A 144179-nucleotide genomic window follows, 5' to 3' on the forward strand; every position below is an offset into this window, starting at 1 on the left:
AAATCTCTTCACTCTGACTAAACACGGTTCCCCAGAGTCCTTTATAAAGTCTCTTTCTCATACACAGATGACATCTGACTTTTTGCTCTCCTACTGTGCCAGTAACCCTTTCCTGTTTTCCCCTCTGAGTCGCCCTGTCTGCTGCTGCCACCCCACAAGGTCCCGCAGCCCCCTGAAACCAACTCTAGTCATTGCCCTATGAGGCTTGTCTGCAGGAATTGCAATTCCTTCAGTGCTGTGGCCCATGGCTGCGCTTCCTCCCGAAGAATGTGTAGGCTATTTACTCACTAATGTCTTGGACAATTGCCCATCTGAACAGGCCTGAATCATTCAGGGAAGACTCCGGTCCTGGTTGCCCACAATCACTTCTACAGATGAATCGGGACGGAGCGGGAGGCTGATTACAGTGGAGAAGGGGACTCTTTAAATGCACGCTCTGTAATAAGTATGTAGGAGAAAAGAAAGGGAAAACTGACCGTGGGATTTTACTGGCCTCTGAGTAGAACATAACATGGTTCTCGTTTGCACAGGGAGGAGAAACTGATTTCAGGGCCAGCTGAAGCAAGTGTGTGCAAAGGCAGCCCCAGCGGATTCTTCGTGAAAAGAATCCTATTCATTAGGTTCCATGTCCACAGAGAAACAGGACCTTCAGTGGCCGAGCAAGACAGCTACAGTGTCTATAGCAGAAGGAATGTAGCTTTCTTCAGTCCCACATAGCTTTCAGGGCTACAAGTGGAATTTCACTCAGCTCGGACAGCACTGTATTCCATACTGCAAAATACAAAAGCCTCACACCACCCTTTAGAAAAAAATGGTTTCTTGCTCTAAATCACATCCTGTCATTTTTCCCTCACTGTTACACCACAGACTGAGAAACAAATGCTTAGCTCCTGACTTACCTGTGAAACTATCCCCTGTGGGAAGGTGTATTTTGTGCATGCAGAGAGATATAAGCATATGCAACAGCGAAGTTCTGATATGGAAGTGATAAAATAAAAATGATGATGGTAGGAAATTGAGAGAAGGGAAAAGTATGGCCACTGAGGGAGTTTTTCTTTAAAGCATAGCTATCCTAGTATTTGTTGATATCAAATGCTGTGCTAAGCATGCAAAAAAATTCTTGCAGTTAGTTCTCACAGCAACCCAGTGAGTTCAGTTATTATTCTTATTAAAATGAGGCAGCATTGCATAGAAGCCAACACACAGGCCTTTGAACCAGCTTGTTTTGCTTTCAAAATTGGACTCTGCCACTCCCTGGCTTTGTAACTCTGGGTAAGTTACTAAATTCTTAGGTCTCAATTGTTTTTATATTAAAGGGAGATGGAATCCATCTCATAAATTTCAGGAGAATTTCCCCTGTGAGGATTAAATGAAATACACAAGGTGCCAAAGGCAGAGTGTTAACATTTTAGGATATTAGGTGTCCTTCTAATTCTATAAATAAATGTTCAAAATATTATTTCAGTTCAGTTTACAACAAATGCTGTAGATATTTCTTTTTAAAAAACCCAACCCTTGATTATCTGTTTGACTTGAATAAATTGGAAGGTTTATAAAAATATAGGTATGGACTGACTCTAGAAAATGCTGGGGGATAATCAATAATTTCCAAGCATTAGAATGTAGTTTGATTTGGATATTCTTTCATTTAAAAGATGGCAAATTATCTCTTGATTTTCCAGTCCTGACAGGGACGCATGCTCATTGGCTTGATTCTGCTGCTACTTCCTTCCACCCTGACTTTGTGTGTAGGCAGAGGATAGAGAAGGAAGAACTGCTGAACCTGACTCTCACCGGCTTGGACAGCCAACCCTCAGCCACAGTGAACTTGATGTGTGTGTCCCAGCAGGAAAGAAGGTGACAGGTCCACTCTCCAGTCCCAGTGAGGGTCCCGGAGAACACGAGAGCTTGAAAAACTCCTGATTTCTTCCCTCTTGTAGCCAAGACAGGTTAGTGTAGGAAGGAGACAGACAGACGGCAGAACAGGTCAAGATCAGTGTGAAGGAGGTGGACAGAGATGCTGCAAGGGAGTCAGGAACCACTTACCAAAGAAGGTGTGTGCGCCCGGACATGCATGGGTGTGGACATAGGTACCCCAGGACTTATCAGGAAACCCTCAGCACAGGTCATTAAGGGTTGAGAGAACAGCAAAGTATCCTCTGACAAATGTATTGAACAGAATGGATTCTCAAAGTTAATTTACACTGCTCCCAAAATCCCTTTCCACTCCAGTGTTTCCTGCTCAAACGTTGAGGCCAATGGCCTAATGCTTCCTTTTTGAAACTAGGTCTCTCAGCTCATATGAAACAATCTTAGCAAAAGTCAACTCTGAGAGTCTGATCCTTGGGCCAAGGAAACAGACTTCCCCTTAGTCTCCACCCTCACCCCACCAAGGAGAATGGGTCTGCCCAGAGCAGCTAGGCTGGAGGGGTTAGGAGAAAAGAATTAGTCCCCGAGCTTGGGGCATCTCAAAAATACCATTGGTCACCGCCTGTCAGGGGCATACTGTCCCCTATGGACAGACCCCATGGGTCGACCCCAAAGAACCTATGAACGGTCCCAAGGAACCTATGGTTCTTCCATTCTCTGCCCAGAATGTCTTCCTTTTGTCGCCTTCACTGTCCCAAATTCTAGCATCAAGGGCCAGCTCAAGGCCATACATGCCGAAAGGGCCACCCTGGTAGCTGCACCCATACACGCCTCTCTCAGGGCCCACTTGTCAGCATGCTACCTCACACCTGGCCTCAGCGCCTGTAGCGGGGTGGGCTGGGGGTAGTGGTAGCTAATCAGGTGCCCCATAAACAGAGGCCCATCGTCATTAGCCCCAGGCCAACATGTACGAAGACACACTGATCTTAACAACGCGCCTGCCTGTGAACGTGGGGTGACTGCTCCAGCGGCAAGCATCCGGAGAATGAAGTGTTCTTCCCTGGGATGGGGCACAGGTGAGCAACCTGGATTCACAACTTCTTCGCTGGCTTCTAGGAAGCACTTTCCTTAGGCCGAGTCTTAGCAGGCGACCTGCAAAGCTCACAGGTCAGGTCTCCTTCAGGGCCTCATCCCCGGTCCCTGGCAGCTGCAGTGGGCACAGGTGACCCCCACCTGCGGCTCTGCTCCGCCGCCTAGAGCCTAGAAGCTGCCACTGCGCCTGGGGACACTCGGGCTCCGCAGCAGGCACGGACCCTGGCGCAGGGGCCGGATTGCACTGAGCTACTACTACTCCTCTGAGGGTGTTGTCTGTAGTCGGGCGCTTCCTGCCTTTTGCTGGTCCTGGGTGCCAAGCTCCCGCGGTGGGGCTCCGAGAGTCCCAGATCGCCCCGCCCCACCGCCCGCGCCCTGCACGGTGCGTGCAACGTCCCCGCCCCCAGCCCCAAACCTCCACCTCCTATGCCCTTAGGGGGGCACCCCCATCGGGGCGGGAGAGTGGGCCGCTGTGCCCGGTCCCGAGTGGCAGAGAGGTGACGGTAACCGCCTTCCCATTTCCGCCCAGGCGTGCAGGCGAGTGCGGGCCAGCCGAGGCGCTCGGGTAGCCGAGGCGCTGGGTCCTCCCTCCGCCCGCCCGCGCGGGGGCCGGCCTTGCCTCGCCGGCGCCTTTTTCCCCCGGCCCCGCAGCGCCGCTCCGCCACTCGGGCACCGCAGGTAGGGCAGGAGGCTGGAGCGCCTGCTGCCCGCCGCCCGCCGCCCGTAAAATGGTCACCTCGGCTGGACAGCTCGCCCTGCTCGCGCTGGGTACGTATGCCGCCAGCTGCGCGCCCCCTCCCTGCGTCCCTTCGGCGACACCCCGCTCTCCCCTGTCCCCTGCATTTCTTTTTCCCCGAGGGCTTTTCTCTGCCCGCCTAGAAGAGTGGAGCCAGGTTAGTGCTTTTCAAAGGTTGGAAGGGGAGTCCATCGGGCTTCCTGGGGATGGGGGGAGCCCATTCCAAAGAGGGGGGCCGTCGAACACCCAGGCTTTCCCCGCGAAGTGGCCACCTGGACTGTGCGCGAGAACACCGGCCCGGGGAGGGAAGCGGGGTGTGCTCGGGCTGGGACTTCCATCCGCCGCTGTGTGTTCGTACACTTGCCCTCACCTCCCTGCTTGCCTGGCTGCCTCCAAGCCCTTCTTCACCCTGCGCGTCGGAGTGTGTAGACACCCAGAGGGTGGCGAGCCCCGACCCTCCCGCCTACCTTGCCTGCTCCCTTTGGGACCCCTTCCCATCCCTGAGCCCGAGCAGATGTTCACGGTCCGGCGAGGTGCCTTCGCTCTTCTGACTTACAGAGCTCTTGAGCTTTGGAGTAGATTTTGGATTTTTGTGCGGATTAATTGTTTTTTTAATTAACTTCCCTGGGAGACGTGGTTTAAGAGTCAGCCAAGGCAGGAGTGAAACCCTGAGAGTTGTCTATTTCCTTTGAGTTTGTTCTCGGAAGGGAACAAGGGATGGGGGAAGGGAAGGAAAGTTAAACCCACAAACCCGGGTCAGGTCTGCGGAGCGGTGCGTTCACAGGTCTGTCTGTAAGTGATGAGGGTGCTGCGCTGCGCACCGCCTGGCGGGCTCCGGGCTCTCGGGAGCCGGGTCTGTCCCGTGTGGAGATAGCAGATCAGCAGCCCAGGTGTCCTGCTTATTGCCGCAGCTTCTGTGAGATGAATTGTTCCGTGAATATCCCGAGTTTAACCCTGTAAAGCAAGTTGCTCGCTATATCTGAGTCTGAGAGAAGCTATAGAACCCCTCCCCTCAAATGCCCTGAGCCGCAGCCTTACCCAGTTCCGGGTATGGTTTCAGGGGGTTCGCGGACCCCTCTGTAATCCTGCCCATGCTAGTTAGGAACCGCATTATCCCAGGGAATTAAGTGCAGTGTGGAGCGGATGCACCCAGCGAGGTCCTCACCTGAAACTCACCAATAGGTGGCATGCTTATGGATCGCTCCCCCTACACACCCCTTTTCCTAAGACCTTTTTGTTTATTTTTTTGTATTGATTATTGTTCTGATTTTAGATGTTTTCAAAGCAATAAAACATTACCAATACACTAGAAGCCTCCTATATGCCGCTTCCCTGTTGTAATTTTCTCCGCAAACTCTAGTAGTAGCAATAAGAGCTTGAACGTTCACTCTGTGTCAGCCACTGTGCTAAGTGCTTGCCATGTATCAACTCATTTAATTTAACATCAACCTAATGAAGAAGGAATTACCATCCCCATGTATAGAGGAGGAAAGTGAAGCTCACAGGGCCCTCCGTGAGGAAGTCGTTGGTCCCCAATTATTAGAGTGTGGAAGGAGTGTGGTTATGAAGAGTCACCTAACTGTGGTCTCTGTGGGCCCATCTCCCAGGTTTGGGACTTGGCCTTGAGGAGAGATTATGGGAAATACTCTGGAACTTGCTGTGAAATGTTGTTGAATTCCTAGGATCTCGAGGTGGGCTTAAGTTCTTCAGTGACAATTAGGGGCAGGACATGATAAAGGGAAACAAATGTGACGACCCTTTTTGAAAGTTGTCTCCCCCACCGCATCACAGTATAATTGCCCATGAAGACTGCATTCATTCATCATCTAATTCTTCTCTTTTGCACTGATGAGTATTTGGTAATCTAGCGGAAAGTGAGTTCAACTTGATCTTTGTTTCCTTCTTTCAGAAACAGATGTATGACTAGAAGGGGTCAATGGGGGGGAGGAATTGGAGGACATTTGTAATACTTTCAACAATAAAGATTTTTTTAAAAGAAAACGATGTGCCCTAACTGGTTTGGCTCAGTGGATAGAGCATCAGCCTGCGGACTGAAAGGTCCCAGGTTCGATTCCGGTCAAGGGCATGTACCTTGGTTGCGGGCACATTCCCAGTGGCGAGTGTGCAGGAGGCAGCTGATCGGTGTTTCTTTCTCATCGATGTTTCTAACTCTCTATCCCTCTCCCTTCCTCTCTGTAAAAAATCAATAAAATATATTTTAAAAAAGAAAAAGGAAATGATGTATAAACCTTAAAGATTAATATGTAAAAGCTGGCTTATACAATTCCAAAATGTGACAAGTTGGGGGAAAGTCAAGGAAAAAGAAGGCAAGAGTAATTTACACCAGTGAGGATTCCCTTTTATTTCTATTTCTTTAAAAAAAAAAAAAAATCCCACAGACCAAAGGGTCTCAGGTTCGATTCCTGTCAAGGGCACATATCTGGGTTGCATGAAGGAGGCAACCAATCGATTAAATAAATAAATAAATAAATAAATAAATAAATAAATAAAAGTATTTACTAGGACTTCTGCCTTCCATCTCACTTTCTAGATTACTAAATACAGTGGGGCCTTGACTTACGAGTGTCCCGACTAACGAGTTTTTTGAGATACCAGCTGTCTCTCAGCTGATTTTTTGCATTCAGTTGATAGAGTAATTTGAGTTAACGAGCTTGTTAGGAGCTTGGTCTCAGAACGAATTAAATTTGTAAGTCAAGGCCCCACTGTACTCATCAGGGCCACATGCATCTTTCATTTGCCCATTTCCTCCAGAGTTGCTTTTCTCTCTGATTTTCTTCCCCTCGTTGAAGGCAGTCCCAGGCAAATCAGGCAGTGTGCCATTGCTCACCCAGATCTAGAAAACCAGTCTCTCTCCTCTCCTCCCCATTTTCATGGGGACACTCTGAGAAAGAATCAGTTAATACTCCTGGTTACTTAGAACCTGAGCACTGATTGATGTTCTGGCAGAGAGTGTGGAGACTGATGATTAATGGCAACCCTGGAAAAGTAATCCAGATTCCTGTGGTGGCTGCCCTCCCATGTCAGGTTTCCATCGCTGGCAGAGCAAACCTCACGGGGGCTTGGCATCTCCAGTCCCACATCCTCCTTTGCGTCCAGGGAGCAAGATGTGTAATCTTGGGCAAGTGACTTAGCTTCTCTGTGCCTTGCTTTTCCCATCTCTGAAATGGTGATATTAACAGGGTTGTTGGATGTATGTAATGAACATAGAATCGTGCCTGGCATGTATAAGATCTTAATTCATCTTAGTGCCATCAAGTTATCCCTGCTATTCAGTGAACCCCATAGAATGTCATTGCAGGTTATGTGGATTCCATAACAGGGAGAGTGTCTGTCTTACTCATCTCATCTCCCTGCTCCCCATCCTTCTTAAGCCAGAAAAATACCACCCAACTTAAAAACCTGCCTAATGATTTTTGTGAATATCATTTGGCAGATGACAAATTCAAGCAAGTTTGGGAGTTCTTTTGCACATTGTGAATTCTTTAATTTTTGATGCAAAATATTTGTATTTCCTCCATCACATTTCATGGTCGGTTGTTTACTGAATTCAGCACTAAGTTCCAGTTTTCTCAGCTGTAAAGTGGAAATAAAACTGTGCCCACCTCACAGGTTATTATGAGAATCAAATGAGATGGAAACGTGGAAGCTATTTATAAACTATTAAAAGAAAGGGTTATACACAAATCAAAGTGATATTGTGATACAGAAGTAGGTTTTATAATCTAGAAATAAACATTATTATTTTTCTGGCAGCTCCCAGAAGGAGGACTGGATGTAGACCTAAAGAAGGACATCCTAGGACGCCAAGTGTCACTAAGGATGTGTAGAGATGAAACAGGTCAGCTTCCCTGTGGGTTTGGGACTGAGGCCAGTAGGAGGCATGAAGTAAGATGTTTCTCCATTGCATGGAAATTTTGTCTTTCAGTGTAGACAGTGGGGGTTGGCCCAGAACACAGATTTTCCTTCCTGGGCAGCCATAATTAGGGAAAGTTCACTGAGAACATGGCTGTAAAGGTGTACCTGGAGCCTTAGAAGCTGAGTTTCCCATATTTGCTTTTCCAATATTTGGTTTCCTCAGAATTTTTCTGTAATACGCCACATCCCCTGCGAAGGGGACCTTTCTTGTACGAATAAATGATGCTTCGTGCCATTGTGTTGCTATGGTAACATACAAAAACTAGGTGACTTTTTCCATTAGCCCTATCTCTGAGAGCCTTTTGAAAGCGTGTTTGAACAGGGTCCTACTCTTTGGGCTGCCCACAAAAAGGGATGGGCAAAGGGAAGCGGAGGTTGGGTCAACCAAAAAGGGAATAGCCTGACACGCTGAATTGGGCATTGTGCGCTTGGTTTCACAAGCACAACCTCTGCAGATCTTCCACAGCAGTGCCCTCAAATCACAACCACCTGGAGGGTTTGGGCAACCAGATTGCCAGGTGGGAAACAGGAGCGTTTGCATGGCTAACAAGTTCCCTGGTGTGGCTTAGGCTGCTGCTGGGGAGACAGGGGAGGAACACGGGGGGAACCACTGCTCTTCAGTCAGTCGCTGTTAGAGAAGCTTCTGGCTTAACCAATTGCATTTTATCTACAAGTACATTCTGACATTTATAAATGCCACTGTGGATTTATGAGCAACTATTAAAGGTGCTTGCCTCGTTGGCCAGGGCAGAGTGAGAACTCTTGCTGAAGTCTCTTCGTTGTTCTAAGTGTTCTTGTACTTTACCCAGGGGAAATGTGAGGATCCACCGTTATTAGACTTAAGCTAACCAGTGCTGATCATGTCACTCCTTCTTTCTCTTTTTGGATTGCCAAAATTGACTGCTGTTCTGCTACCATTTCAAATATGTATATTTTTTACCATCACCCGATGACATATTTTACTGATTTGAGAAAGAGAGGAAGGGAGAGAGAGAGAAACACTGATAGGTTGCCTCCCATACATACCCCAACCAGAGATCAAACCCCGTAGCCTTTTGGTGTACGGGACAATATTCCAATCGACTGAGTTACCCGACCAAGGCCATTTCAAATATTTTTAATCACCTCATTTTTAAGTATAAACTTCAAGTATAAACTAAACGCTAATATGTTTAAAATTTCATCTAGAGATTTGGGTACTTTTGCTTTTGTTTTGCCTCCCTCCCCTCCCCCGACCATGAAATGTCAAGTATAAAATGCCTGAAATAGGAAAGCCTGAAATCTGGGCTACCAGAACCATCTCTTAGGAACTCTTCATTTCCAATGCAAGGCACATTCCCTTTAGACCAGTGGTTCCCAACCTTTTTTTGGCGATGCCTCACCTAAGCATCTCTAAAATCCTGATGCCCCCCTGTGACATATAATTCTTATTATTCAAAAAGTGAACTCCTGTTCACGTGGAGGAAGCCTAAAGGGCCATTAACTTGGTCTAAACAAGCTTCCAAAGAACATGGCATCCATGAAAAAGAAAAAGAAAAGAACGAAAGGACAGTTGAAGTACTGAGGAAGAAATCACTAAGAAATTGTTTAAAAAAATAATAATATGAAGTGATATGAAAAAGTAGCAAATAAAGTTTCAAAACATATAATAGAGAACTTAATGCATAAATATGTCCCAATATATATTTATGTACTACATATGAGGCCCCTAGAACCATAGAAATGCAAAAAATTCACTGTTAGCAGCCCACTCTCTAATTGTCCCCTTTAAAAATCAAATTCCCCCTGTGGGGCGTGTGCCCCATGTTGGGAACCACTGCTTTATACCAAATCTAAAAATCTGGGTAAATTCTTTTGAAATATTATGGATTGGCTGTATTGAATATGACTTAAATGAATCATTACCTCGGCTTAAAGAACAAGTTGGAAGTTTATTGAAATGGAATATCATGTATTTGCTATTGTTTTCTATTAGTCGTAGGAAACCATTTTCTTTCATGTAGAGTCTTTCCCCTTGTCAAGTGAAATCTCAGTACCTTTGCTTTTAATTTTTCATTGTCCCCTTACCTTGCAAAGCTTTCCGTTTTCCCCACCTTCTCCTTCTTGCTTGTACTTCTCAGGTACTCGTAGATGCTTAGGGCTTCCTCAAGAAGGCACGTACACATAACTGCGTTGTGTAACAAGCTTGTACCTACAACTTAGTGGAATTCCAGCCTGCTATTGCCTTGCTTTTTTTTGTTTTAATCTTTGAATATGTTAACGTTTCTGGCTAGGAACCTCATCAGCAGAGTTCGGCCCCTCCATGTCCTGCCTTGGATTAACCTTGGTTGGTACTTGCCCTCTCTTTTCTACTTGTTTGAGGGCAAAGACTCAGTCTTCATCTCTGCCCTTGGCCACTGTGAGCACAGCTGGAGCCTCAGAAGTGACGACCAGATGCTACTATAGCATTTGAAGTCAGAGGACCCAGGCTTGTGTGGGAGGTTTGTGTTGTTGTTTGCTCATTTGCTCTTTGTTTGTCTTTTGTTTTGTTTTGAAGATCACTACTTTTAGGTCAAAATATTGGATTCTTACAAAGAGGCCATATCTCCAGCTTGAGTTTGAATGAGGTCAGTCAGTAAACAAGTCTCCTGGGCACTTAGAGGGTAGATGGGCCTTAACTGCTCCTCCAGCATCTCTTGCCAGGTCTGCGGCATTCTCTGTGTAATTAATGTACTTCCAAGAGGTACCGGAGATTAACTGGCTAAATGGTACACGTAATTTGGTGACACAAAAGCAGCCAGCGCTGATAAATGAGAGGTTTGCAATTACACACTCTGCTCCCTCCCTGCGCAGGCCTTGGCAACCAACTGGGAAAACACAAACTTAGGATCCTTTTCTTAGTTGAAAGAAACAGCGGGGGTGGGGGAGAGGCAGAAGAGAGTAAAGGGGGAATAAGTGGTGATGGAAGAAGACTTGACTTGAAGTGGTGAACACGCAATACAATATTCATGTATTATAGAATTGTACACCTGAAGCCTGAATAATTTTATTAACCAATATTACCCGAATATTTTTTTTGATTTAATTAAAAAAAAATAAGACATGGACACGGATAATAGTGTAGTGAAGGCCTAGAGTGGGGTGGAAGGGGGCAAAGGGTGAGGGGTCATGGGGGACATACTGTTAACAATTAAAAAAAGAAGAAATAGCTCAAGGCCTCTAACTTTTGCCATGGCAGTGGCTCTGAGGAATTGGCATATGAACTATGAAGGGACATAAACTGTTCACCTTGCTTAGCACCCAGCTCAGATGGAAACTCTGGGCTTGAGCACGTCTCACCTTGGATGGCTCCTGGGTTATTATTCTGCATTGGAGGAGCATGTCATTGGGCCAGTTTGCATGCTATCCACACCCCCTGCCAACAAATTGAAACAATGACAGATGTTTTTTTGCACATAGCAGACCTTGGGTGTTATAATTAGGGTTTCAGGGATGAATCATAGGTCCCTGAACTAGAATGAAGAAAGCAAGCCTGGGGCCTGAGCATTTTTTTAGGGAGGTGAGGTCAACTGGGACATTACCCAGGTGGGGAATCCTCCTGGATCTGGACTCTTTCTGAACCTCATCAACCACAACCCTGCCCCCTCCAAAAAACACACAAAACAAACACACTTATGCTGGCCACTGTGCTGGCCTCTTCGTGTTCACAGATGCACACCCTCTGGTTGCCACCTCTCCATGCAGGCCATTCAGAACACACTCCTTCTCTGCCAGCCTCAGGTATATCCTACTTATTCTTTTTCCAAAATGAAACGAAAATCAGAATCTACAAACAAAAGAATCTAAAAAATATGCCCAGCCCTAGCCAGGTTGGCTCAGCAGATAGAGCCTCGGCCTGCGGACCAAAGGGAACTGGGTTCAATTCCGGTCAAGGGCACATGCCTTGGTTGCAAACTCCTCCCCAGCCTGGTCAGGGCTCGTGCAGGAGGCAACCAATAGATTTGTTTCTCTCACATTGATGTTTCTCTCTCTCTTTCCCTCTCTATTCCACTCAAAAAAAAAAAAAAAAAAAAAAAAAAGCCCAAATTTGACTCACCGGAGGCATCCTCTTACTAGATTTAACCAGCAGGTAGGTATCCTACCAGATCTCATTATGGGTAATGGATACAGATATTTGTATATTCACTTTTTTTCCTTCAAAATGCCATTTAGTAGATTATGTTTCTAAATCTGCCTTTTATTTACAGTACATAGGGAAACTATTTCTGTGGCAAACAATATAAATATATCTTATCAACCTATAATTTTTTAATGACTATGACACATTCCAGTATAGAATTATCATTGTTTATTTATGTATCCCTTATTGATTGAGATGTAGGTTGTTTCAAACTTTTAAATACCCAAACCTGAAATGAAAATTCTTGCCGCTAAATTATTACTAGCGTCTTTCAATTATCTTCTATGGACTAATCCCCAGAGCTGGATTACTAAGGTCAAAGGTACACACTTTTTCACCTTTTAACATGTTTTGACAATCTGCCCTCCAGAACAGCTGTACAAATTGATACTTCTACCACCTATGTGTCAATACCTATTTATCAGCAACCTTGCCTATGGTGAATATTATCATTTTCTAGACTTTTCTAATTATGTTGGTAAATGGTATCTAATTATTTTAATTTGTATTTCTTTGGGTAAGACCAAAGTTTGGTAGAATTTAAAGATTCTCCATGTTTGAGTATTTGAATTTACTTGCTTGTGAATTCCCTATTTCTGTCCTTAGACCATGTTTTGAGTAGGTTGTTTTTGTGTTGATTTGTAAGCAGTTTTTAAAAAATTAAATTGAAAACATTTTCTTCATTTTGCCTTTTAAACTTAGATGTATTTATTGTGTTTGGGTTTACAGAAGTATGATTGTGTTTTTACTTTTAAGGACTTAAAATCTGTTCATTATTCCATTGTGATTTCTACTTTTGCATAATACTTAGTCTTGGGGTAGGAAGGCATTTCAATGACTGATCTCTCATTTTCCCTTGTACTTTTAAGTTGTGACTTTTTGGGTTTAAATTTGAATTTCTTGGGCATGTATTTTGGTGTAAGATGTGAGATAAAAGTCTAACTTGCCTTTTGTTAAATAATGATCCAGTTACTCTAAAACACCGTTTGTTGAATAATTTATTATCTACTCACTGAATTCAAATCCCACATTTGTCACCTGATACAGTCTTAGGAGTACTGGGTCTGTTTGTGGAATTTCTGTTCTTTCCACTAATATGAGGCTCACCCTGTAATGAATCATTTTTTTGGGCTGGGAACATGTCATTGCCCCAGAAAGTTGGGACAGAAAATATTGAGAACTGGGAAAGCAGACAACGCATTATAGTGAGCATCACTTCACTTCTCCTTCTCGTGGCAAGACTTCTCCTTCCCTCCCACCCAGGGCATGTTGGAAGAAGAAACACTTGTGGTGGTGGAGGAAATGAACATTAATGTGGTGACAGAGAGAACGATTACTTACCATGTTCAATCCCTGGGGAGAAAGGATGCCTTACCTCACTCATCCTCAGCTTGGCCGAGGACTGCTGAGCATTGGGCCTCTACTGAAAGGCATGAGGAACTGCCTATGCTCTCCTATTCTTTCTGGAATTTGTGCTTTGCAGGATTTGGGGGTCACGAGGCAGGCCTACAATCCACTATGTGATATTCTGGTTAACAGAGACTGTATATTTTCATCCCCTTTCTCAAATGGGAGTACTATGGAGTATGCCTTGGCATACCTGGATCCACAGACCAAAACCAGCACATCTCCCTGGAATAAGGAATAATTAAAGAATCTAAAAGGAACTTAGCTGGCAAGTTAGAACACTTTCTATATTAAAACATACTCAGATATATTAGTGGATAGAATGGAAATTGAAATATCAAAATTAACTTTTAGAATGTAAAACCTCAGATAAATTAGGGTGTGTTTTTTTCCTTTGTTGTAGACTGTGCCCCCAGACTCTAACGAAATGGGTATGAGTTCTTTCTTTTTGCCATTTCAGGGATTTTAATTAAAATGTTTGAGAAATACTGCCCCATGTGGGTGACTAATTTTCAGAAATTTAGAGTAGAACAAGATGATAACTAAAATAAATAACTTTATCATATTCTCCTTACTTTGAATTTAACTTGCTTTCCTTTTTCATACTTTTCCTAAGGTAAAAACTTAAATTATTGATCTTAGTTCTTTCTTCTTTACTAATATATTTATTCAATGTTATAAATGTTCCTCTAAGTGCTGCTTTAGCCGCATCCCACACATTTGGATGAGTTGTATTTCCATTTTTATTTACTTCAAAATACATTTTATTTATGAGATTTCTTCTTTGATCCATGTATTATTTAGAAGTGTGTTGCCTAATCTTCAGTATTTAACTCCTTTGTAGTCTAAAAGCAAACATTGAATGATCTCTGGGCTTTTAAATTTATTAGTGTGTGTTTTATAGCCCAAAATGTGATCTGTTTTGATAAATGCTCATGTGAGCTTGAGAAAGAATGTGTATTTGGACAAAATAGTCAATTATATCCAGTTGGTTGATGGTGTTGTGGAGTTCAATTATGTCCTTACTGATTTTCTGCCTGTGGATCTGCCTATTTCTGATAGAGGAGTGTTGAAGTCTCCAACTCTGATAATGGATTTATCTGTTTTTCCTTGCAATTCAATTAATTTTTGCCCCATGTATTTTGACATTCTGTTGTTAGGTGCACACACGTTAAAGATTGCTATGTAACTTCATCATTCTTTAATGATTCAGAAGCTATTTCAGGGTCTCTCAGTGCCTGAAGGTCGTCACTAGTAAACTCTGATCCCCATATGGTACCTGTAATTATTGCAGAACTTCCATTACTACCTGTGAATTAGAAGTTCCAGTGAGTAGTTTTCTCCCTGACTTAGTTAAGCAAAATTCTTCTCTATTTTAAACTTCCTTTGGGGAGAAAAAAAGTACAAAAGGCATAACTCCAAGTTCCTATATTGGGATCAAATGCTATATCAAGAGAATGGGACCTCTGATGAAGGCCATCATTTCAAGTAAATTCTTATTTTGAACCTTCTGTAGGTTGTAAAAGGTTTTGGTGAATGAACTGGTTATGCCCCAGTGAATAACTTAAAAGTTAGAGATTTACGCTTAGGAAAACAACATCAACTCACTGTGTAATGTGAGCTTATTTATTGTGAAGCACCTCTTTCCCGTACTGTGGAAGGGAGGGGAAATAAACAAAAGTCCTTTCAACTAAATTGGATTTATCTTTTATTTCTGATAAAAGGCAGGACTCTTTTTTTTTCTTTAACAGTAATAACAGAGGCATTCGGAGTACCTCCACTGTCATCCCATGTAGACTACCTCCAAGTGAGCAAACAGTTGTGATTTTTGTAGGCTTGGAGCTAATGTAATGTGGTTCTTAATTCACCAATGGTAGCCACTTTATTCACTTGATGCTGTATTATAGAGCTAATGGGCTGAATAACAAAAATAGGATTCATCAGCTCAAAGTGAGGGATGCTGTTTATTTGTTTGTTGAAATTACTTATTTTATGCATGGATTGTGCAGATTCTCTGCAGGGTTTGGTGATATTAATGCAGAGGGCCGTGACCTAGCTCTTGTGCCCTGCCCCTGAATTTTTCATAGCTTGTAGCAGAAGCAGACACATAGTTTTTCACAATATGATGAGCTATACAGCGGGCACCTAGGGCTCAAGAAGAGGGCTCGTGGTATGACAGGGCAAGGTACTCTTTGAGGAGATAATGGCCATCACTTAGCACAGTGCCTGTATATGGTAATTTCTTTAAATGCTTTATGTATTTCACAAACTCCTTTAACCCATCTAGAAATCCTATGAGATATGATTATCCCTATTTTTGCAGATGAGCAAACTGAGGCACAAAATGTAAAGTAATTCACCCAAGCTCCCATAGTCGGCAAGTGGCAGAATTAGGATTTGAACCCAGAATCCTTGCCCGCTGATCTAGCCATCTCACTAGTGTGCTTCTCCGTGTCGGTCATGGAAGACTGGATGCTGAGGTGTCTGGAGTCACTCACATGGGAGGGAGAGTGCCATTTTGCAGCAGACATTAGGCTCAACGTCATCAGATTTTCAGACAGCCACTCCCCTAAATATTTACCATATTGAGAGTACTTTCCATGCGTGTAAGTGTCATGCTGGCTAAAAAGAAATCTTATTACTTTCCAACACTGTGAAATATCATAAAGAAATGAGTGTGGTAGAGTTTTGTTTTGTTTTTTTCTCTCCTTTGGTCAAGACTTCAGATGTTCAGAAGACAGAAGATCACAAGAGTTGTGCTACCTGACATTTTTTATTGTGACCAGGGAACCTCTAATAAGAAATTCATTAATGGATGCCTGTTGGCATTTCTACCATAATTTTTTTAAAATATATTTTTATTGACTTCAGAGAGGAAGAGAGAGGGAGAGAGAGAGAGAAACATCAATAATGAAAGAGAATCTTTGGCTGCCTCCTGCATGCCCCACACGGGATTGAGCCCGAAACCCAGGCATGTGCCCCTGACTGGGAATCGAACCATGACCTCCTGGTTCATAGGTTGATACTCAACCCCTGAGCCATGTTGGTTGGGCTCTGCCATAAATTTTTTAAAGGGTGTTGTTTTAAAGGATGATCTCTTCCATTTATGCCTGAAAGTCACAGCACGTGAACTGTAGTCTCTAAAGCCCTCTACTAGGGTGCTGGCTCCACCTCCTCCTCACCCTGCTTCCACACCTCCCCAGGTGACATTCCCCTGAATACTAGCGGAACATGGCAGGGTCTTTAACACTTTTACTTTAACACATTTAATTCCTCACAGTCCCACTAAAGATAGAATCTGGGTTAGCACATTTGCTAATAGCTGGCTTACTTTGACTCTTCACCCCCAACTTTAGCAATGACATGTACCCACAAAAAAGCACAGGCATTTCCATTGACTTGATGGAGTAGCTGATCAGAACAAAATAGCATTTCTGGTTTCACCTGTCCATGGGGACTTTCTTCATGCAGTGGCAGCATTTTTTGATGACCCATGCACCTCTGAACAGATAGTTTAATATCTGGATCCTCAGGTGTTAGATTCTACCCATGTTTATTAAAGGTGCTCCTCCCCCTTAGGTAAAGATGAAGGTGTTGTACGCATTGGCAAACTGTATCACTAACGAACACGTGAAACAGCCAGTGGGACGGACCTCCTTTGCAATGAGTGAGCGGCTGAAAAAAAATGTAGGTTTTAAAAATCAGTGTCTTAATTAAAGGACCTTATTTGATAATCCTTTTCTATAGTAATCTCCCCGTAATTGGTTTGCTTAAAGTGGATCGCCTCCACTGAAGTGCCCCTCAAACCCCTCCCCCCAGTATTGACTGCTTGGTAGTTATGTAACAGCCCATCCTGCTGGCCCATGGGGAGGAAATGCTGATGTTTTAGGGAGCCAGGAAACTAAATTATCTTCTGAGGTTTAAATACACAGATAGTAGCTCCTTATAGAAATTCCGTTGTTCTCAGAGCTGAGTGCTTGCCTGTGTTTTCCACGGGGCTTCTGCACACTGCCCCACAGGCTTTCTTGATCCTCACTTGCGTCACCTAATATCTAGTGGCCCACTATCAAACATTTCTTTCTTGATTGATGCTCTTAGTTGTAACATTCAGCTGGAGAAAGAAAGGTTTAACCTTTCGGAACAGAACAGTCCCTATGGGTCAAAATTCCTTCATCTTTTCAGCTTGCAACTCAGAACCCAAGGAACCAGAATTGCAAGGAGCTGTTCAGTAATGACAAGGAAAAGTCTTTGGTGAAATGAGCCTGCTCTTTCCCAGCAGAAAAGAAAATAAATGTGCTTCATCCTCCCAAGATGGGCTTCACCTACTAATCAGGGAACAACGCTTTCCGGCTGTTTGCTCTTCTCTGAGAGGAGCTGCCTGAAGCAGGGACAGGGTTCTGCGCCAGGGGTGACTGTTCCCAGGCCAAGGGTAGAGACGATCTGTCTGAGAGGCAGCTCCCTCTGCAGAGAGCCCCACAGGCTTGCCCTGCAGATGGACAGTTTATCTGAGTTCCCAGCCTTGAGAAGTGAACCAGAGAGGAGTGTGGGGATGTTTATTATGCCAGAAAATGGGATATGATACGTGCCTTCCGTGGAATATACCATTACGCAAGGCGGGTACCAGCTGGCCTGTGATTGGGAGAGAGAGTCAACCCCTCTCTCCTATGTGCGTGGTCGTCACCCCTGAAGACGGCACAGCCCAGAGCCGGGTTCTGGCTCAGCCAGGAAGGCCCTCTGGGGGCTGTGATGTCATCTGACTCCACTGCGTGCTGAGCCGAGCAAATGTGGGTGAGCGGCCTCACTGTTTGGCCTTGAAGATAACAGTCATTAACTTTTGTGAAAAGGCATGTTTAGGCTCCCAATAGAAAGCATTAAAGAAAACTAGGTTGTCCTGAACTACCCACCTACATATGGTCCTTGGTTTTCTCCACTTTAGCCTCTTTCATACATGGTTCAGTCATTGTTTTCACCTGGGCTGTTTAACACCTGATGAGCTAGCTTTTCCAGAGGCTTCACAGCAGACATTTCCTGAAAATCTGGGGCTTTGTTTATATAAAAACCTTTGGCTTTGAGGAGGCGGAGAAATTGGGTAGAAATAGTATTGATATTCTTAGGTTCTACCTCCTTTATGCTGGGGGAAGGGAACCCACTTTGATTTTGTCGTCATACCAACGGTGCTCCTGGATGGCCTCTTGCTCCATTGACAGTAATTGTGTGTGAGAGTGTGTGCGTTTCATGTAGAGGTTTCATTTCCTACTTCGTGGGCCTTTTCTTTTTTTTGCTCCTATTCTCAACTTCGGCGGTGCCTTGCTAAAAACCTAACATTGAGTGGTTGACAAATACGTCTTTATTAATGGCAAATAATTTACCCCCAGTTTCTCTCTTCACTTCTTTCTTCCTCCTCCCACCCTCATTTCCAAAACTTCATTGACGTAGCAACAGATGTTACAGGAGCAGAAATGGGAAATGGTACCACTTTCTAGGTCAACTGCGATTACTTGGAAGTGGCTGTTCAGAAGGATTTAAGGCTGCACCTGTGGGAATAGTACTGTGATCAATTAGTAATGTCTGCTTCGGGCTGAGTGTGGATGGGGTGATACATGTGCATTGTATTTGATTCTTGCTGGAGATGGTAGGACACTTTAAGAATGAGAAAAAGATGTGTGTTTTCAAGGAACTGGTTGAAAATGATACATACCACTTATGTCACTTACATTTCATGCCCTTTTTTAACACACTACTCTGATTTTTAAAAGGTGTTCCATAAACCTAATACCATAACCATAGAAGTGTTACGGAGTCCTGTTAGGCAGGATTAGCATCCCAGCAAGGCAAGAAGCCTCTGAGGGTGTGGACTGGTATGGCCTGTCATCATTCAGGACACGGGTGTTTGCCTCCCTTCAAAATAAGAAGCAGAAAACCACAGCTAATGCTGGGTGACGAAGCTCTGTGGTGACTCAGGTCAGCCGGTCTGGGGCCCTTGTTGAGTTATCAGCAAGAGTGTTCTGGCTGCCTCCTGATTCACACGGAACACTGACTTCTACCTGTCCTCGAGGGAAGGACTCCTTTTCCAAGAGGATACGTGGCGTGTTGAATGCTCAGCTGAGTGGCCAACTTAGGATCATTACGCTTGCTTCAGTGAGGGCCGCTGTCTGTTCAGTTCTCTCCCACAGGCATCATGGGGTGGGGGGTGTGAAGGTGGGTAGGAGGGGGTGGGGGGTGCTCTGAGGAGAGGAGAGAGCTAGGCTGTGCCCGCAGGCCCATAAGAGGTTGCTGCAGAAGCAGGGCATTTGGTGCAGAGAAACCTGGAGCAGAGAATAGCCTCTGAGTCTGTACATTTGCAACATGCACATGTTCTGGTCCCAGGTCAGCCCAGAGCCTGTTTGCTTGGCTCCTTGTGTGTCTCCCGGGTGTGTCCGGGGTTACCTTATACTGAGATTCTTAGGACCTGCCTGGAGCTGACCCGGGGAAGGACCTTCATTTTAGCTTGTGGCATCCCAGAGGATCTCAAGGGCAGTGGGTAAACCCTGGGCGGGATTTTAGTAAGAGCTCTTTAGAGAAGTTTGAGATCATCAGGACCAAGATAAGACTGTGTGGATTTGACCCTTGTGGGCATTCAGCCTGCTAATGGATTTCTCCAGGCCTGTGTTCTGGTATGTTTATTCATTTGTTTGCTTTTTAATTTTTTGGGAGAGATGAGTGGTCAGGAAAGGTTTTTGAAGACATTGATGTTTGAACTGGCCTTGAAAGTTGAAGAAGGCCTGGGAAGGAGAAGAGGAGGGGAATGGTAGAGATGAAGATGGAGTAAAGAGAGCAGATCCCTGAAGGAACAGGACCAAAGCCCGCCTCCCATGTTCAGTCCCCCCAAGTTCAGTGAGTCCTGTCAGCTCTGATTATGTTATATTCTACATCCGACCACTTCTCACATCCTTCCCCACTGCCCCTCATCTTTCACCCGGACTTCTGCAGTAGTCTCATCTTCACTCCTTCCACTTCCAGTTTTGCCTCTGGTAAGGCCTCATCTGTTCTCAGTACCCTGAGTGAGCCCTTCGAACATATTGCTCCTCTGTTCAAAACCTTCCAGTAGCTGCTCAGCCTAAAATAAAATTCAGATTCCTAGTGCTCCCCATGAGAGAAGTCTGCTTTGGCATCTCTCCAGCCTCATTTCCCACCACTATCCTGCTCCAGCCACACCAGCCTCCTTGTTCTTCTTTGAACAGGCTGAGTTCACTCCTACCACAGGACCTTTGCACTTGCTGTTTCTTTACCTTTGGATGCTGTCCCCCAGATATTTGCATGACTGGTTCCCCACATTTATCCAGGTCTCTGTTAGATGTCACCAGTTCACAAAAAAAAACATCCACAATGACTCTATTGATCTACACACATACATACACACACACACACACACACACAGAGAGACACACACACACACACACGTTTCCAGTGTCTGCATTATTTCTTGGAGATCTGTCATCACACACAAGTGTTCATGGTGTCTTATTCCAGAATAAAGAACCTAGATTCCACAAAGTCCTTGTAAAGTTTTGCTACCCAGATATTGCCTTCTTTGGTTCACATTCCCAAACACCTCTAGGTAGGTTTGACTCAAAACGGAACTGAATTCACTTAACAAGTCCTGTTGAGAGCTGTCTTTGTGTCAGGCACTGTTTGGGCACCGAGAATGCAGCAAACCAGAAAACACCACCTCTCGCTCACCCCCACTTGATCCCCAAAGGACAGAAAATAAACAAACATACAATAAAATGTCAGGTTGTGACAGAGCTGGGGATGAGGAGTGAGCTGCTTGCTTCATTCCCTTGCTCATAGGTTTTCATAGAAGGAGGATGTGGAACACTTAAACAGCCCCCAGTTCTGTTCCGTTCCTTTCCTGCCTGAAGTGTAAGAAGACGGGAGAGGAGGATGGGAAAGTTCTCTAACTGCAGCTTCGTTTTGTTATGATGAAGGCTGTGCTTGACACCTACTGGGGAGCATACAGCTGGAAGGTCAAGCAACTGGATGAACCCATCTTTCTAGCAACTCTTATATTCTGCTCCCTCAGTCTCAGAGCTAACAATGGCTGACAACAGATTGAAAAGTGTATTCATAACTTGTCCTTCTCTGAGAGACAGCACATCTAGGAAACGTCATCTATATTATTTTATTTTATTTTGAAACATATTTTTATTGATTTCAGAGAGGAAGGGAGAAGGGAGAAGAGAGAGATAGAAACATCAATGATGAGAGAGAATCATTGATTGGCTGCCTCCTGCATGATCGGGAATCAAGCCCACAACCCGGGCATGTGCCCTGACCTGGAATCAAACCGTGACCTCCTGGTTTATAAGTTAATGCTCAACCACTGGGAAACATCATCTATTTTACATGAGGGGCCACAGAAGCAAGGCCAGTTGCCCTGAAACCGGGTCCTGGGTTTCCTTGGTTGTTTCGGAGGCTGCTTAGACTCCTGGCTGTGCCTGTCAACCTCTCGGTTGAAAGACTTGTTTTGAAGACCCCTCACCCACTATTCCTCCCTTCCCTCCCCTCCAGTCCCGTACCCTGCCTTCTCCCCAGCCTGTTTCCACAGGGAACGTGATTCTCCCCTGCTTTCTCTCGTCGGACATGCTCCCTGTTTGAGAGGGAGGCGCAGGGTACACGGCAGCCCAGCCCAGTCAGATCAGCCACTGACAAAGCTGGCCCTTGCCCCTCCTGGGAGCCACTGTCAACGTTTAGTGAGCACATCCCTGCAGCACATTTCACAGCAGAGGAGAAATCAGTGTGCTCCTTGTACTTCCTAGCAAGTTTTCAGCTGGCCAGGATTCACAGTGATGGCAGAGGCTGGTCAGGAATTTAGCCCTGTTGTCTGTCTTTATACTCTGCCAAGCTGATGGGGCAGCGATGATGCCCAGAGCCATGGCTCCATGGGAGGCTTCACAGTGTCTCCTGTCTTTCCAGAAAAGTCCAGCCCAAGCTGCTTGTGCCAGCTTGGCCTTCCTAGGAGAAAGACGTTGTACTTGGACTTAGGGAAACAGTAAGACTCGACAATTCAGAACGTGGAGAAAATAATATGGCCTCATAGGGTTGTAATTGTTATCAGCTGGGGGTTTTAATAGACATTTTTAGAGCAATTTCAGGTTTATAGAAAAATTTAGGGGAAAGTACAGAGTTCCTATATACTTCCTCATCCACCCCCACACAATTCCCCTTATTATTAACATCTTGTATTAGTGTGGCACGTTTGCAACAATTGATGGGTCAATATTGGTGCATTATTATTAACTAAAAGTAATGTTTTTTAACTAGAGTTAAGTGTGAACTAAAGCCCCTAGTCTACATTAGGGTCTATTCTTTGCATTGTGTATTCTATAAGTTTTGACGAATGCAAAATGGCCTGTATCCACCATTGTAGTGTCACACAGAATAGTTTCACTGCCCTTACAATCCCCGGTGTTTCCCCTAAAGCAGTGGTTCTCAACCTTCTGGCCCTTTAAATACAGTTCCTCATGTTGTGACCCAACCATGAAATTATTTTCATTGCTACTTCATAACTGTAATGTTGCTACTGTTATGAATCGTAATGTAAATATCTGATACGCAGGATGGTCTTAGGCGACCCTTGTGAAAGGGTCGTTCGACCGCCAAAGAGGTTGCGACCCACAGGTTGAGAACTGCTGCCCTAAAGGATAACCTTTCCTTCTCCCTCCCCCCCCACCCCCGCCCGTTCCAAGCCCCTGGAAACCACGGATCTTTTTACTGTCTTTTCCAGAATGTCATATAATTGGAATCACAGAGTCTTGGTCCATAGATTTTTATGAGTAGCTTCTTTCACTTAGTAATATGCATTTACGGTTTCTCCATGTCTTTTTATGGCTTCATAGCTCACTTCTTTTCATTGCTGCGTAGTACTCCATTGTCTGGATGTACCACAGTTTATCCACTCACCTACAGAAAGATGTCTTGGTTACTTCCAAGTTTGGGCAATTATGAATAAAGCTGCTACAAATATTTGAGTGCAGGTTTTCTGTGGACATAAGTTTTCAATCATTTGAATAAATACCAAGGAGCTCAGTTGCTGGGCCACATGGTAAGACTGTGGTTAGTATTGTAAGAAACCACCACACTGCCCTCCAAGGAGGCTGCACCATTGTATCCATTGTATTTGGTTCCTACCCCACTCTTTGAGATGAGCCTGGTTCTCCTAAACAATGCTTCAATAATACCCTGAATGGTAATAATCTAAGACCCTTTTCTCACTGCACCCCTTAAACGTGCAGAACTGCCACCCACATTCTTCTTCCTGTCGTCCCCCTATTCTTGCTAGAGCTAAACCATGCTGGCAGAAGCTTCCCCTTTTCCTGCTCCTTCTGCTCTTTTGTTTCTCATCTCTACCTGTCTTCAAAGAAGCGAGTAGGTACAGGAGCAGGAGGGGGGGGGGGGCGCGGGGTCCACTCCCATTTTCCCTGCAAGAGCTACTGTGTCTTCCCCGGACTTTTGTCTTCCTTTCAAATGCTTTAAGGTGACACCACTGAAAGGAATCTGATGCTCCCTGCACCAAAACGGTGGGGCCTGCCCCTCACTGGTTTGTGTCAGTCCACGAGACTCTCCCCGTTCAACTAAGTGCTTTGGGGGCATGCATGAACAGTTTTGCTACCAGAAGAACTTGCGTTGCTCTGAGGGAAATACATCAGGGGCCTAAAATCGGGCAGGTGGCCCAAGAGAGTTGAATGCATCACCTCTCTGGTCAGTTCCCTCCCTCTCGGGCCTCCTGGGAGTCTCTCTGGCACCTCATGACCGTAAAAGACTAGGAGTGGGTTTGTTTGTGGCTTGTCGGTCTCGTTACTTTATAGGCGGGCTTTGTATTGTGCAACCCAAATACTTTGGGTTAATACAGAGACAGACAGATGAACATAAGAAAAGAGGGAATTACTGAATGGGGAAGGGAGCATCCCAGTTAACTGAGGGCAGGCTGATCACCGTGGTTACCCTACAACAGGGGTAGGGAACGTCTGGCCCGCGGGGCCTTATGGCCCCTGAAATCATTTGGTCTGACTGCCAAGGCATTAGAGGTGAGTTAATCAAATGTTTGACCAAGTACAGCAGGCTAGTTTTTAAGTTGATAATTTTGTATGGCCTGCGAATGATGGTATAAATATCCAAATGGAAGAGATTGGCAGGGAAAAGATTTCCCACCCCTGCTCTACAAGCTTCCCCGAGACCGTTTGCAAGGCTCTGATGAGTGGCCCTGTCTGTTGATGTGACTGCCAGCTTGTTCCCTTTCCCGTGAGTTTGGGGTGCTTCTGCCCATTCATTTGAGGCTGAATGGCTTGCGGTTGAAGAGACTTTCCCTGTTGGGGTCCAGAATTTCTTAACAGAGTGCACTATTAGCATCTTAGTCAGGACAAAGTCCTGTGCATTACAGCAATTTAGCATTCCAGCTCTCACCCACTAAATACCAGGAGTGCCCCTGAGTCATTGTGACAACCAAAAACTACCCTCAAAAAAAACTACCCTCACCGGTTTCCAGATGTTCCCTAGGAGGCAGTGCCAGCAGTGCCTCTCCTGTCAGGGCTCAGGGTAGCAGGGTCTCCCCGTGAAAGGAGGCCAGTCTGAGCACCTCCTGCCCACTCCTCATCCAGGCCCTTTTAGCAGCTGCTACCTGCACTTGTCACTCAGGCCCTTTCTCACCCACGCTCTCCTCCTCTTCCTCCTTCTCGCCCTCTTCTTCTTCTTCCTCCTCCTCCTCCACCTCCTCTTCCTCTTTCTCTTCCTTCTCCTCTTCCTCCTGCCCCTCACTTCCAGGGCCCAAGAAAAAGAACATAGACACTGTCCCAGTTGGCAGCATGATGTGGGTTGAGAAATGTGGGGTTATCGGAACTTCACAGTGTTTTCCCCTTAACTCTTAAAAATCTGGAGTTCTGGAAACTTGTCTCCTCTGCTTGAACCTTGCTTCTCAATCAGTGGCCCTTATCTAGTCAAATGAGTTCTCCACAGGGGTGTTCTGTGGCCACCCCTGAAGACACAGATCACAGGGGAAACCTGACAGCATTCGGGCATCACTGTCCCCTCTGGCCCCACCTCCCCACCCCCGCAGGCTGGTGCCGCATTGATCTGAAATTCTGCCAAGTCACACAGGTATTTATCTTAGCCCAAACCCCAAGTTTCACAGTACCTTCTGCAGGGTGGCTCCGGGGCTGCCCAGAGTGGAGCGGGGGAAGGGGTGAGTTTGTCATTACTAAGCTATTCACATGGAGGAAGTGGGGCAGAAGTCAAAGATTGCTTATTTTTTTACCTCCTCCCTGCTCGTAGCCTACTTCCAAGCCACTTGTAGTAAGTGATGTTTACATATGGCCTTGACGGGGCTGATGGATTTGCCTGGCTTGGTTGGTTCTGCTGAGAAGCTAACTCTGCTGGTCTGATGTCTGCACAGACAAAGCCCTGCTGACCAGAGGATGGGGATTCTGGGGCCACCACACGGCCAGGGGAAGCTGAGATGCGCCCAATGGGCCTCCCTGGACGGGGAGGGGCTTGCACCATGCAGTGGGCTCTTCCAGAGCTGGCCTTGGATTCCTGAATTTCCTGGCAGCCGGGTCTCGGCTCACTGGTTCACAGTGCTGAGGGGCCTGGGCCCTGCACATAGAGCCATTGTGTCTACCGCTTTATCCTGGCCTTATCTTCAGTATACATCCCACCCCTTCTTTCCTCTGGGGCTCTGGGAGTGTCCAGCATAGTCCCTTCCACAAGGGACTTAATGCCTCCACTCTGTCAGTCAGCTGGAACAGGGTTTCGGAGCGCCTCGGCTTGGCCCAGCTTCTTGCGACCTTGGAGCTCAGCCCTGGTACAGCCTGTTGGTGATTCAGTGGCCAGGGAACTCCAGCTAGCCCGAGATACTTGCCCTGCTGCTCTGCAACCTCTGGACGGGGGCCCCCAGCCCGCCAGCGCAGGAGCAGGCCTTGCGGAAGAGGAAGTTTGACTCAGGACCCAGCCCTTGGTCCAGGTCTTTGATAAGGCGTTAACTCTGCTGCAGATATGACTGCTGCCTCCGAACAAAAAAGGGTGTAGCGTAGATGTGGGGGAGTGAGATCAGTCACCAGGCCTTCCTCACCCAGAGGAGATGCCCAGTGCATCCTGGTTAACTGTTTGATTGGAAGAGATCATTTGCCCCTGTATGCTATTGGCATTATTGGCAAGGGTCCTTTCAGACCACCAGATCAGTAGACCGCATTGTTCTGTAAGGCTTTCAGGTGGGTGGGGAGTTGGGGAGAATGGCGAGGAGAGGTGTATTGTATCACTTTCTGGTCCTTAGAAACAAAGATATCTCAGTAAGGCAGCACCCAACCTCCTCCTGCGAGGGTCTCGAGGCTTTTTTATTTAGTCATTTATTTTTTTGCACACTTTCCTGGAAGTCAAAAGAGCACATGTCATCTTCCTTTACGGCTGAAACACTTCTCTGATGCATGTGGTGTCAGTCCTGGGCATTAATTAGGCCCTCGACTCTACAGAACTCCAAGCATTTTATAAATATTCTCATTTGCCCCTTGAAGTGGGGAGAGAAAGATAGTAATCGGTTCTCCTGAGTTGATGGTGGGAAATGAGGTCTGGGCTGAGAGGGACAGGGAAGACCCATGTGAGTGACTGGGGTGGGCTATGCACCTGCCCTGCTGCTGACAGGGGTCAGTAGGTGAAAGGTGAGAATGCTCCCTGCTGGAGTGGTCAGCAGGGCGTGTGGAGGACATGGGGGTCGAGCTGGGCCTGGAAGACTGGTTAGAAGTGAGGTCAGGGCATCAGGAGCGTTTTCTAGGCGTGAAAACACTAGCGAGTGTACTTAGGAGACCTGAGCCAGGTACTCACATTGGGTGGATATTCACAGAACACAAGTTAGTGTGTTTGCTTCCGTTGTGTCTCCTCATCTGGATCGTAAACTTGTGGCAAGTCCTGCCTTTGCCTGAGGAGCCCCTGAAGATGTAGTGCTCAGCAACCTCCAGCTCCAAGCCATTCAATGAGCCCTACACCCCTTATCACACCCTCTGTCTTCCCCTGCTTGGGGTCCGAGGTGCAGGTCTTCCTGTTTTCTCATAAAGTTTTCAGAAGCGCCTACAAAATGAGCTAAGGATCTGAAAAGAAAAAACGTTTCAGGGGTCATCTTATCAGTGACGAAACAACTGAGGATCATCTTGGCACGCGGTTCAGCAGCTGCACTCCCAGCTCAGAAGGACGACACTTCTCCACACTCCCAGGGCCCTCTCTCCATGCTAGCGAGACTAATTAACATCATTGTTGAAACAGAAGGCGCATTTTAACTCACCACCCGTCTGAATGGTGGTGCAGCCCGACATTTGTAACGGAGGACAACATAAATGGTTTCCAAGAATTGGAAGGATTCGTTTCCATGGGACAAGTGCACTGCAGACATGAGAGAAGGAACTGTTAGTCCTTTGCTATCTCAGCAGCACCGAGAACTGTGTCTGCCATGTGGTGGGTGCTCAGTGAGCACCTGTTGAATGAATGCATGCCAGGGTTCAAGTGTTCTTCATTTCCACTGAAATCAGAATAAGAACCAAGACTTAGAGCTTAGAGCTGTGGGGGTCTAGGATAGATGTGAGGAGTGAATTACCAAGGATCAGCTGGGGGGTTTTTATTCCCCATGTGCACACTCTCAATACTCACCCCCTCCAACTCTGTGACCTCTTAGGGAAATTCAGTTCCAAAAACCTAACTAAGGTGTAGGTGTTATGCCAGGTGTGAGGGTAGATATGAGTAAGGCACCGTTCCTGACCACACTAGAGGTCAGATGTAAAAACTTTTGAACTACAAGGCAAATCAAATAAGGACTTCTCCAAAGAAATGATTATTTCTGATGTTTGAGTAAAGCTTTGAGAGGCAAATTCGATATCCATGGGCAGAGGGAGGGGCCTGCCAACTTGAGAGATCGGCACAATACATGTTCATGGTAACTCTCTATTCTAGCAGCTACCATTGGTGTGCCACCCAACATACTGCACATTTCTCATGTGTCCCCTCATTTCTTCTCTAACCCTGTGCAGGAGCTGGATAGCTTTCTGTCTTCTTACAGTGAAGGAAACCAAGGCTCAGGCAGTGAAGCAAATATCGCACAGCTGCAAGGACTTGTCAGGTCCCCAGTGGTGTGAACCCAAGGCACCAAGCTCTGAGAGAGGGCAAGTCATGTGCAAGGAAGGGGGACAGTGCCTGATGGGAGTGGTGGGAAGAGCAGGTGGAAATGGGGGTTAGGACCCAGACCTGCACCTTAAATCTCTGCTCGGGACTTGGACTGGGTTCTGTGAGCAGGGAGCCCATGGTGGAGGAGCAGGGAGTGGAGGAAAGGAGTGCTATGGTCCAGCAAGTGCTTCAGGAAGGTCTCTCTGGCAGCAGGAGCAAAGTAAAAAGGCTGTTGGCAGGAAAATCAGTTAGACAACTATTGCGATAGCGCGGGAGAGATGATGAGGCCTGAACTGGGGCAGCGGCAGCAGATGCAGGGGATGGATGAGATGGACAGTGCGGAGGCAGGTTGTGTAGGAGGCCTTGACTTGGATACCAGGCAAAGGAGAGGGAGGGAGGGATGATGTCTGTTGGGCCTCCAGCCCCGCCCAGAAGTGAAGAGGAGGAGGTGGAACAGGTCAGGGGATGAGACCAAATGAAGTTATTTTTAAACACATGGTTTGAGGGCCAGGCCTCTGGAGAGTGGTCAGGGTTGGAGATGGTGCTTGGGGCAGGGGAGCAGAGGCAGTGCCTATGGGAACGGGGGATCTCTGTGCTGCCTTTGGTACCCCATATTCATCTGCCTTCCCTGTGGTACGGGAGATTCCACTTCTCCCTGACTTTGTGTACTCCATTTCACTTCATAATCCTTGCAGTAGCTGTATGAGGAGGTGTCATCCTTATGTACATAGAGGACACCGAGTGAGCAAGATTGGATAACATAGCCAAGGTCTCACAAGAAAAGAGTGGCAGAGTCAGGATTTGAACCCAGGTCTGATGTCAAGGCACCTTTCTGCTCTGCCATAACAGATGCTGAGTCAGAATTAGAAAATGGTAGAGGGTTTCAGTGTGGACACCCATCTTTTATTTCTTCCCCTGCCCTGTTCCTAATGGTTCATGCTGAAAACTTTGGTTTTTCCTGGCCACAGAGATACTGAGAGGGACATGGAAAATACCTATGAGCATGCAGGTGGCACTGGCTTGTTTTCCATGATGTCCTAAGGCCTTAGCCTCATCAAGTTGGACTTTGCTGCCTATGGCCACGCCATTAGGAAGGGCAGCCTCGGGCCCCGAGCTCACTGGCCCAAGTGCATTCCCTCATAGATGGTGAGCTTGCAATATATCATCAAGCCAAAATCAAGACTGCACTGTGCTCGCTTCAGCAGCACATATACTAAAATTGGAAGACGGCATGGGAAATGTAGAGATGGAACCTAGTTCACTTTTAGGTTCAGATTTAGGACCTCTTCTGTCTTCCCATATTTGCTGTAAAGGTCATTGTGCTAAATTGAAAGACAAAGTTACCATCAACTGAGCACACCCATTGAGACAAACACACATGACCTTCTTATTGTCTGATCCTTTCTCTAGGCAAGGGGTCCACCTTACAAAGTGTTGGAAGGAGGCCAGGGGTGGTGCTCCTTGCTGGTGCGCTAGATGGTTCTGTCTCTCTCTGCCTTCCTCTCTCTCTGAAAATATAAAGAACCTGTGAGTGAGAGAGGTGAAGTGACTTGCTAAAGGCGACACCATTCATGGATGACCCTCGTCTCTGGGCTCCCCTTTAGCTATGTTCCCCATGTCACAGGAATACATGGATTATGTCCAGGAGAGAAGAGGAGGAGGTGGTCTTTTCTAGCATTTCTGTGTTCTTTGCTGTGTTCTTTCACAGGACAAGCAGAAACAAAGTAAAGCCATCTGGGCCCTGTAATATGAGCCTGCAATGTCTGTCACTTGCAAGCTGGGTGACCTTGGGCCAGTCACTTCATCTCCTGTACCTCCACTTTCTTACCTCTAAAATGGGAGCATAATAGTACCTACATCTTAGGATTTGCATAAAGTATGGAATCAGACGATGCAGGGCACACAGTAAGTAGTCAAGCAAATGTGGCTGCTATTGTTATTATTAATGCCATTAGCCACAATGGCAAGCCTATACTGAACGATGTGAGGAGGGAGCTCAGAAGACCGGTCAGGCTCTGGTGGTCTTCCCTCCACTGCCTGCCACTGGCCTAGAACGGTCTCCCTGGTGAACTTGTCCCTTGCCACAGCTGTGTTTGGGCGCAGGGGTCGGGACCTCGCTTGTGTGGTTTGGAACTGAAAGCTGCCCCTCCCTGCATAGTTGGTTTCTTTGCTCCGTGCGAAAGGACCTGCCACCTGAAACACAACACTCATCTTTTCAAATAACGTCTCGATAAGACTCTCTCCTTGGGTAGCAGGGTCCAACCTGTGTTTTGAAAGCAGTGATCCAGATGCTGGGATGGTGAAAGAAAGAGCCCTCTGTCCAGAGCCCGTCTGCCCAAGGTGACTCATTCCTGTGTCACATGTTTCTAAACTCTCCTCGCCATCCCCAGAGTTTTCCTAATCCCGTCCGGCCAGTTCCGCCACAAATTCCTCTGCAGCTTTGCCTGACATTGTCTGAACTGAGTGTCACTCGAGTCTGTGAGCTGGGGCAAATGTGAAGTGTCACCTCCTCCAAAAGCAACCATGGCCTGTCTGAGGGCTGGCCTCCCTGTGCTGGGGCGATGGCGGATGCCCTGGCTGCTTTCTGCATTTGTGGATATTGTCACGAGGGCGGGCTTGCGGTCTCCTGGCCTCCCCCCTACTCCTACAACCTTTCTTCCTAATCAGTTCTTACCCTGCAACAAGCATCTTCACCAGCCTGTTAAAGCCATAAAACGTTGCAGTTTCTGCTATGCAGTTAAGATCCGGCCATGTTTGCAGATAAAATTTAATGTTGGGATGTAATTCCTGAGGGAAGAGGCCTTAAAACCTGTACCAGCAGGTCCTGGGTTCCATGTGACCCATTTACACATATGTTCATGCCCATGTGGCTGCTCCAGGGGTATCCCCTGTGGACCGCATGCTGAGCTGCAGGATTCTTGCCTTCTAGGGACCACCCTCCACTACCTGAGCTCCTCGCTCTGTCCCTCACAACCCCAAAGCATGGTAGGAGAGGAAGGGGGATCCTAGCTTCCCCCCAAACACCCACACTCCTTTCTGTATCTCTCTTGCCTGACTCCTGCTCCTCCTGCCTGCATTCGTTCTTTACCCATAAGCCTTTCCTCACCACCACCCCCTCTAACTCGAGGGCATCCTTCATCCAAAGGACCTGCTGCAATCTCTCTCCATCCTCCCCACATCTCCCTGACACCAAAACCTCACCTTCACCCCCTATGTAGAAAACCTGGCTTAGGGGACCCCAAAATGGATGAGATGTGGAGCTCTTGATTTTCTCAGAGGACAGCGAGCTGATCAGCACAGTGGAGTGGGTAAGAGCCTGGAAGCAAACACTGGCTATGACAGAGGCCAGAGCTGGGCATGGTCCACTCCGCTGTGTGACCCAGCGCCAGAGCTGAGTGTTCACAGAGGAGACAGCCACAGGCTGATGAGTGGGAAAGGATGGAGGGTGTCCCGTGCTGAAGGCACAGCCCAGGTCCCCATCCCGTGCATGAGTGAGTGGCTGCACAGAGGGGTTGGGGGTGGGCTCCCTGCTTTGTGGTCCAGGGGAGATGGGGGCCCAGCACCTCTCAACAGCATTTCCCATTGACGCCCCTGTGAGTGGGTTTCACGATGGCTCCATTATGTGTACTCAGGAGATTAAAAGCCTCGCCTCTCCCGACATTCTTTCTGCTGGAACTTCTTATTGCCTTTCTAACAGCTGAGTTGTAAGCATTGCAGCCCTTGTCTTTCCTGGAGGGCAGTCTGGTTCCCACTCTGCGTGGGGTGGGGGTGATCAGCCTTTCAAAAGCCTTTCCTTCCGTTGTGAGTGGTTTTCCCCTCACCAATCTCGCACCTTTTTTTTTTAAGTCCATAATCCAGGGATTCCCCTCTTTGGAACTATTTAAACAGACATGGGATGCTGGCAGGAGCCACTTAAAAGGATTCCTGCCCCAGAGGAGGCTGTCTGGGTGGCCTGTGGCAGGAGAGGTCCAGCTTTGAAACTCAAGCGAGAGGTGCCTGCGGCTTCGGGCCACAAGCCTCTGTCTGAACTGTGCCTTTCTCCCTGCAGTCAGTGGGCATGGCAGCTGTCCCAGGGCCGTGCTCTCCCCACACAGGTGCTCCAGGCAAGGATCTCCTGTTCTCTGCTGAGCCTCAGAGGCCACATGTTTCTGGAAGGCCTTCACAGAGCCAGGCTTTCCAAGCACAACCAGGGGTGCCGGCGGTCTGGACACCTGGGCTTACGTAGATTGGCCGTCAGGGGTCTGGACGTTCACATCCTCGCCCCTCAGGAGACCTTGCTCGCAGAGGGGGAATTGGAGGCCATGGAAATTCCCAAGAGGCAACGGATGTGGCCTCTAGAAGAGAGGGCTCCAGCTTCCATGCCAGACCTGCTGAATCTGTCGTTTGGACTCATTTCGGAGGCTGTAACTGGTGAATACATACCTACCAATGTGTCGTGACAGGCTGTGGTCGGAAGGACTATTGTGTGTGTGGTAATTAAACGCTGTCTTGGGCAGAGGAGTCGGACAGACTTGAGTTTGAATTGGGCTGCAGGAGCTTGGGCACATTTCTTAACCTCTCTAAGCCTCCGTTTCCTCATCTGTAAAACCACGTTTCCACAGGCTGGACCAGAAGGCCAGGGGCGGGGAGGTGCCTGTATTGTGGGCTATTCTGAGGACCCCATAAGACAACCCATGTGAAAGTGCTGGACAGGAACTGGCACCTGCCCACTAAGTTATACCCACCCATTTGAGAAGTGAAAGATGTGACCCTACTTTTTTTGGTCTGGGACCTTCTCAGGGAGCTCACCACATAGTAAAGGGAAAGCAGAGGACTCACCTTTCATCACAGCCTTAGCTGGGTTGTGCCTCAATCAGGTTTATAGAGAGAAGCCCAGAGCACTAAGAAGCTGCTCTCCATGGAACTAGTCTTCTCACGTTGCTCAAATTTCAAAGCAAAACCCAGCGTCTTTCATCTGTGGGACAAGGTGGGTTTGCAGACTCTGATTAGTTCCCAAAACACCTATGTCACAGCTCTCAGAGGAGGAACAGAGGGGGCAAGTAACGGGCCCCAAGGCTGAGGGGCGGCCCTTCCCCAGCCCTGGAGAGCTAGCGATGCTTCTGCTCTGTCCTGGCTGCAGTTGGACGATATTTGCTTTCTTGTCTTGGTTTTGCTTACACAGAGGTTGACGTGGAGCCCAGGAACTGGACTCTCGCTAACTTACGGAATATGGGCCCAGGGAGGGAAGTGGCAGGATAATTCATCCGGTCAGGGACAGTCTGTGACTGGCCAGTGGCACTTCTTGCAGAGAGGTATGCAAAGCATCCCCGGTTGTTATGCTACTACTACGGGTCACTGGCTGGCTTTGGCCCTGAGTGGTTGGTGGCGGTGGCGGTGCCAGCAAAGTCAGTGCGACAGGTCCCAGCTGACAGTGTGGAACCACTAAGACTTCTGGCTCTGGCAGGAAAGCCTCCCTTCAGCGCTTGGTGTGCGGATTACAAACTGAGCCTTTTACATATGTCCAGGGAGCCTAAGAGCTGTGCTCCCGAAAGTAGTGTCTATTGAGCAGCACAAAAGAATTGCATAGGGAAGACAGGATGATTTTACTCATCTTCTCTTCTTGTTCCAGCCCAAATAGCTGGCCCAGGCCTCCGTAGGAGCCTTTGGGAAAGGCCTGAAGGAGAGCTGTGAGCATGACTGCTCTTTCTGTTCCAAACGTGTTTCTCCACTGAGTGTCAAGGCTTCTTTGTCTATCCCCCGAGTGGAAGAGGAATACAGACCTCACATGCATGGTGGGGTTTGCCGTGGCCCTGTGCAGTGCGGGGGTGGGGGGGTGGGGGTCACAGTGAAGAACTGAGCTTGTTTGCTGCATGACTCGATTCATCTGCCTTCCAGGCTAACCCCTCGGTGGCCCGGACTCTGCACGGCCACCGTGGCATCTTTTGCATTTCAGTTTTAGGAAGTCATTGTAGTAACTCAGTTCATGCTGATTGCATAATTCGTACGAGGTTCCTTTTTCATTGGAAACTTGCTGCAGTGTTTCCAGAAACCTCTGCTACTGTGACATCTGGGCACCCAAGGTCATCCGTTGACAGGGGTGGCTTCATGGGCATGTGACTTGTGTAGCCGCAGTCTCACGCTCAGAGGGCCCTGAGCAAGGGGTTGGTGCTGCGGCTGCAGCCTTGAAATTCTTGATAGTTTTATCTTTAAATTTGTATCTCATAAGTGAAGTCCAGTGGGACAATGGAGTGTGCACAGGGGCATGTGATCCCACCTCCTGCTTCCCCTGGTGGGATAGGGACACAAAAATGGTTGAGGTTAGGTGCATGCAGCCATGGCATCTCAGGACAGGGCTTGGTGGCAGCTGTCCTGATGATGGTCAGTGGATGGCTAGATAGGCATGAGCCTCTCCCCTATCCCTGATCCGGGTACCTAGTACATCCTGGGGCACAGGTTGTAATACCCTTGGGGGTCACCTGTCCACCTCTGGTTGGGGCGCCTGGCTTTTAGAAAGAAGAAACAACTGACTAGACTTTTGTGCCTCTACCTGGGTCACTGCATATCCACCCAGATCAGCTGTGGGCAAACTACGGCCTGCAGGCCAGATCCGGCCCGTTTGAAATGAATAAAACTATAAAAAAAAAGACCGTACCCTTTTATGTAATGATGTTTACTTTGAATTTATATTAGTTCACACAAACACTCCATCCATTCTTTTGTTCCGGCCCCCCGGTCCAGTTTAAGAACCCATTGTGGCCCTCGAGTCAAAAAGTTTGCCCACCCCTGACCCAGATGCTGCTAGAAGGGATACTGCCAGTCGGTGGTCGCACGTGCCCTTGCACACTCTGTCGCTGGGGCCCCTGTGCCTGTGAGGGGCTCTCCTCACCTTGCAACTATCCCCATACTTCAAAGACAGAAGTGACATATAGCAAATAAAAAATATCATGACATGCACAACAATGTACTTAATGCCCCTGAACTCTACCCTTTAAATGGTTAAAGTAGTAAATTTTATATATATACATTACCACAATAAAAATATTTATATGGTATAAACAAAAACAAGAAACATCATGACAGGTGGAAAGAGAGAGACCATGGAAGAAAGGAAAAGGCTTTCTGTTTAGTACTTTTAATGGCACAGTGTCCCTGCTCTTAGAACAAGGTTCCTGCATTTTCATTTCACACTGAGCCCCCCAAATGATGTAGCCAAGCCTGCCTATGGCCGCCTTGTAAAACTACCCAGTCTTTACCTTTCCAGAAAGAATCCTGCCCTCAAATCCTGCAAGGCACGTGCTGCTGAGCTGACTCTTATCTCTCTCTCTTCTTCCCCCACAGGTCTTGTGTTGGCTGTGTGTCAGGCCCTGGAGAACACTACATCTGCCTTGAGTGGTGAGTCCTGTCCCCTCAGCCCCTTGGTGTGGGATGGCACATGGGGGATGGGCAGGGAGCAGACCTTGGCCAGTTTGTGGAGCCTGAGGTCTAAGCTTCCCTCTGGGGCTCCTGCTGCTGTGCTCACACCCAGCTGTGCCCTGAGCGCTCTCTGCTTGGCCTCCCAAGGGCCAAGATTGTACTGCTGGGAGATCTGAACTGCAGACCTGAGGGAGCTATTTCCCTGCTCGCTCAGGGCTCACCCCCTCCCATCTCTCTGTTCAGACAATCATTGTGGGCAGGGGTGCTGGAAAACAGCCTGCATGCCCTGAGAACTTGAAACTAGCTCATCTAATAGTCCATCTAAAGAAGAGCCCAGATTCCTGAGCCCTTGTGTCTGCCTCCACCTGGTGATCTTTGGTTAGTTATGCTCTGGTTTGTCATTTGTAGTTACATTTCCCTTGTTTCATTTTAAAGACCTAGAGAAACCGATTGAAAAGTTTGGGAAATGGAGGAGGCTAACCGCTCATGGTCAGAGCGCTGCAGAAGCAACCCCGTTATTCGCACATCACTTTTGTCCATGTGCACTAATAGTGAGGCATAGTGAGGAGACTATTTTGATTCCTGCTTTTTGAACTCAAGGTTTGGAGTTGTGCCTGTTCCATGTTTCGAGAAACTTCTAAATTTTATCCTTTTAAAATATCACAATGTTCCATTAAAATGGACATGTGTAATTGAATTAAGTATTCCCCATTAGTTATGTTGCCTTCAGTTCAAGTTATGATGCTACATTTTTATGCCTAGAAGCTTTTTCCTTATTTTGGATACTTTCCTTAGGATATATCTTCAGGAGCAAGAATAAATATATTTATGATCCTTGGTACAAATGGCCAAACCACTTTCCAAGTGAATTTGAGCTGATTTTTATACCAGTAATGCACGAGCCTGCCAGCTTCACAGTTCCCTCATTGGCATGGGGGATGGGGCATGCTCCCGTCTGTTACTGCAGTGACCCTCTGACCTGTCTGTGTCTCCCTAGTTATTTCAGGTCAATGTCGGGGTGTGTGTGTGTGTGTGTGTTTCACCCTTGGCTAATTCAATATGTAAAACCATTTTTAATGTTTGCTAAGGAAACATTCATACTAGAAGAAGCGAAATGGTAGTGAAATCAATCCCCAGATACCCATCACCCAGCTTCAATAATTAGCATCACTCTGCTATTTTTCTTTCATCTATTCTCCCATCTTTCTTATTTTTCCCTTTGCTGGGATATTTTAAAGCAAAGCCCACTTATGAATATTACTTTTATCTAACGGATAAGGACTTTTCAGAGCAAAGCCACAGTCCATTACACCACAAAAGCAACAATGATTCTTTTTTTGTTAGATTCTTAAATATGGAGGGTAGATGACGATGCTTTCAATTTTGTGACCCTTCATTTAATTTGCATTTTCTTTCATGGTTTCATATTTTGCTTTCTACTTATATTACCTTTCAGTTGAACACTGTTTTTTTTGTAAAACGTGCTCATTTATGTACTGCATGACTGACTTTCACATCTGAATCCTTCTTAACCTCTTATACCCTGGATGTTGGCGGGCTCATTTACTGAATCCCAGACTATCCACTCAGGTGTAAAGATGGGTCGTTTTAGGACAGAAGCGACAAGGGCTCAACCCATGGTGTAAATATGCAGGTCTCTGCACTCTGAGCACTGACAGGAATAAGTGGATATAAGAGGGGTTTGGTGCATTTCCGAATGAGTGCTGGAGCAGGACTGCCGGCATACTCGGGATCAAGCTCAAACACTTCGATGGAGCAGCATGGAGAGAAAATTGCAAACCCCATATGCCAATCAAGGGTGGTACCTGAGCTTAAAGGAATAGGGGCGGATCCCGTGTGGCTTTCTCGTAATTCTCGTGGGGAAAAAATTCCATGTTCTTATTACTTGACAGTTAACCTTGGCTTGTCTTACTGAGGTTTCATTGATTTCTTCCAGTCTTCCTCTCTTTTAGATCCCCAAATGTGCAGGGCAGATTAAGCCAGAGGCATAGGAAGCTGACATTATTGTCATCAATAAATGCTTCTCAGACATCTGCTTTGGGTGGGACTTGGAGGGATGCGTGCCTTGGGCTGGAGGTCAGGAATCCTGGGAGTTGGGCCCAGCTGGTCTTAGTTTTACCAAGTCCTGGAGCAAGTTATTATTCTGGCTCCTATTTGGATCTTAGTTTCCTCATTTGTTGGACTTGCATCAGGAACGGCCTGTAAGATTTTTCACATGACCATTCCAATGAATTGGTGGAGACTCCTTGGAAAGCTTTGTTGAGAAGGATTATTAGGCTACCCTGGGGCTGTTAGGAAATACAGGGGTGATCCATAGGCAATGCCTGCCTTGGACCCAAGGTAGGGAAGTGATAGTGTGACTGTCATGTATTTAATTCTCTTAGAACCAGACGCTATTTTACACTCAGGTTTCAAGACTCTCTTGCTGAAACTATACAGTCCTTCTCTGTCCTTGTCCTCAGAGGGCCCACCATACAGGTGAAAAGACAGCATGGGAACCCATGAGAGCCTCATAATGACCTAAGGCTACACAGGAGTGAAATCAATAGTCTGGGGGTTAGGACAAAAAATTTTATCTGGTTGGTTGTCAATTTGTAAAGCATGCAGAGAAACATTAGCTGGAGGCAGGGTGAGGGTGACAGCACCTACGGCTGAGAACATCTGTCACACCCTCCTGGGGAAGAAGTTATGACCTGTCTTCAAAAAGCACCCTTTAATGTCCCTTAAAAGGGACAGAATGCACCCGGTTAAGTTGTTGGGTGGCTCCTTGCTTAACCCTCCTAAATGTTGCACAGTACTCAGGCTGCCCATCTGGTTCTCATGTTTTCATGAGATCGTGCTAATGACTGAGGGGTGTGGTGAGGGCCTCGCTCAGGCACCTGGGAGCCAGGCTCCAGGCTTCCCTCTGCTATCTGTCTTGCATGATCACGGTACTCAGGGCGGTTCTTTAAACCTCTGAACTACTGCTCCTTCCTCTAGCCTGTGTCTAATCCACCCACATGGAATCGGGGAGTGTTTGAAGGCTTGCTTAATTTAGTGTCAGTGGTGGTGATGAAAGAACACGGAAAATTCACAGTGGTGTCACTCATGGGGAAGGTCACCATTAGCAGCTTGCTTGAGGAGGTGGTAGTCAGATTTTGATGGTGACACTAGGCTTAACTATGTGGAGAGGGCGAGTTTGGGCTGGAAGTGCACAGGGGGAGGGCAAAGCAGATGATAGGAAAAAGTCTTGGAAGGTGTTACTTGTTGGGGAAACAGGTAGAACATGGGTCAGACAGCAAGCCAGGGATCTGTTTATTGCTCATCTTGCCAAACAAAAGCTTCTCAGAATGCAAACTGCTTCCCCATTCCATTATCTGGAGTTTTCCCATGTAGAGCTGCAGTTATTCTAAAATTAGAAGGCTCACGTGTTCTACCCAGGTACATGGTGCACAGGTCCAATGTGTCTTTAGCACAAGAGACTTGGTGTGTCTTAGTTTGGGAATAAAAGCATATATATCTGTGTGTGCCAGGACTTGCTCCCATGCTTAGAGGAATGTAGAACCTCAGAAAAGGAGAGACACTCCATTCTGCTCGAGGATTTATCCTTGTCATCCAATTCCTCATTTTAGCTTCCTTTTTTTTTCAAATATGTTTTTATTGATTTCAGAAAGAGGACGGGAGAGGGAGAGAGGGATAAAAACATCAATGATGAGCTAGAGGCTACACAGTGATCACTGATCGGCTGCCTCCTGCACACCCCCTACTGGGGATTGAGCCCACAACTTAGGCATGTGCTCTGGTTGGGAATCGAACCATGACCTCCTGGTTCATGGGTCGATGCTCAACCACTGAGTCACACTGGCTGGGCTACCTTCCACTTTTTGCAAAGGAAACTGTGCTGGGTCAGAAGGAAGGTTGCTCAGGGTAGTAGACAGGCCAGAGGATATGGAATCAGGGACCATAGTTCTGACTCACTAGCTGGGTGACCTTAGTGGAGCCCTCTTAAATTGCCCTGCACCTCGGTTCTCCCATCAACAAGATTAAGGAGTGGCATTAAGGCATTGTCTTTTCAAGCTGTGAGTCACGAAGTCACTTTAGTGGGTCATGACCAACTTTTTTTATGCAATTGAATAGCTTAGAATAGGAAATTTTGGAGTGCATTATATGAAGAAAGGACCAGTATTGTACCATGAGGCTCTTGTTTTCATTATTGATGGATTCTTATATTGACATTCAGCATCATTTTATTTGTAGGAGCTGTACCCATATTACACCTTTATAATTTCCAGATTTTATTTTTTTAGTGAAGGAACTTACACACTTGCAGAGTAAGTGCCATAATCCTTCTAGACCTGTATATTTTTCACAGCACACACACACACACACACACACACACACACACACACACACCTGGTCTCTAGTTCTTATTTATTCCTAATTTCACAGTTATTTTCATCTACTCACCTTTATCAAGAAAGTCTTCCCAAGCATTCAACTTATAATAGAAACCACAGCTCTTTCCTTATGAAAAGACATTTCATTAGTTTACGTAATAAGTAATTAAATTACGTAAATACAATAATGAGTACAACTGACAAACAGACTTGGAAATAAACACAAATGTCCTTTGGTAAATAGACAGCTTACCTGGTAAAGACAGAAATGGGCTAGAAAACTAGAGTAGCCAACTAACTGAGCTAAGGGTCTAGATGTTTTAGCAAAGAAAAGGAGAGGGTGGAGTGGGTAGGTCAGGCTCAGTGAAGAGAGCACCCACCATCTTTGAAAGAAGCACAAAAGTGACACAACTCCATGATTTTTTTAAAAAAACAACAACAACCTAGGCCTATTGAAGCCTTACTGTTCTCCCACCTTTTAGTGATTTTTACATTTATTTAGTGCACAATAATTAAGTACTACCTCATACCAGGCGTTGTGCTAGGCTCTGGAGATACACATGAGGATTACACACGAGGCCCACCATCACAGGGCTTAGGGTCCAATTGCCAATGTTGGTGATTTTTATATTCCAACGTCAATCATAAACATAGACAAAGTCCTGATCTACTAAGATGGATTTCTTTGACGAAAAGACCTGCTTCTACTATATTCAGACTTCCCATGTTTAATCCAAGTGCCAAACTGTCTAATTTTCATTCTCTTTGTTACGTTGCATCTTACTCTGTTTGGCCCGTGGTGCGGGGCTGTTTTTCCAGCTGATCCATCACTCTTCTGGTTGCCGTGGTCCATTCGTGAAGTTGGCAAAGAGGGTATCCCTGCCAGGAACCTTGCGCTGCAAGAGCAGGACCCAACCACACATCAGCCTAAAAGGGGGTTGCTTTTAAGGAGTCAACCCTTAGACAATCCACGGCAAAGCTGAGCTGCCTGCCCACGGGGAGGGCAGGAGCCAGGGTGACCGCTCAGATCTCCACTGCGGCAGTTTACGGCCATTTACTCCACACCTACCATAAAGATAACAGCAGCTCATCTCACTTTTGTGCCTCTTAGCTCAGAGTCTGGAGGGAGAATCGGATCGGTGTGTCTTCCTTGGTTAGTGGTCACCCAGCAACTGTGGCAGGGTTGGGGGGAGAAGGCTACAGGGTAACAAGGTGCCAAAGTGCAGCGTGGGACTTGGGCAGGGCAGAGTCCCTTATCAGACCCGGAGGAGGCAAAGGCCAGCCTCCCCAATCCAGACTGATTCTTTGAATCACTCATTCAATCACATATTTATTGAGCACTTACTATATACCAGGCTCTGATCACAATAGAAAAAGGGCCTTTTCTCAAGGACCTTCTACTCCCCTAAGAAAGATAGACATATTATGTTTTAATATATCAAATCAGCATATTTTTGAGAATGTCAATATTGAATGGTAGTGCGTGTGAGGTAAGGTGGCTGCGTATATCACTAATGGGTACAGGTAGTGTTTGCTGAGAAAACACATAAGAATATAGCCCCGAAATCTGCACTTTCTGTCCTCAACCACATTGTGCTAAGCCTGATGGGAAGAAGCTGAGGGACACATCCTTATAGGCTGAGGTGCCTTCCCCTGAAGGCAGCAGCCCTTCCCCGTCCCCGGAGCTCTCGCTCCTCCTCAGCTGGACAGTGCTGGGTTCTGGGAGTCGGTGAAATGTCTGTGTTCCAGGACTGACTTTCCAGCCTTCACCCGGAGCTTGGTAAAGAGAATCACAAACCTCGGAACGTGGGCCATCACCTTAAAGCATCCTCTTTCCTGTCAGCCTTGCTGTGATGAAAGGGAGGCTTTGGGGTACAGGCATCAGCTTTGTTAGCTGAGAGCCCGAGCCAAGTTTGAGGATCACCCTGGAGTGTCTGGTTATTTACTAATGAAGGGACCTGTGGCTGTTTTAATCCAGCCAGGCTCTGGTGTGTCCTCCTTAGCAGGCTCGGCACCTGTTTGATTTACAGATTCATTCTTAGCTTTCCTGTCTTGGAAGTTATGGCCCAACTTCCTTTCCTGTCTTGAAAGTTATGGTCCAACTCCCTTATCAGAATGTGTAATGGAACATGACTTCACACATCTGGCCATTTTATTACCAGGTTGCATTGACTAAAATATTTCCTAAATACCAAAACACGCTAGTGTTAAACAAGGCGGGGGCGGGGGGATTGAAACAGACTGGAGGCCTGTTCCATTCACATGCCAGTGCCATGAGGCCTGGGTTCAGAACACTTCTTCCCCGTTGTCAGTTAGCGACCAGGCTAGCAATCTTTTTTTTTTTTTTTCTGAGCCTATTTTCATCCTGACTTTTGGGAGCTTGGGATAGAGTGAAATCTCTCTCTGCCTTACACAGTAGGTCTATAAAGGTACTATATCCTGAAAATAGAAGGTGTTAGATCCTCTATGAAATCTGCTACACGGGAATCTTTCTGGTGCTCCGTAGCATGACAAATGGAAAAATGATCATGAATCACATAAAACAGTCCATGGAGTCCCTATAAAATTCTGGGTCTAGCAGGCTTTCCACTTGATGTGCTGTTAAATAAATGCAGCCCAGCACAGGGAAGGGCTCTAGAAAGCTAGATGCACATCTAACCAAACGATAGCCAGATTATAGTTGTCAGTAGAGGCCATTTCCCAAGGATTGAACCCTAGGCCAGTACTTCCCAACCTTTTTCAGAGTAAAGACCAAATTTTTAAAAATATTTTATTGATTTTTTTACAGAGAAGAAGGAAGAGGGATAGAGAGTTACAAACATCAATGAGAGAGAAACATCGATCAGCTGCCTCCTGCACACCCCCTACTGGGGATGTACCCACAACCAAGGTACATGCCCTTGACTGGAATTGAACCTGGGACCCTTCAGTCCACAGGCGCACTCTATCCTCTGAGGCAAACCAGTTAGGGCAAGACCAAATTTGAACATCAACAGTGTTTGAGGTCTCTCAGATAGTCATTGTGCCTTTCGCATTAAATTAAATAAATAACGTGACATAACAAAGCTGCTATGAGAACTCAGTAACACTTCAAAAGAAATTTGTATTTTATTGATCACAATAGAATCCGCATAGTAATATCTGAGCTAGAACTTATAATACTCTCAGTTTATACTGGGTACTGTTCTATATATCCTCATTTAATTCCTACAACTCTAAGAAGAAGGTAATATTATTAACCTCATTTTACAGTTGACAGAACAGCAGCAGAGAAGCTAAGTAACGTGTGGCAGAGCTGGGGTTTGATCCGAGATAACTACAGAGGTCTAAGCACTTCGCCTCTGTGCTTTTAAAAATGCACACACATATTTCATTCCCACCACAGATACTGTTTGAGGGGACATTTACAAACACCTTGCACTATTAAGTAACTGTGATTCTCTTCTTTCCCCTTCCACAAAACAGATTGGGAACTACACTTTCTTGGGTTTTTAATCCTCCTTGCCGCTAAAAATTAGACATATATCTTAAAGCAAAGTATGGGCATGTGTGTATATGTATGCATGTACATATGTGAGCATTCCTGTGTGCATATGTGTGTATATATAATCTCTAATCTTAGGTTCTTAAGACGAAACCGTGGAATCTTCTTTTATACATTTATTCTTCCATCCGTCAAAGACTGACTTGGTTCCTACAACGTGCGGAGTACCAGGGGAGCGACTAAGACATCGTTCCTGCCCTTGAGAAGCTCACCATCTCACAGCAGAACTGTCTGGCTCACAAATAATCACACCCTGTGTGGCTTTCCTGCTGTCAGGTGCGGTGGGAGGGGCAGGGGGAACCCACATTAGTTCCTTGGAGGGCATCAGGGAAGGCTTCTCAGTTGCGGTGACTTTTCAGCTGAGTTTCTGAGGCTGAGGTGAAGTTAAGCAGGCCGGCTGTGGGGGAGGGGCTGTGCCTGCAGGGGAATAGAGGTGAGGCTGGAGGAAAGCAGCAGCTGGCTGAGGATGCCTGTGCATGGGCGTTGTTCTGAAGTGTAATCACCATTATTGTTGTAAATGTTTGCCTACATCTCGTCACAGGTAGGTGCCTCCTAAAAAAATCTTTTCATGGATTTCTGTGGAACGGCTGTGTTACTAGCCTTCTGAACCACAGAGGATTAAGCCGATAGGGCTCCAAGTCACAAAATCCAGGTAGATAATTACACGGCCCTCCCACTCTTTCGCTTTATTATGTGCAGTGTTCCCCGTTTGCCAGCTGCCTTGGGTGTATATCCAGTGGGGGGTGGTTTCTAGGTTAGAAATTCTCACATTATTCTCAGAACTTCTGCTTTACTTGATTTCAGCTTCTCATTAGCAGGTGAGGGAATTGTGCCATTTTTTATCTACTTAAATTTGGTTTGATGGAACGGTGCCTAAAAATAAAACCATTAGAATCTGATAGCACAGTAGTTACAGTAGAGTTTAGAGCCAGGTGGCCTGGGTTCAAGCCTTAACTGTGCCTGTGACCCTGGGTGAGTTACTTAACCACTCCGTGCCTCGGTTTCCCCACCTGTGAAGTGGAGTTAACAATAGAGCCTACCTCATAGGGTCATTGTTCAGATTAAACAATATGACATATGTAATGTGCTTGAATAGTGTCAGGTGCACAGTAGGATCTATTTGTAAGATTTACAAAGAGAGAGAGAAAGCAGGAACACACATATAAGAAATAGTACTGAAATACAAGATGGCCTGAGCCAATTGGTGGCAAGGATATGATTGACGTATAAAGACAGAAAGGGCTGTGACAGAGTAGGCCATATACTAGGTAACTCAGTGCTCAAGGGCCTGCATGTCCTTGAAATTTAAAGAGTGGCTCAGAGGACGTCCCACTCTGCTCGTCAGGAAGTGGAGTCATGAAATGTGCTACTCTAGCTGATACAAAAAAAATGAAGCTTGTCTTTTAGGATTACTGTACCCAAAGCAGAGCAGACACAGTCTGCCCCTCCGGTGACGGTTATGGGAAACGTGGAATGTTGTGCTCTATTCTGAGCAGTGAGATTTAGGAGGAACAGAGAGCAACCACGGTGTGGAAAGGCTGAAAGCCAGTTGAGGCCCGGAGGGCAGAAAAGGAAGAGGAGAAGCATAGAGAACCCCAAAGAAGAAGAACCCCAACAGGCCCACACCCAGACATATCATAATTAAAATGCCAAAAATTAAAGACAAAGAGAGAATCTTATAGGCAACAAGAGAAAAGAAAACTGTTACCTACAAAGGAGTTCCCATAAGGCTGACACCTGATTTCTCATGAGGAACTCTACAGGCCAGAAGGGAATGGCATGAAGTACTCAAGGTAATCGAAAGCAAGGATCTGAGACCAAGGTTATTATATCCAGCAAGGCTATCACTCAAAATAGACAGTCAAATAAAGAGCTTCCCAGACAAAAAAAAAGAGGCTAAAGGAATTCATCACCACCAAGCCAGCATTATAAGAAATGCTAAAGGGATTGCTGTAGTGAGAAGAAACAGAGAGAGAAACCTAGCCATACAGAATTAAAATGGCAATAAATAAGTACCTATCAATAATAACCCTAAATGTAAATGGATTAAATACTCCAATCAAAAGGCATAGGGTAGCTGAATAGATACAAAAACATGACCCAACTATATGCTGTCTACAAGAGACCCACCTCAAAACAAAAGACACACACAGGATGAAAGTGAAGGGCTGGAAAAAATTTTTCCATGCAGATGGAAAAGAAAAAAATGCTAGAGTAGCAATACTCATATATGATAAAATAGACTTTAAAATGAAGATCATCACAAGAGACAACAAAGGTCACTACATTATACTAAAAGGATCGATCCAACAAGGATATAACCCTGGTAAACATATATGCCCCCAATATAGGAGCACCTAAATATATTAAAAAAAAAACTTCTAGAGGACTTTAACGGAGAGATGAAAAGGAAGAGTGAAGTCTCGGCTCTCTGTGCCCAGGGCCCAGCTCATGTCACAGGAGCACAGAGTGAAGACAGCACCCTCAGTGGCTTGAGGAATTCACGTCCCCACTTGCTACTTGAAGCCCTTTGACGCTGTTGTTTACAATAAGGTAGAGCTGGGTTGCTCCTCCCTCATGAGAGGGTTTAGGGCAGTGGTTCTCAACCTTCCTAATGCCGCGACCCTTTAATATAGTTCCTCATGTTATGGTGACCCCCAATTTCATTGTTACAAATTGAACATAATTAAAGCATAGTGATTAATCACAAAAACAATATGTAATTATAGATGTGTTTTCCGATGGTCTTAGGCAACCCCTGTGAAAGGGTCGTTTGACCCCCAAAGGGGTCGCGACCCACAGGTTGAGAACCGCTGGTTTAGGGAGAGGTTGATAATTACATGTGGGGACTATTTATAGCAATTTATATGAGAAGAGTTCACTCCTGTTTCCCCTTTTGATTCTAATGAGTTAGAAATGTATAAAGATGGGGAAATAATTAGATAGTTAAACGAGGAGTATTCCTAATTGAGAAACTGAAGCTGTTGAGATTAAATGGCTCTTAGGATTAACCATCAGATGACAACATGGAAGAAATTCCATTTTTTCTAAAAGAGAATGAAAGTTCTCTGGGACCCTGGAGAAAGAGGATGATATACTAAAGGGACCATTGGCCCAATTTGAGTTGACTTACTTTTCTGATTTTTTTATTCTCATAATTCAGTGTGAAGGCTGATTGCAGAGGGCTGAGCTGGGCATCAGAGATGGACAGGATCACTCCCTGCCCTCATGGTCCTTCAAGTGATGGGAGTGAGGAACAGAACCACAGACCTTTAGAAGAGAATGCAAACCATTCAAACCTTGAATGAAATGACTGCGCCCCAGAATTATAAGTCAGTCAGCGTCAGGAAGGGCCTGGCCGGCTGTCCTCTGCCTGAGGACACTGAAGGAGGCGCCGTGGGGAGGGCATGTTTAACTGTGTTCCACCCTGGACGGCCTTCCTAGCTTGGGAATCAGCTTCAGCAATGACAGGACGCTTGAAAATGTGTGTTGGCATGATCTCACTCATTCATGGATAATAGAAACCATTATAAACTTTTGAACAATAATAGATACAGAGGCAGAGCTGCCTCAAACAGATTGTCAAACTGCAGCAGGAAGGCCGGGGAGGGTTGGGGGGCAGGAGGGAGGGGTGGAAGAGATCAACCAAAGGACTTGTATGCATGCATACTTGTATGTAAGCATAACCAATGGACATAAGACACTGGGGGATAGGGGAGGCTAGGGGACTGTCAAGGGCGGGGGGGGGGGGGGAAAGGACACATATGTAATACCCTTTATAATACTTTAAGCAATAAAAAAAAAAAAGAAAAGAAAAGAAAATGTGTGTTGGGAGGATCCTAGGTGTTCAGGAACCAGGAGCTCTCGTCCGTGAACCAAGGTAAAGCAATAGGAGCCGAAGTAGGAGATATGTGACCTGGATCTTAAAGAGCAGGTTCCCTAAGCAGAACCTTTCACAGGTGCAGGTGACATGTGAAACCACTGGGCTGCTGGGCTGCAGCAAAATAATGGGATGAGAGTGAGGAGAGATGACCCCAAATCTTATTGCCTTCACAGCAGAAGTGTAATTCTTACTCACTTGAAGTCCACCTTGGGCCCTGGGCGGCTCTCCAGGGAAGCTGATGGTGCTGGTTGAACCTCAGTATCAGCAAGTGGGATGCAAGGTCTAGTGACGGCAGCTGACCGCTCTCACCCACATATGTGTCACTTCTTAGTGCTCACATTTCATTGCCTGACGCAACTCGTGTGACCCTAGCCGAACTTCAAGGGGCTGGGGATGACCAAGCCTTCTGTGTGCCCATTAGAGGCGTGCATATACTGGTACACAGGCCACATACAGATCTCTGAGCAGGGCCTCAGAATCTAGTTTTAACGTTGGTGTTCCATATCCACACTCACATTTGAAGACCACAGGGTAAGACAGGAGTTCTGAACTTTGGCTGCACATTGGAATCACCTGGGAGTTTTTAAAACAGATGTACTGGACTTTTCCCCGGAGACCCCAATTCTTGGGTGCTGCGCTGAGGTCTAGGCATCCGCATTTTTTTTTCAGTCTCCCAAGGGGAGTCTAATATGGGGCCAGGGTAGAGACCACAGGTGTGGGGAACGCGCAAGCAAGGCCTGTGGAGTCCCGACCCTAACGCTGCCCGAGATTCAGTTTGCATATCTGTCGGTGGCAGTGGAGATCAAACATGTGAAAGTACAAGACTGAACAAATACGGGCTATTATGCGCTGGCAGGTGTGGACTTCTTTATAAACTGGATCTGCGTACTCTTATACACGTATGACATTTATCCCCCTCCCACAGAGCCCGGAGAGCAAGGAAGGTGCCCTCCACACCTTCGCATCTGTCTCCTTATATTATAGTCAGTACGTGGGCAGTCCCTGCTCCCTCCTGTCTGCTTATCTTGGGGATAAAGGCGAAAAAAGGAGAGGGAAAAAACTCCTTCCCTGACTCTGTTTTCCTTTCCCTTTTCCAAAACCCTTAGCCTTTATTCTGCCATTGCCTTTCCCAGGCCCCTTTCTCTTCACTCTCCATTCAACCTGAGACCTATCATCCCCTACAAACCTTTCTCCAACCTCTTCCTGTAGCTCATTCCCCACTGACACCCTGGTCCCATGCCAGGACAGACAGCAAGCACCTGGCCTGGGCAAGGCCCCTTCCTACTTTCTGATGGTTGAGCAGCATAGAAAATCCATATTTTCAGATAATTCTTACCCAAGGCATGTCCCATAGCGGTATTGTTAGGACTGGCAGGTTCGGCGGCACTCCAGGAGGTGAAGGATGCAACAAGTGAGGTCCGCTTTTGTGAGCTGGTCTGGCACTCTTACCTACTTTTTATTTTGTGTCAGGTCACATCCTGAGATCTAGCCACTGATTTGCAAACAACCTCTTCAAACGCTACCATTCTATAACCTGGAAATTGCCTCAGAAGTCAGTTTTCTTTAGTTATAAAAATGCCGCATGGGCTTTCTTTCATTGACAAGAATTAAGAGTTAATGGTGGAATAAGCTGTTTTTAATTATTTTTCCTCTCGTGTCTAAAAATGTTCAAGGCAGAACAATGCAAGAGTACCTCATAAGAAATAAATGCAGCACTACTTATGAAAACACAGATTTGTGCATTTGATATGAATTGTTGACTGTATGAAAGGATCAAGAGACTCCCCCACCCTAGACAGCTATGATATAGGTCCTTATTGGTAATGCTTATACGGCTGAGGACCTTGGCAGTGGAGGTTTCATGTCACGCATCCTGTTATAAACCCAAAGGCTGTAGCCCACTACCTTCCTACCCATCAGCCTGACCCTCCCCTCCACCGTCAGGCCTTAATCAGAAGTCGGCAGGGCTGGAATGCGGTGTTTCCAAAGGAAAAGAGGCTCAAGAAGCTGCCCCCCTCCTTGTCAGCAGGGGTCACTGGCGCAGCTTTTCCATATCTTCAGTGCCTCACACATAGTAGGTGCATTTGGTGTTTAACATTGATATATGCATGGTGTTAGGTCTAATCTAGACATTAGAGGTTTATTGAATTAAATAGAAATGCTTAGCAATCCTAAAACGAGCCTCCTTAGAGAAGATCTCTGTGGTATACGTTCTTGCAAATGAAATAGTTGAACATGTTTTTGAACTTCTGGTTTAAGTTGCACCCAGTGCAACATCTACCACGTAACCATCAATTATGAAAACCACAGTATCAACATGCTGTCAGAGCCAGACCCAAGCACACTCCTGCCCTGCGAGGTCCTGCTGTATGCAGCCCCACCTCCCTCTCCCGCTGTAGCTCACACTTCTTTCCTTTTTACTTTCTGCTCCAACCCTCTGGCCACCTTTCTTTTTCTCAGATGTGTCGGACTTTTGTCTGTCTCTAGGCTTTTGCACTTGTTGTTCCTGGGATTCTCTTTTCCCCGTTTTCTTCATGACTCACTCATTGTGTCCTTCAGATCTCAGATCTGCGTCCCCTTCTCAGAGCGGCCTTCCTTGAATGGCGGCCTCCTACACCCGCTCTCCATCACACCTCTGTTCACTTCCTTCATAGCACTCACTGCTGTCTGTAATGATTTCATTTGGTTATTTACTCATCATGAGCCTGCCTCCCCCAGTAGACCTAAGAGTGGGATCTTGTCTGTCTAGTCCATTCACATATCCCCAGGGCCCAGCGCAGTGCTTGACAATAGAAGGCACTTGATATTTTGGCGAGTGAGTGAATGAAGGAATACTAAGTGCCATCCAAGTGCTTTACATCACCATTGCATCTTTACAACATTCACTATTGATACATGGGGAAACTGAGGCCCAGAATCAGTAACCAAGAGGCGAGATTTGATCTCAGTCTACCTGTCTGCAAAAGTCTGTGCCAGAATCAGTTATGAGGTTATGGTTCGATCTGAAGTGTTTGCCTTATTCTGACCTTCATTGATTTAGTAGTAGGAAGTATTTTGTTTATTCCTATAACTTTGAACTTTTTGACCATGGCCTTGAAATAGGTCATTACCCACAGTGTTCTGCAAAAAAAGTAACAAGCAAGTGTTCCGGTAGACGCCTATTTTGGGGGGAGTTGTAGATATCTGCTTGAGCATGAGGATTATAGATGATTCTTATTTGAGAAGTCATACACATATTAAAGTCTGGCTTTTGGAAAAGAAAACCAATAAAAATAAGGATGGCATCACATGGAAAGCAGGGCCAAGCTCCAGACAGCATTGATGATGCTCTGGTAACAACACCCTTCCCCCGAGGCAGGAGCTCAGAGGTTGAGCGAGTGGGTGTAGCGGCAGCTCTGCAGCGTTGCTGAGATCTGGGCAGCATCCAGACTTCTTAGGCTAGAACACTGTCACAGGGTGCTCAGTGAGCTAAACTCTGGTTGGAAAGGCGATTAAATCACTGTTTTTACAAAGTATATACTTATATACCTGGAAAACACACACAAACCACCTGTTAGAAATATTAAGAGTATATAATAAGGTGCAAGTAAGGAAATAAATAATCAGTGGTTTTCCTATAAGCCATCAATAGCCGATTATAAATATACGAGGCAGGATCACCTGCAAATAGTTATAAAACCAACTATAACCTAAATAGGAACTACAAAAACAACAAAAAAGATGTGTTTGAGATCTATTTGAAAAATACCATAAAACTTTCCTTTTGAGGTAATTTATTTGACTAAATAAAGAGGCCTGTGCCGCAATAGGAAAATATAATGTTATAGAATTGTTAGTTCCTCCCATTACTACTTCAGAAACTTAAGGCAGTTCTAGTTAGCCTTAGGATCAGAATGGGTAAGGGAGAATTTGAACAAATGATTGTAAAGTTTACCTTAAAGAATAAGACACAAGAAAACGTTGATTTAAAAGGTGGAGGGATCTGTGCTATCCAATATTAATAAATAATATAAGCTGCACTAATTAAAACACTGTGAACTGGCACAAGAATTCGTGGAGCTCCAGTAGAGAGCCAGTTACACATAACAGGTTGACATGATAAAAAGTGGCATCTTGCATCCCTAAGGAAAAGGGGATGATGTCACAAATGACTCTGGGGTCCCAGGTTAGACATTGAATTAGAGATAATGTTAGACATGAAAACCTAATGACATATTAGCTGATTGGGATATTTTTTTAAATGGAAGCATAAATTTTCTCTAAGAAAATATAGGTGAATATTTATATAACTTACCAAAAAAAACAGGCCAGCTAATCAGAACATTAAAGACAGAAACCATAAATAGAAATAGATACATTAAAATCCTAATTTTCTGAACATCACAAAAAAAAAACCACTATAAGAAAACCCATACGCAATATTTGCCAATATTTGAATCTTAAAGTAGATTCATATCTTTAATACATAAATTGCTCATACAAATCAGTAACAAAAAATTTTAACACCCCAGTAAGAGAATAAGAAAATTATTTGAATAGATAAGTCATAAAACAACTACCTGTGACCATCAAGCATAGAAAAGATGTCCTACCTTGTTAGTCATCAAAGAAATGCAAATTAATTTCAGATATTTTCATTGATCAGATTAGCAAAGATAGAAATAAGTGTTGGAGTACAATGTAGATAAGGTTGGAGACTGGTATTTTTGGGTGTGCAAGTTGTTACAACTTTTGTGAGAGCCATTTGTTAACACTTATAAGGCTTTAGAATGTCCTGCTTACTCACTGACCCAGAAATACCACTTCTAAGAATTTATCCTAAGGAAATAAGCATGGGTAGATTTGTGTAAAGACAACTACAATGATGTTCATTGCAGCAAGATATTGATCAGGAAAATGCCAAGCATTGATATGGTAAGAAGTGCTGGGGAAGTTTACAATTGCTTTGAAATTACACGGAATGTTTAATGCTCAGGTCACACATGTAAATGGCAACGATGCATTTGACGATCTATTGTCTGGGGAATTTTTTTCCCCATTTTTATGGAAGTTTATCAGTTTTGTATCCTGCAAGTTACTGTGAATTTGGGGCCACATTTCTCATTTACACTTTTGCTATTGAACACCTGCTTAGGTTTGGATAGTACTAGTGGACATAGTCATTTCCTTGAATTTCTGATTTGTGTTGGCCCTTGGATTATAAGTGTACAATTAATGTGGATTTCCGCTTCCCTTTTCAGTTGGTGAGGTAGACTGAATAATAGTCTCCCAAAAGACGTATACATCCTAAGCTCCAGAACTGGTGACTCGGTTACCTTACACAGCAAAAAGGGACTGTTAAATTAAAGACCTTGAAATGAGGTGATTATCCTGAATTGGAAGTTGAAGGATTAGAGTCAGAGTTGGAGAGGAGATAAGAGAAGCAAAGATTGGAGAGATGCTGCCATGAGTCAAAAAATTCTAGCAGATTCAGAAGCTGGAAAAGTCAAGGAAACAGAGTCTCCTCTAGAGTATGTCAAAGGAATCTTCCTTGATGACACCTTGAATATAACTCTATAGATTCATTTCAGACCTCTGACCTCCAGAACAATAATTTGTGTTGGTTGGAGTCACTAAGTTTGTGGTAATTTGTTATAGCAGCAATAGAAAACTAATACATTTGGAAAAGGTGAAAAAAGCAAACTTATACTTGAGCTGTAGTTATATGTTAGCTGGTCCCAGATGAGACATTCAGAGACTTGGATTCTGGTCACAGCCTGGAGAAGCCACCTCTCTAGATCTCAGTTTCTTCATCCCTAAGGTTCCCTTCTTACCCTACAGTTCTTTTCCTCCTTAAGCATGTGTTTACCATCATTAGCTACGTCATTGTTTTGACACTGATGTGTATGGGTGAGGCTGGTGAGTAGATTTGAGTTTGTTTTGGAAGCTGGCTACACTATTGTTAGCATTTTCCTTTTTGGGGTGTGTGCCTGGGTGTGTGCTGTGTTCTCGTGTGGAGGATCCTGGAGCAGTACAGTGAGCCCTATAGAGGCAAGTGAGGACATACACAGGTTAGAAGCTATTAGAACCATGACAAATGGATGGCAAGGTGCACCTGAGATTGGGCATGCAAACCTCAGAGAGTCTCTGTAGTGATCAGAGATCATTCTAGAAGGATGTTCTAGAAGATCCTTCCTACTCAGACCCCTACTCCAAATCAATGCAAAGTGTTACACATACAGAATGGGAAGTTTGAGGTTATACTGTCACATCAAGGCCCTGTAGTGGAGCAACCCAGGTGTCCACATTCATTTGCCCAGTAGACCCACAGGACCTGCCCAGAAGTGAAATCGGGCCTCACATGGGTCTGCTTTCTGACCCACAGAAGGGACACAGTAAATGTTGCTGAGAAAACTGTTCGAAACATTAATAGTGGCAATTTTCACTTAATACCGCAGTGTATGCATATTTAATAACTTGGTACGTGGGCATTTTGGAGTTTATCACGTACATTCTTCTACAAATAAGCACAAGAACCATAGTAAATAGCCATTACTGTTTGAGTTTGAATAGATAAAAAATAAATGTATACATGTAGTTTTCAAAATGGTGTTTGTGCCTATAAGGGATCAGAGCTAAGTTTTAAGATGAGAATGAATTAATCTTATCACCTTTAGAAACAAACTCCTGTGAAATTCAGCATTCACACCCAAAGGAAAGCTGTTTTTATCAGGGAATGGTATGAAAGACACCTTTGTTTTTCGGAGTACATTTGAAGCACAAGTGATGATTGAGACACATGTGAGGCGTTCATAGTTATAACTTGTTATCCCAACATGTGGAAAGATTGTAAAATGGAACTGAGGTTTTGAAGTTAAATGTGGGAATATGGAAAACCCCTACTTTACCCAGATTCAGTTCAATAATCAAAAAGGATATCAAAGAGCAGCAGGTGAACAAAACAGCCTAGGACAGTGAAAAAGGAAAAAACAATCCCAGACACTCTTGGGTCCCTGCCATGTACTAATCAGCAGAGTGACCTTGGGCAAGTCACTTAACCTCATGAGTCTGTTTCCTTGCCTATTAAATGGGGAAAATAATATATACTTGTCTGATGGTGCTGAAAAATAGGGGTCATGGCTGACACATTTAGCCACTCATCTTGTCCACACCTGGCCTCAAGGGATGCAAAATCCAGCTGAGAAGATGCCAGGGCCATGCTCAACTGACCATGATCAAAGACAGAGCTCATTAATTCGTGCTCTAGAATCTTCTCCCTTCAGCCCCACCTTGGCCAGGTGTGAAGAAGGAAGTACCACACAGGAGTACCTGTCCAGGCCCATGGTAGGCTGTGGAAGGCTCCCCTAAGTATCAGATAGGCTCTACCACTCTTCTTCCCCATCTCAATCCCTTATTGCGTTGAGGCCCAAGATTTCATCTACAGTCTTGCCTTCTTTCCTCTCAGCCTTCTTGGTATCTGTGTTTTTCTCTCCTTTGTATCACCACAAAAGGGGTATTAACTTCACCCAGGTATGCGATCCTGGGAAGGTAGGGCATGACTTGCTCATGGTTTCTCTCTTCTACAGCAAGTTTTCTCTTCTATTGTAAGTTTCCCTACCTAGATAAAGAGCTCAGTTAAGATTTGGTGAAAATTTTTATAGAATTGAAGGGCTCACCTACTAAACACTGGAGATATACCTTTGTGCAATTCATTTCCTGAGCTTCATGAACTCTAAATCCATGCCATGTGGACTGGTGCCCTGGGCATGTCCAAGGGATGAGAGTAGGGAACCGACCAAGCTGTGGTATCTTTGACATGGCACGGAAGCTGTACGGGAGCCTTTTCTTAGGGGGTTGGAGGATAACAAAGAGGACCTCGCACCCACCAGAGTAGAGTCCTCCCAAGAAGGAACACTGTTATGCTACTGTCCCCAGGAAGGGGGCCTGGCTAGCTGGGGACAGGGTGAGAGGGAGACTTCTGTGTACACTTGTGTTCCTTCTGAAAATCAAGAAGGTAAAGTGAATGGATATTTTTTAAAACCAAGTTTCCTTTAGCCAGTTTACAATCCAAGGAAGATCACAGAAGCACAGGTGGGCATTGGTTGCTCCATCTTGAGTAGAGTAGGTCTCTTTGCACACACGTGGTGGGGTGACTTCTGGATCGTGCCAAGCTGGAAAGTTTGGTTTAGGTCTGGAGGATTGTTGGTCCCCCGCACACCACAAAACTGAATGCCACTTGCCCTGGCCAACCTCCTGACACTTCAGTGTTGCCTGCGTCAATGTGGGTATATCCAGAGGGGGTTCCATCCCAACCCCATTCCTGACCCGGTCTAGCTGGGGGCCAAATAGCCTGAGAAAAGCATCACCCAGCAGTTCCGCTCCTTGTTCTCAGCCCCACTGTCAGAGAACTTGCTGGTGGGACCATGGGAGCTGACTGTGCTTTCTGTAGGAGTTAAATTAAAAGCGGGTGGGCGGGTGGATTTACTCACAGGTATTGAAAGTATCCACAACAGGTATGCAAACCTAGAGACCCTGGCAGTCTTTTCATATGAATTAAAGAAGGAGAGTTGCTCTCCCCCCCCCCCCACAGTATTTGGGCCTGCATAAAATGAGCCGCACATTTCAGGGAGATTTGACACTGGATCCTGAAACAGCCCATGTCCATTATCTTAAGAGATAAGAAAAAGTGTGACATATAGGACCTAGCTGTCCTATGTTCTGAGGATTTGATTCTGGCAGGCATTTTTTGGAGGTAGAAATAGGAGGCACAGGTGCGTGTTCCTTAAGTGTGTGTAAGGAATCTTGCCCCAGAAATGCTCTGTGTCACCATCTCCAAGAAATGGCTGCTGGCAGCTTCAGCTCTGGACTCATCCATTTGCCACATGGGATTCGGTAAACCGCGAACCGATTGGCATTTTTCTGCACTACGAGTTGGGGGGAGTTTCATTTTATAATTTGAAAAATAGATTACATTTGTATACTTTCAGTGAAAGTTTTGCAGAAAAACTTATGCCCTATTTCTCCATCAGACCTTCTTCAAAATCACAATTTGTGAAGTCAAAGATGAATGAGGAACCACCTTGCAATCTATTCCATGTGCTCTACTTTCTTCCTGTGTTAATAGAGAGTAATTGTAATAAAACACCCAAGTACATTTAAAAAAAAAAAGTGGGTGGGTGGGTAAGTAAACTCCGTGCTGCCTCTGGGCTTGGAATACTGAATACTGGCCGTTTTTTCCACTCTCAGTTCCCAATGAATATGATCATGTCATATGTAAAACCTGATATGACTAGGGAAACCTGAGCCAGGAGTCCCTTCAATGAATGGCTTGAATTGAAAGGAAAGGCGCTAACTGCTACCCAGACATGTCCACGCATTGTGTTGGCGTGCTCCAGGACCAGATAAACGTTCGAAAAGCCCCGGAAGCTTAGACTTGGCTTTGGGCTGACATGCTGCCTAGGTGGCTGAAACGTTAGGGCAGATGTCTTTTCATAGCTCACCTATGAGTTTAAAGGAAAATAAGGCAGGAAGTCAGAGAGAGACCCATTCATACCCCCTTGATTATTTACTCAACATGATGCAGAAAGACATTTGTGTTTTTTGGAAGTTCTATTCCCTGGCAGTGAAATAAAACCTCCTTTCTAGGCTAGAAAGATTGATGTCCAACTACATTAAAGGACTATGTGAGTAAAAGGAAACTCTGTATTCCCAAATGAACACAAGAACTTCCACTGTTCTCATGTAAGCGTAGTGCGAAGTGCATTATCAAACCCAAAATTTGCAATGCAAAAATAAAATTGTTCGGATAAGACTGAAGCACAAAAATATCCCCACTTGTGATGTTTTGAAAATTATTGTAAGAGGAGAGTGTTTTTATTTTAGTCACAAGACGGGAAGAAGATGGGAGAGGGGAAGTGTTATCTTCTAACTTCACTGAAGACTAGGATTCAACCTTGTTTTTTTTTTTCTTTCTAACTACATCATTTTTTGAGCTAGATGGTAAAAGTACATCAAATCGGTGATTATATATTGAGCTTCTTCTCAGTGAATTTTGCCTACTTGTTTGCAAAACTTTCTATGATTCCATTTATAGAAAGGAAGGAATTTCTTAATTTTTTTCTTTTAATCTATTTCTATGTATACTAGACCAGTGGTTCTCAAACTTTGCTGCATATCAGAATCGCCTGGGGAGTCTTTAAAAATCCCATTGTCCCAGCTGCACACCAGACAATTAAATCAATCTCTGGGGGTGGACCAGGCATGGATGCTTTTCCAAGGTGGTCCCCATGTGTAGCCAAGGTTGAGAAGCAGGAAACCAGAGCGGCACTTGTCAAACTGTGATGTGGACACAACCCTGGGGGGGCGGAGGCTGGTTAAAATGCAGATTCTAACTCAGCAGCTCTGGGGTGGCGTCGGATATTCTGCCTTCCCGATGAGGTTTGGGCAGTGCCACCGCTGCCGGTCTGTGGACCATACTTTAAGCAGCAAGATCTTAGACTAGAGAAGACAACTTAGCGCTAAACACTAGACTGTAGACACTGATTACAAAGTGCTGCACAGGTTCTCACTTGTCCCTTGACTGCTGTCCCCAGCTTTGTAAACAGCAAAGCTGCTGGAGTTCTTTATCTTCCTTTTCCTATAAGGTTTTATTATTGTTGTTGTTATTTGCAAACCCCAATGGAAAAGCCCCTCTTTCTCAGACACTGCCTGATGGTCTTCTTTACCTCGAGAACATCCGTCCCCCCTGAGGTGGAGATTGGGGTCCTCCCCCCCTGAGTGGGTGGCACCCATGTTCTCTGGTCTGGCGGCTCGCCCGGTTGTGGGAACATTCCCCAGGAGTCCATGGAGCCCTGGTCTCCTGCTCCGTCTGATGGGGAAGAGAGATTTTAGTAAACACTGCGTGGGAAGAGGAATGAAATGGGCAGAGAATGAGGTTAAGGAATGGGTGTGTGAACCGCCAGGTTGAGGGAGGCCAGGGTGCCTGGGAGCAGCATTCCAACACCCACGTCTCTAACAGCTGGTGGGAGAAGGCGCTCACCTGCAGGGGAGGCAGGCTGTGCAGGGCACCAGGACACATGTGCCCGCGAGGGTAACAGGGCCCTGGCCACTCAGGCAGAGCTCTGGGTGCACGGCCCGTCAGAGCCTCACTCTGGGCCTGGGTGTGGAAAGATCATCTTGCTCCCCACGCCCTCTCAGCTCCTGGAAAGGTCTGATTCATGGCCAAGACCCCTGAGTTAATTTACCTGGATTCTCTGACCATCTTTGGAGCAAGGAAATCTTGGGATTGGGCCACACGTTCTGCACTAGGCTCTCTGTGTGCAGAGTGGGTGGATTCTATAGAACTGCCACTCAAGACAGAGCTAAAGGAAACATACATAAAAACTGGCTCAAACTCTGTTGTCCTACATCGTTGCTCTCTAGTCAGGAGTCTACCATGGTTCCTGCTCTCCAGGCGAATCACATCTAATCTGCCTTCTCCCACCTCCACCCCCTGTACCTTTACACATATGTTCCACATTAGGGGCACTGATTTTACATATTTACTGTGCCTTGAAACATCCCATGTTGAAGCTCACCTTCTCCAACAAGTGTTCTCAGATTAAACCAGCCACATTTCAACAATCACTCCTTTATTCTGTACTCCTTCCGCATCTAAGCATACCAGTAATAATAGACGTTACATGTGGATCTCTGTGTGATTCCATCCCCCTCTAAGGGCTCTCCCATCTGCCATCTCACTTTTGATAGGATGAGAATTTTAATAGGAAAGGAACCTTGGCTGTATAGGGGGAACCCATTTTAGAGAGGAGCAAACTGAGACCCAAGGAAGGGAGTGACTTGGCCAGAGTCATCAGAGTGGATGTCCCAGCCACTACTAGGGCCCAGGCTGCCAAGTCGGAGTGTCTTGTGTTGCCATCCTTCCAGCCCTGGCACACCCTTGCAGCCTCCAGCGCATGCTAATGCAGCAGGGCAGTGTGGCTAGAGGCCTTTGCAGATCCAATCAGGGATGGTTAACATGAAGCCGAGGGCATTACAAGAAACAGTAAGTCCAGCAATTGTATACACAGGAGTTCCATGGAACTTGACTGCACAATGCACAAAGGAGATTTGGATAAATGGGAAAGCATAGCATGTTTGTGACTAGGAAAACTTTATGTGCAAATGGGCCAGTTACCTGTAGGTTAATTTATAATGTCACACTCTTCAAAAGATTTGGATATTGGGAGAGAACTTATAAATGATTCTCAAGTTCATCTGGAAAAAATAAACAGATGAGAGTATTCTGTTTTTTAAAAACGAAGGGTGGGGCAAGGGTGAATGACAAATTTGTGCAACCAGACATTAAGTCAAATGACAAGGTTACAGTAAATAAAATGGTTTTGTACTGATATAGAAATAGGAAGAATCTAAATGGAACTAAACAGAAAAACTACAAATTAAGTACTTCGTGTATGACAGAGATATCATTATTTCAAATAAATAGGGACATAATGAACTATTCAATAAATGATATTGGGATCATTGGTTGTCTGTTTAGAAAGTAATAAAGTAAAATATACACTAAATTTTAGTGTATACAGTATACACTAAAATAAATTATAGATGGCTTAGGATTAAATGTAAACAACAAAGCAGTAGAAGGGAACCTAGGTAAATATTTATATAATCTTAAGGAAGGGAAGGCCTCTAACCATAGCACTGAGGTGTGACTTCTGCATAAACAAAATGAAGACATAAACCACAGATTGTTTTATATATATAGTTATTATTTGTTATTATTTAGCTCTTATTGTTTTAAATATCTCTTACAAATAAACAAGAAAGAACATATCAATAGAAAAATGGGCAAAAGATATAAGCAGCTAATTAACCAAAGTTGCAATACCAGTGCTAATAATCAGGAGAAAACATTTGGCATCATAAGCATTCAAGAAAATACAAATTAATACCTCCATGAGATTGGCAAAGAGGGAAAGAAAAGATAATATCCAGTGTTGGGAAGGATATGAAGACACACTCATCTCCTCTTCATGGGAGTATAAATTGTTACGAATGTCCCAGCATGCAGCTTCACATTATGTCTCAGAAGTCTTAGCATGAGCATTCCTTTGTCACACTAATTCTGCTCCCAGAAAAGTAATCATAAGTGTGCATGAACAGAGATCTATGTAGAAAGATATTCCGTTCTATATCATTTACAAAAGTGAGATGTTGGGAAGCTATCACAATGTCCAACCAGAGAAAACTGGAGAAAGAAAATGTCTCAATAGCAATGCAGCCAGTGAAGATGACCTTGTCCTGTAACACTTCCTGAGTTGGGGACGGGTTCATGGTCGTGTCATTTATTCCTGTTGGGGACGGAACGGAGGCACAGCATAAAGGCTATATGCCAAAGTGCTAACGGTAGTTGTCAATGAGTGGTGGACTTACAGGCAACTTGGGATTTTTTCTTTGTGCTTTTCTCTTCTCTTAAGTTTTCTGCCTTGAACATATGCTGCTTTTGCAATTTCAAAAATTATTAAAGTGTAAAAAAAAAGGTGTGGGGTGCAGTTGTAAGAATCTGGGTGGGATTTACTCAGGTGATTTTGAGAAACCTCTTAGGCACTTCCAAGGGTCTAGTGCCACTAGGAGAGGGGCGTCCTAGAGGTGCCCAAACAATGATCAAAGGAGGTAAAGTGTCCTGCCCTTACTCCTGAGCCCTCCTTCCTATAAGGGCTTCAGTGGAATAGACCTGAATGTTATTGTTTCACCATCTATTCTAGGTCTACAGAGGGCATTATTTTTGCTATGTTGTCTGAGGGCAAAATATAGACCTTCTCCATTTGCAGGAAATATCTCAAAGATGGGTACACACAAAAAAGATCTACTTCAGGGGGGCAGTAAAAAGTAATGGCTTCCTGACCTTGCAGGCTAGGAAATATAGGCTCAGGACACATTAATTAGGAGACTTTGCGATGTGAGCTTTTGCCTTTCAGATACTATCTCCTTGACACTTGGGAGAGTAGACGATCCAATTCCAGGAGGAGGCAGTGTGGTTGTGAATTGTGACTTCTTGTTGAAGGGTACAATGTTGACCGTCTTTCTGAGACATGATGGAGAATGGCCATGGCAGCCACCCAAATTGGGTTGTTGCCTATGTAAACATTATATCCAGAAAACTATGATCAAGGCCTATAAAGTTTCCAGCAAGAAACAGACTATAGCATGTAAAGACAGGGAAGTAAGTACATGTTTGGCAAGAGAGCCACCCAGCTGATCAGTTGTCCTTAAACAGAAATGTGCTGGAGAGAAAGAGAAAGACAAAAAATTGTAAAGCCAGGTGCTATGGAGAGAGTGGCCAGTGCAGTTTGAAAACTAAGCAGCATTCAGCCCTTTTGGATTGACTCTCAATTCTGTTACAATCCTGAATCTATTTTTAAATTTCACAAACCATTAAAGAAGGCCATGCAGTTATGTTTATCAACTTAGGAAAGGAGAGCTTGGATTAAGAAAAAACAGTAATAATATAAAACACAGCATTACTATAAATAATTTTTAAGAACCTGGATAACTATAGATTTTGAGTTCACATTGGGGGTAGTGGGTAGATTAAACTTGAAATTTTTAATCCAGTGTATGCCTTGTGGACTTGCTAAGGAAATGTTTTTGAAAAACTGAAATACGAGGGTGAGTCCAGTGAGCTGAATGGCCAATTCCAAGACTCTGTGGACATTGGAGACTTGGTGGGAAGGAGTATCATTGAGATAAGTCACTGGGAGAATATGCCTTGTTCTGGAGTACATTGATTATAGCTGTCTTACTTACATAAAAGCAACTTTGTTGGAAGCCCACAAAATCAGCAAGAAGGCTGGAGAATGGAACTTGGAAATGAACAGTAACCAAGGTGGCTCCAGGGAGCGAGGAAATGGGAATTAGAGAACCCACTTCAGAACAGGAACTGTGCTCAGCATGCCACAGTGGTCATGCATGAACTCCACCCGCATCATCTCTTTGTCTTCTCAAGATTCACATTTTAGGGAGAGAGGAGGTAAGGGAGGGTGGGGCATCTTATTGTGGCTGTAAACCCATGGTGGAAAGGTAATTTTTTTTAAAATCTGGGAGCTCTTAGGAGGGGGAAACGTTTGCCAGGCAGCCCTAAATTGTTGAGCACAAGCTAAACAGGGATGCAGATGTTTGGTTCAAGAGGAAAAAGAGGAACTATCAAAAGTAATATTATCCTGGATCCATTCTGTGGATAGATGGCTTATCCAAGTAATTAATACTGTCGGGATCCTGATTGCAAAGTAGTCATAAGGATAGAATGTGGTTTGACAGCAAATGTCAGATTGGTACCTTTTCTGGAAACCTTAGCATGCCACAAATTGAGCACCTAAAAAATTCCTTACATACCTGTTGGCTGAGGTAGAGAGGGCAACAGGGACACCTGCTTTTTTGAATGCAGCCTTGCTAATACGGTGATATCTGTATGTATCACTTTAAAGTTTGTAACAGCGAAAGAAACACTAGGCATAGTTCAACTTCAGAAAAGCACTGTCTACAAAAATTCAGAGAGATAAAAACAGATGTGATCCCATGAGTAGGATTCTAAAAAGTAATATGGCTCGGGGAGGTCGGAAGGCTATGCGTTTGGTTCCCTATTGGTAGTCAGAGGGTGCATGAGAAAGACAAAGAATAAACATTTAAAGAGACTCAATTGCATTTGTAGAGGGGGTCTCTGGTGTACCATTTAAGGAGTAATGCAGAGAAGATCAGAAGAAAGACATGTCCCAAGAGGTAGAACAGCCCTACTGAATAGCACTTTGTTGAGTGAACAAGCAGGTTGGTGCCTCCCTGGGAGCAGGTGTTGCTCTGCAGGCTGGCAGATGTTTAGAGAATGTCAGGGAAACCGAAGGACGGGAGAAACTGAGGGTTGCCCACATGACTATTGACCACACACACACACACACACACACACACACACACGCGCGCAAGCTTTTTAAAGCTATATTTGGGAACAAACACATAAAAAAGGAAGGAATAAGTTCATTCCTTGGAACAGATGGAACAATGTTAGTGTAGAACCAGGAAAAGATTAGGACTATGACTTTGTTTTTATATTTTCTGTCAAGAAGGAGCTTCAAACAAGAGGAAATAAAACATAGTAAATAAGAAATAGAAGGTCTTCTAGTAAAAGACCACCTAATGCCATAAATTAATTTTCAAGGGTACAGATGAATTATAACTTGGTATTCTAAGGAAGCTTGTAGAAAAAAAAATCTATCCTTGCTGGTAATTCTTTTTTTCCTTTTCTTTTTTCTATTCTTTATTGTTTAAAGTATTACGTATAGTATTGCTGGTAATTCTTAAGAAATAATAACAAATATAAAAAATGCTCAGAGAATGGAAAAAGACAAATGTTTCTGACTTTAAATAAGGGGGAAAAACCTGAAGATTCTTTAGAATATAGATAAAACTTAATGACACTCCCAGGAAAACTCTAGACCAAATTATTACAGCAGATAGAGAATGAATACTTGGGCCCCTGAGTGAATTCACCAGAAAGAGTCATAACTTTATTTCTTTTTAAGTGTTACAGGACTGGTGAGGGAAATGCTGCCAGGTAATGCTATCACGACAAGACAATAAGATTTCAGGAAGGAACATGACAAAATCAAAGTAGTCAGTAAAACAAAATGGAGAAATAGGAGTTAAAAAGGGTGACTCGTTAGTGAGATGGAACAACAGTGACCTTGAATGAACGACCCCCAGGTATACCCTATACAGGTTCACCTGTTAGCTTTGGGTAAGGGCAGGATGTTTTTAACCAGGGCATCCTCAGAAAATGTTCACCGATGTATCCATGTGTTCATGTTGACCTGGGAGGGGGTCTGTCGGGTGTACCAGTGGGATTGTTCTCCTTTCCTCTGAGAATTTTATGAGCAAATTGAAGAAAGATATAGAAGACAGATTTATGAAATGTAGAGGTGACAAAGCCCAGAATGATAGCTGAAGTGTTGTTGAATAGTAGAATATGCAAAAGTATTGAACTAGAGTGATAGATTGAAGCCAACCAACCAGATTAAATTGAACAATGACACATTTAACAGTATTTAGGTTAAGAATAATGATTTCATTAGGAAGGATATGAGGCCAAGTTTGACAATAGTTTATGTGAAGAAAAGTTAGAGGCTGCAGTTGACCACAAGCTTACATAATCCAACCACATTCCAGAACTGCTAGAAAAATTTATGGAGAATTAAGTTACAATAGTGTAGAAATCAGCTCATAGGAGATGAGTTTTAGTGTGAGCTCAGAGGTCACACTGCCTGTTTTCGGATTTCCTCTCTGCCTCTTTCTAGGGCTGTGCCTTTGGGCAAGGCCCTAAACCTCTCTGAACCTGTACTTCTCATCTGTAAAATGGGTAGAATAATAGAATTATGTCATAGGGATTTTAAAATTAATTTTATAATTTTTATAATTAATTTTATAAATAATTTGGATGGTCTGTGTAAAACTCTCAGCACAGAGGCCAACACCTAAAGCATTTGGTCAATGTTTTTATTATTGGCGTTGTCATTGTAACATTCTAATTACTGTTTTAAGAAGGTCAGAATCTGCCCGGCTCAGTGGTTGAGTGTCAACCTATGAACCAGGAGATCGTGGTTCGATTCCTGTTCAGGGCACATGCCCAGGTTGTGGGCTCGATCCCCAGTAGGGGGCGTGCAGGAGGCAGTTGATCAACAATTCTTATCATTGATGTTTCTATCTCTCTCTCCCTCTCCCTTCCTCTCTGAAACCAATAAAAATATATTTTTTAAAAGTCAGATCTATCCTGAAGTCTATAAAGTTTATAGACTCTCTTGCTTAAAGAGGTTGTATAGGAACTTGGAGCACATAGTTGTTATGTATTGCTGTATAACAAATTACTCCAAAATTTAACAGCTTGAATTAATAAGCATTTATCTCATATATTCTGAGAGTCGGGAATTCAGAAGCAGCTTATCTGGGAGGTCTGGTCCAGGATCTCTCATAGCAGCTGCTGTCAATATGTCAACTGGGGCTGCAGTGTCACCTCAAGCCTTTACTGGGGGCCAGATAATGGCTCGCTCACACAGCTTTTGGCTGAAGGCCTGTGTGTTGCCACATGGACCTCTCCACTGAGTATCTTCATGACCTGGCAACTAGCTTCCCCCAGAGTGAGTGATCAAGAGAGAGAGCAAGTAAGGCAGAGGTGCAGTGCCTTTTGTGACCTAGCCGGAGTCACATACCATCCATATTCTATCTGTCACAGAGACCAACCCTGAGATGGTATGGGAAGGGACTTCACAAGGCCATGGATACCTGGAAGCAGGGATCACTGGGAGCCATCGTGGAGGCTGACTATTACAGGGAGGATATCACCACAGAGACTCAGATTTGGTGGCTGACAGCAGATACATGTAAGGACCATTGTACAGATGAGGAAGACTTACTCTGTGTGGCTTCCAAAAACAGAATTCAAGCCAATTGACAGATTTCTTTAGAGCTTCATTTATATTATTTTACTTTTGATGGAAAAGAAATGTTTCAGCAAAATATAAGGTCTCTGTTCCTGAACCAGTATGGCTTAGAGAAACTATTGACCTTGATTTTTTTGGGGGGGGGGGGAGCGGGGGGGCGTGGGATCCTGTAATATTTCTCCTTTTAAGAACAAAGTTCTGATGTGGTGGGTTTACACGTAGGTCATGGGGTTTAAACCAGGAACTCCCAACTTTTCATGAGGCAAAGCCCTCAGATCATGGAAGGAGCAGGAACGTGGGCACTGAGTTTTCTCTTTGGGAATCCCAGCAGGCCTTGGAGAGAGGGATGAGGATGCAGCTCTGGGGGATGTTGGCCAGGTCGGGCTCACACCCACCAGGGGAAGCCAGCCTACAATGTGAACATGTGCAAAGGACTGCTGACACTGGGCGGGGCATTCCCGTGTAGAGAACTGAGGGTGCACTCATGTTTAAAACAGCCAAGGAGGAAGTTTTTCAATGGTTGGTGGACGTGGTGAGGTGCTGTCACATTGGTCATCCTGTATACATATAATGTGGGAAATGCCTAGAAGAGAATGGCGTTCTTCCAGGAACGTGAAGGGAGACCGTAGCATACCACTTTTACTCTTCCTTTCTCCCATCCGCCCTTGGACGCCCATTGACATGAGTGACCACTGCAATATGAAACTTTTTCTAATCTTATATCAGTACTTAAAGCTCTGAGGAATTTCTGCCACTGGATGTACAGATGCAATTCATCCTGCTCCAATACAGCGACTACTCACTCCTCTAGGAGGTGAAGGGATTGTCAAGAGCCCAACCTTGGAAGGCCAGGGTATGGGAGTGAGGGCAGGCCATGTGGCAGTGGAACTCGGGGAGGTATATCTGGAGCCTATTAGTGCCCCAGGAAAAGACACCGGTCAGGGCTACACTGAGTAATGAACTCAGCTCTTATTCCTGACGTGGCATGGGTACTGGGCAAACAAAGGAAGGAAAGAAAGAAAGAAAAAAAAAACACCTTCTGACCCAAAGATACAACCCTCTGTGTATTTGCTTAGTCTCCTGCTTCTACCAAACAGATTCTTTACCTGCTGAAAGTCAGTATATTTAAACTTTCTTTTCTATCTCTATTTGGGCCCAAAATATTGAACAGGATCCCACAGTCTCTGATGGAACCTCCCTAACTCCCAATCATACTTGACCCAGTAGATTACCCTAGGACTCCCATCACGGACTCCCGCCTTGTGGTTAAAGAAAAACCTACAGCTAGTTTTATTATACTCCTTTGTAAATAATCTGTTTTTATTTTCACCTCGATGCTTGTGAGACTTTTTCTTTGTAATGAAAACTTGTCTAGTTACATGGAAAGTTAATGTTTTCAGTCTTAAGGAAAGTCTTTTTCAGCTTAAGAAAGTTCTTTTTAATTTCTTTGATAACGATGTGAACCTTAGTTTGCTTTGTTTTCTTCTTTTGGCATTATCATTATCTGTATATTGGATCATTTCGTTCTGTTTTTCAGATTTCTTTATTCTCCTCATGATTTTTGTCTTTGTGTCCTTCTGCGTTTGGGGAGAAATTTCCCAAGTCATTTTTTTTTCATTTCACTGATTTGATTTACTGTAATAACCAATCGGTTGCTCATAGGTCCATTGTGAATTCAAAACTGGTTGCCATATTTTTTCATTTCCTTGCAGCTGCTTCTTACTTATAGCTCCATGCTGTCATTTCATAGATGCAATGTCAACTTCTGTCTTGAAGACACAAATTAGGGATTATCCAACATCTCCCATTTCTTAGGAGTAGAGAAAGTTATTGAAATGCCTCAAGAATGTTCTTATATAATGAATCTTTTCATGTGGTCTGTAACTTCTTGCATCATCATTACAAAGACAAAGCAGTAACATGATTTATCTTACGTAGATTTAAATCTAGATTCCTAAAAGACCACTCTTTTATAAAACTACAGATAGATCTGTGAGTAAAACAATAAGAAGAAAAAGTAGTTTAAACAGTCAAGTTTATAATGTGAGGTTTTAATTTTAATTATTTTTATTTTCAAACTCTAAAATGTTCATTTTATAACGTTTGGAAAATTATAAAAGAAAAAATAATTGCCCATAATCCCACCACACTCTACATCTCAGTGTTTTTCCTCTGGAAGATAATCTTAACTAAAGGGCTTTTACCTTAGGGCAGCCAAAAGTCATCAATATAAAACTCAAATGAAAAAGGAAGAGTCATATTTTTGTCATGGGACAAAGTCCCAGTCACAAACTCACAGCAATGTTTTTAAGGGTACTGAGCTTTGCCAGAAATTTACTTCTGGATACCTCAGTTTCCTTGCTTCAAATGAAGAGTATCCTTCATCCATGCAGACTACAACCGCAGACTATAAATGAAAAAGGCATCTGTCAAAAGTTCTGAGAGCATAGATTGTTCTAGAAAAACAATTGTCCCGGTAGTGCTTACATGTATTGAGTATAGAGTGTTTGAAGGGATTATGGTTCAAAGACTCAACAAGAGGAAGAATTTTTTCCTAAGGGTAAATTAAGGGTTTCCTGCCAAAAACTTCGCCTAACAATTTTTATATTAATAAAAAAGAAGAACAGAGACGCTCAGATTCTGCAAAGCCAGGTAGCCCTGGGCTCCAACGGGGTTCTTCCTCCAACAAAGCCAAACCAGAATTCCCCGTCCAGCAGGGCTTGGCTCCAGTTCCCAGAGCCATTCACGTTCTGGTTCAACACTGGCTGATGAGAGCCAAACATAGATATCCTTGTTTACTTTGTAAATGGAAATTTGAAGTGAATTATTTTCAAAATGCCGGTTGACACCCAAGAGGATGTAATTAGAATAAGGGACTTTCTGGTTTGAAGATACGAAAGAAAGAAATGATCTGTCTCTTTGAAATGAAATTATTAAATAGTAAAAGAGAGAGAGGAGGTTTGGTTTTCAGTCTTCAAAGCAAAATCATGACCTGCAATTTTCTTAATTGTTTTTTGGGGGTTGGGGGAGTCTTAAAATTACTAAGGCCAAGGGAGGGATAGAAGGAGCAACCTGGGAGCTAGAGAGTGGATTCATGGGGAGGAAGAGGAGCTCAGTAGGGAGGAAGCAGTCATCTGTGTCTGGTTCATTTCCCTTCTATTTCCATCCCATTTTAACCTATGATGGATCTAGAATGCAGTTCGGGGGCTACCTGGGGTATTTCACATGTGCCTCTCCCTTCCTCGTGCCCCTTGAGGGAGGAAGTAGTGTTATTGGTTGAGAGCTGGGTACAGGTAAGAAGCCAAGTTGAAAGCCATGTCTGCTTTGCATCTTTAGATGAATTATGCCCGAATTCTGGTTTTATCCCATACAGCATATGATTTCACTGAGATTTTAGATTCCTAAAGTCTCTACTAATTAAAGCCATTTTGCCTTGGGACTTTTCGCTCTTAATTCTAAAATAGCCCTGAGAATTTCCTGGTAATTTCTAATTTTTTTATGGTCTCCATAAGGATTTCTTAACCCTCGACTCATTCATTCATATTCTCTCTCTCTCTCTCTCTCTCTCTCTCTCTCTCTCTCTCTCTCTCACACACACACACACACACACACACACACACACACACACACACCCGCTGAGGTGACAAGGTGATGTATTAGAAAGAGCAAGATCTTTAGAGACAGGCAACCATGAGCTCTGGCTTCGGTTCTGCCAGTTACTAACTTAGCAGCACTGACAGCCTCACCTCCCTGGGCTTCACTTCCACCTGTAAGACAGGGGGAGCACTGGCTACCTCACAGGATTTTTGTGAGGATTAAGTGGAATTCTCTATATACTGGTCAAGTGCTAGGCACAGTGCTTGCAGTTAGTAGACAATTTATTAATAGTAACTATTATTCATAATAATAATAATCAGCAGCAGCAGCAGCAGAGTTCAGAAACTCAGAAAATCCACATTGGGTTAAAAGCTCTTAAGTTCTTTAGATAGAATATGAACCTAGCCAAGTATATCTATGTTCGTGTTACCTGATTATCTCCTCCCTGTAGGACTAGTAAAAAGTACCAAAGGTGATGCAAATGCCGCCTTTGCCTTCAAACTAAGCACATGCAGGATGAACCCCATTGCGGTCAGATACCACTGGTGACTTTCTCTCTAAATGTGTATCTATTTCCCCATCACACGCACAGCTGTGTCCCTAATAACCATACCTTTGTAGGAGAGGAGAAAATATGTTGTCTGCTTCTTTACCAATACCTTTCTTTCAATATGGTTCCCTACCATCCTATACCCCTTGGGTTTTATCCAAGGAGAAATGACCAGAGGGAATTAAATTAACTCAGATGTGGCTTTTTGTTTAATGCTGCAAAAGCAATTCAAGAGTCTGTTTGAGCACTGCTGTGAGCCAGAAGCCCCCAGTCTCTTGGGCATGAGTGCCATGTAGCCCAGAGGTTGGGGGCTCTCCAGGCCAGACTTTGTGGGAACCACCCTACTTGCAGCTACTCCTCAATTAACCATCATCCATAGACGTATAGAAATCTCTTTGTCATCTGTTTATGTTTTGCAGCCGCTGCTCCCTTGTGGGAATAAGTTCCATATGTACAGTTCCCCACTCCTCCCCCACATAAAGCAATACTTCCTGTTTCTCCTAAAAGTGCCCCTTTCTGATGACCAGAAGCTGCCTAACAAGTGTTCCCCTTCCTCTGCCACATAATTTGTAGATTTTGATTACATGCCTTCCCATCATTTGTCTTCCTAGACTTGAATAGCATCCTGATTTTCTACAGCTCTTTATTCTCTTAAAATCAGAGAGAACTGAGATAAGATTCCAATTCTAGTACTTTCTAGCTACGTGTCTGTTGGCAAGGTTATCCAAACTGTAGTTTTGTTTTCTCATCTGAAAAATAGAGACTGGTAATGCTTGCCCCATAGGTTGGTTAGAGGTTTAATGTATTAGTACAGTATTCATGCCTGTAAGTGGAGGTAGAGGGGCCTAAAGCCAGTTTAAGATCAGGGTAAGGTTAGGGTCAAATAGGATCATAATTAGCCAGTGTTTGAAAAGATTGCTGAAGAAATTAGTTACTCTGTGTTCAGGGATCAGGTTATAGAAAAAAATATGTATTTTATAAGTATAGGAGTTACTCAGGAAATTGAGAATCTTGGGCTGAAGAATGGTAGTAACAAAAATGGCACTACCCTCCCCACCCCCATCAGGTGGGTGGCAGGAGGAATTGCAGCACTGCGAGTTACTTTTCTCTTTCATTGCTTAACTAAAATGAATGTCCCTTCTGTCTTAAATGTTGGTGCTGTGAAGCCAAACCATTGTCAAATTGCTTTATATCTATTCTTTTTTAAGTACTCACTGTTCTTGATTTTAAGAGGGTATGAGTTGAGTGATTATAGTTATCTCATTCTACCACTGCACACATCTCCAAAACAGTGAAATCGAGTTCTCCTTGTTGGTCGGTAGTCCTTGAGACTGAGACGAGTTTCCCTCTCCTGCTATAAATGTAACTGGCATGATTTTTCTGCACTCTGCTGACTTCCACTGGTCATTTGAAAACTGCCCCCCTTGCTCTCTGCCCTCTCACACAGCCTCGGGAAATGCCCTTATTGATTAGCTTTCTTGACAGGCATTCCCCTCTGTGCTAAAGGTCAGTATGTTGCCACACTTGGTACTGACAATGCTCTTCCTCTTTGGGATCATTTGTAAAGCTTCTCAGAGTTCTTATTGACAACCCTCCTCCCCCAAATGCCCGGGGACCAGGGTGCCTGCTCCCCAGTTACTATCTGGAGAGGATCCTGTACCATTGGCTTAGCACTTCCACCACCCCGGGTGGTAGCCCCTCTCTGCCAGCCTTTTCTTCACACGCTGGCCAGCTGTGAAGGTTTGTGTGTTGTCTCCTGTGAGCTTGGAGTTCCATCCCTGTAGAATGGGCCACTGGTGGCCTGAAGTGAGCCTTCCCCGTCCCAGAACTGAGCCTAGAACTGTGTGTGATTCTAGCCTGGCCCTGCGCTAGAATGGAGGCCTTGGTACCTGGGAGCTTCAAAGAGTAGATGTCAGCTGTGTACACTCCCCTACTGTCACCAGGGGTTGCTTGCTGACTCCCATCTTTGTTAAGTTAATCTACTGCCTTTTCTCCTAGACATTCCAGAAACCTTCATTGGCTTTGCCTTTGTAGTGTCTAAGAGAGAAATTATTTAGTCCAAGGTCAAAACCCTTGGCTGAGAGTTCCTACTACAAAGCCAGGCGTCGTTATTAAATTGTCAGAAAATTATGAGAAAGTTAGTCATGACATTTGAGGAAGTAATGAAATGGCTATAAATGATGTAAGCTTCCTAACGGACTAACATGTTTGCAACTTCTGACATCTAGAGAAGAGAGTGAGGAGCCGCGGCCTCAGCTGGCCGCCATCCACCAGCCCAGCAGAAAGTCCAATTAGGGCTGCTTTGAAAAGGAGGTGGCTGTACTTGGTGGTGTGGATGCAGTTCCCTGGGGAGCAAGGCTATCAGAAGGAGCTGTCCAGATGGCTGCCTCCCCAGCCCTTCTGAACTGCAGAGACCCCTCCTATGAATTGATTCCATGGTTTCCCTGCCCTTTGATTGCTATTCCAGGCCCTTTTTCCCATGAGTGAAGCTGGGCCCCAGCCCTATTAGTGGGTCCGTGGTCTCTGGCCATAGATTTTCACAGCTTCCCCAGAAAACAGTGGTGTCTACAAAACATGCATTTGGTTAACATGTTCGAGGCCTCTTGTAAATTTCAAAACAACAGGAACTGAGCAGCTTTGAAAAACTCTCGCTGCCGATGGGCTCAGTATGAGGACTTTTCTGAAAACCGGAACATTTGAGTTTCCAATACGCCCCGAGTGCTAATCAGACTTGGTGCCTGGAGCAGCCGAGTGCAGGGGCCAGAGCCCTGGGGAATGGGGCCAGCTCTTCCCTCTGTCTGGACTTCCTGGGGGCCTCCTTGGAGTTTCCCCATTGACTTTCACTGCCTTCCTTTTCTAAGTCAGGGTTTTTCCCCTTTGAGGTGTCTAGGCTTTTCCTTGCTTCACTTGATATTTCCTGGAGTTTTGAGAAAGAAAAATTAAGAAGGAGAGAGGAAAAGAGTGGAGGAAGGTAGGGAAAATATAGGGAGAGGGAGGAAAAAAGAGACAGAGAGGCTGAAAGAGTCATTCTCTGGGAAGATGCTGGGAATCTGGGGATTTCCTTGTAAAGGTCATTGTTACCTAAGTTACTGAGCAAATCCTCAGTGACCACCTACCCTGCCTGGATTCATGAGACACTGTAAGGACAGCACCTGGCACTCAAAGTGATAATTCCTCTCCTCCCCTCCTCAACTTCCCCAGAGTCTCATTCCTCCTAGACTTCCTGAAGCTTCTGGGAACATCAGTAGGATGGCTTTGTCTGCCTGGCCTGACCATGCTGCAGTGTGCATTTCCTCTGCCTATTCTGGTGGTATCTGAGACAAACCCCTTTAAAAGCCCCAAAACAAGAACAGTCACTCCCCCTCATGGTGACGTGGTCTGCACTTTGCACAGAGCTTTTAGGTGCATTAGTCCACGAGGCTATCCATGAGCGCCCCGATGCCACCCCTTGTCTCACCCTGAGGCAGCAGTCAGAGCAGAGGCCAGAATGTGGCTCACTCTTGGAACTGCTGTCGGTCCTCTCCTCCCTGTCCACATCCCCCAAAGCTGCAGAATGTGCTGTTGGAAACAGGACCCGCCCTTCACATCACACACATTAAACTTCTCCGGGTTAGAGGCCAGGACCGCACCCTTTGCGGAGTCTTGAACTAAACGCTCACTTTTAAGATGTTTGTGGTTATAGCAGGGAAGAGAAAGACATGTAGCAGAATAGGACCAGTTAAGTTGCCATGAGTGTGCGTTGTGTACTTACACATTTCTAGGTGGTAGATTAGAGATGAAATGTATCCTCTAAGATGTTGGGTGTTTTTGTTTTTTTATTCCACATTGCCATTTACAAAAGGTTTTCTACAGCGATTCCTTTGTAATCAGGAAAAAGATTTTAAAAATCAAGTGAGCATGCTCATCGGCTAGCATCGAGCTCCCTCGGTCCCTCAGCACCTTTGGTTGCGTCAGACAGATGAGGCTGTAGAGGACTAGGAGCTCCCGTCCTCGCCTGGTCTATGACTGCAGAGAGCAAAATCAGCACGTTAGCTGCTGTCGCTGTGATGGTGGCGTGGAGTGTCCTCGTCCGCTGGCCTCTTTGGCTTCTTAGTGAGCTGTGTGAAGGACAGAGACGGCTTCCATTGGCGGATGCTTCTGCATTGTCTTTGGGAGATGACGAAGGGTGTCATTCACCACAGCACATGAAGTCCCCTTCCGAAGCAGCCACAGAAGAGATAGTTGCTCTCTGACCATAGACTTGGGCAAAGCTGAGCCCGTCCTGCCCATGCAATATGGATACGTTTCTATCTAATGCGCTGTATGCGTCCTTGCTTAGACTGTGAGGGGCCACAGCGCTGGATCCACCACTCAGCTTCGGCACACGCATGTGATTTTCTGATGCTTGTCTTTGTGCATGGCCTGATACCTACCTTTATTTTCCTTTGCCCATTTATCTTCATTCCTTTCTCACTACCTGTGTCTGTCTCTGTTTCTTCCTCTCTTCCCCCTTCCTCCCCCTTCTCTGCCTCTTTCTCTGTCTCTCTCCCTCTGTTATCTCTGTGTCTATCTCCCTCCTTCCCTCCTTCCTTCCTTTTTCCCTTCCTGTGTGCGTCTCTCCTCTCTGTCTTCCTCTCTCCCTCCCCCTCTCATACACGCATGCATGCACACACACATGCACACACTCATACACCTTTCCCATCTGCATCCTCTTTTTATGGTAGCATTTTTATAAAGCCTCCTCAAATCATTAATGAGAAGAGGCAAAATATCCATCTATATATATAAGAAGCTAATATGCAAAGTGTCCCCATGGGAGTTCGACCCGGAGACCGTGAGTTCTACAGCTTGCTATTACATGTGCTGACCACCAGGGGACGGCGCGGAATGAAGAAAGGCGCCTGTCGGCAGCCGGAAGCCAGGGAAGGGAGGCCCCGGCCAGCAGCCAGAAGGCCCCAATTGGCCCTGATCGCCCAGGCCTAGGGACCCTACCTGTGCACGAATTACGTGCACCGGGCCTCTAGTAAATACATAAGACAATGACAATGAGCCTTCTCCTCACCAGTTTGGAGAGCAGTTTGGATCCAGAAGTTTTCTTTCAGTATATTCTATTGAGCTGACACTTGACCACAAAAGAACTTGAGCAGGTTCAGGCTTTCGTGCTACAGGAGTTTGAATTGCTGGAAGATGATCAGCTCCTAAAAGGATGCCTTTAGGAACCCCTGTCATTTTTGTCTCTAAGAGGCCTTTGTCTCCACCTTTTTTTTTTGTTTTTTGTTACTGTTGTTTCCTGTGTAACACAAGCCTGTGTCTCAAACAATAATGAATTTCCCGGAGGGCAAACGGTACTGTATATGAAATCTATCTCAAACCTGACTTTTAAAAAAGCATCTGGAGAGCATGCCTCACAGATTCCTGGGCCCCGCCCGAAGATCCCAATTCAGTAGGTCTGGTGTGGGGCTCAGGAACTTGGCTTCCTAACAAGCTTCGGAAGGTGAAGCTGCTGGTCGACAGAGCCCACTTTGAAGAGTCCAGCTCCAAGTCCTGGCAAGGGACTCCCTCCAGCCACACGGAGGTGGTTGTCTAAATGGCCTTTTGTAGAGCTTATCAAAAGCCTTTTTTAAGGTCTAAATCGAATCAGATTCGCTAGTCTCCAGCCCCTTCATCTTGCCACGTTCACTCCATGACAAGCTTAGTAAGCACAGAGGAGCCAGTTATGTGATTTACGGCAGACCTTTCCAGTGTCTACTCTCAGCGAGTGCCCAGCCTTTTACCAACCACCCAAGGCTGGGACTTGCAGGTAACTGATCGGCCAAGGCAGTTGGCCCTCGTGTCCTGCAGGCTGCTGCTGGACAGGGATGTGCTGCTGCCAGGAGGAGCAAGGCCGGACGGCAGCCCTGGGTGGACATCTCCACCTGGCTCTGGGCTTCCTGTTTTGTCTTCACATGTGAAAGTAGCTATCCTTAAGGGCTAAAGGGGACATTTGGACTTTTAGTGACACTATACTGAATTTATGGAGGGAGAGGGAGATTATGTACTAGAGTGGGGGGGGGGGGTCTTATCACATATAGGACTTCATTAGCATCTTGGGTTGTCAGCGATGGTAACAGCAACACTAACAGGTGAGTGATGTGTAACAGGCATTTGAGTATAGTATGGGTCAAGCTTTGTCTCATTCAGCCTCAGAGCCACCCATAAGGCAGGTGGAGTCCCTATCTTGTAGAGTCCCAAGCAGGCTGAAAAGATCAAGTACTTCCGCCAGGTGGCAGAGCCAGGATTCAAACCTGTGCCTCTCTTTCTCCAAAGCCCATGCTCATAACCACTAAGTCTCTCTCACCTTCTGCATCAAGGATTCTGTTGTAGTTTGAGCCTCTGCTTTTTCCACTGGAATTGTGAGATTTCCAAAATTGATACTTCTAGAAGCCATTCATGAATAGAAAGGCAGCAATGTGAGGTTGATACTCAGTGGTGGTCTAGAATCCCACGATATGAAATGATTTGCCTTTTCTCAAAGAACTAGAGCTCCAAGAACATTTTTTCCAAAAAATGAGCAGGAAAACCCACTCCCCAAGTACCCAGAACACAAGCATAAGAGGACCTTTTGAAAGAAGCAACAGAAACCATCTACCATGTCATCTTGAAATAACTACCTGTCTCACTGGTTATGTGGACAAAACGAGGCTATTGGAGTCTAATTTGATAAATCCAAAGTGATGCCCTTTGGGCTGGTCCATTGATATGTTCATGTATTTTTCTTTTTTTTTTTTTTTTATTAAATCTTTATTGTTCAGATTATTACATTTGTTCCTCTTTTTTTTTTCCCCCCCATAACTCCCCTCCTCCCAGTTCCCGCCCCACCCTCCGCCCTCACTCCCCACCCACTGTCCTCATCCATAGGTGCACAATTTTTGTCCAGTCTCTTCCCGCATCTCCCACACCCCTTTCCCCCCCAAGAATAGTCAGTCCATTCCCTTTCTATGTCCCTGATTCTATTATAATCAACAGTTCATTCTGTTCATCAGATTATTTATTCACTTGATTCTTAGATTCACTTGTTGATAGATGCATATTTGTTGTTCATAATTTGTATCTTTACCTTTTTCTTCCTCTTCCTCTTCTTAAAGGATACCTTTCAGCATTTCATATAATCCTGGTTTGGTGGTGATGAACTCCTTTAGCTTTTCCTTATCTGTGAAGCTCTTTATCTGACCTTCAATTCTGAATGATAGCTTTGCTGGATAAAGTAATCTTGGTTGTAATTTCTTGGTATTCATCACTTTGAATATTTCTTGCCACTCCCTTCTGGCCTGCAAAGTTTCTGTTGAGAAATCAGCTGACAGTCGTATGGGTATTCCCTTGTAGGTAACTGAGTTACTTTCTCTTGCTGTTTTTAAGATTCTCTCTTTATCTTTTGCTCTTGGCATTTTAATTATGATGTGTCTTGGTGTGGTCCTCTTTGGATTCCTTTTGTTTGGGGTTCTCCGCGCTTCTTGGACCTGTAAGTCCATTTCTTTCACCAGGTGGGGGAAGTTTTCTGTCATTATTTCTTCAAATAGGTTTTCAATATCTTGCTCTCTCTCATCTTCTGGCACCCCTATAATTCTGATGTTGGTACGCTTGAAGCTGTCCCAGAGGCTCCTTACACTATCCTCGCATTTTTGGATTCTTTTTTCATTTTGCTTTTCCCGTTGGATGTTTTTTGCTTCCTCGCAATTCAAATCATTGACTTGATTCTTGCGCTCCTCTGGTCTGCTGTCGGGCGTCTGTTTAATATTCGTTATTTCAGACCGTGTGTGCTTAATTTCTAGTTGGTTCCCCAATGTAAGATCGAGGGTCTTATTAGTTTTCGTGTAGATCTCATTAAGTCTATCGGCAGCTTCTAAACAGTTCTTGAGAGACCTTAAAAGTGTGGTTCTGAACTCTATTTCTTCCATTGACAATTTTGTCCTGTTTCTTTGTCTCCGCATTTTGTTATGCTTCTTTGGTGCACCCCCTCTGTTCATGTATTTTTCCTTACAGTGCCCCTGGCTGGCTATTTTTATTCCTTCCTGAAAGCCAAGGAAGGAAAACCCTGAAAGGTTTGGTAATGCCCCTGGCTCTTTAAGTCTTTTCTTTTTTTAATTGATTTCAGAGAGGAAGGGAGAGGGATAGAGAGATAGAAACATCAGTGAAAGAGAATCATTGATTGGCTGCCTCCCACACGCACCCCCACTGAGGGGGATGGAGCTCGAAACCCAGGCATGTGCCCTTGGCCGGAATCAAACCTGGGACCCTTCAGTCCGCAGGCCAACACTCTATCCACTGAGCCAAACCAGCTAGGGCTGCCCCTGGCCCTTGAGAGTTATGCGTGTCAGGGCTGTGAGTAGGACCGGTCTTTCCCCAGACTCTGTTCTCTTTCCCTCCCCGCCCCCCTCAAAGCTTTCCCATTACTGTCTGTGCTGCTCCCAGGTGGACTTCTGTGCCTAAGTCATCTTCATGGCATAATCACCCATGCCCACCACCCGAGAAGCCCTGCTACCATTTGCATGTATATCCTTTCTAGCCTTTATGTTTGTTTCAGCACAATCATACTATACATACCATCTTGAAAATGCACCTAATTTCCAATAATGTATCATGAACATCTTTTCATATCAGTAATGCAAAAGCATCGGTTTAATGGTTATCTAGTACTCTTTTGTACCTCTCTTCTGGTTTCTTGTGTTCAAAACAAATTTTTATGAAGGCTATCTTTAAAATTTGGTCACTGTTGCCCGGCCAGTGTGACTCAGTAATTGAGCATTGACCTATGAACCAGGAGGTCATGGTTGGATTCCTGGTCAGGGCACATGCCTGCGTTGCAGGCTTGATCCCTAGTAGGGGTCATGCAGGAGGCAGCCAATCAATGATTCTCTCTCAGCACTGATATTTCTATCTCTCCCTCTTTCTTCCTCCCTGAAATCAATATTTTTAATTGTAAAAATAAAATTTAAAATGGTCACTGTCACTTTGCAAAGCAAAATTAGGGTAGTAGGCTTTAAATAGTAAAATGGCTCTGGTGTCTCTGACTCACACAGAATCTGGTGGGGAGGTTGTTTTCTTTTCTACAAAAGTAAATAAATAAAGCCCTGCTGGCAAGCACACGATGTAGAAGGCACTAGCCCTGGACTGGCTGGGAGAGAAGTGAGAGCTGTGGAGGGGATGCCGGTACAGACCAGAAATCCCAGCCGGCCCCTCCTACCAGTGGGACCAGCAGGTATGTCTTCCTGTACTCTGGATCTGAGCCAAATGTCTTTTCTCTCCCCAGCAAATCCACCTATGGCCGCAGCTGTCGTGTCCTACTTTAATGATTGCCCGGATTCCCACAGTCAGTTCTGCTTCCATGGAACCTGCAGGTTTTTGGTGCAGGAGGACAAGCCAGCATGTGTGTAAGTGTCCCCTGGTGTCCTGGGATTCTGGGGCGGGGGGCAGCCCGGCAAACAATTCAAAGAACATTTCCCTCCACGAGACTCCTGAAGCCTGACATGTTGGCGGGTCAAAACCCAGCTGGTGTAAAAGCCCAGTCCAGAGTTACTGAGGCAGAACCTCCTGGGAGCCGGGAGCCTGGTAATCTGCATTTTAACAAGCATCTTAAATAACTGCTACTCAGTTCAACAAAGTCTGAAAATTCCTGGGTTCAAGTTTAATTCACAACTTAGAAATGGATGGCAAGGCACTGGGTTGGATCTTTAGAGTAGCCAGAGTCTCTAAGATGAGGTCTCTGCCCTGTAGCATCTTTACATGCAGCTAATAAAATAAGCAGAAGCACATGCAAAGGGTTAGTGCATATAAGTGGCAACAGAACAAGGAAGAGCCTGGAAATAAAGACACACGCCAGGGCACGGCGGTTTCCACACTAGGCTAGCCCCCTGCAGCGGCTTCGGAAAGAATACCTGAGCCCCTCCCCAACCTCCTGAATCAGAATCTGTAGGAATGCGACCCGGGAGTCACATTAGTTAAGAGCCACCAGCCATGGTCAGCCGGACTGGGGAAGAAAGGCTCTGAGGAAAGCTTCCCAGAGCAGGTTTGGGGCTGTGCTGGTGGGGAGAACAGAGGTTACTCCAGGCTTGAGTGTCAGGGACCTGCTTTAACAGGTCAGAGCAGCTACAGCAGGGAGGAGATGAGGCTGAAGACAAAGAGGAGGCCAGGGCCTGTTGGAAATGAGCCTTTATTCTGTAGGCAGTGAGAGCCGTCGGTTTTGGAAAGGGATATTTTTAGAAAATTGATCTGTCCATACTAGAAAACTGTTAGGTGGCCTTACGCCCAACATGGGCACTATTGATATTTGGGGCTGGCTAATCCTTTGTTGCAGGGGCATTGAAGGATGTTAGCAACATCCCTGGCCTCTACCGACCAGATGCCAGCCAGTAGCACCACCACTTCACAGTCATGACAATCAAAAATGTCTCCAGATATTGCCAAATGTCCCGATGCGGACGGCAAAACCACCCTTTCCCCCCTTAAGAACCACCCATATGGGTAACTTCACCCATATGAAGTTACCATTCTAAAGGTTGAAAATGGTTGAAAGTCAGCAAATTCAACGTAATAGTTCCAGTAAATAATACTAAATGTTAATAAAAGCTAGCATTTGTTGAGCTTTTGTTCATGCCAATCACCATTCTAAGCACAATCTATGTGTTAACTCATGCAATCCTCATAATGATCTCGTGACGTAAGCACAGTCAGGCTGAGTCCATAACCATGGTGCTTAAGGGGGTCAGATGTGCCCCAGACTCCTTCGCCCTCATTAGGGAAGCCCCGCTCACCTTACTTGACCCCCTGGAGTGAAGAGAGGCCCCAGTTTTGAGTGTTGTGTGACAGTGACAGTGTTGTGTCGCTGTGGTCATGTTGATTAGTTGAAGAGAATAAAGGGAGTAAGATTTTTAAAAAAAAAAAAGAAAAGAAAAGAAAAGAAACATCAAATGCATTAGCCAGGAGAGCTGTGGCAGTAAGTGGCGGTTGGTAGGGCTTTCTGCTTCCTGAGGTGTGGCTGTGTGAACTGAGCAGGCCTCTTGGGGAGAGGCACACTGGCCACCTTCCTCCTGGAGGAAGGACTGTGTGAGGCTCCCAGGTCATGTCTACAGAGCTAGGAGCCCTTCCCACCCCATAAATACAAAGCACAATGATGGTAATAGTCACAGTCATTATTCATTATTATCATTCTCATTAAGGTACACAGAGGGGCCCCTGGGGGACTGATGGGGTTGTTTTTGTTAGCAGCCTGGTCATTGTGGAAAAACACTGGCCCTGGAGGAAGTGTTGCCTCTTGGCCCAGATATCAGGAAAGCTCCCAGGACAGCAGGTAGAAGGCATTCTCCCCTCCAGGTACCCAGTGCAGGACCTCAGGAGGCTGCCCCTGGCTGTGCATTGAGAAGATCATCTTCAGAAAGAGAGGGCAAGTCTTTGCTGAGCTCTGATCAATTGTGTCCAAAGCTCAGTTTTTTCCTTCCCACTAGATAGGGGGGCGGGGGGCTGGTGTAAACTTTCTGAGAGCTGGCAGGCTGCAGCGTGGGTCAGCAGTTAAGCCAAAGCGATAACCTCATGTGTAGCTAAGACCCCTAGCGCTGGAGGAAGCCTTCTCTTGTTCTCCTCAGTCTGGATCCCAAGCCCTGCTCTTGGCCCAGGGAGATACTTGTCCCTCACATTTACACACCATTACATTGCTCTCTCTTCTCCATTCACATTATAAATATTACTATGTAGTAATCTCTCAATAAAGGCCATAGCTAGTGCCAGGCATGGCCACAGTACACCACATACAGTGGCTCATGGAGTCCTGACAGCTTCCCTTTCAAGTAGGGATTCTGGCTTTTATTTTATAAATGAGAAAATCGAGCCAGCCCAGGGATTTTAAGCAACTTGCCCAGAGTCCCAGGGCTGGTAAATGGTAGAGCTGGGAACCAGGTGGTCAATTCCAACCCGAAACCCATGTTTTCAGCCACTGCCCGGGAGGGCAGGCTGCCTCAGCCTCACAAAGTTCACCTGAGATCACGGAGCTCTTTGGTTTCCAGGAAAGGTGTTGGCACCTTCTCCCTGCAGGTAAACCTTCCTCCAGAGGAAGGCCGGAGTCACTTCCAAGCTGGTTGCCGTGATCACAGGCTCCTAAGGAGTCCTTCCTGTGGGCCCAGTGTGGGGTCTATGGAAACAGCCAAGACAGTTTTGCAGTTTGGGAAAGCTGGCCTTCTGTGGGGAGGCACAGCCGTGCAAGCAATAACCAGTTTCCCCACTGGATCTTGGTGGCACTCAGCCCACAGACATGGTTTATGTGGCAGTAAATGACAACCAACGTTGTTCTTTGGTGGTTTTACTTAGTTGTCAGCATTTTGGAAGTCAGGTTTTACATCTCCATGCACAGGCTCAGCTTCTCTAAGTAAACACAGGGCTTGCCCTCTCCAGCTCTCCAGTCTCCACTTCTGTGCAACAGTTGCTTGTAAGCTCGGTGAGGACAGGACCACACCTTATACCTGTTGTATTTATAGTACCTAGAAGATGTTCTCATTAATCAATTCCCACTAGACCAGAATCTCAGCCCATACAGAGAAAGCAGAACATTCTGTCCCTGATCCTACGATCTGCCCCAGCTTTGGGGCGCTGACAAACACATTCTGGTCAATAAAACTGACTTACCTGAAGTAAGGCCTCATCTTTCATGGCCTTATAAAGAAAACCCACAGCGACCCAAGATCATGGTCTCAAAAGAGGGAGCTCTTTCTATAGTACTGTCATCTTTAAGCTTTGGATTCCATAAGACCAATAAACAGTCTTTAGGTTTCCAGAGAATCTCAAATGACACCTCACACTAAACTATGAGGTCAAACAAAGAAGTTCAAACAACTCATCAGAGATAGCCAAAGGTAGTGAAAGTTGGCCTTAAACATTTATGCTTCAGATGAACCCTAAATTTCTATTGTATGTCTCCCTTTAATAAAACTCTGCTGATACCCAACCACATCAGGAAACAAGTGGGAAAAGAATTCCCAAGACAGTAAAGCCATAGAAATGCGAGCTCAGGACTCGCACATTATTTTCCCTGAGGCAGATTCCATACTCTTGGTCTGCTGCCTGCAGAAGCTTTCAAACAAAGGAAAACAGTTGAAGGAAGCCACCCAAGCGACACATTTTAAGGGTTCTCGTGTCAGCAGCCAGTGGCAACTAGTTTGAAGGTTAAAGTTTCTCACCTGTTCAAAACAGCTCCTCCTTCCTCCGTGACTGAATTCCCTGACAGCTTTCCCACAGCAAAGTGTGAAAACAAAGTCCTGTCGGCCAAGGAAAACATTCCATATGACCCGGCCACAGCACATTCCGGTGGGACCTGAACAGAGTCAAACACCAGAGAAATGTGATTGCCCCGTGTGACCAGGAACACACCTCCCAAGAGACCAGGGTTGAGAGGGTTACTTGGTGCTTGAGCCACTTTATGTAGATCAGTTCTCACTTCAACAGCCAGCAGGTGGTGGGCCCCTGGGTTAAGAAGTTATGACATCACTACCATCCACATGTCTGGAGAAAGTGTATGTCCTCATTCTCTGTCTACTCCGCCAGAAGCAGATACTGAGGGTCACACCCCAGGTGGGATAGCACAGCAGTTAAAGGCACAGATTTGAAGGTCAGACAGACCTGAGTCTCAAGTGACTTACCCCCATTAAGCCTCAGTTTCTTTGTGTATAAAATGGGGACATTAGCACTTCACAGGATTGTGATGAGGACCCAGTGGCCATAATGCAGATAGAGCTATTGCTGTTCAATACAAGAGACATTAACAAAACAGCCAAGGCTATTTAAAGTGATTTGTTTCTCAGTCTCTCTAGCCACGTTTCCCTTTAAAATATTTTTATTGATTTCAAGAGGAAGGGAGAAGGAGAGATAGAAACATCAATGATGAGAGAGAATCACTCATTGGCTGCCCTCTGCACACCCCCTTCTGAGGATTGAGCCTGTAACCCAGGCATGCACCCTTAACCAGAATGAAACCTGGGACCCTTCAGTCTGCAGGCTGATGCTCTATCCACTGAGCCAAACTGACTAGGGCTCAAGCCACATTTCAAGCACCCAATACCTCTAGAGGCTGATGTGCTAGACATCATAGATAGAGACTGTTGCCATCATCTCAGAAAGTTCTATGACACAGCGCTGGAGAACATTCAAGCCCAGTTCCCAGCAGAGCATAAGAGCAGTTGGCAACAGGACTAACTCCATTGTGATCAGGTTAGTGTTGCCATTACCACAGCCAAAGGACATTGAAAGATTCTGCTGAAAGAAGCAGTGAAAATCAGGTAGACCATGGCACCAGGTCTGTCCCATGAGGCCTGTAAATCAGAGCTGCAAAGGAAGTCTTTACTCCATCCAGCCCATTCCTCCCAAGCCCCAGAAGCAGAGAGGCTATAGGACTTGGCAAATCCAGTTCTAAAGAGGCCAAGAATGGGTGAGGCCAATACAGATGTCCTTGGGCTCAGGGGCCTCACTCCCACCCCTGCCCTGTGGATTTTCTCCATATTAAAGGCAAGTTGGTGTAAACATATTTCTGAAACCAAGGTCCTTGGCCCTTAGTCAACTTGGTCCTTGGCCCCCATATTAAAGACTTTGTCTTGGGACCTGTGCCAAAAGGCTTGGCTAGAAATCAGAGCATCAACCTCCTGCCAGAAAGGACATCATTGTTTATGAAGACAGTGTCTCTCAGGAGCCTTAAAAACGCTCCCATCCTTTATTTACATCTTTAGCACTTAGACAGCACTTCCTTTGTGCCAGGCACTTCACAAGACAGTCACTCATTTAGTGCTCATCACTACTCTGTGAGGTGAGTACTGTGACGATCGTATTGTAAAGAGGCAGAATCGATGGCACAGAGTGATTCAGTAATTTGCTCAAGGTCACGCAGGCATTAAGTGGGAAATGGGATTTGAACTCATGATAATTTGGCTCCAAAGTCTGTACTGTGTTGTACCAACTTGTAGGGCTCTATCCTGAGGAAGTAATACCAAATGCAAACAGAGACGGGCACACAAAGATAATCACCTGGCTTTATGCATGATCTCAAAATTGGATCAGCCTAAATGGTAAGGATTCGGTGAAGCAAACCGGGTACATAAATTACTATACAATCATTTTAAACGACTTTTGCAGAGTTTCAAATGATGTAGTAAAATGGTGAAGAGATGTTAAATGAGGAACTAATACAAAAGTATTAAAAAAAAATCCAAACTATTTAAAAAACTACATAGAAATAGCCTGAAAGGGAACATGCTCATTGGACCGCCATTTGAAGAGATGGGTATGTATCAGTGTTGGCTTTCTTTTCTTATTTTTCTTTCTACTTTATTATCATTTATATACCTTACGATTTGCTTAGAAACGTTCCTTTTCTAGTTGGGGAAATTTTTTCTTGCAAAAAAAATTCAAGAGCACAGCTCGACATGCTTTATCGTATTTCTGTAAAGTTTAAAAAGGGTGCTCGCTGTGAACCATGTACAAAAGGGACTTGAGGGGAAAACTGAGCAACATGATGGGACTGGAGGACTCTAAAGCCCTCGAACAGAGGAGAATGAAAGACATATCATAGATCCTTTCACTCTTCTTGTTAAAACAGAGAGACCTACAGCCACAAAATGTGCTTCTAGGAAAAGCACCAAAGTAACCTCCAGACTTAAACAGGAACAAAAATACAAAGGCCTCAGGGACTCCCCCGGCTGGAACATGTTGCCTTTTATCTCCATCCAGCTACACTTGCTCCATTTGCAGCTCAGACAACCTCCTTTGCAGCTCAGACAACCTCCTTGCCCTCCTGGGCTACACTTCCTTTTTTTATGCACTTCTTTTTGGTTCTTTTGGGAAAAGAGCCTGAATGTAATTCCAGAGCCTCATTTTCAGCATTATGAAGACAAAACAGCATCCTAGAACCTTATTTTTGGCAAAACCCACTCTAGACAGATGAAATTGAATGGTCAAATGATATTTTTAAAAAGTTCAGTCCTACACATTTCCCATTCCCCTCTGATAGACAAAATAACTCCTATTTTGTTCAGATTCCTGTTGTAAATAGGGGTGCAACATCTGTTTCTCCTGTACTTGATATGAAGTGGCCCATTTTATAGCCACCACCTTGGGGAAATGCCCTGGGGGGAGGGGGCCTGGGGGCAGAGGAGAGAATGGGGGAGGGAGGAGGAGAAGTAGCAGATTTTGAATTGTTGGTCCTTGATTCTCTGTACTTAAATGATAGTTCTATCTCAGTGGTTCTTAGGCCTGACTACACACTAGAATTGCCTGGGTACACAGAGCAATGGGATGGTCATCTCCTGGGGTGTGACCTTGGCCCTGGCATTTCCCAGAGCTTCCCAGGCGATTCTTATGTGCAGTCAGGTGGGAACCAGTGCCTACCTGAGGTAAAGGAGAGGATAGCAGCTGAGTCAAGTGTCATTTCATTTGTGATCAGGTGAAGTGACTCTTTCCTTCCTTCTGTAACTTGTATCTAAAATAATCAGCATAATTAAGTCTAATATTAGTAGAAGCTTGGGATGTTTAAAAAAAAATACCAAAAAAAAATAGTCACCAAACCTTTTCTTTTTTCCCCAAGTAGGAAGCACCCCCATTATTAGAAATGATTGGGAAGGAGAAAGGACGTCCTCTCCACCCCAAGGCCAGAAAGACTAAATTATGGCTCTTAACGTTGGCTGCCCAGTAGAATCGTCTGGGGGCTTTAAAAATAGGGATGCTCAGGCCTTATTCCCAGAGATTCAGAGTTGGTCTAGGATGTGGCCTGGACATCATGATTTTTTTCAACCTTTCCAGGCAATTCCAACGGGCAACTAGAGTTGATGTCATTGGTAAAACCTTCATGGTGGCTGTCAACTCGGCCTTCATCAGAATTTCCTTTGGCCTTTTTTTAAAAAAAACAAAAACAAAAAACACACCCCCCATTTTTAGAGTGATTGTGACCTGGGATGTCCTGGGGAAGCCCAAGCATCTAGAACACAGGCTATTCTGCCTCTCAGCTACATTTGGGCTGCGTGGGGCTAAGTCTTGCTATTCTCAGAGCTCACCTAGGCCGTGACCTGGATTCTCACCCATTAGGCAGTCACCCAGGTGCTTCCTTGCCTCACCGGGTAAGTTTTCATTGAGAAGCACGTTGGGCTCCCTAACCCAATGAGACTGAGATTTGAGTACAGTAGACCCTTGAATGACACTCACCCTCCACAAAGTACAAAATCCACATATTAACTTTTGACTCCCCCCAAATTTAGGTATCCCTGGGTATCCATAGGAGATTAATTTCCCACCAACATTATAATCTGCAGATGTTCAAGTCCCCTATATAAAGGCTGTAGATGCGTGCACATAGTCAGCCCTACATATCGGTGAACTCCCAACCAGGGATCACAAACAAACAGGTATTTTTGAGAAAATTCCACATATAAATGAACCACATAGTTCAAACCTGTGATGTTCAAGGCCCAGCTGTATTTGCAGCTGTAACACTAAGGTGACAGGCAACAGTGTTGGCATGAAGACATTCTTCATGTGCTAGGGCCACTGCTCGGGTTGTTTTGAGGCAGGCAGAGCGGATTGTGAAGGACCCAGACACCAAATGTTTCTCTGGTGGGAAGGACGCGGAAAGTCAGCACAACGTGGCCTGGCCCAGGACGTTATCCTTCTCCGGGGCATCTTTGCAATTTCCCACACTTGATGGCCAGTCAGCCGCCCATATTTCTTTTTGTTATGAGGTTTGTGAGTTTGTCATTAAATCACTATCCCAGAGTATCATCCAAACTAATTTGCATTACCCCAGAAAGACAGCCTTCATAGTTGAGAGTATTAGTTTTTAAACCTCTAGAACAGTGGTTCTCAACCTTGGCTGCACATTAGAATCACCTGGGAATCTTTTTAAAATCCTGATTTCTGGGCCTCATCCTCCGGAAATTCTGTTTCTTTGTGATGGGGTGGGGCCACAACTTTAGTTACAAAGAAACAGAATTTCCGGAGGATGAGGCCCAGAAATCAGGATTTTAAAAAGATTCCCAGGTGATTCTAATGTGCAGCCAAGGTTGAGAACCACTGCTCTAGAAGTTCCTATTTCCTAATCTGCAAAACAAGGTAAATATAGCCCTGACCTTACATGCTCTGTGATTGGTGGGATTAAGAGGTAGTTTGCCCTGACTGGTGTGGCTCAGTTGGTTGGGTGTCATCCTGTGCACCAAAAGGTCACCAGTTCAATTCCTGGTCGGGGCACATGCCTGGGTTGCTGGCTAGATCCCCAGTAGGAGGTGTGCAGGAGGCAGCAGATCGATGTTTCTCATCTCTCATCAGTTTCTCTCTTTCCCTCCCTCTCTAAAAATAATAATAATAATAATAATAATAATAATAATAATAATAATAAGAGGTAATTCACATAGGAGTTGTAATTCATATAGGAGTTTAGCCTACTGCCTTGATAAATGAATGATAGGTGCTGTAATAAGCACCTGGCTGCCACTCTTATTTAAATGGGATTTCTTAGAATTCCCAGCATTCATTTGTTAATTCATAGGGTTTTCAGAATCAAGTGGTTGAGGAGGTGGTAGGACCAGTCTCTCCCACAGCCTGAAGATTAAAGGAGGAACATTTCAAGTCACATGAAATTGCCTCATAGGTGTTCACCCACCCATAACCTAGACCCTTCACAAATATTTATGCTAATCCTCATCACTACTCTTCTCTAGGAGGAAGCTGCACTAATACTGTCTACAGAGAAGTCCCATTGGCTTGGCTGCAACTCCTGGTTAGAAATCTAACAATTTGCCACAAAGCCCAGGCTCCCCAGCCCATTCTGTTCAGTAGTTCACCAGTTTTTGTAGAGCTCGGTCTTGCCCACAAGAGCATGGAGTCTGCCCTACAGTGAGGCTAGTGGAAGGGCAGTCAGAGAGGTGGGCATAGTCCTGAAGGCATTCAGAGGAGGAGGAGAGGTTAAGGGAGAGCCATGGAAAGAGCTATGAAAAATGAATGGATGGGTGACTGGGTCTGTAAGTTACATCTTTTTAGAGATGTATTTGAGATGGAATCTGAGGAGGAGAGTGAATAATAATTGTCCAGGCAAAGAAGGTAATAGGAGTTGAAACGGGCAAGTGGGAGGGTAGTATTCACTCATTAGGCCAGTGTGTCCTAAGTGCCTATGTGCTGGACATGAGTTTATTTGACACTAGGCTAGTGAGGAGGGTGGGACAGCTTGGATTAGCTGGAACCTTGGTGATGGGTAATAAAGTAGAGAGGGTAGATTCTGGCCCTGCAGAAATAGGGTGTCAGATACCAGATGGAGGAAGCCCAAAACTCAGGTGGGAGCCATCTGGGTGTGGGCCAGAGAAGGGACCCTTTGCAGGGTTCTCTTTAGACACTGACAGCTTAGTTTATGCATCGCCAACATCTGCTGCTCATCGCCTTTCAGCCCCCAATCCAGTCTGTTGTTAGCTTCCCCCTAGTGAGACGGGGCCAGTGACTTTGTTTTCATAACCGATAGGGTGAGCCGTTTCTTGACTTTTGCCTTCACATAATTTTTATTGATACCAAACAAACAAACAAAAAATCTGCCCCGTCCCATAGCCCCTCGGTCTTCTCCTTCCCACCCCAAGTGTGTGAGAGCCAGGGTTCTCATTCAGAATTCTGTGGTCCAGATCCTTTGTTTCTCATCCATCAAGGGCCTGCCCTCTTCTTCTCGGGTCTATAGCGATCCCTATACGGCATTATCCATCCTAGTTGGCCCACCTCAGCTTCCTTAATTACCAAACAATGAAAACCCTCTGCAACCTTGTGGAACCTCAGATCTTTTACCCTATTATGATTGGAGGCTAAGCCAAAAGCCAGGTTTGATCAAGAGCTTAATCTGTGGCATTCTCTTCCCAACCTGTTTAGTATGCAGGGGAAGCAGCCTGGTGAGTGAGCAAGAACCCAGACTCTAGGGCAGGGGTGGGCAAACTTTTTGACTCGAGGGCCACAATGAGTTCTTAAACTGTACTGGAGGGCCGGAACAAAAGCATGGATGGAGTGTTTGTGTGAACTAATATAAATTCAAAGTAAACATCATTACACAAAAGGGTACGGTCTTTTTTTTTTTTTTTTTAGTTTTATTCATTTTAAGCGGGCCGTAGTTTGCCCACGGCTGCTCTAGGGTCAGCAGACCTGGGTATGAATTTCTCTCTCTTCCCTAGCAGGGTGGGCACAACCAAATGACTTGACTTTTCTGTGAAGGATTAAATGAGAAAGGGAGTGCTAAATGTAAAATAACCCTTAACAGAAAAGCAAGTGCCTGAATTCAAACTAAAAACATACCTTTTTAGATAGGTAACAGTTGGGCTTTGGGAGAAAGAGGGCCAGTGTTAAGACTTCCATTAAGCAGTGTTACAGACAGAAGCTTGTATGCCATGATATCCCAGGTTGTAGCCTTAATCAGCAATTTTTGCAGCATCTACTTAACCCCATAGAGCAGTGGTCAGCAAACTGCGGCTCGCGAGCCACATGCGGCTTTCTGGCCCCTTGAGTGTGGCTCTTCCACAAAATACCGACTTCTGCGCATGGGCCACGAAGTTTCAATCGCACTGTACATGCGCGTCCGCACGTGATATCTTGTGGAAGAGCCACACTCAAGGAGCCAAAGAGCTGCATGTGGCTCGTGAACCGCAGTTTGCCGACCACTGCATAGAGTATCTGTTTCTTTAACATTAAAATGATTTTTTGCTAACATTGAGCAAAACCTACGCTCCTGGAAAATGTACTATAGAGTAAGTTCTCACTTAATGTCATTGATAAGCTCTAAGACTTTACACGAAATGATGTATAATGAAACCAATGTTGCCATAGGCTAATTGGTATAAATAAGAGTTAAGTTCATTAACATCATAATGAAATAGTTATAATGAAATAGGTTATAATGAAAAAGCATTATATTCCCAAAACAAGGGTTTTCATTATCCAAGGACCTAACTCCAAGGGCCCTTCTGTCATGTGGGATCTGGCAGCCAGGAGCACAGGTTTAGGGGACTCACAAATGGAATGCCTCTGAGGCTAGCGCTGGCACAATAGGCTGGCACACCACGACCCTTCACCGCCTTTTCATTTTTCCTTGTTCCCCAGATGTCTTTTAATCTAAAAGTGAAGGTGGCAGGCTATCTACTTCATCAAAAAGCACTCTTAAAAAACGAAAGTTTAGCTATCATTGCCATGTCTGAGGGGGGAAAAAACATTAAAACCAGAGTGTGATGTTTGGTGCAAGGCTGCTCCTGGGAAGTTCCCTGTGGGAAGGAAGGCTCCCACCTGAGAAGGTGATCAAACATTTTCATCAAAATTTGAAAGTCACCCCAGACAAAGAGACCAATGTGCAAGCTAAGTATCTTCTATTGAAAAGAATAATATGCTTTGAAGAGGGGAAATGCCTGCATCAGAAAATGGCCATCTCTTCCTATGGGTAGAACATGTCCTAAAGAATCATCACATGAGAAGCACTTGTGGCTGCCCCGGAATCGGGCTGGGGGATGGAGGTGGGTAGGACAGACCAGAGCGAGATGGAAGAAGCAGCATTCGCCTTTAGCACATAGGAGGAGGCCGAAACTGAAATGAATGATGCCAAAGAGCCTTGAATAGTAGCAATGCCCGTAATAACAGTGGCTTGTGTTGATGTTGCCCTTAAAGATTACACGCAGCTCACGAACATGACCTCTTTTGTGCCCTTACTAATCCTCTAGTGGAGAAAGGCCAGCTGTTGTTGGAAATGAGGACCAGGGTTCACAGGAGATCAGTGGCTTCGCACGTCCTACACTTACTAGTTAGTAGTGCTGGCTCTAATGTCAGTACGTGCCTCATGTGCTGGGCCACCAGGTAAATGCTTGCAGAGCTAATTAAACTTAAAGAAGATAAGCAAACCACAGCCTGTGTCTTCTGCTGGTTTAGTGTGTTTTCTTAAGCTCATCATCAGAAATGCTGAATACACACATTTGGTTTAAAAATAACCTGAATTTTTATGAACTGCCAAAATGAACTCCGTGTCATAAACACATTTGCTGCCTCCTTCATTCCCCCAAGAGCTGGCTTGGTGACAATAATAATAAAGTGCTTCAGCAGCACCTTTCATCCCCACGCGATAAAGCTGGTTCCTTACCCCTCATTCTCCAAGCAAGAGGTGCCTGTGCAGAGAAGTGGGGGTGACTTTACTGACACCTGGAGGGGTCCTTTTGGGCTTTTCCTGTGGCTTCGGGTCCCTTCAGCGCTGCCTTCCCTGAGGACTTGGGGGAAACAAGCCTTCTACCGGAGAGCGTGCTGATGTCCCTTTCTTTCCCAGCTGCCACTCCGGGTATGTCGGAGCGCGCTGTGAGCATGCAGACCTCCTGGCCGTGGTGGCCGCCAGCCAGAAGAAGCAGGCCATCACCGCCTTAGTGGTGGTTTCCGTCGTGGCCCTGGCCGGCCTCATCATCACGTGTGTGCTGATACAGTGAGTATTTGCCGCCCTAAGCTTAGGTCTCCCGCCCTCCCAGGGACATCTGCAGCATGCCCTGATAACAGGGTCACCTCGGCAGTTTGTTGCTGTGATGTCTGATTGGTATCAGCGAAGCCAAGAGGAACTTTGGTGACAGCCAAGCTGTCAAAGGGCACATGCCCTGGGCGGGTCCCAGCAGTGGGCCTGTGCACTGCTGGAAGCCGCGCAGAACAAAGGCACCCCCCCCACCCCCCGCCTCATTGTTGGGCTTGGAGCCTTCACTCTTTCGTGAAGGAACATCCAGGTGCCCCAGAGTGAACTGGAAACAGCTCCCAGCCTCATTTGGGCAGGAGCTCTTTGCAAATCCTAAAGCCATGTCTAAGGCCACTGTTACTATTATGACAAGTTAATGACAGCCCTTCCTCGTTTTTGCACTTCTCTGCCCTTCTCATCCTTCAAAACTCAGTTTCCACCTTGCATCTTCCAGAAAGCCTTCCTGAGCCCAGACCATTAGAGATTGTTTTCCGATGTTTCTTACCCCCTTTTGCTTGCCCATATCTTCCCTGGTTCTGGCAATGAATAAAATGGGCTTTAGAGCCCCAGCTCGTTGACAGTAGCCACAACCTGCTCACATCCTTCTCCTGGAATAAGCCAGCATTAAGTGGTGAGAGATGAGGTCTGAACTGGGCTGGCCTTTCCTTCCTCTCTAGCAGTATCTGTTCCATTCCCGTCTGTCTTGGAAAAACATGTTTGTGGGTAGTGGACAAGCAGCCCTGGTCCAAGCTGGGGCAGAGCTCAGGTTCTGCCACTCATGAAGACCCTCCCTGGGGGAGCAGTAGCAACTTAATGGACTACTGGCATCAATTCTCATGGCTGGCTAGCTACCTGCGCTCACCCATCACGTTCACAGTCCTATTTCTGTGGCAAGGAGGGTCCTAGAGCCTTAGAATAAGACTGAGTGCCCACGTGGGCCTCTCTAGAGGGACGTAAAAGTTCATTTTCACCAGATTTTTTGAGACAAGAATAAACCAGGATACTGGACAGCCTCTCATTCCCAGGGAGGCAGCCAGTCCCACTTCTCTGTCCTTTGCCAGCCCGTCCTTGCCAAATACCAACTTTAGAATCTCTGAGCCAGAGACTAAGCCCTCATGCTTGCCAGGCTGCTAGATGCCTGGGCAGGGGGCCATCCTGAGTTGCAGAGCTGGTTGGGACCAACTCATCCCCTGCCAGAGAGATAAAGAGACTTGGCTCTCACTGCCCTGGGACACTCCTGGCTGGGGCGTGACTGGGGCAAGCCCGCCTGGCTAGCTGACTGCAAGACAGCAATCCATGACGGATCTGGAATCAAGGCTTTCAGCGTGGGATGAGCTGGTCCCAGCCTGGACTGTGTAACTCAGGAGGGACCCATCCAGGCAGACTGCTGGCCACCGTGCCAGAACAGGTTGGGCAGAAGTATTGCAGGGCCCCTTCTCAGTCTGCTGCCCAGAGATTCAGGGGTCCCAGGAGCCTTCCCAGGGCTGAGGATCGTGAATTGCTACCAGGCACCAAGAGGGAAGGAAACACAGCAACAGGCTTGTTTCCTTGTCTGTTCTCGGGCTCATGTCAGCCAAGAGATCTCTCCCAGCCCTGGTCAGTGGATTCATAGATTATATATACATTAAGGTTAGGAAATGAAGTCTTCTATGGGGCTTCCATGGAAAACAGCCATCCGTGTCTCTAGGTAATGTATGACTTAGTGCTTCTCCTCTGACCTTCTGTGAGTTCTCGGATTCTTTTTTCACGCTAACTCTACAATCTGTTCTTTCCTGCCCACCCAAGGAGGCAGGAGCGGTCATAGCCCGAATGCTTCAGGACTCTGGGTAACACAGGTTCACCAGGAAGTTGGGTTTGCCCCAACTACAGGAGGTTGTCCTCAGAGAAGGATTCAAAGCCACTGAGATCCATGCCTCATTCTTGTTCTTTCCATGAGTCAGTTCAGCCCATCCACATTCCCTGCTTTGCTGCTGGAAATACCTGATGGAGGGCTGCCCCCCTCCCAAGCCCCCACAGCCCTGCCAGCCTGGAGCGGCTGCTTTGTCCCAGTCCTACTCACGGAATTACCCTTCTGCTGCTTTATGGGGAGGGCAGATGGGTGGGTGACTGGGCCTCTCTGACAGTCGGGCAAGCTGGGGCCCAGTTGCCCTGAGCAGAGCTGGGGCCTTGGGGCGGGGGAGGGGGAGCGGGGGTCAATGGGTATCTTTGTTGTTGGCCAGCATCTGCCCTAAAGGCCACCACCCAGCCGGGCCCTCAGTCCCTTGCTGTGTCTGTCCCTCTGGAGGCCCCCACGGGAGGCTGGTTGAAAGCCCAGAGCTGCCCAGAAGGCTCCTCAGGCAGACATTGCACCAGCTGGGCACTCCTGCCAGGCTCCTGCCTCAACCGTGTTCTCTGTGTCTTTGCAGCTGCTGCCAGGTCCGAAAATACTGTGAGTGGTGCCGGGCCCTCATCTGCCGGCACGAGAAGCCCAGCGCCCTCCTGAAAGGAAGGCCTGCTTGCTGCCACTCAGAAACAGGTAAGGGGCTGCATCGAGGAGGGGCCTTTTCCCCTTCGGGGGAGAAAATGACACCTTCTCCAGGTCAGGGCAGAAGTTCTTGGAGGATGAAGCCGGAAGAGGGAGAAAAGATGATATTTATCTTCCAAGTCAGGTTTAGTTTAGCCTAATGCAGTGATGGCGAACCTTTTGAGCTTGGTGTGTCAGCATTTTGAAAAACCCTAACTTAACTCTGGTGCCGTGTCACATATAGAAATTTTTTGATATTTGCAACCATAGTAAAACAGATTTATATTTTTGATATTTATTTTATATATTTAAATGCCATTTAACAAAGAAAAATCAACCAAAAAAAATGATTTCTCGTGTCACCTCTGACAACGTGTCATAGGTTCGCCATCACTGGCCTAATGTGTGTTTTACTCAAAGGGGAGCTCTTTTATCCTTATTGGTGACTGTGTGACTTTTAACAAGTTACATAACATCTCTAACCCTCAGTTTTCTTATCTTAAAATGTTGTGCAAGTTGAATAAGTACAGACATTAAGCATCTAGTATCGTGTATCCCCAACTGTGGATATGCAATAGATGTTCATTTCTTTCTCTTAAAAAAAAAATCACTTCCCTTTTCCCATCTGTGGAGTGAGCGATTCTCCTATGGAAAGTCTCTAAGGACTCTTCAAACTCTTAGATCCTGTGACCATCATTACGTTTTTCATTGTTTCATGCATGTTTTTCAACATCCTTAAAGTGGACTGGTCATCTAGACCTGAGCCAACACACATCTCAGGAGCCCGCATCTGAGCATCACTAGCTTGGGGCTCATGGAGCCAAATTGCTCCTTTATCCAGACAAGCTTTGAGAAATCTCACATCAGCCGTTTTTCTGCAATGCTATTTAGACCAATAGAGCCCGTCATAAAAGTTTCTTTAGAGGAAGTAGTGGGTCAGGAGGCAATTGCCCCAGGCTGATCCACCCAAGGCGTCCTTCTCTGATAAACAGTTGACATTCCAGAAGCTCAAGGTTGCATGGAGAGCGTAGGGAGAAAAGCAACTGATATGTTTGTTAAATCTCATGGTATCTGACCTGGAGGGAACAGAAGGCCCAGGAGCACCGTATACTTGTTTTTCATTTCAAGAACCACAGTAATTGTGCCAGGGCAGTTCTTTTGATCTGGGAGAATGCTAATCCGTTCATCCTCAAAATAGCCTTAACGAAGAGGAGGATTTGTGGGTGATATAGGTAAACTGAGTCTGCCCAAGGCCTTCTTGGGTCCCACCATGAGACCGTGGGAAGAGAGGGCAGTAGGATGAGAACCAAGGCCCCTGAAGGCCTCACTCACATCTCTCTTCCACTACTTCTGGGGCCATCCATTGAACTAATGGGGGTAAATTTTATTTTGTCTTTTAGCACCAATAAAAAAGTTATTTACACCTTTTAAGAAAATTCATAGTAAATTTTGTACCATTTGTCCACACCTCAGCAGAGTCATTCGGAGCAGAGTTAGGTTTCTTCTTATTACTTCTTCTCTACCACATTTGAAAGAACATTAGCCTTGAGCCTGGGGATAGATCTGGCCACTGAGACTGAAGCCCGTCTCCGAGATGAGGCATACCTCCCCATCTCCGCAGGGACCTTGAGAGGGACCAGGGTAGGAAGTTGTTCAGGCCGACTGGGGAGCTGCTGGGAATGAGGTCCATGCTGCCTCACCACTACAGCCACAGAGGATGCCCTCAGGGCCGCCCACCCATTGAGAAACAAATGGGTCCTTTCTTGTATGGCCATAGAGGAAGTGATCCTACCACCAGAACCCTACACCAGCTCATGAATTGCCCACTAAACCATACTTTATGAGGGAGCTAGCCACATGCTGGGTCAAATCACTTCCAGTTGAATTGAGGCCCACAAAACAGGGTGCATCCCCATTTCTCTTCTGCCACAACTCATTTCACTTTTGGTCAGCCTTTTCTTTGACACTGAAAACACAGTTTCAGAAGCTGCTTCCCCTGAGGTTGAACCTGCAGAATTTGGACTTGGGTCTGAGTGCCCAAGAGAATTTGGTGACCTTGGCTGATGCATCTCTAAGTTTCTGTCTCAAGCCTGTTTGGCCAGTGTGGCTGGGGTCTGGCCCACTGAACTTAACCTGTTTTTTCTTCCTCGCAGTGGTCTGAAGAGCCCAGAGGAGGAATTTGGCCAAGTGACTGGGGCAACCCTAATGAAGAATGGACTTCTTCTGGACGGCCCAGCAAGGGATGCCTGGGACGTGCTGACAGACCTTCCTACTCTGCCGGCAATCACCTGTGCAGCCTTTTGTCTTGTGTGGGCCTTCCTTCAAAACTCTGTCAAGAACCTGTCCTCTTGGGGTTATTCAGTGTGACCTAGAAAAGAATTCAGTGGATCACAGTTTAAAGGCTGGTCAAAAAAGAACTGCAAGGGGTGGACTTCCCGTTTACCTATACAAGATGTGTGTGTCAGTCAGCCTCTGAGTCCAGGAGTTGTCTTCTACCATTCATGGATGCCAGGCTGTGTTTCTTTTCAATGGACCCACAACAGCATGCATCCTGCCCAACACCGGAGATTCCTATAGTTGTCACAGTTTTTTCTCATCCATTTATTGGGGAAGAAGGTGGAGAAAGGGTAACTGCTTATTGTTATGGGAGGATGCCAAGTTTAAGAAGAGCTGCGTCTGTCCTCTGTCCAGTAGACCCTCACCCAGCCCAACGTCCTCCACAGACACGCGATGTTGAGGACCTTCCCAAGTCACCACCACCCTCGGAGATAACTTCTTATTTATTAGCTGGATGATGTTTTTATTTTTAATCTCTCAAGTCAATGTAAAAAGCATAAAAACTCTTTTAGACTTCTACATTAATGATGGATGTCTTGCTGGCTGCAGAGTTATACCGATTAAAAATGTCTGGCCTCTTTGGGACAGCTAAGGCTTAGGAAAAGCTACCCAGAAGGTACAGAGATGGAAGCAGAGGTTGAGTTGCTGATGGGAGCAAAGATTGGGGTTCAGACATTTTGCCATTTAAGAGACAAAGCCGGTAAATGCCCCTGGGTACATTCTGTGGAAAGGTTAGCCAATCCAGCAGCATAGATGTGTCATCTCAGTCGGGGAGAGAGGAAGAATGCCCCTGTGTGTGGGTCTGCACGGGTTAAACACAAGACTTGCTACACTGCTCAAAGACTAACATGAGCCCTCTGAGAGCCACGGGCATTTGGGGCCACATTCATGAAAGGGGGACTGTCATTTATTTTCCATTTTGTCACTTGGTTGATTTGTTACTTCATTTTTAAAAGGAAAAATTTAACTTTTCTATTGTTAAGCATGAGGAGAAATATTTCAATGATTTGTTTTCATCCGGAATGCTGGTTTTATTAACAAAAACTCTAACAAGCCATGTCTACTGTGAGAGTCTCACTTTCCCCTCAGAAAAGGGCGGAATAGTTCTCCTGGGCATTAGGGTCCATTCTGACCCACTGGCCTGCCTGTGGGAAGCACTGCCTCCCTCCTGCCAATTAGTGGGGGGGGTTCATCCCTAGGAATTTTCATTAAAATTCGGGAACTGAATAACAATGAAATAACGTACAAACTCCTTACATGAAGAAAGTCTTCTTCACTAATATTCAGAAAAATGAAAGATTTCTACCAATTAACCCTTCAGCGCGTTGAGCTCCTCACATCCTGAAAGTGACCAGTTAATTTTGTCTTCTCCTAATTCTTCTTCCCCAGTCTGTCTATTTCAATGAATCTTCTCTCCCTTTCTTACAGTTGAGACAATTATATGACCCATGTCTTAACTTCGGCATTTTTATTGAATCATGGTACACCCAAATCACTGAGAGCAGAAATAGGATCTGTTTACCAGTTGGCCCCTAACCATGTAATTGACACAGCTCACAGGTTTTAATTATAAAAGAAAATAGGTCTAAGTTTGCATTCCTTGGGCCAGTCCTACAGATATGTGGGCTGAAGCTGGTATATGTAGCATCTCGCTCAGAGACCAATCCAGTTGATTCCCGCTTATAGACCCCAGTGTGCACTCACTTTTCCCCTCAGCCTCTGACAGTTTGAATGGTCTAAAGAGACTAATGGAAGTAGAGTAGTGTTACTTGTTAACTTGAGGTCACATTTTTTTCTGTAGGATGATCTTTCCCCAGTCTTTTAGAGACTCTTTGAGGTCTGGTTGCCTTTAAAGGGTTTGGATTGATGTGAAAATGTTTGTGAGGCTTTCTTCACTAGTGAGTGGAAGGATTGGTATCTGGTCTTTAGGCTTCCGAGAGCTTTTGCAGAGGTGTGAGAAGACACGGATGGAAGTGGAGGGAACCTTCTTGCTCCCCTGTAGGGTCTTTGAGTTTAGTGTCTGTGAATGTCCTGGTCCTCAGATCCAAGAAGTCACAGCTGCCAGCGCCCCTTCCTTGTGCCTGTACAAGCATGCAGTGAACAGGCTCGAATGGGCGCTTCCCTAGACATGCCTCTGGGGTCAGTCCTCTGCAAACCAGGCCTACAAAGAGTTGGAGCCGAGTTCAGGGTCCAGGCAGGCCTGGTTGGACTTTGTCCACTTCCCAGGATATGACACAGCCTTTCTTCTTGAGGTAATTTCTAGAAATCAGATGGCCAACAAGCTTTGGACCCCTGAACCGTTTTGTGGCGTTGACACCGCTTTGGTTAGCTGTGACATGCCCCCGTTTCAGGATAAACACGTATCTTCTAATCCATCTCTGCGGTTCCTTGTGTTTCCTTGCTTTTTAGAAAGCCCAGTGTTCATAGTGATCAGAGAATCATTCCCAAGACCTGACCTGATAGGTGGCCACACTCCTGGGAGTGGGAAGCACAGCTGTTTCCATGTCTCCCTCAGGAAAAATGAGGAGACTCCATTTTTTAAAGGGGGGGAGATGCTTCCATATCTTTTATGGAACCTGCTCTACAAGCCATAACTTCAAGCATATTAGCAGAAAACATTGTCCTCTAGATTGAAGACATACAGCAGCCAATCCTGATCTGGAAAACATGTCCAGACACGTGTGGGAAAAACAAGCTATGAGCTTGCCATTGTGTTCCAGCAGAGGAGGTGGGCAGAATGCCCCCCAAGTCTATTTTCCTGAGAAAGGAGGAGGAGGTAGGATTGACACTCCCCCACCCACTTTGGTGAGGGAAGGGAGAGTGTGGTTCTAGAGCTTCTTGGGAGACTATTCTCTACAAGTAGAAAAAAGTGTCTGGCATCTCCAACCAGGTCTTCCAGGCTACTGGTGTTTTTCCAGGCAATTTTGGCAAGAATGGGTCAACCAGACTCCGACACTGCTCAGGGGACCCTGACCCTTTTAGTAGGATCTGGGCTTTGATTTTTCCCAACCTGCTCAGTAAAGAGGGGTAGGGGGGATGATTCAAAAGCCCAGGACCATGGGGGACATCACAGAAACAGATAAACTCCTATGTTTGCTCTTAATGTTCTAGCATAAGATAAGACCTATTTTCTGTAGCCACTGATTTTTACCAGACTCTCTGAAAGATCCGGTGGTAAGCACACACACAGTACTGAAAAGCGACCCCTCTTTCTAATGTAATAACTGACTGAAGTGTTCAACTTTTCATTCTCTTTATTATACAAACCTGATGCTTTTTTTTTTTTTTAGAACTTGTTACTCAGACTTCTGTATATGTTGCACTGAAAAGGTTAATATTTAATGTTTTAATTTATTTTGTGTGGTAAGTTAATTTTGATTTCTATAATGCATTAATGTGATTAGCAGTCTTTTCCTTAATACCTGAATTATTTAAAGAGTAGTGAGCAATAGAAAATGCAGTTGCATTTTTTCATTGATGTGCATTGTTCAGTTGTACTGTACCTTGTTTGAAAAAAAATGAAGGAATGAACTTTTGTTTTCCTAAATCAAGACTGGAACTTTTCTTTCATGAGCATTCTTTTAATTTTTTCAATTACAGTTGACATATTATTTGTTTCAGGTATACAACATAGTGATTAGACATTTATATACCTTACAAAATGATCACCACAGTAATTCTAGGACCCATCTGGTACCCATACATCATTATCACAGTATTATTCACTATATTCCCCATGTTGTACTTTACTATTTTTATAACCTTGGGCATTATTTTCAATCTCTCCCAGTGATTTAATCCAATCCCTATTGCCCTTTGGAATATACCAGGCCCCAGGGAGCAGATGGCATAGGAGAGGTTTGATGCCTGGGGCTGCAAGTACCTCCTACCCACCCAGGGCATCCCACCTTGGCCCATACTTGGGTATCCTTAATATCCAACAGATGTTAGCCCCTGAGCACTCTTGAAAGCTTGGGCCTCCTTTCAAGTGGGATCATCAGAGGCAGGGAAGTGAGAAGACACCTGTGGCAACAAGGGCCATGAGGAATACCATATGGCTAAAGCTTGAGGTCATACACAAGTGGGCGGTGGCTTTTCCGGGAGCCAAATTTTGAAAATGGGAATTAAAACATAGCAACATTTATGCTGAATGGGAAATAGGAGAGAGGGGGAAAGTCCTCTTTCAGTACATTTGCGCCAATGGAAGCTTCAGGCTCTGATGTGCAGCTGCACAGCTAACCTAGGATGAGAGGAGCCCCTGCTGCCATGAAGTCTTTGTGGCAAGTTCAAGTCCTTTGAGAGAGGCCCTCTCAGGAAGTCAGAAAGATGGAATTGAGAGCTGGGCAAGGGGACAGGTCCACCAATCTGGGGGATGGGTACATGATGCTGTGTGCAGATGATGTTTCACAGTTTTTCACTTGAAACCTGCATCATTTTACAAACCAATGTCACCCCAATAAATTCAGGTTTTAAAAAAGAACAGGTTTACACCTCACTCTCTGTGAAGCCTACCAGGAACCCCATGGAGAACCTTCCCAACTCACCCAAAGCACATCCCAAGTCCATAGATTGGAGACTTCACATTATTAAGATGGCAATACTCCCCAGATTGGTCCACAGACTCAAAGCAATCTCTGACTTTGTAGAAACTAATGCACTGATTCTAAAATTCATATGGAATTACAGGTTATCTGGACCAAGCAAAACAATTTGAATCAATTCCTGGTTCAAGTAGGAGGACTCACAGTTACTGATTTCAAAACTAACTACAAAGGAATGGTAATTAAAGCAGTATGGCACTGGCACAAGGATAGCTTAAATTGCTTTAAAGAATAGATCAGTGGAATAGAATTGAAAGTCCAAAAATAATCCATATACCTATGGCTAACTGATCTTTGATAAGGGTGCCAGGACAATACAATGGGAAAAGAGTCGTCTTTTCAACAAATAGTGTTAAAACAACTGGATGTCTACCTGCAAACTAAGGAAGTTGAACCCCTATCTCATACCATATGTAACAATCAACTCAAAATAGATCATAACCTAAATAAGAACTAAAGCCATAAAAATTCTTAGAGAAAACATAGGAGTAAATCTTCTGAACTTAGGCTAGAAAATGGTTCTTAGATAGGACACCAAAAGCACAAGCAACAACAGAAAAAATAGATCAATTGGAATCCAAAATAATTAAAATCTTTTGTGTATAAAAGAACGCCATCAAGAAAATAAAAAGATAGTCCATAGAATGGGAGAAAATATTTTTAAATCATATATACAATAACAGTCAAATATCTGAAATATATGAAGAATTCATAATTCAACAATAAAAAGACAAATTAATTGAAAATTGGCAAAGGGCCTGGCCAGTGTGACTTGGTGGTTGAGCATCAACCTTTGAACCAGGAGGTCATGGTTCAATTCCTGGTCAGGGCACATGCCCAGGTTGTGGGCTCAGTTCCCAGTGGGGATCTTGCAGGAAGTAACCAATTAATGATTCTCTCTCATCTTTGATGTTTCTGTCTGTCTCTCCCTCTCCCTTCCTCTCTGAAATCAATAAAAATATATTTTAAAATGATAAAAATAAATAAATAAAAGGGAAAAGGATTTAGATAAACATCTCTCCAACGACATATAAATGGCCAATGTGCACGTGAAAAGATGCTCAGCATTATTAATCATCAGAGAAATGCAAACAAACCACAGTGAGATACCACTTCACGCCCACTAGGATGATTAGAATTTAAAAATCAGATAATAGTAAGTGTTGGCAAGGAAATGGAGAAATTAAACCCTCATATATTGCTGATATGATGCACAACGATGTAACCACTTTGGAAATAGTCCCTCAAATTATTAATCATAGAGTCACTATATGACTCAGAAATTTTGCTCCTAGGCATAGACACAAGAGAAATTAAAACATTCACACAAAACCTTATGCATGATGTTCATAGCAACATTATTTGTTATAGCTTAAAAAGCAGGGGGGAAACAAATGTCCACCAACAGTTAATGGGGTTTCTTAAATGTGGTTCTATTTTCATGAAATGTCTAATATATAAAATAGGCAAATCCATACATTAGTTATTGTCTGGGGCTAGGAGAGAGCAGAAAAGAGTGTCTGCTATTGAGTATAGCATTTTGGGGGGGAGGACATGAAAAGTGTTCTAAAATTAAGTAGTGGTGATGGTTGCACAACTTTGTAAGTACACTACATACTGCTTAATTGTATACCTAAAGAGGATGAATTTTATGGTATATCAAATACATCTCAATAAAGCTATCACTAAAACAAAAAAGACAACTAAAGACCCCGTTACATAGAAAAGGAAAAAACAAATCATTTGAAAAAGTCATTGAACTAAAGAAATGGACTGAAATTTTGATTGTTTTTGTCTCAACACAAATATACATTTGCCGAAAATACTGTTGCTCAGCATGATGCAATCAGGTTCAAAACATTCAGGACAAGTTAGTTGAAAACAAATAATTTGTCATATTTTTCTTATAACTGATGAGAGCATAAATCTGAATAATATCATATGGTTAGCTATGCTTATTCATGGAACCCAGTAGGTGTTAATGGTTTTGGCTTTGCAGTTTTTAACAAGAATTTTGGGACATGTGCTCACGTTAGACAACATTGGGAAATAAATTATTTTGCATTGAGAACATTCTTGAAAAGTTTAATGTAGACAAGTCATAATTAGTCAGCATAATTGCTGTGATGTTGATGTTAACATGGGACTATCTTATGAAACTTACTTCCACGGTGGCATTACTCAGCAAGGAAGCGGAATTTAAATTCGTTGTGTCATTCCCCAGGAATGTCTTTGTTGCTAAAAGAGTAAGAAGAGAACACAAGATGGATGTAATAATTAACTCTATGTACTAGATTCCCACTCCGGCTTGACCCAGACAGTTCAATGCACAATGAATTGGCTGTACAATATGGCTAGCTGCTGCACTACACAGAGGTTATGTGGCTAACTAGTGTCTTGATGTAAATGCAATTTTAACTATGGGGAGAGAAATTACATCGTTCATGCATCTGAGGAAAGGTCTCCACCTCAAACTCATCGATTAAAATGGAATCAATTCTTGGTATTTTTCTGGGTCAAGATAATATCTTCAGAATGACTTTGAAGAGCATTCACAAGTAGTTCCTCAAATGTATGATTTGCCTTGATTGTTCTAGAGAAACTATGACTTTGGAAAACTTATGTGATAAGAAATAACCTGGCTCACTTTCCTCCACATTAAAAAAAAATGAAACCTATCTTTGAATCGATATAGGGAGAATTAAAATTGGAACTCATGTTCTACAAAGAAGGAATGAGAAAACAAAAATATTTCTATTTAATTTGATATTTAAAACATAATTGTCAATATCATTTATATCATAGATGCTTTTCTTCATAGATCAACAAAAATAAAGTTTAATAATAGAGTAGCTTATTTTTTCTATTAGGCTTGTTTTACTCAATTATGTAACTTCCCTCATTCCTGCAGGCAATTTTACCCTTTTGTGTAGACTTATACAAACATTTATACACATATCAGAATTTTTTCACAAATAAATGGATTATATTATAAATTTTAATTATTCAATTTTCTATTTTTTATGTAATAATACATCATGAACATCCCTCAACATCAATAGACATCAGTCTAAATCAGCTATTTTCAACCTTTTTCACTCATGCCATACATAAACTAATTACTAAATTTCTGCAGTGCACACAAACATATATTTTTGGCTGATCTGACCAAAAATAGGTGTAATTTTGATTCATTCACACTAGATGGCTATTGTTACGTTGGCTGTTGTCATTTTTTTATTTGATAATCTAAGGGAAATGAGATCAGTGCCCCTGAGTAAGTAGCCAGGTAATGAATGTTTTAAAAATTCTTGCAGCACACCAGTTGAAAATTACTGGTCTAAATTATTCTCTCATAGTTATGTAACATTTAATTGTGTGTATACACTCCATTTTATTCAGCCATATGACTATTGATAGACATTCAATTTGTTCTTAGTTCTTTGCGTCCCAAAACAATATTATATATACATCTCTAAATACAGGTGCTTTCATTTCTTTAGGATGGAGTCACACATAGGAATGGCTAGGTCAAAAGACATATATGTATCTGATTAGAAGTATACAGGATGGGGCAAAAGTAGGTTTACAGTTGTGAGTACACAAAGCAGAGTTTACTCTTGTATTATTACTTATTAATTGTTGTGTTGTTTTCCATATGAACAACTGTGAACCTACTTTTGCCCAATCCTGTATTTGGTGACCAGTGTCAGCACTGTTCCTATATTACTACCAGTACTAACAGAGGCTTAAACAAATAAGGATTTGGTTTTCACACATAACAAGGATCTGGAGGTAAATAGTAATGGGTTTTGGTTGAGGACCCCAAGCTCTTATGTTTTTCTGCTCTACTATCCTTAGCATGTTGGCAGTTTGCTCCATGCTTGTCTCTTCATGGTTACAAGATGGCTGTAACGACACCCACAGTTGTACCTTCCCATAGACCCTATAGCAGTCTTTGCCTTATATTTTTGACCAGAACTGGGTTATATGACCACCACTAGTTGCAAGGGAGACTGGGACATTGAGTAACTGGAAAACAGGATTGTCATTACTTAAATTAATTACAATGTATCACCTTGCTTCTAGCAACAAAATTAGAATTCTAATGGCCAGGAAGAAAAAAAAGCTGTGGATAATGGATAGATAACTAACAGTGTCTGCCATACTGTGTACTTTGTCTTTTTAATTAAATTTATGGGAGTAACTGTTTAATAACATTATATAAGTTTCAGGTGTACAATTTTATAATGTCATCTGTATATTCCATTGTGTGCTCACCACCTAAAGTCTAATCTCTTTCTGTCGCCGTATAATTGACCCACTTCACCTTCTTTATCTTCTCTCCACTTCCTTTCCCTTTGGTAACCACCACACTGTTGTCTGTGTCTGTGAGTTTCTTTTTGTTTTGTTTTTTTTCATTTGTTGCTTTTTGTTCTATATCCCACATGGGAAAATATTTATGGTTTAATGTGAGGGAAAAGTTAAGGTGCAGAACTGCATGTATAGTGTGATAATTATGTTAAAACAACTAAATTCTGTCATTTAAAGAAAAACACAAACCAAGTAATAGTGACTATCTAGGTTCTAGTTTAGATGATGTTATAAATAATTTACTGTTATTTTCTATATTTTATTAACAATTATAATGGGAAAATAAACATTTTTACAATAACTGATACTTGAGTGACTGTGCTTAAGTGTTTTCTTTAGTTTATAGTTAATTCCCATGAACATGTTTTCATGGTCAAGTACATAGGCTGATTAAGTCCTGCCTCCACCACTGAACTTTGGGCAGGTTACTTAATTATTCTGCACCTCATTTCCTCATTATTAAAATGAGAGTATTAATTGTACCTAAACTCAGGGAGGTTTTGTGAGGCTTAAATGAATTAATACATAAAAGCTTTTAGTCCAAAGATTGGCACATGGCAAATGCTCAATAATAACTATTGTATTCATTATTATTAACAATACAAACAATTTGCATTACATTTCTATTTGCTTTATTGTTTTCACCCTGATTGATCCCTGGGAATCCTGTTATATACACACAAAGCAAGATCTCACTCATCACAGGTGTGCTGTGAATGATCTTTGAAGCGGGTTCCCACTACCATGTCAAGTGCATGTTAAGAGAACACAGTAAAGATGAGGGGAGCCAAGTGTTTGAAGAAAGCTGGGCCAGCCAGGTGTCATCGCGCCAGCTGCCTGGGAAATGCATTCAGACCTGTGCCCAGCGACTCAGCAGTCATTGCACAAGGCATAGGGAACACGCCCTCTGGGAAGTGCACGTAGTCACAAAGCAGGTATAGTGTGTCTGCCAGGGCCCCCACCCCTAAACCAGGGGGCAGTGAGAGGTGACAGACACAAAGATGAGTCTCGGAGGCCATGTGACAATGTCATTCCTGAGGGACTCAGCAGGCCCTACACACACACACACACACACACACACACACACACACACACACACCTTTTGGTTGCCCTGGAGGCACCTGCCCTGGAGAGGACAGCCAGAGGGCTTTGAAAGGCTGACTAACCACCGGAAATTATGGTTCGGTGAGTACTTTGCAGCAACTTTCCAGAACTGGACATAGACTTGCCTGGATCCTTTCTTCCATTCCTAGCCTGGCCACCTGAGTTCAACATTTGCAGGAGTGTAGAAGCTTCCTACCCACTCCCAGAACCCCTGAGGCAGTGGTTCTCAACCTGTGGGTCGAGACCCCTTTGGGGGTCGAAAGACCCTTTCACAGGGGTCACCTAAGACCATCAGAATTATTTTTTTTTTTTCCTTGTCAGGTTCTCTTTTTTTTTTTTAATTGCTTAAAGTATTACAAAGGGTATTACATATGTATCCATTTTATCCCCCCGCCCTAGACAGTCCCCTAGCCTCCCCTATCACCCAGTAAGACCATCAGAATTATAACACATATATAATTACATATTGTTTTTGTGATTAATCACTATGCTTTAATTATGTTCAATTTGTAACAATGAAAATACATCCTACATATCAGATATTTACGTTATGATTCATAACAGTAGCAAAATTACAGTTATGAAGTAGCAACGAAAATAACTTTATGGTTGGGGTCACCACAACATGAGGAACTGTATTAAAGGGTCGCGGCATTAGGAAGGTTGAGAACCACTGCCCTAAGGAGTCCAGGAGCTTTTGTGGATTAATATTTACTTAATTAAACTTTCCTCAAAGGACTCAAGCTCAGGGCACGGCTTAAGTTTTATTTTAGTTCCACCTAAAGATCTGCAGTGACTTAACCTTGGCGGTCTCCCTAGATTTCTCGCTCTGCTGGTTTTTCTTTTCCTATCACCGCCCACCCTGCTCCCAAGGGTGGGATGCAGGCATTCAACCACTATAGTAGGATAGGAGACAAATGAGCCCAATATATAGGAACAAACACAGCAACCAGCCAAGACTCAGGAAGGACTTTTTGTTGTTGTTGTTGTTGTTGTTGTTGTTGCACAAAAGATTTTTTTTTTATTGCTTCAAGTATTACAAAGGGTATTACATATGTGTCCTTTTTCCCCCCTGCCCTTGACAGTCCCCTAGCCTCCCCTATCCCCCAGTGTCTTATGTCCATTAGTTATGCTTATATGCATGCATACAAGGACTTTTATTCCAACAGAATTAGAATATTTAAGGTGACACAAGACAAGGCCCTGACACTGAACCTAGACATCACCATTTGAAAGTAACTTTGCAGAGAGCTTTTAATGATGAGGGGGAATGCTCACATTCTAACATCAGGGTTGCAGGCTTGATCCCCAGTAGGGGGAGTGCAGGAAGCAGCCGATCAATGATTCTCATCGTTGATGTTTCTCTCTCTCCCTCTCCCTTCCTCTCTGAAATCAATAAAAATATTTTTTTAAAAATGGTACAGATATACAATGGAATTCTATATAGCCATTGAAAAGAACGATCTAATCTACAGAGTTGGGAGATGTCTAGGATATGTTGTTAAATGAAAACAAATAAGTAAAGCATGGCTTCATTTTTAATAATCTTTTGTACGCGCAGAGCTATACATATATGCATGTTTTGTATACACAGAAAAAGACACTAAACCAGTGATTCTTTTTTAAATGTTATTTTTCAATTATAGTTTACACTCAATATTATTTTGTATTAGTTCCAGGTGTACAGCATAGTGGTTAGGCAATTTCATACTTCAAAGTTTTCCCCGATTATTTCCAGTACCCGCCTGGCACCATAGTTATTATAATATTATTTACTATATTCCCTATGCTATACTTTGCATTCCTGTGACTATTTTGTAACTACCAGTTTGCAATTCCTAATCCCTTTAAGTTTTTCACCAAGTCCCCCAACGCCTCTCCCCTCTGACAACCATCAGGCTGTTCTCTGTATCTATGAGTCTTAAAACGGTAGTTCTTAAAGTGAGATCCACATACCAACAGCATCAGCATCCCTAGGAAATTTATTAAAAATGCAAATTCTCAGGCCCCGCCCCAGACCAGCTGAATCCATCTCCAGGGGTGAGTCCCAGCAACCTGATTTATAATCCCTCCAGGTGATTCATCTGCTCACTGAAATCTGAGGATCACTGCTCCAGAAAAAAAGCATTTATCTGGAAGTGGCAGAGACATAGCTGAGGGGAAATTTTCTACTCATTTATTCACTTCTGTCCTGTTGGGGGGGAAAAAAATAATTATATTAATGAGGGATGTTTCTCAAAGTCATGTACACATCTTATTAGGTTGTACTAACTTATCAGCTGAATCAACTTCTGCTTGTGGAAAATCCAATATGGAAAAATTCCTATTTGTGAAGCCAATAATGTAAGAAGATAGCTATATTATTAGTTTCTGACATCACTGGAAGAAAAGAAAATGAACACATGGGTCAGGAATTGAACTTGGCTCTGCTGTGTAAGCTGAGGGAAGAGAACTCAGACTCGGAGTCTTGATTGCCTCATCTATCACTGAGGGTGACAGCAGCCGCCTTTGTCTCCTCACAGGTCATCGGGAGGAGCAGTTGACACGCAGACAGCATACTACTTACTGCCTTAGTAGTAGTACCAAGGTTTCCTGAAACACCAAAATGCCTCCAACAACTTAGTCAACTCACTCCGTTTTACAGAAACATCATCATTGCACAAAAATTGTCCCCGAATGATCCTCCTAGGAGAAAGGGCTCTTCCGGAGAGCCTTGGCACATGCCTGCCCTGACCACTTTTACTCCTGAGACGCGTGAAACGTGATGAGCTGGAGAATAAGTGCGAGTGATTCCTTTCCACCCATTCCCAGCCCTCCCGCCCATCCGCCTCGAGCCTGCTTTGTGCGGTGTGTCTCTTGTATGGTCTGTGAAAGGCCTCCTTCTTGTCTCTCACCTCTCTGTCCTCAGACAACAAAGCAGCCTTTTCTAGTTGCACAAAGTGCTCATTGCTTTCTTGACCCATGAGAAGACGTGGAGCAGAACAATAATGTGCTGCTTCTTTCTGCTCCAATAAAAAAAGTTATGAAACAGGAGCCTGGGGCCAAAGCAGGCTCCCTGTCGTGTGTTTTGACAAAGAAATCGTTTCTGTACGCACAGTCGCTGGGCAAATGGCAGTGAGTCCATGTGGCACAGATCACGGAGCACCTGCCCTGTTGATGGGACCCGGCTAGGTGCTCAGAGTAGCAGGCAGGACTCTGGCCTTCCATTCAGAAAACCCCTAAACCCACCCCCATAGAAGAGGGTGCAAAGGTCTGCCTGTAGCTGCATGGGATTGGAGGCCCCTGAGGCCGGCCTCAGTTCCCAGCCCTGTCCCACCAGGCCTGCAAGGGTCTCCATCTACCTACAGGGAAGCTATTGGGACAAATTCTCAGACCCCTTTCCCCTCCCCCTGAAATACTGATTTAGTAGATCTGAGGAAAAATCCTGGAATTGGCCTTTAAAAACAAAAAAAAACTTTCTTGATTAATTCTGATGGTCAGCAACATTTAGGAACCAGTCTTACAGCCATCTACAATGTTTCCATCTCTGAAACCTTGACTCTCCCAGGCACAACTGGTGTCACCATCCACCTTGGTCTTCTCTGTTCTTCACAAGGGCCCTCTAAGGGAGCCGGTGCCAATATGATTACTCCCCTTACACACCTTCTCTCATTCCCCCAAATGAGTAGGGGTCAGGTCAACTGCATCCAACTCCAGGTTGGCTACTTACTAACTAGCCCATGTACTTGGGAAGCTGACTTAAGCATTTGAGCATCAGTGTCCTCAGCTATAAAATGGTTGCTCTTCTCTCCTAGCCTCCATTCCTTTCCATTTTTCTTTCCTCCACTCTGCTTCCCACACCTCTCCCCTCCTTTGCCAGAAACAGCGCTGGACTGAGGGCAGGTGTCCTTATGTTCTAATCCTGGCTGTGTAACCAACCAGGGGTGTGACCTCAGGGCCGTTATTCAGGATTCTGGACCTCATTTTCCTCATCTGTAAAATGAAGGGATCAGAATAGGCTTTGTCATTGTCTCTAACCTCTAGTCAATCTCTTCTTCACTATGGACATTCATAGTAGCCTTTGCTCTGAAAGTCTAAGTATGACTTCACCACGGCTACCTACCTTCTCAGAACAGAGAAGGGAGACCAGGCCAAAGCGCCTGCATCTTCCCTGCAGGTGATTCTTTAATGTATTTTTTGTTGATAGTATTACAGATATCTCCCATTTTGTGATGATTTTTTTAAAAGAAAAAGAAATAGCTTGAAGAAATTTCATTCAGAACCTTCAATGTTAGTGTGAATTGGTAGTGAACCTTTTTGAATTTCCAATTATAATTGTGGATTTATTTCTTCTTTCCATTCCATCAGTATTTGCTTTATGTATTCTGAAGATCTTTTATTAGGTACATATATACTTAGAATCATGTCTTCTTAATAAATTGATCCCTTTCTTACTATGTAACATCCCTCTTTTTTAAAAATATATTTTTATTGATTTCAAAGAGAAAGGGAGAGGGAAAAAGAGATAGAAACATCAATGATGAGAGAGAATCATTGATCGGCTGCCTCCTGCACACCCCCACTGGAGATTAAGCCTGCAACCCAGGCATGTGCCCTGACTGGGAATTGAACCATGACCTCCTGGTTCATAGGCTGATGCTCAATAACTGAGCTACACTGGCCAAGAAGTATCCCTCTTTATATCCAGTAATAGCTCTTCCTGTTCATCCTTTGTGCTACTTTTGTCTAGTATTTTCCTTCTGCATAGGTTATAAACCCCCAAGCAGGTTTCCTTCCCTACCTCTAGCATCAGGTGGCTTTTACTTCTACCCCTAGCCCAGTGGTAGCAGCTCTTTGCCTAGGACCAGGGAATAGGAGAGTTTCCTTCCTCTCCTCACCCCCTAAGCACGTGGCTTTTGCTTCATATGATAAGATCTGGGAAGAATTGGATTCCATGCCTGTGCAATACAGTGGGGAGAACACTCCCAAGTCTCCTACTTCACCCCCAGTCTTCTCTTGGTAGAAGCTCATACAAAAGAGCTGGCAAGTATGGACTCCCCTTGGGTCTGGAGTTTCCAGGGATTCTAAATTTTCATTCTAGAACCACAGTTGGCCCTCAAGAATTCATTAACATTTCAGTTCTTGTCTTCTTATTTGTTGTTTTGGCAGCTCCTTTCCACCATACTGTGCCAAAGGTGAAACAGTTCACCTCTCCTATTTCTCCTCAGAAGACCTTCCCATCCCTTGGAATTTAGTTCAATTGACCAGGTTGAGACCTCCGCTTTCTAATAGGTTCAAAATATTTAATGACCTTTTTTTAATCTTTGTCCAACTTTTTCTCATTACTAGTATGTATACAATAACCCCTTGTGGCTTCTTTGTAGTCTATAAAGAAGTGAAGTTTTATTATATTTCTTTATTGAAAAGGAATTTAGGAATTACCTTAAGCTGAAATGTGTTAGATACAACTCTACTTTCATCTAAATATGTAGAAAAGCTCTCACACTGAGCAATCTAATACTTTGTTCTTGCTTCAAATCTTCATAAATGTTTTCTAAGCATCATTCAACAATTTTAAATATCGTTTTCTGACAGATGAAATATCATTTTTTGTCATTGTTTTCTGTGTATTTAAGCCAGAAATTAGGATGTATTTTTCCAATACTATATGGCTTTTTGTCTTTTTCTATTGTGCAAAAAACCAAGAGATTTTAAACAGATATTAAGTTTATTAAAATTTCTTAACAGGACTGATTTTTTATAACTAAATGTTTCTGAAAAACTGTAAAGACATGCCTTCATGTTTTGAGTGCTCAGTTTTTAAATGTTGCTAAATGTGATGGTTTTATATACCCATTAAGTATTATCTCAAAGCATGGTAGTAAACTTAGGAGGGTCACCTTACAGATTATGGGTGTAAACTCATATTTCAAACAGTCTTTACCAATTTTCTGCTTTTACCAACTTCTCATCAGATCTGATTGGATGGCCACTGTTTTCCTTTATAACATGTCTGGCTGATACAACTCACTCCAGGAAGGGAAGTATTCCCCTACTACCTTTTGATTACTTATACTTAAATTTCAGTATTATTTTCAACACATGGCTTCTTTGAAGCCACTTGTTTACTTTGTGAGGATTATTTTAAAATCTATAAATTCTTTTGTGTCCATCATGGTTTATCTTAATATACTAAAAATGAACAAATGAAAGCCTGAAGGTGCCACTTCTTTGTGGTCATAACCCCCATTCTACCCTCAAGATACCGCAGATTCTATGTATGAAGGTGCTAGTCTCCGTTAAATGCTTAATTGCTTTCTTATTTATTGGATTAGAAAATAAATACAAACTGAAGTCCTAGTTATGTTTTCCTGCTCTGCCAGATCCTTGGGGATCTTGCACCCCACTTTGGAGAGTATTGGCGTAAAACACATAGTGGGTGCCTCACACATAATGGGTGTTTAATTAATGCAAATGTTTCCTCCTGCTCTTCCCTGAGGGAACAGGCTGGAAAAAAGATACTTGGGCTGCCATTCAGTCCTCATATCTCTCTGGTGAATCTTGGGGGTTTATCTGTATAGGTAGGGAGCTGAAGGAAGGAAAAGGAAGGGGTCCAAGTGAGGGGGACACTCGAGGACTCTTGAGCCTGGATGAAGCTTGCATGAAACCAGAGTCTGAGGACAAAGGATGAGAGCCGCTGAGTCACCGCATTGGGGTCCTCACGTAGGCCCTGAGCATGGGGATGGCTGACCTCTGGAGCAGCTCAGTCCGATGTCCTTCAGTCCTTGGAAAAGGAGTGCAGACTCCGAAGAAAGAGCTCAGGTCCCCACCCAGGCAGTCTGACCTCCTGAACTGCCTTCAGCTGATAGGAGCCATGAAGGTCCCATGGACAGGAGCCTCCATCAGATTCCCAAAAACATACAATGTCCCTGACTCAAAAATGTTCTCTTTGAAACAAAGCAGATGAAGACACAGCCTGGGGCTTCTGCATCTCTAGATGTGACCATGAGTATTGCTCGTCTTGCCTGCTGTTTCTGGGATTTGGACAAACCCCATTGGCTTCCTTCTCCTCCTCCATCCTCCTTCCTACAGAGGGGATGGAAAACCCTGTGGCTCCTCTGAGGGGCAGCCTGACAAGGAGTCTCTGTGCCCACACAGGAACAGCTCTGTGTGTCTGGCTACAGGCCATGGCCTTTGATAAAGCCACAGGGGGGGAAACCTCATTCAGGCAACAAGCATCGCTAGCAGAGCATTTATTGGCCCGTGGAAGCCCTGTGATGGTAAGTCATTGCCTCCTCCCTCCAGCCCACTTCAGAGGCACAACTTAAATAACGGCTTTCATGTTAGGCTCTGAAGTGAGCCAAGATTTGGGAAGCTCCTGGCTTTTAAGATGTGGCTTTCCTCCTGCTTTGAATGGTCTCCTTTGACTAACCCTTAACCAGGCTATCAATCAACAAAAAATTATTGAGCACTTGCTATATTTCATTTGACTGCAACAAACATTTTTTTTAACACGCTCACTGGTACCCAGCTACAAGCAAAAGCTTCACAAAAAAGAGAGACAAGTAGAAAATAGAGGCATGAGACTCAAGAGCTAGAAGAAATGTAACTTAACTTCTATTTTAAAAATACTTTTTATTGATTGTTTACAGAGAGGGATAGAGAGTTAGAAACATCAATGGGAGAGAAACATCGATCAGCTGCTTTCTGCACACCTCCTATTGGGGATGTGCCCGCAACCAAGGTACATGCCCTTGACTGGAATCAAACCTGGGACCTTCTAGTCTGCAGGCCGACGCTCTATCCACTGAGCCAAACCAGTTAGGGCTTAACTTCTATTTTAAAGGTGACAAAACAGAGGCCCAAAGGCTAATGTGCCTAAGGGCTTCCTGCTAGTCCCAGTTAATAAGCAGCATTAGAAGTTGAGTCATGGACTCTTAGAATGGGGAGGAAGTTCCTAGTGTGTTTTATTCATCAGGACTTGAGCATGAAGTTTGCAGATTCTCCCCCAAGATATGTTGATGCAGGAGGTCTGAGTCAGGCCCAGAGATCTGCATTTCTAGCAGCTGATTCTGTTGCAGATGGCACTCCTTGAGAAACAGTCTAGTCCAAATTTCTAGTAAATGCCAAATTTCCAGGAAGACAGGTCACCTGAGTTAAAGCAAGTGTGTAAGACGATACACACTTCCTGAGAGGCCAGCATATTCCCCTGCTGGGTGGCTCTTACCATGAGAAAGTTCTCCCTTTAGATAACAGTGTCCAAGGGAGACAGGTGCTCAGGTGGCCCTAGGTGATGAGGGGGTGGTGTAGGCCATATGCAGAAGGCGGGATTTCAGGATAGGACCCTGAGCCTGGATTGCAAGGGTCCCTCATGAGGAACTGAAACAAGGGCCAATTGTCATTCGGGTCCAATAAGCTCTCCCAGGGACCCAGAGGGTTGTCTATTCTCAGAAGCTGGCATTTGTTCTTCCCAAGAGAGAAAATTGGGTCACTTTGTCATTATCCATGGTTAATATGCATATAGTTTGTAAAGAAGAATCCATTTAATGGAAGAGTACTGAAACTATTTTACTGATATGGGTGAGCTTTTAAAGTTTGGGAAGTAGAGCCTTAAAGCAATAAGGAATAAAACTAATCCCTTTTTCACATAATACTTCTTAAAATTAGAAGACAATAGTCAGTCCCTCCTAAATAATCTTTTCTTTGGGAGAAGCACCCTCGGGTTTCTCAATCAAACCAGCTACCAAGACCCTTCACCAGCCCTCACTATGTCTGTTAATTTCCGTGAGATGATATTTGGCTAAGACCCAGAGCCACTCACCTGCATCACAAGTTCTTAAAGAAACTATGTAGAGCAAGCATGTCAAACTCGCGGCTGTCAGGCCGCAGGCCTCGTTTATTTGGCCCATGTTAGCCTTGAGTTTGACATGCTTGATGTAGAGCAGCAGTTCTCAACCTGTGGGTCGCAACCCTTTGGCGGTCGAACGACCTTTTCACAGGAGTCGCCTAAGACCATCCTGCATATCAGATACTTACATTACGATTCATAACAGTAGCAACATTACAGTTCTGAAGTAGCAACGAAAATAATTTTATGGTTGGGTCCCAACAAGAGGAACTGTATTTAAAGAGCCAGAAGGTTGAGAACCACTGATGTAGAGGAACATGCCAGGAACAATCATTCTCTTTAATTCAAATATTCATTCATGATATGTCTATTGAGTACCTACATGTACACAGTTTTAGCTCTGGATATGTAATGACAAAGACAGAAAAAAGTGCTTGCTCTCATGAGCTTACATTCCAGTAGAGGCAATAAATATATAATAATGTTACATATGATGTAAGTGCTATGAGAAGAAAATAAAGCAAGGTCAGGGGCTAGAGAGCCATGATATGGGCGGCTATCTTAGATAGGGTAATCAGGGAAAGAAGCACTGATAATTCTTAAGATCTGAATGAAGTGAGGGAGTGAGACATGAGCATGTGGGGCAAGTGTATTCTTGGTAGAAAAGAAACAGCCGATGCAAAGAACCCGAGGAAGGAGTTGAAAAGAACGAGGCCAGTTAGTTAGGAGAGGAAGGAAATGATATCAGAGAGGCTGGTGGGGTTGGATCAACTAAGCCAGTGAAATGTGGTGACGAGTTTGGGTTTTATTCCAATGTGATGAAAAGTCATTAGAGAGCTTTGCACAGAGGAATGTTGTATATTTTAAAGTAGGATTTGCATTTTAAAAGATAATTCTAAGTTAATATGTGAATAATTGAGGAGCAAAAATAGAAGAAAAGAAACAAGGCTATTACAATTGTCTAAGCAAGAATTGTGGTGTCTTGGGCCAAGTTGGTATTGGTGGAAGTAATGGGAAGGGGTCAAGATGGAGATGAACGTTTTAAAGTGAGAGTCAGCAGAACTTACCAATGGTTTGGAAGTGTGTTGTGAGGAAAAGAGAGGAATCAAGATGGTTAACTGGCCTGAGCCCATGAATGGTAGACTAGTGAATAGTAGAGCCATTTCCTGAGATGGGGATGACTGACAAAGGAATGGGTTGGAGCTACAGTTTTAGACATGTTACGTTTGAGGTGACTTTAGCCAACTCCTGGGCCCTTTTTCCCAAGGCCCACATCTTAAACTCAGTCCTTTCCAAAAAGATAGAGGGAGCTCTTTTTCCAGCAGTTTGATCATTTATTTATTGCATCCTTGTTACTGATCTTGAAATAATTTGTGGGGTTTTTTATTTATTCGTTTCAGGTGGACAGCATAGTAGTAGACAATTATACTTCACAAAGTGATCCCCCCAATATTTCAAGTACCCACTGGTACCATATACAGTTATTACAATGTTATTGACTATATTCCCTATGTGTACTTTGCATCCTCATGACTATTTTGTGACTACCAACTTGTTCTTCCTAATCCCTTCACCTTCTTCTCTCTTAAGGTCAAAGTAGAACTGAGCCACCTCATGCTTTCCCAGTTTCTCGCACAGACCACTCAGGAAAAGGACAGGCTTTATCCAAAGAGAGGCCAAGGCCCCATCAGGAAGGCTCTGCAAGTGTCCCTGCACAGGATCCACATCCCAGGGTGTCTGAGATGAGAGAAGGGAGCTTGGATGTGCCCTAGAGGATGAGAACGTTCCTATTTGCTTGCATGCTGGAAAGCCAAGCCCCTGGAACACAATAGAGGACAGAGAAGAGAAGAGAACAGTGCAAAGGACAGTGGGTTACATCATAGCTACACTGCTGCTGTCCGTTCAGCCTAAGATTATGAGCTGTAGGCTTCTCAGTTGCTAACTTTGAGTGTGTGCAAGAAATATTTTATATAACTCTGTTTCTGATTCCCTGCCCCTTCCCAACAGAATGGCAGAAAATTTAACCTGGTTATCCTTGGCATAGTCTCCCCTGGGTGACACAACTTTCAGGATTTTATGCAGTCAGTACCAGGCTATCAACTGGGGTAGGAGTGAAAGGACCCATTGGTCATCCATCTGTCCCCACAGGTTTCCCCTGAAAAGCTCACTGTTCCCTGTTCCCACTGGCCTGTGGGTCCAAGGACTCCCTGCTAAGACTATGCCACACACAGGGCAAGGGATCCTTATTTAAGGCCACCTAAAGGCTCATGTGCATAGAGTCCTCACACAGCCATTCTCTGGGGTCTCGACATTTCCTGGCTAACTGCCATGAAAGAGGACCCCAGATCCAACTGCTGTCTCCCTTTCTCTTCTGCCCACGGTCAGTTTGGAAAAATCTGTAGCCTGGGGGAGGATACCAGTCTCCCCTGACTCTGCCCTCCTCCCTTTGAGCTCCTTGGCCCTGTTCCCCTAAAAGATTAGGTTTTCGGAAAACTACTTGCCTAATGTAGGGAAGGGAAAGAGGAATATACAGGGTGAAAAAATTAAAGTCTGAAAATATTCAGCTATTATCCACTACATTATATATCTCACATTGAACTTGATGTCATCAAAATCCCTCAAATCTTGTTCAAGTCTACAGTTGCTAAGCATTAGCCCTCACATATTACTGATTTTATATTACATAAAGTGCATGACAACATTTTTCCCTCTTAAATTGCATCTTATTAATTTCAGTTAATTGCTATCAGGATGGACTTGAAGTTTGATTCTGTGACCCAATGTAGTATATAAACCACCATTCTATTTTGCCTCTATTCTAAGATACTGGATTTTTCAAATTTTAGTGTTGTGGAAATCGAAATATATCTTACTAACAACATAAAAAGAAATTTCACCAGAGAACTAAGTTAAAATGTTATTAGCCATACATGTCGGAAATGATTCATCCATAGAAGTTATTTGTTCATCTCATCTCAGTTGAATATTTACATTTTAGTGCCATTCACTCTTAAATTTGTATCCCTAATTACCAATTAAAATACCTTTGAAAAGAGATTACATTGTATGAAGCACTGAAGCATAAACCTGTTATATAGAACTTTTCCTGCTACACACAAAGTACCTCAATTACATAGTCCCTCAGAATAGACTCTAGAATTTAACACTAGGACAGATTGGATGATCAAGTCATGCCTGTTACGAGGAATTATCCATGAGGTGCTAAACATCCATCTGTTTAAAGCTCCCAGTTGACTTCCAGAAGACATTTTTAATTTCCAATATTAACTCAAAATAGTTTAACTAAACTAGGCCATTTAATTTAATTACGTGCTATCTTTGTTGCCCCTCCCATTTCTCTTCTTAGTCCCCAGGGTCCAAGATTTCCAATTATGAATACCCACCACCACCACCATCCAGGGTACATTCTATTTGGCTTTAGATAATTATGCTGGTCCCCATCCCCCTACAGAGATTGGTTTCAGGGTGGGCTAGTCACCCCATCCTTGAAATGAGAAAGAAGACAGAGCCAGGAATTCTAGGAAGAATCCTCCGTCCTAAGAAATAATGTCCTCTTTGTATCTGGACATTGTGCCAGAACTGCTCCAGCCCCCACCTGCCAGCAGCCTCAAGGAGAAGCCAGTATAGTCAGGGAGGCAGAGTCGAAAAATGGACACAAGCTGGAACCTTGATGACACTGTTAAGTAGCTGAATCAACCAGCCCTGAAGCACGTTTGACCTCAAAACTTCCAAACATGTAAGATAAATAAATTTCCTCACTGCTTAAGCTGGGAAGTAAGGAGAGGAAGGGACCTGCCACTCTGATTGCTATCAATGGATCAAAGGGATTTTAGAAGAACAATTACGTTCTGAATATAACATAACATTTTGTTTTGGTTTTTGCAAAAGTCTATCAAATTAATGATGTGGCTCATTAAGTGGTGGTGTTTTAGAATCAAGGAAATACAGCATACTAGACGTGCTGCTCAGAAGGAGAAGATGCGTGTTGGAAGGATATCAATTCCTTCAAAATAATTTGTAAATTTGTTTTGACACCAATTGAAATACAATGGAATTTTCTTGAAACTTGACATCATGATTTGGAAGTACAGCTGGAAAATAACAGATAAAATAGCAAAGAAATATGTGCAAGTGAGATTCATTTAGTACTCACCCCATCAGATATTAAAATAGACTACAAAACTAAGAGAACAGTGTGATCTGGTAGAGAACTTGATCAACAAATCATCAAAACAGAAAAGTCCAGAAACAGATCCAAGTGCATACAAAATTAGATATGATAGTGAATCAGCTCAAATAAATGATATGAAGCCCCTGGATAAACCACTGGGGGGAAGGGGAACAACTATACCCATACCTTTTTCCATATATAAACGTATGTCACAGAAAGACTGACGTGTATAAAATGAACTTATGAAATAAGTAAATACACATTTATGCAAATGTGGTGAATTTTATTAACATGATAAAGAAAGCAGAACCCATAAAGAGAAAAAGATTGATTACATTAACATTTAAAATATCTTAAAGGGGGAAAAAACACCTTAATTAAGTTGAAAGTTACATAACAAACTGGGGAAAACATTTTCAATATATATGGCAGTCAATATATAAAAAGTCTATAAGAAAAAAAATAGAAAGGGGACAAAGAAAATGAACATGTTACTGACAAAAGAAAAATATCCAAATAGTCAAAGACATTCAACCTCATAAATAATGAGAGACACTTCAGAGCTGTGACTAGGAATGACATGTAGCAGGTGTTGCTTGTAAAGCCATACTCAAGTAGCAGGCTACCTCAGACTGGCCAGTAAAGAGCTCCTGCCAGAGGACCCCTGTCCCCGACTCCATCACCTGCCCTGGCACCCCACCACCCAGCCAGTACAGGGTTGATGTATGACTAGCAGAGAATCTCCAGGACTCCAAAACCCCGTTATGGCTGGCATCTGTTCCCTGATATTTCTACCTCTGGTTATGACATAGTGCATAACTGAATTGGTAAAAATAACAGACACAATACTTGTGTTGGTTAGGGAAAATGAGAATTATCCTACTCTACCAGAGGAAGTGTAATTTGGCACAATGTTCTTGGAGGGCAATTTGGCACCATTAAAGCCATAAAAAATAAGTACTTCCTTTGACTCAGCAATTTCACTTCTAGGAATTTATCCTGAGGAAATAAGATGTACGTGAAAATATAAGACAGCCCAAGTGAAGATCAACCTCTCTAAAAACTGAAGAACTGTATATTAATATAACAGGGAGACACTAATTTTCCACCATTGAATTGATGATTTAGGCAGAAGGCCACCCCTGGTGAAAGAATGGGGAGTGCTAGGGCCTCTCACTACTAGTGGAAATGTGAATAGACACCACTTGCCTGAAGAGCATATGACATTGCTTTTAAATATATATTCAGCTGTTCCACTTCTAGAAAGTGATCCTGAGAAAATCATCATGAATATGAGAGAAATTTTAGCCTTAAGGCTGCTCATCAAAATGCTTATAGTAGCTTGGACGGCGTGGCTCAGTTGATTGAGTGTTGTCCCATGCACCAGAAGGTCACCTGTTTGATTCCCAGTCAGGGCACATGCCTGCATTGTGGGTCCCACCCCAGTGGGGAGTGTGCAGGAAGCAGCAGATGGATGTTTCTATCACTCTCTCCCTCTGCCTCCCTCTTTAAAATCAATAAACATTTTTCAAAAAATGTTTATTAGTAGATGAAAGCTGGAAACTACACATATATCCATCAAAAGGGAAATGGTTGCATTATAATACATCAGTATTATGCCATTATGTGAAGTCATTAAAAATGAGAGATAAGGATATTTAATGACAAATTGTGTCCCAGTTGTTTTATTAAATGAAAAAGTGGATTACAAAGTAGTATATATTGTACAATTCTGCTTTCATTAAATAAACATTCATTGACACAAACGTAAACATTCGTTGACACATATTTTTTTAAGTGAGATCACCCACGTAAAGCATTTAGAAGAATAACTGTCATGTGCTAAGAATTCAATAAATAGTAGCCATTATTTTTTAATCCTCACATCCACCCTGTAAGGGAGATACTTTACTATCCCCATTTCACAGATGTGGAAAGAGGCACAAGGAGATGAACTTGCTCAAGTTCACACAGCTTATAGGTAGTGGAGCATCAGCATGTGATGCACTGAGAAAAATGACTGCAAGATATTAAGCACTCTGTAACTTTATAAATATTGCTGGGATCTTGTAAAAGAAATTACAACTGAATATTATCTTTTCATGGGAATTTGTGAAAATGTGTTCTTTTCATCTCTACACTTCACCGTGGAGAAACCTACTGATAACTCCTTTGTTTATTCCTGAGCCCTATATTCTCTCTCTAATCTTTCCTCAGTGCCACGGTGACCTTTATTTTTCACAGCCTTCATAAAAATCATCTTTGAGGGCCCAGAGCCAGGCACAGGCTGACTCCAGTAGATAGGGCATCTTCTGTACCTGGCATCTGGCCCAGAGTACAGGGATGATTTCTAGGAACAATTAACTTCTCCTGCTGGATTTTAAAACTCGGCATTGCTTTCAGACCTTCAAACTACTTAAATTAATGTAAGTGCAGACACGAATTATCTTGTGATGGGTCAGTAAGGTGTTAATACCTTCTAGCACAATGCCATCACTTTTGGGCCAGAAACTGGTTCCCATAGCCTCCTGGACATGGCTTACTCTCCACTGACCTAGAGAGTATTATGCTAAGTGAAATAAGTCAAAATAACAAATACCATAATTTCACTTATATGTGGAACCTAAAGAACAAAATAAATGAACAAAATTGAACCAGACTCAAAGATACAGATAAACTAGGAATCCATTATCTACCTAGAATTGAATGCTGTGGAGGATGTGTGTTTCCAGACCTCTTTATGCATTTTAATGTTTCCAGCTATAAAAACAAAACCCAATTAAAAATAAACAATAGGAAATTTAACTTTTATAACAAGTCATCCAACCAGAGTAGGGCAGCTCCAGCGGTTCATTCAGTAGCTAAACAATGTCATCAAGGATTTGGATTGCTTCCTCCCACCTTTCCTTCTTACCATGCTCAGTGGGTCCTGCCCTGACTAACTCCCCTCCTGGTTCCAACAGAGCTGCCACAGGTGCAGGCATCAACAGGCATCCAGGACAATAACTGGAAGGAGAACTGGGACTATTTATTCTGTTTCTACTTCTTGACTTGGACTATTCATGATTTACTCTATTGAGCCGAACAAGGGGCCCCTCTGAAGACATGGAAAGTAGACAGCAAAAACTAGGGACATAGCATCATCCAACTGTGTCTGCTCTAAATACTCGCACTTGCTGCTTCCCCTTCCTCATTCTGAGGACCCATAAGGAACAGTGTCTGTTCACAGTTCATGCTACACTGTCCTCAGCTCCTAGGAGGAAATATGTGACTCTAAGCGTTAAAAACCAAAGGCTTATCTTGTCTAACAATCACAGGTACAAAGTGTACACTTAAGTACCTTTTGTTCAGGGTGAAGTGCACAGGTAAATCAAATAGAATTCTATCTTGATTGACACCCCTTGTGGTGAGAGCTGGTTTGCAGGTCATTGCCAATGGAGAAATGGGAAAACTCAAGGAGGGAAGTGGGGATAGCATTTACCATTTATCAAACTGAAGAGTGGCTGCCACTCATCTCTTGGAGCAGAGAGCTGGCAGGCCAAACCCAGCCCACCACCTTCTTGTGTATGGCACAAGCTAAGAATGGTTTTTATAGTTTAAATGGCTGAAGAAAACACTTCCATGACAATTGTATGAAATTCAAATTTCAATGTCTATAAGTGAAGTTTCCTGGCACACACCTATGGTCATGTACTTACACACTGCCTGTGACTGCTTTCCCACAAGAGCAAAAAGTAGCTATTGGCACAGATGGGGCTCGCCCTTCCTTCCCACCTAAGCATTAGAATCACCTGAGAGCTTTTTTGAAAAAATAGCAATCTTGGTCCCCATCCAGAAACAATTAAAGCAAACTCTCCAGGGATGGGCCCAGGCATCTGTGTCTTTCAAAAGCTCCCACGTGATTGCAAAGTGCAGGCAAGTTTGAGCACTAATGCTAGAGGCTTGTTTGCCACAGTCAGACCTGGTTTCTGGAGCTTTTTCTAAGCAAACGCCATCACCCACCCTCAGGCAGGTGCTTTTGGAACAGTGAACACCACGCTGGGATGGAGTGGGGCAAGAAGACATGGAGAAGCACCCTGTGGTTAACCCCTACCTTTTAGCATTTTTACAGGTGTACAACTAAATGACCTCACCTGGGTGCAGGTTGAGTTCCTGAGGTTTCCCAGGATGGGGAGTCTCTGCCACCAGAGCTCTCCCCATATCTCATGCCAACTCTTGGCAGAGAAGCCACAATGTCTCACCCTAATTGCCACTCACTGGTTTATTTTCTTTCATTTAAGAGAGGTGCAAATAAAAGCCTGGTCTCTGCCCCACCCAGAGACAATGTAGATGCACATCTTTTTCCATGGCACCAGAGACCTCCCTTCCACTTGATGTGTAGTTGGAGAAGATTGTAACCGAAGAACTAGCTCAAAATAGTCCTATCCTGTTTGATGAGATACCGGGTTGCTTTTCAAAGACAATAAACCAAGACCACAAGTCATGCAGACAGGGCAGGCATAGAGGAGAGAAATTTTACCTCCAGCTGCACCCAGAACCAAAGTCTTACCCACCCATGGAACTAGAGGCCCTGGACACAACTGGAACTTAAATACCAGAACCCTTTCAGAAACCAAGGATCCACTGTCCAGTTGTGTTGACACACCTTTACCATGAGTGTCCAACTCCACGGGCCTCCAATTAACACTTGACCCACCAGCACTTTTGCATACCTGTTTCCCCATCCCCTTAAGAACCTTAACCTAGTACAGCAAGCAAGATGGATTTGAGGCACCATTAGGTCTCTCATCTTCTCTGTTGGTGCCTTCTCAATCAATAAACCTTTCCTTGCTCCAAACTGACATTGAGTTTTGGTCTTTTGAAGCTGATACCACATGGACTTTGGTTCAGTAGCAAGATGAGCCACATGCCTTCTTCACTCACTTAGCAGCACCAACAACTTACCACACACTTTGGATTTAAAAATACAATGATGCCGAAACCGGTTTGGCTCAGTGGATAGAGCGTCGGCTTGCGGACTGGAGGGTCCCAGGTTCGATTCCGGTCAAGGGCATGTACCTGGGTTGCGGGCACATCCCCAGTGGGAGATGTGCAGGAGGCAGCTGATCGATGTTTCTCTCTCATCGATGTTTCTAACTCTCTATCTCTCTCCCTTCCTCTCTGTAAAAAAAATCAATAAAATATATATATTAAAAAAAAAAAGAATACAATGATAAGTGGTCAAGTCATAAAACTTCTGTCAATCTCATCTGTTGGGGTCCAGCCCCAGCAGGTCCAGGAGTTCCCAAAGGTGTGGACGGAGTCGGCGAAGAAGGAATGACACGGGAACAGAGTTCAGTTGATCAGCATACCCAGGTTCTTTTTCTATTCTCCTGTTACATCTGTATTTATACCATTTGATCCAATAAGCATGCCTCTATAGTCACATCATGATATGTTTTTGGTCTTCCCTTGACCTCCTACAGTTCCTTGTTTCAAGTCCATAGTTTCTTATCTGATCTTTGCCAAAAATCCTATCTCTATCTAGTTCTGTTGGTTTTAATCTTGTCTAGGTTAATCTCTGTGTTCCATTATAAGGGCTATTCCAAGGTCACTATTCTACTGCTCTACTGATAAACTACAAGGAAGTGACTGAAGGAGATTATCCTACCCAGTAAAGGTTATGTCCTCCCAGCCCCACTGCTTTCCTTCTCTGGGACTGCCCTGTGTCGGTGGGTCTCCAAGGGTATAGGCATTGGTGCTTTCCCTGGTGGGGATGTGGGCCCAACAAGTCCCAAATTTATTGCCAACAGTCTTAGTCCAAGTAGTACATGGTATTTCTGTACCACTAGGGGGGTTTACTGATTCATTCCCCTCCCCAGTCCCGTCAATCCCCAACCCCAGTCCCATCAATCCCCAACATCCCCACCTGGGGAAACAACCTTTCTCAGAGAGGTGGCCCTGGTTAGAACACATAGCACTAAGAAGGGGAGCAAATATATTAAGAACAGTATGCCAGGTCCCTTGAAACATATACTGTGCAGACATTTCTTCCCTGCAGCGACTGTGTCAAGCAACAAGGATGGACCGGCTTCCACACTCATCTGTCAAATTAATATGACAACACTACCTGCCTCAGGAGGGTATAATAATGATTAAATGAGTAAGCTAAACGGCACAAAGCCTCACATATAGAACAGATTGATAGATTTGAGTTGATATTATCATTTTCTACCTTTGAGGCCTCAATGCATACTCATTTATTCACTCAAATGAATTGTAATGAATACTTATTGAGGGCCTTCCATGTTTCCATCATAGTTCTGGACATTGGAAATACAGAAGTGAGCAAGAAAATCAAGATCTCTGCCCACTTGGAGCATCTATATTTAAGGAAAAGAAATAAGCTTTAAGGGAAAGAAATAACTATAAAATATATAAAGCAATAAATACAGATTGAGAAAGGTGAAAAGTAAATAGCAAGACATAAGCAATGTGATGAGCCAAAGACAGAGACTGACATGGTAACAGACAGAATTAAAAAGCTCAAGGCCGACAGCAGGAAAGGATTTTCCTGGAAGGCTTACTGCTAGACTCTCCTTGAGTTCCCGAAGAATCTCCAGTAGAATTCTAAATCGAAGTAACAAGAGTGGACATCCAATCACATTCTTTTTTTTTTTTTTTTTTTTTTTTTACTGCTTTATTCTCGAATACAGCAGTATTTTTTTTTTAATTAAATCTTTATTGTTCAGATTATTACATTTGTTCCTTTTTTTTTTCCCCCCCATAACTCCCCTCCTCCCAGTTCCCGCCCCACCCTCCGCCCTCACTCCCCACCCACTGTCCTCATCCATAGGTGCACGATTTTTGTCCAGTCTCTTCCCACATCTCCCACACCCCTTCCCCCCCCAAGAATAGTCAGTCCATTCCCTTTCTATGTCCCTGATTCTATTATAATCAACAGTTCATTCTGTTCATCAGATTATTTATTCACTTGATTCTTAGATTCACTTGTTGATAGATGCATATTTGTTGTTCATAATGTGTATCTTTACCTTTTTCTTCCTCTTCCTCTTCTTAAAGGATACCTTTCAGCATTTCATATAATCCTGGTTTGGTGGTGATGAACTCCTTTAGCTTTTCCTTATCTGTGAAGCTCTTTATCTGACCTTCAATTCTGAATGATAGCTTTGCTGGATAAAGTAATCTTGGTTGTAGGTTCTTGGTATTCATCACTTTGAATATTTCTTGCCACTCCCTTCTGGCCTGCAAAGTTTCTGTTGAGAAATCAGCTGACAGTCGTATGGGTATTCCCTTGTAGGTAACTGAGTTACTTTCTCTTGTTGTTTTTAAGATTCTCTCTTTATCTTTTGCTCTTGGCATTTTAATTATGATGTGTCTTGGTGTGGTCCTCTTTGGATTCCTTTTGTTTGGGGTTCTCCGAGCTTCTTGGACCTGTAAGTCCATTTCTTTCACCAGGTGGGGGAAGTTTTCTGTCATTATTTCTTCAAATAGGTTTTCAATATCTTGCTCTCTCTCATCTTCTGGCACCCCTATAATTCTGATGTTGGTACGCTTGAAGCTGTCCCAGAGGCGCCTCACACTATCCTCGCATTTTTGGATTCTTTTTTCATTTTGCTTTTCCCGTTGGATGTTTTTTGCTTCCTCGCAATTCAAATCATTGACTTGATTCTTGCGCTCCTCTGGTCTGCTGTCGGGCGTCTGTTTAATATTCGTTATTTCAGACCGTGTGTGCTTAATTTCTAGTTGGTTCCCCAATATAAGATCGAGGGTCTTATTAGTTTTCGTGTAGATCTCATTAAGTTTATCGGCAGCTTCTAAACAGTTCTTGAGAGACCTTAAAAGTGTGGTTCTGAACTCTATATCTTCCATTGACAATTTTGTCCTGTTTCTTTGTCTCCGCATTTTGTTATGCTTCCTTGGTGCACCCCCTAGTGGTCTTTGTTCGCAGTCTTATAGATAAATCTTGATTGTTGTAGCTAATTCCAGGGAGGGTTTTACCTCCAGGCCAAGTGGCTATGAGAATCAGCTGTGTCAGCAGTGAGAGAACTTCTGTCCTCTAGGGAGGTGCTAATCTAGCCTTTGCCTGAGGCTATCCGGCGAAGGCCTCTGTGCAGGGCTTGGGCGGGGCGGGTCGCACAGGATCAACAGGGTGGGCCGGAGAGAGCAGTATTGGCGGCTCTCAGTCCTGTCCCCAGGGGCTCTGCCTCTCTGAGTCCCAGCACCCGCTGCAAAGCTCAGAGAGAAAGCTGCACTCGCTCTGACCGAAGCCAGACAGTCCCGCTTCTCCCGTTTGAGTCTGGGTCCCTAAAGACTCGCCCGGATCTGGTGCTCAGAGTCTGCGACTCCCTCCTGATTGAAAACAACAACCGCGCCCTCCGCCGCCAGCCCGCTCCGCGCACTCCGCACCTCAGAATTTGACTTCAGCACTGCGCCTCCTCTGAGTGTCCGTATGCGTTTCTCTTTCCTCCTAGTTGTAGGACTTCCACTCAGCCAGCGTTCCTGTGGTTCTGGGTGATGTCCGTTCCGTGTTTTAGTTTCACTTTTGAAGTAGTTGTTCAAAGCAGCAAACTCCGGCGTTAACCTATGCCGCCATCTTGGTTCCAATCTCCCAATCACATTCTTGATTTTAAGAGGTCCCACATGGATTTAGTGTTAGGGGCAGCTTGGTGCACTTTATGACTTAGAAACCCTACTCTTTTTTATTTTTATGGCTCTGTCTGCCATCTCCACAAGGCCTTAAAATTCTCTTTAGCAGAAGAAAAAAGAATGAATCGAGAGCTATTTAGCTGCCTCTAGAGAGGGGAGAGGCGCCCTCTGAGCACTGCAGGTGCCGGAAAGCTGAGATGCAGGGGTTCGTGCGCTGACCCCACAGCGATGGTGAAACGGAAGTCCTCCAGCAGAGCCAGAAGTCCCCGCGGAAGCAGGGTCCTTTCCAGAACGGTGGCCCCGAGGCTGCTGCCTGGGCGGCGGCAGCACCCTCACCTGCATATTAAAATGGCTGTACCTGAAGATGCCATCCCTTCCTTGTCCGAATGCCAATGCGGGATCTGCATGGAAATCTTCATCGAGCCGGTAACACTGCCTTGTAACCACAGCTCCGTGATGCATGCTTCCACTCGACTGTGGAGAAGGGGAACCTATGCTGTCCCTTCTGTCGGCATCTGGTCTCTTCATGGACCCGGTATCATACTCGAAGAAATTCTCTCATCAATAAGGAACTGTGGGAGAAGTTGTTAATATTAATGCTTAGCTTTCTTGCCAGTTCTTCATCACTTTTTAGCTGTTCTTCCATCTCTCTTCTCCTTTTTTTCTGCCTGTCTCTTTTCTTCTTCCTCCTCCTCTGCCAATAATTTCTGTATGTACTCTTCACTGACTTTGTTTCTTCTTCCTCACTGGCTCGTCGCTCTGCCTCCACCTTGCTTATCTCCTCTTCATATTCTCTTCTCAATTCTCCAGGTTTACTTAACAGATGAACTGGCTGATAGTCATCAACGGTGTCTTCTAATTCTTGCCCAGAGGCTTTAAGCTTGCATTCCTTTGGGTAGTGTTTCTGAATTATCTCCCACAGTTCCTTATTGATGAGAGAATTTCTTCGAGTATAGTACCAGGTCCACGAAGAGACCCGACGCCGACAGAAGGGACAGCATAGGTTCCCCTTTTCAGATTGGGAAAAGTTGGAATGGAAGTTCTCTATGCCTTTTGAGCAGAATATATCTGAGGACATGTAAAAAAACGTGCGATGTGGCCTCCTGTAACCTTGACCAGTAGGTGCAGCGAGTCTATTAAGCAAGCCCGGTTAGCAGGTGAATGGCCTAAACAAGGTCACTGGAAATAAATACACTGATTTCTCTGAGGTCTGTCTTCAATTTGCAAGAAAGGGGCTTGAATTTGAGCCAGACTTCAGTGATATTGTCACAGATAAAGCCATAATTGAGAACCGCAACAAGTGGACCTTTGAGTACAATACAGAAGCGTATTTTAATAAATATCACCAAAGACTTCATCATATAGACAAGTCCCAGGGGTTACAGTGACTGATCCTCGCTCTATTAAGTGGAGAATTAGATGATATCAAGAAAAGAGTAGAACCTTTCATGACAGGGACATTGTGTGCACATGACCTTATTACTGTACTGGTGTCAAAAGAGAAAGATTTAAAGGTTAAAGGAAGATATTTCTCTAAACAGTCTTGCAGTATTAGATTATATCAAGTTCTTGCAGAACTGAACTTAGAGAAGTTTGTTATGCCTTACTTACGGATGCACTCGATGACTACCTCATCAACTCAATTATCTCATATTCTTGACAAAACATCAGCATACATCACTAGAAAGAACTCGTTCGTGGTGAATCTAGACTACGAATCCTGGTGTAATGCATTTCGTCCTGAGCTACAAGGTCCTCTTTGTGAAGAACTTGATCGGCTTCTTGGGTCTGTATGTTTCTTTTGGGTTGGTTCATGGATGCCAGTTCTACTTTCATTATCCAAGACAGATTTAATCCTCCAGCACAAAGGGATAATGGATTACCAAAGGAAGATAATGAAACCTGCATTCAAGGTGCCCTAACTATGGGAAAAGGAATGCGACAAAAATTGTGGACCATTTTTACAGCCAGTCTGGAATTACTTGTACTCGAGGATTTGCACCTTAAGGGTGAAATAATGGGGCAAGGAGATAACCAGACCATCATTGTATCTACACCTCCATATAGTTCAAAAAACGCAACCGGAGATTCTCTCTTGGAAAAGCTGAGAGCTAAAGGCAAAGAAGCAGGACTAACCTTTAAGCCGGATGAATGTTGGTCAAGTGATGTACTATACGAGTATGGCAAGAAGCTATACTTTAAAGGAGTGCCTGTTCCAAATTTCTTAAAGATCTTTTCAAGACTAGCAGACAACACTGGGGAAGTATATCCAAACATATATTCAAGGCTAGCATGTTTAAGCTCAAGTTGCCTATCTGCATCTCAAGCTGATTATACCCAGTGGGCCTCTGTTATTGCTGGAATCATGGTTTATGTTATAGAAGTATTCATTTTGTTTCCTAGAGAAATAAGTCATGACCCCCAAACAGTTGCAGCTCTTGCCGTGATTGGTTCAATATTAGGGGGGCTTCGGTCACCTGCAACCTTGTCATCTATTATGTTTCAAGGGCTAGCAGACTTGCTGACCTTTTAGTTGACATTACTTAAAAACTCAATATCCACTGGTATTTCACCCCAACATCAGGTCACAAAGTTGACGGTACCCTTGTATCCAAGTGCACTTGCACTATGTGCTGATCCAACGTGCCTCAATATTGTCCCGCTTCGCAGGCCTGAGGTTGTACTCAAAACGTGGATAGAAGAATCATTATTTGATATGACTGGATCTTCCAGGATTTTAAAACTTATGCAAATGGATAAAGGTTTCGAAAGGTGAAACACTTGCAAATCACCTGTTTATTATGGAGCCCAAATACCCAAGGTTGATGAGCTACCTGTTTACAAAAAGTAACGTAGCATATGGGCTCTCAATGCTGGATAAGTTTCAGAAATCAAGTACTGTCATTGGCATAAGCCAAACCATGTCAATGAAATCTATCACAGAAGAGAATAAAAGGTTCAGGGACCAGCTTGTCAGAAGCATTCTGGCTCCAAACACAAGGGGGATAAATATAATGGATTATTGAACTCCTTGCAGTGTGGAAGGAGCAAACAAATTAAGGACTGCAACACGGGGCGCAGAGCTTCATGGGGTTACCATGCCGTTTGTTGCTGAACAATTCATCACGCAAGAAATTGTGTCTGAAGGAGATGTGTTCAAATCAATTATATTTAGACCTGACGAAGAATTGTTCCCAAGGCAATGGATGATTAGGGGCTAGAGGGCTCTGTATAATAGGGTCAAGAACATTTGTAAAGATTAATAGAGGAGCGGCTTCAGCTTCCAGGCTGCCTGTGGAGCATGTCTTCGAAGAAGAACAGAAAAAGTTCCAACCGTAACTCCGACCAGGGTTCGCCCTCGCTCTCCACGGCTCGCTCTCCAGCGGGGGGCCTCGGCTGCTTGTCCCAAAGCCGGCTTCGCGGCAGCAACTGGGACTCTGGCGGTGATCAACTTCCTAGAAAAGGATGACAAAGCTCCTAAAAAATTCCAGAATTCCCTTGTTCAACTCGGAGTTGGCACTATGAAGTCTGCAAATATAACTATTGGCCGACCAGTGCTGCTTACCCGTTTACATGGAAAGCAAGAGGTCTGTGTGGCCTGCCCTGTACCAGGATTTCCCGGAGGCAAGGTTGGCCTGAGTGACATAGCACAGAAGAATGCGGGTGTCCGAATTGGTGAGGCCATCCATGTCCAGCCTCTTCTGGGTGCTGTGCTACAGGCTGAGGAAATGGACATGGCACTCAGTGACCAAAATGTGGATATTAATGAAGAACAATCGGCTGGTTGTCTTCTGAGAAAACTAGATGACAAGATTGTTTAACCAGGCAACTTTCTTTACATTACATTCTATGGACGACCATGCAGGTTGCAAGTGTTGTGAGTGAAAGGTGCAGATGGCATGATACTGAGAAGGCTTCAGAGTGCCTGCTCAGGGAATGGCCTCAAAACGGTCCAGCATAGAAGCCAGTACCCTCGATATGTCCTTACAGTTAAGCCAGTTGGATCTGGAAGAGCCTCGGGTCCCACCATCAAGCAGTACTCCCTGCAAACCAGTAGATGACAGAAAGATAAGTAAAACTGGTGACAGTTTGTCAAATGTCACACAGAGTCCTGGTGGCAGCAGTGGGCTTGGGCCAGAGGAAGTTACAGGTCTTGAATGTAGCTTTGCGTCTGCCAGAGGAGGAAATGAGTACCTTATCAATGAAGAGAGATTCCTAAAGCCAGCCAATCTGGGAGCAAAGTGCAACACTGATACTTTCTACTTCATTTCTTCAACAACGAGAGTCAATTTTACAAAAATTGGTACAAATTCAAAAGAGCAAGACAACCAGTTCAAAGTAACTTACGATGTGATAGGAGGCTTAAATGGTCAGCTGAAAGCAATTAGAGAAATAATTGAACTTCCTCTCAAGCAGCTTGAACTATTCAAGAGTTACGGAATTCCTCCCCCTAGAGGAGTGTTACTGTATGGCCCTCCAGGTACTGGAAAGACAATGATTGCCAGGGCTATTGCTAATGAAGTTGGAGCTTATGTCTCTATAATAAATGGTCCAGAAATTATAAGCAAATTCTATGGGGAAACTGAAGCAAGGTTACGTCAGATATTTGCTGAAGCCACTCTGCGGCATCCATCAATTATTTTTATTGATGAGCTGGATGCACTTTGCCCAAAAAGAAGGGGCTCAGAATGAAGTAAAAAAAAGAGTTGTAGCTTCACTGCTAACACTGATGGATGGTATTGGTTCAGAAGGAAGTGAAGGACAGGTATTAGTTATTGGGGCCACAAATCGTCCTCATGCTTTGGATGCTGCACTCCGCCGACCTGGATGATTTGGTAGAGATTGAGATTGGAGTTCCTACTGCTCAGGACCGGCTAGATATACTTCGGAAACTGCTTCGAAAGGTACCGCAGGTACTCACTGAAGCCGAGATGCTACAGTTAGCAAACAATGCACATGGATACGCTGGAGCAGACTTGAAAGCCTTGTGTAATGAATCAGGCTTCAGTGCCTTCCAGAGAGTCCTGAAGAAACAGCCTAACCTCCCTGACAGCAAGGTGGCTGCGTTGGTGAAGATTACTCTGAATGATTTCTTGCGGGGAATGAATGTTCAGGCTCAGTGCCATGAGGGAGGTTGCAGTTGATGTCCCAAGTGTATCCTGGTCAGATGTAGGAGGACTGGAAAATATCAAACTGAAATTGAAACAGGCTGTGGAATGGCCCTTGAAATATCCGGAGTCTTTCACCCGAATGGGTATTCAGCCACCTAAAGGAGTTCTTCTGTATGGGCCACCTGGTTGCTCTAAAACGATGATTGCAAAGGCTTTGGCCAATGAAAGTGGACTGAATGTTCTAGCAATAAAGGGGCCTGAATTAATGAATAAATATGTTGTTGAATCTGAAAGAGCCATTAGATCTTCCATTATTTTCTTTGATGAACTGGATGCCTTAGCAGTTGAAAGGGGCAGTTCTTCAGGGAATGTAGCTGACCGTGTTTTGGCTCAGCTCCTTACGGAAATGGATGGCATTGAATAGTTAAAGGATGTGACTGTTTTGGCAGCAACTAACCACCCAGATAGGCTAGACAAGGCTTTGATGCGTCCTGGAAGAATTGATAGAATCGTGTATGTGCCGTTACCAGATGCAGCAACAAGGAAGGAAATATTTAACCTGCAGTTTCACTCGATGCCAATCAGTCAGGATGTTGATCTGAATGAACTCATCCTCCAAAGGGACACATATTCTGGAGCAGAGGTCATCGCCGTCTGTAAAGAGGCCGCCCTTCTGGCGCTAGAAGAAGGCATTAAAGCCAAATGCATCAGGAAAAAACATTTCACTCAAGCCTTGAGCACTGTGACGCCCAGAATTCCCGAGTCACTGAGACGTTTCCATGAAGATTATCAAGAGAAGAGTGGGCTTCATACACTGAAAAAAACATGCCCCTTCCTTATGCTAAAAATGCTTTCTAGAGAAAATTTGTTTCATTTTAAAATTTTGTGTTGAGAATGTTAAAAAAAGAAATTCTTAAACAAAATGTCTGAAATTTGTTGACTGGAATTAAAGGGCTTCAGTTCTTGTAGACGTCTTAAATCATAGGGATAAAATGAAAGTCTCAGGGCAGAGGTTTAAATCAGTTTTACCTGGAAATGTGTGCTGAGTTTTAAAATGTAAACTTCTAGCTTTTTCACTTTTGACCTGGCTCCTCCATCCCATGAAATGCTTTTCTTACTTCAGAGCCCCTTTCAGTGCATTCCTAAATGCCAAACTTAGGCAGCAGTTTTACACAAGAACAGAGAGAATGCATGTGGATGACGCATGGTGGGAGATATTTACAAATCTTTATTTTTGAAGGCCAAACAATTAAATGGCCAGAAGCACCTGCCAAGCTTATGTGGCCTTGTTTCCAAATACGTACTGGTTCTCATTATATTCACACCTGCATTTTTGCTTCAGCCACATTAATCTATACTTATGGCAGTTAAAGAACAAAGAAATAAGAGTCACTTCATATACTGTAATGCCCTTTAAAGATTTAAAAAATTGAAAATATAAGCCCAGTCCAGTCCTAGAGCAGTACTTGGTGTTGTTTTTTCATCAAATGCTAGAAATGAATCATATAAAGTGTTCATGTTTTAACTTGTACACATTTTCAGTCCCAATAAACTTTTCAGTTAAAAGATGAAAAAAAAAAAGAATAGAGGAGCAATAACAGGGCTACCAGAAGGCCTCATTGGGAAAATGGCAGAAGATCTCATATCTACCTGCGGTTGGATTAAGATTAAAGGTGCTGTTGGCCAACACCTAACAACGCTATTGTCTACACTACTAAGTGAAAAGGGAGTTCATGCACCGGAACTCCCAGTTATGGGAGGAACACTAACGCACAGGCTTCCCACTGCTTCTGATGACACATATTATTTCTACACATATTGGCTTTACAACTAATTACATGACTGACTTTGCTAGGTCACAAAAAGACTATACAATTCACTTCCAGGCGGCCTTCTTACATGGCTTGAATTTACTATCCTCTCAACTCCACTTTGGTGCTCTTGCCAACAAAACTTATTACCTTACTATCAACTGTCCAGGATGCACGAAAGAGATTTAAAAAAAAACTCATTTTCACTATCGAAATCCCCAATTTACAAGGGTATACCACTTGAACATTTTCCAGCTCAAGCAAAGCCAGAACCAATTAGCTGGTACGGTGATCCCGCTGTTGCTGCAGGATTCAAACTCGAGATTGAAATAGTCACGTCACTTTATCAAGAAACTTGATTCTCTACTGGACTCAGGGCAGCCACATCACCTTGAGAGATTTTCATTGAGTCACCTTGCACCTCTACCAGGACACCTAATAATGATTTCCTTTTGGTATGCTGGTAATCTTCAAAAAAGCTTTGTCAAGCCAGTATCATCATGCGTAAAAGCAGTTTCTCACATACTTACATCGTCTCCAACGTTTAGATGGGTATGTGATGTTATGTTCTCCTTATCAGAGGGAAACCAAATTTTCGACTTAGCTTCAAAAGTGGGAATACTGGACAAATTGCTACCAGCCGTAGTCCCTATTTAGGCTTGTAGTGGAAGGTGCATTGGACTGCTGGGAAGCAATTGAGGAGTTTCCTTTACACGCCGGAAGATCAAGGCGAGGAGAGACTGAATGGTCAAGGGAGACTGAAAGAAATAGCGGATTAACAGCTCTAGTACAACACCTTCATCAATACCATGAGTTAATTCGCCAATCTTTGACTATGACTTGTAAACCACGATGGTCCTACAGCATATTAGAGAACAGGGAACGCTTTATGATATCATTGTATGGGTTTGGTTTGCGAATCCCTGTTGTGTCTAATATTTTGTCTATTATTTTGATCCCTGATAACCTTGTAGATTTGTCCTCTTTAATACGCTTGTTGTAAGTATCCTTTGCTGTATTTAAGAAAAGAAAAAAAAAGGTATCAATGGAAAGTATTGCCTCAAGGCATGGCTAATAGTCCTACCTTACGCCAGGATTTTGTGACTGCTGCCATACATCCTATAAGGGAAAAATATCCTGTGGCCTATATTATTCATTATATGGATGACATTCTCTTAGCTCATAAAAATGAGATATTTTTAAATACTATTGATATAGATTTGCAGGATTCCCTGCACTGTGCTGGATTATGCATAGCACCTGAAAAGGTTCAAAGAACATTTCCCTTTTCTTACCTTGGTAGCATTATTGAAGGCCAAAAAATAAGACCTCAGAAAATTCAAATTCGGACTGATACTTTACTTACATTAAATGACTTCCAAAAATTATCAGGGGACATTAACTGGGTTCGACCCATTTTAAAACTACTGCCGACGTAAGCCCTCTATTTCATGTACTCAGGGGAGCTCCATCTCAGACATCCCCACGCTGTTTGACAGAGGAAGCCAGGACAGCCCTACATAAAGTCGAGGATGCCTTAAATTCAGCACAGCTTACTAGGATTGATTACTCCCTTCCTTTACAGGTTTTAATTTTTCCCACTACACATACAGACCAAATATTATATCAAGTTGATATAAAATCCAGCCAATACTTGATAACCTCTATCTCTCTCCCTTCCTCTCTTGCCACTGGGGTTATTTGGCAAGCTGCTGGAGTCATTGAATGGCTACCCCTGGCTCATTCTAAGGTATGAACTCCCTTTCATGATTCAGTGTCGCAGTTGATCCCTCGAGGCCGTCTTCGATTAGGCCAGTTAGTGGGCCAAGACCCTGACCTTATTGTAGTATCATTTGCACTCAGCGTAAACTTTACAGCCATACAGCAAGACTGGCTCTGGCAACGATCAACAAGTTGGCAAGTTGCACTAATTACTGTGGACAGATTGATAGCCACTATCCAGCAAATAAAGTTTTACAATTTCTTTCAGTTACTACCTTTATCTCCCCAAAGATGACCAAAATTATTGAAACGCTACTATAGGGCATACTAGTTCAGAGGAACTTTTTCATTTATTTTTCAGCCTTCAAAAAAATCATTAGAGAACGACAGTATCCCTGCTTTATTGGTCATATTTGATGCCTTTCAAATCTCCCTGGTCCATTAGCTATAGACAATGAAACTATTGATCGCTTCCTCGCTGTGGTGCAGGAGAAGACCCCATTTTCTCTTGCCCAGTTCTCCTGCTGCCCTGCGTAAACAATTCCATATTTCTCGGGAGCAAGCTCGTCACATTGTTAAGTAGTGGGATCTGTGTGTAATTCATTGCCCTGTACAATCATTAGGGGTTAATCCTAGGGCTCTTAAACCTAATCAAATCTGGCAAATGGATGTCACCCATGTTCCAGAATTTGGTAAGCAGAGATGGGTACATGTTACCGTAGATACCTGCTCCCACTTTATTTTTTCGACTCCCCAAACAGGGGAAAGCGCCAAGCACGTAATCATTGCTTAGCCGCCTTTGCGGTACTAGGTTCTCCCTTAGAGCTACACACAGACAACGGACCCGCATATGCTAGTTCTGCTTTTCAGCACTTTTGTCAACAATATCAACTTTGTCAGGAGGCAAGAGCATACAATGGAGTCAAGACAGTCTTTTCAATAAATGGTGTTGGGAAAATTGGACAGATACATGCAAAAGGATGAAACTAGATCACCAACTCACACCATACACAAAAATAAACTCAAAATGGATAAAAGACTTAAACGTAAGAAGGGAAACCATAAAAATACTAGAGGAATCCACAGGCAGCGAAATCGCAAACATATGCCGAAGAAATTTCTTCTCTGATAATGCTCCTAGGGCAATGGAAACTAAAGAGAAAATAAACAAATGGGACTACATCAAAATAAAAAGCTTTTGCACAGCAAAGGAAACCATCAACAAAACAACAAGAAGACCCACTACATAGGAGAACATATTTACCAATGATACCACCGATAAGGGTTTAATTTCCAACATTTACAGGGATCTCATGAAACTTAACAAAAGGAAGATAAACAATCCAATAAAAAAATGGGCAACGGACATAGATAGACACTTTTCGAAAGAGGACATACAGAAGGCTGAAAGACATATGAAAACCTGCTCAAAGTCACTAATTATACGAGAGATGCAAATCAAAACGACAATGCGTTATCATCTCACACCTGTCAGAATGGCTATCATCAACAAATCAACAAACAACAAGTGTTGGAGAGGATGTGGAGAAAAAGGAACCCTTCTGCACTGCTGGTGGGAATGCAGACTGGTGCAGCCACTGTGGAGAACAGTATGGAGCTACCTCAGAAGACTAAAAATGGAACTCCCATTTGACCCAGTGATCCCACTACTAGGAATATATCCCAAGAAACCAGAAACGCCAATTAGAAAGGATATATGCACCCCTATGTTCATAGCAGCACAATTCACCATAGCTAAGATTTGGAAACAGCCTAAGTGCCCATCAGCAGATGAGTGGATTAGAAAACTGTGGTACATATACACAATGGAATACTATGCTGCGGTAAAAAAAAAAAAAAGGAACTCTTGCCTTTTGCAACAGCATGGATGGAACTGGAGAGCATTATGCTAAGTGAAATAAGCCAGTCAGAGAAAGATAAATACCACATGATCTCACTCATTTGTGGATTATAGAGAACAACATAGACTGATGAAAAGGGACAGACCCAAAGACTGAGAAACAGCAATCAGGCTATCAATCCCCAGAAGGAAAGTAGGGGAGGGCGGGGGTAAGGGGAAGAGATCAACAGAAGGACTTGTATACATGTATATAAGCCAAACCAATGGACATGGACAACGGGGGGATGGGAGCATGAGTTGTGTGGGGGGGGAAGGTTGGGGGTTAATGGGGAGGATGAGGACACATTTGTAATACCTTAACTAATAATAATAAAAAAAAAAGAGGAAAAAAAAAAAACAATATCAACTTTGTCATAAAACTGGTATTCCTTATAACCCTCAAGGTCAAGCAGTAGCGGAAAGAGTCAATCGTACTCTTAAAATGCAATTACTAAAACAAAAGGGGGGAGACGGATGTTATGTGTCACCTCAAAATAAACTCAGTCATGCTCTATATGCCTTAGACTTTTTGAATTGTGATGCAGAGGGCCGTACAGCAGCTGAAAGGCACCGGGCCTCCAGCACAATAGCCTCCGCCAGGTTAGCCCGGTGGAAAGACTCACAAACTGGACGATGGTTCGGACCAGATCCAGTAATGAGTTGGGGAAGAGGTTGTGTTTGTATCTTTCCAGAAGGAGCAGTGCAGCCAATTTGGGTGCCAGAACGGTACGTGCATCACCACAGTGCACCCAGAGAAGCTCCTTGCCCCTCCGTTCAAGAGACGGAGAGTTGCCCCGGTGACAGCAAAGAGGAAGAAAAGGAAAACAGAGGCTACGCCAGGGGCCGAGGTGCCCACATGGGGTCAGCCGCAGAAGCTCACAACTGGGACCCGCAAATGGCAGAAAAGCAGGGAGTGGAAGCTACTCCTTCAGCCATGTGTATGGCAGTGTTAGCATTAGTTAGCTGCCAGTCTTCTATAAAGTCTCGTGCAGCCAAAACCGAGGACTCTGAGTAGATAAAAATCAGCAGCAAAAGAAACTTATTTTGAAGAAAATGTTAACGTGTCTGAAGTTTGGTTTCTCTCTTGTTGCTGTATTAACATTGCTGTGTTTATTGGTTTAAGAAAATAAGCTGTAGAAATAGAGAAATAAGCAGAAATAAGCGGTAGAAATAGCAATAAGCGGTAGAAATAGCGGTATAAACAGAAATAAGCAGTAGGAAATAAGTGATAGAAATAGGAGGTAGAAAGTAGAAAATAGGAGATACAAATAAGGTAGAAATCTCCTAGGTTTTAAGCCACTGTGAAACAGAAAATGGCTGTGGTTGACGTTGTTTGAGGAAGTAACTTATTTCTGACCTAGATTGTAAGCTCTCGCGGCAGTTGCATTGTTTCTGGGCTTTGGTTATCTTTGCTTGTGACCTGATAGCTCCCTGGGACTTTGGGTCTGTGTGACACGCAGATTCAGAGTTGGAGGTCTCCAGCTCTGCAGGACTGAGGGCTGCTCGTTTCCATGCAGCCGTGGCTAAAGAAAGAGGCTGAGAAGGGACCAGACTTCCACCTGTGCGGACGGGGCTGATTTGGCCAAGGCCAACCGTCCAAGCAGCCTGATCCAGGGGACTAGTTTTGCATCAACGACATCTTTGCATCTGCGGCATATGGAGTCAGCTGAAGAAGATGGCGACTGAGGCCAAGCAGATGTTAGAAAAGCAAGTGGAAGCTATGCTAGCGTTGGTGAACTGGCAGTTTTCTGTAAAATCTGGCGGAGCTAAATCTTATCTGTAAGTAAGATATCCTGAAAATGTTAACATGTTTGAAGTTTGATTTTGCATTGATTTTGCTTTATTAATAGCCAGAGTTTTGTTCTCTCTTGTTGCTGTATTCATGTTGTCGAGTTGAATGTTTTGTTAATAACCAGAAGTTTGTTTTGATGTTCTGATTATGCTGAATAATTTGTTTAGAGTTTTTGGATAATGTAAATAGACGTGTTTAAAAACAAAAGGAAAGGGGGATATGTGGGGTGCCACCATTGTTTTGGACAGGTTCAAGCCTTGGACGAATGAGCACACAGTCTTCTCATTGCCACGTGCAAGTCCCAGCCTGGATGGCAGAGCCCTCCCAGCACAATTATAGCCAACAGCTGTAGTTGTGAGCTTGAGCCTGTGGTCCAAACACATGGCCCCACGTGCCTGAGTGATAGAATTTGGATGCATGTAGTTGAGTGGGACTGAAACCCACAAGAATGTTGTAAACAACTTGATCACGCCGTTACTTTGCCTCGTGGCACCTGCTAGAAAATAAAGACACGGCTTGTGGGCCCTGTCGCCGTCTCTCAGAAGCAGCGTCCCACCGAGACCCAGCTTTTCATTCTCTTTTCTAAGCCTTTCATCACCCCCACTCGGGTTCACCGTTGGCCGTGCCAGCGCGGCACACTTTATATTGTTATTTCACTGAGAATTAGCTGTCACCCACCAACAAAGGCCTTTATACAGTTGCAATGACTATCTTGACTGGCAGCAAGGACAAAAGGGAATGGCCACTTGCAGACACTAGAGCAGAGAGCCAGGCTGGTGACCAATACAGGGTGATTTTTGGTGGCTTCCTCCAAGCACATAAGAGTTGGACTGTGGTCTTCCTGCAGCATACGGGGACTTAAAGATGTATCCGTATTTATAGCAGGATCACAATACTCCATTGTTAATGTGATCTGCAGGATGCACGCTTAGAGGCACTTTCTAAGTTCTCCACAAGGAACACTGACTTCCCCTGCATTTAAGATCACCTGCACCTGCTGCTGTTTGTGGTCGTGTTTGGGGGCTGCCTCAAACAATCCAATTAGTATCTCACTTGCAGCTGGATGTCAGCTCCTGCACCCACAGGAATGGTTTAGCTGGTGTACCCTAACTTCAGGAAAACTCCATGCTGAAGTGGGGTCCATGAAATCCTCAGGAGCTATCACTTACTTCCTTGTTTTACAAGTTAGGACAGCAGCGTCCAAGCAGCCAAGAAAGACCAAGTTTATAGGAGTCAGGCCACAATGGAATTCATGTGGTTCCCAGCATCCGGGAATAAAGGTCAGCTAACTGAACAGAAGGCCTAAATCTCTCCTTCACTGGTAAGTAGTTATATTGCTTTGAAAAGCCCCAGCTGACAAGACATTTCCTCCTTTCTGCAGTAGAGATAACATGGTCTGTAGGGGAGAATAAGACAAGAGTGTGGAAACATATCACCATGAAATGCTGGAACTGGTGACATGTTTCCTCTTGGTGACATGTTTCACAGAAGCATGGCTGATCACAGAAGCCATTGGAATTGGCAAGGAATGTTGAACCCCTGCCCAGTTAAGGGGAAAAGTAGTTGTTCTGGTTCAATTGAATTTTTTTAAATCCTCACCTGAGGATATTTTTTCCTTTGATTTTTAGAGAAAAGTGAAAGGGAGGGAGGAGGGGGGGAGAGAGAGAGAAATATCAACATGAGAGAGACACATTGATTGGTTGCACCCCTACCTGGGTTGGGGAACCTGCAACCAAGGTACGTGCCCTTGACCAGGAATCAAACCCAAGACCCTTTGGTGTGTGGGCCAATGCACTAACCACTGAGAAAACTGACCAGAGCTGGGTTCAATTAAATTTAGTTCATGCCATGCTGAGTCTTAGCAGAATGATCTTTAAGCTTACAAGAATACTCAAGTTTTCCGCTCATATTTGCTAACAGTCTGGTACCCAGGTAGCACTTCAGTGACCGGAGGCAGCATTCCCCAGGCTTCAGTATTAGGGAGATGTGGTCCTAAGGGTTCTCTAGGACCCAGCTGCAGCCAGTAATGGCCTCTTAATCCTCAGCTTTCATGCCAGGGATATTTGGTCTGATCTAATTATTAGATGTTTAATTACAAGAGCCTCCATTTTAGTCCCCTACTGCCCAGAAAAGGAACCAACACTCTGAACCTCAGGCAAAGATCTGTGCCAACCTCAGTTCTGCTGAGCCACTTCCTTTTTTTCCTTTTTTCTTTTTCTTTTTAACAGTTTTATCCTCTTATTGAAGCTTACAGTTTCACTGAACTTTTGGCCCCGAATGAAAAGGTCACTGGCAGTGGGAGGTGGCAACTGTCCCCTGGGGACTGAAGCTAGACAGAGTGGTGGGCAAGTGAGGGGCCTGAGCTGAGGAGTGCAGCAGCCTGGCCCAACATGCCCAGAGAGCAGACTGCCCAAACTCTGAGCAGGGAAAGCCCCCAGGCAGCTAGAAGTTGACACACATGGACTGTGGGCATGGGGGTGGTGGAATGCAAGCCCCTGGTCCCTTGGGCACATCTCATGTTTGGTCAGATTCCACTTTGGAGAAACTGGCTTCATCTGACAGGACAACATGGGTGAGGGACACAGGTGCTCATAGTAAGAGGC

General features: G+C 44.3%; 1 protein-coding gene and 1 pseudogene across 9 annotated transcripts; both read left to right on the top strand.

Annotated features, from left to right (window-relative positions):
* The first annotated feature begins 3418 nt into the window (after positions 1-3418).
* On the top strand, positions 3419-98931 carry TGFA (transforming growth factor alpha). Of its 9 annotated transcripts, none has more exons than XM_059659504.1 (7): positions 3419-3729; positions 7472-7556; positions 35691-35744; positions 79460-79580; positions 92486-92635; positions 95059-95168; positions 97310-98931. In XM_059659504.1, the coding sequence occupies exons 2-7, from the start codon at positions 7538-7540 to the stop codon at positions 97315-97317; spliced, it is 462 nt and encodes a 153-aa protein (XP_059515487.1). In that variant the 5' UTR covers positions 3419-3729; positions 7472-7537; the 3' UTR covers positions 97318-98931. The 9 variants fall into 9 exon arrangements, 8 of the variants coding, with proteins under 8 accessions (XP_059515487.1, XP_059515486.1, XP_059515484.1 ...); XR_009447921.1 differs by lacking the exons at positions 3419-3729; positions 7472-7556 and adding exons at positions 32223-32783; positions 94283-94340; XM_059659503.1 differs by lacking the exon at positions 7472-7556 and having other exon boundaries at positions 3425-3729.
* Positions 98932-132541: 33610 nt separating this feature from the next.
* LOC132213239 (ATPase family gene 2 protein homolog A-like) lies at positions 132542-135889 on the top strand (annotated as a pseudogene).
* Positions 135890-144179: the final 8290 nt, after the last annotated feature.

The sequence above is a fragment of the Myotis daubentonii genome, chromosome 12 (genome assembly GCF_963259705.1).
Source record: "Myotis daubentonii chromosome 12, mMyoDau2.1, whole genome shotgun sequence".
In the NCBI taxonomy this organism is placed as follows: Eukaryota; Metazoa; Chordata; class Mammalia; order Chiroptera; family Vespertilionidae; genus Myotis; species Myotis daubentonii.

What these genes read in the sequence shown, in the direction of transcription:
- TGFA (XM_059659499.1), top strand. Translation starts at nt 32,264, where the DNA reads ATGGGATGCTGGCAGGAGCCACTTAAAAGGATTCCTGCCCCAGAGGAG. An exon ending in CATTTCGGAGGCTGTAACTG is followed by an intron (nt 32,784 to 35,690) that starts GTGAATACATAC and finishes CTTCCCCCACAG; the next exon opens with GTCTTGTGTTGGCTGTGTGT. An exon ending in CACTACATCTGCCTTGAGTG is followed by an intron (nt 35,745 to 79,459) that starts GTGAGTCCTGTC and finishes TTCTCTCCCCAG; the next exon opens with CAAATCCACCTATGGCCGCA.